The sequence below is a fragment of the Panthera tigris genome, chromosome X (genome assembly GCF_018350195.1).
Source record: "Panthera tigris isolate Pti1 chromosome X, P.tigris_Pti1_mat1.1, whole genome shotgun sequence".
NCBI classification, from domain to species: Eukaryota; Metazoa; Chordata; class Mammalia; order Carnivora; family Felidae; genus Panthera; species Panthera tigris.
In genome coordinates, this window is record NC_056677.1 from 49,475,628 (window position 1) to 49,619,806 (window position 144,179).

At 37.2% G+C, this 144,179-nt stretch overlaps 1 protein-coding gene and 2 pseudogenes across 1 annotated transcript; 2 read left to right on the plus strand and 1 right to left on the minus strand.

The window, feature by feature from the left end:
* Nucleotides 1-26,096: 26,096 nt before the first annotated feature.
* Nucleotides 26,097-26,677, minus strand: LOC122235531 (annotated as a pseudogene).
* A 31,996-nt stretch (nt 26,678-58,673) lies between these two features.
* Nucleotides 58,674-61,638, plus strand: LOC102964957 (zinc finger X-linked protein ZXDB-like). Its single transcript, XM_042974170.1, has one exon. The coding sequence runs from the start codon at nt 58,674-58,676 to the stop codon at nt 61,185-61,187; it is 2,514 nt and encodes an 837-aa protein (XP_042830104.1). The 3' UTR covers nt 61,188-61,638.
* A 30,590-nt stretch (nt 61,639-92,228) lies between these two features.
* LOC102964665 lies at nt 92,229-92,809 on the plus strand (annotated as a pseudogene).
* The last annotated feature ends 51,370 nt before the right edge of the window (nt 92,810-144,179 follow it).

A 144,179-nucleotide genomic window follows, 5' to 3' on the forward strand; every position in this document is an offset into this window, starting at 1 on the left:
TGGTGCCATACAACTACTGTTTTCATGGAAGAGAATTGTCTCTGTTAAGTGTGCCTCTCAGGGAGGAAATCATAGAAAAGTGAATAATGCCCCTTTTCTGTGCCTGAGGCATTCTTCAGATTGCTGTTCCCATGCCTTCTGCACTGGGTTGTTTGCCTTCCTTCTCTCCAGGAGTAGGGCAGCACCTTCAAGGCTCTATCCCAGCCAAGCTGACTGGCCTTTAAAACTCTAGTCTTTAAGCCCTGCTGGTTGCAACAACTCACGAAATTCAGTCTCTCATTTTCCCAGCCAATGGCTTTGGGGAAGTGTTCTTGTGCATTCTCCTCTGTGTTCCTCTTTCCCTCCCCTTTCTCTGTGACCACAGTTCCCTCCCCTCTGCAATGCCTGTGATCCATTGCTCCTCCAATCCACATTTCCACACTTCCTACCTTCTTTGATGTGGCTTCTTCTCTTCCTGTTGTGGAGTTTGTTATGTCAGTCTTCAGGTTGATTTGTGAAGTAATTAGGATGACTTGATAGTTATCTAGTTGTGTTCCTGGGGCGAGATGAGCCTAGGGTCCTCATAACGTGATGACATCTTCCCTCCCATGCTTCCAGCTTTGTTAAGGAATAATTGCCAAATAAAATTGCGTATGTTTAAATTATATAACATAATTTGATATATATATGTACATCGTAAAATGATTACCAAAATCAAGTTATTTAATGCATCCATCATCTCACATTGTTAACATTTTTGTTGCTGCTGCTGTTGTTATGGTGAAAACACGATTTATTCCCAGCAAATTTCGAGTACACAAAACTGTATTATTAACTATGGTCACCATGCTGTACATTAGGTACTGAGAATTTATTAATCAATTATAATTGACATTTTCTACCCTTTGGCCTTCATCTCATGTTTCCTCCACCCCTTAGCCCTGGTAACCATTATTCTATTCTCAGTTTCTATGAGTTTTTTGTCTGTTTGTTTGTCTGTTTGCTTGTTTGTTTTTGTTTTTTAATATTCCATATCCGAATGATACCATTTAGTACTTGTTGTTCTCTGTCTGGCTTACTTCACTTAGCAAAATGTCCTTAATGCCCATACATGTGATCACAAATGGCAAGATATCTTTCTTTCTCACGGTTGAGTAATGGTCCACTGTATACATATCATCTTTATCCAATCTTCTGTTGATAGACATGTAAGTTGTTTACATATCCTGGCTATTGTGTTATACGCTGCAATGAACTTGCTGATTTCATTTCCTATAGATATATACCCGGAAGTTGGATTGCTGGATGATATGATAGTTCTACTTTTAACTTTTTGTAGAGCTTCCAAACCGTTTTCCATAGTGGCTATACCAATTTACATTAATACCAGTAGTATATAGGAGTTCTTTTTTCACCACATGTTCACCAGCATTTTTCTCTTGTCTTTTTGATAGTGGACATCCTAAGAGATACGAGGTGATGTCCCATTTTAGTTTTGATTTGCGTTCCCCTGGTGATTGAGGATATTGATCTACAGTGAATATTCACATAGAAGTCTTTGAGTCTCCCAATCTAGAAAATTTATGTACTATGCTCCTCAGTGATTTTTCATCAGCGTTTTGCATTTTGAAACATCAGCTCTTATACAGATTTTGATACATTTATACCAATGTCTGTCTACCTTTTCTTTTCATGAACAATTGTAAATGGTATGAATATGTATATACATTGTTCATTGCTATGATATGGAAATAAGATTGAATTTTTGTGTGGTAGCTTTGTATATTGAAACCTCACTAACTTAGTTATTAGTTCTAGCAGTGTTTCTGTGAATTACCTGAGATTTTGTTTAATTTAGACAATCATGTTACCCATAAATAAATATTTACATCTACTTTTCTTATCTGTATGCATATTTTTTACTTTTAAAATTTATTACAAAAGTATAATTGACATATAATGTATTAGTTTCAGGAGTACAAAATGCTGATTTGAAAATTCTATACATTACTCAATGCTCACAAAGGTAAGTGTAGTCACAATATGTCACCATACAACGTTATTACAATATTATTTATTATTCCTATGGTGTACTTTTTTGATCCTAGGATCCTGGGATCATGACCTGAGCTGAAATCAAGAGTTGGACGCTCAACTGACTGAGCCACCCAGGCACCTCTTTCTTTCTTTCTTTCTTTCTTTCTTTCTTTCTTTCTTTCTTTCCTTATGGTGTGCTTTCAATGTATTTTATAACTGAAAATTTGTACCCCTTAATCTCCTTCACCTATTTTGTCCATCCTCCCAACCACCTCTCCTTTGCAACCACCAGTTTGTTCTCTGTATTTAGCAGTCTCTTTCTTTGGTTTTTATATTCCACAATTAAGTGAAATCATATGATATTTACCTTTTTCTGCTGAACTTATTTCACCTAGTGTAATATCCTCAAGATCCACCCATGTTGTTGCAAATGGCAAAAGTGTATTTATTTTTATTGCCAAGTAACATTCCAGGGTGTGTGTGTGTGTGTGTGTGTGTGTGTGTGTGTGCATGTGTGTGTGACATCCTTATCCATTCATCTATCTGGACATTTAGGTTGCTTTCATATCTTGGCTATTGGAGATAATGCTGTAATAACCACAGGGGTGCCCTTTTCTTTTCAAGTTACTGTTTACATATTTTGGGAGGAAATATCCAAAAGTGGAATTACTGGACCATTAATTTTTGGAGGAACATCCATACATTTTCCACAGTGGTTGCACAAATTTACATTCCCACCAACAGTGTACAATGATTCCCTTTCTTCCACATCCTCAACCAACACTTGATATTTCTTGCATTTTTCATTTTAGCCATTCTGACAGGTGCAAAGTGGAACCTTATTGTGGCTTTAATTTGTATTTTCCTGATAATTAGTGATATTGAGCATCTTTTCATGTGTCTTTGTCCATTTGAATGCCATTATTGGAAAAATACCTATTCAGGGGCTCTGCCCATTTTATGTTTGGATCATTGTTTTTGTGTGTGTGTCCTGAGTTGTAGAAGTTCTTCATATGCTTTCGATATGAACCCTCTATCAAGCATATCATTTGCAAACATCTCCCATTTACTGGGTTGCCCTTTTGTTTTCTTGATGATTTCCTTTGCTGTACATAAGTTTTTTTTTTATTATTTTGATGTGGATATTATATATCTTTAAATAGATAGATAGATAGATAGATGATAGATAGATGTTCTATATATATCTGTTAGGTTCATCTGGTCTAATTTATCATTTAAATCCACTGTTTCCTTTTTGATTTTCTGATTAGATAATCTATCCATCGGTGTAAGTGGGTGTTAAAGCATCCTACTATTATGTATTAACGCAAATTTCTTCCTTTATGTCTGTTCATACATGCTTTATGCATTTAGGTGCTCCTATATTGGGTGGACAGATATTTATAATTGTCATATGCTCTTGTTAGATTGATCTTTTTAACACCATGCAATTCCCTTCTTTGTTTCTTGCTACAGTCGTTTATCATACTACCTTGTCTGATATTAAGTTGACTTTATTTTTTCACTTCCATTTGTGTGAAATATCTTTTCCCATCCCTTCACATTCAGCCTGTATGTCTTTTGGCCTGAAGTACTCTCTCGTTGGTAGCATATAGGTGGGTCCTGTTTTATTTTTAAATCCATTTATTCACCCTATGTCTTTTTATTGGAGCATTTAATCCATTTACATTTAAAATAATTATTGATAAGTATGTATGTATTACCATTTTGTTAATTATTTTCTGGTTGTTTTTGTAGTTCTCTATTTCTTACTTATTCTCTCGTTTTCTTCCCTTTATGTTTGATGTCTTTCTTAAGTCTTATGCTTGGATTTCTTTCTGTGGATTTTTAAAAAAATGTATTATAGGTGTTTGATTTGTGGTTACCATCAGGTTCATTTCTAACGTTCCATGGGTATAGCAATCTATGTAGATATTTTCTTTAGTTTAAACACATTCTAAAAGCACCAAATTTTACTCTCACCTACAAACTGTATGTATATATGATGTCATATTTCATGTCTTTTTATTTTGTGTCTCTTTTGACTAATTCTTTTCAAAATATTTTTTTTACTAGTTTGTATTTTACCTTCATATTAGTTTAAAAATGATTAAACTGCTCTCTTTACTATATGTTTGCTTTTATCTGTGAAGGCTTTTCCCACCATAATGTTCTTTCTTCAAGTTACAGCCTATTTTAAAACTTAAAGAGTTACCTATTTTTAAAAAAAAATGTTTTTTTTTTTTTTTATTATTCCCACATCATTTATTCCCAGCTTTCTCAGGTCACCCATGAACAGAAGTTATATTTCAATGGGATGTGTTATTTTTTTAAGATTTTATTCAAATTCCAGTTAGCTAGCATACAGTGTAACATTATTTGCAGGTGTACAATACAGTGATTCAACACTTCTGCAGAACACCTGGCGCTTATCACAAGTACACTACATAATTCCCATCACCTATCTAACCCATTTCCCCACCCTCCTCCCCTCTGGTAACCATCAATTTGTTCTCTAGAGTAAAGAGTCTTATTCTTGATTTGTCTCTCTCTCTCTCTCTCTCACTCTCTCTCTTTTCCTTTTGCTTGTTTGATTTGTTTCTTAAATTCCACACATGAGTGAAATCATGGTATTTGTCTTTCTTTGGCTGACTTATTTCACATAGCATAATACTCTCTAGCTCCATCCATGTCACTGAAAATGGCAAGATCTCATTCTTTTCATTTTTTTGGATAATAAATGAATAATTTTGTTGCTACAAATACAAGAGTTACGGGGATTACTCAAAAATAATATTAAAATGTAAAATGTAACAATATGCATAATATCAATTAATATATAATTCTTACTCTTTCTTATTTTTTTAATTTTATTTTTATTTTTTAAAATGTACGTCCAAATTAGTTACCATATAGTGCAACAATGATTTCAGGAGTAGACTCCTTAGTGCCCCTTACCCATTTAGCCCATCCCCCCTCCCACAACCCCTCCAGTAACCCTCAGTTTGTTCTCCATATTTATGAGTCTCTTATGTTTTGTCCCCCTCCTTGTTTTTATATTTTTGTTTCCCTTCCATTATGTTCATCTGTTTTGTCGCTTAAAGTCCTCATATGAGTAAAGTCATCTGATTTTGATCTTTCTCTGACTGACTAATTTCACTTAGCATAATACTCTCCAGTTCCATCCATGTAGTTGCAAATGGCAAGATTTCATTCTTTTTGATTGTCGAGTAATACTCCATTACACACACACACACACACACACACACACACACACACACACATATATATATATACCACATCTTCGTTATCCATTCATCCATCGATGCACATTTGGGCTCTTTCTATACTTTGGCTATTGTTGATAGTGCTGCTAGAAACATGGGGGTGCATGTGTCCCTTCAAAACAGCACACCTGTATCCCGTGGATAAATGCCTAGTAGTGCAATTGCTGAGTCACAGGGTAGTTCTATTTTTAGTTTTTTGAGGAAACTCCATACTGTTGTCCAGAGTGGCTGCATCAGCTTGCATTCCCACCAACAATGCAAAAGAGATCCTCTTTCTCCCCATCCTCGCCAACATCTGTTGTTGCCTGAGTTGTTAATGTCAGCCACTCTGACAGGTGAAAGGTGATATCTCATTGTGGTTTTGATTTGTATTTCCCTGATGATGAGTGGTGTTGAGCATTGTTTCATGTGTCAGTTGGCCATCTGGATGTCTTCTTTGGAGAAGTGTCTTTTGCCCATTTCTTCACTACATTCTTTGTTTTTTGGGTATTGAGTTTGATAAGTTCTTTATAGATTTTGGATACTAACCCTTTATCTGATATGTCATTTGCAAATACCTTCTCCCATTCTGTCGGTTGGCTTTTAGTTGTGCTGATTGTTTTCTTTGCTGTGCGGAAGCTTTTTATTTTGATGAGGTTCCAGTAGTTCAGTTTTGCTTTTGTTTCCCTTGCCTCCGGAGACGTGTTGGGTAAGAAGTTGCTGCGGCCAAGACCAAAGAAGTTTCTGCCTGCTTTCTCCTTGAGGATTTTGATGGCTTCCTGTCTTGCATTGAGGTCTTTCAGCCACTTTGAGTTTATTTTTGTGTATGGTGTAAGAAAGTGGTCCAGGTTCATTCTTCTGCATGTCGCTGTCCAGTTTTCCCAGCACCACTTGCTGAAGAGACTGTCTTTATTCCATTTGATATTCTTTCCTGCTTTGTCAAAGATTAGTTGGCCATAGGTTTGTGGGACTATTTCTGGGTTTTCTATTCTGTTCCATTTATCTGAGTGTCTGTTCTTGTGCCAGTACCATACTGTCTTGATGGTTACAGCTTTGTAGTGTAGCTTGAAGTCCGGGATTGTGATGTCTCCTGCTTTGGTTTTCTTTCTCAAGATCGCTTTGGCTATTCGGGGTGTTTTCATGTTCCATACAAACTTTAAGATTATTTGTTCCAGCTCTGTGAAGAATGCTGGTGTCACTTTGATAGGGATTGCATTGAATATGTAGGTTGTGTTGGGTAGTGTCGACATTTTAACAATGTTTGCTCTTCTTATCCAGGAGCATGGAAACTTTTTCCATTTCTGTGTCTTCTTCAATTTCATTCATAAGCTTTCTATAGTTTCCAGCGTATAGATTTTTCACCTCTTTGGTTAGATTTATTCTTAGGTATTTTATGTTTTTCTTTTTTTGTGTGTGCAACTGTAAATGGGATCGATTCCTTGATTTCTCTTTCTGTCACTTCATTGTTGGTGTATACGAATGCAACCGGTTTCTGTGCATTGATTTTATATCCTGCAACTTTGCTGAATTAATGAATCCATTCTAGCAGTTTTTTGGTGGAATATTTTGGGTTTTCCATATAGAGTATCATGTCATCTGCGAAGAGTTTGACCTCCTCCTGGCCGATTTGGATGCCTTTATTTCTTTGTGTTGTCTGATTGCAGAGGCTAAGATTTCCAATACTATGTTGAATAACAGTGGTGAGAGTGGACATCCCTGTCTTATTCGTGACCTTAGGGGGAAAGCTGTCAGTTTTTCCCCATTGAGGATGATATTAGCATTGGGTCATTCATATATGGCTTTTATGATCTCGAGGTATGCTCCTTCTATCCCTACGTTCTTGAGGGTTTTTATCAAGAAAGGATGCTGTATTTTGTCAAATGCTTTCTCTGCATCTATTGAGAGGATCATATGGTTCTTCTCCTTCCTTTGTTCATGTGATGAATCACGTTAATTGTTTTGTGGATATTGAACCAGCCCTGCATCCCAGGTATAAATCCCACTTGGTCGTGGTGAATATATTTTTTTAATGTATTGTTGGAGCTGGTTGGCTAATATCTTGTTGAGGATTTTTGCATCCATGTTCATCAGGGAAATTGGTCTATAGTTCTTTTTAGTGGGGTCTCTGTCTGGTTTTGGAATCAAGGTAATGCTGGATTCATAGAAATAGTTTGGAAGTTTTCCTTTAGTTTCTATTTTTTGGAACAATTTCAAGAGTATAGGTGTTAACTCTTTCTTAAATGTTTGGTAGAATTCCCCGGGAAAGCCATCTGGCCCTGGACTCTTGTTGTTTTTTGTTTTGTTTTGTTTTGGGGTTTTTTGGGGGGTTTTTTTTGGCAGATTTTTGATTACTAATTTGATTTCCTTACTGGTTATCCATCTGTTCAAATTTTCTATTTCTTACTGTTTCAGTTTTTAGTGTATATGTTTCTAGGAATTTGTCCATTTCTTCCAGATTACCCATTTTATTGGCATATAATTGCTCATAATATTCTCTTATTATTGTTTTTATTTCTGTTGTGTTGGTTGTGATTTCTTCTCTTTCATCCTTGATTTTATTTATTTGGGTCCTTTCCTTTTTTCTTTTTGCTCAAAGTGGCTAGTGGTTTATTAATTTTGTTAAGTCTTTCAAGGAATCAGATTCTGATTTCATTGATCTGTCTTACCGGGTTTTTTTTTTGGCTTCAATAGCATTAATTTCTGCCCTAATCTTTATTATTTCCTGTCTTCTGCTGGTTTGGGGCTTTATTTGCTATTCTTTTTCCAGCTGCTTAAGGTGTAAGGTTAGGTCGTGTATCTGAGATCTTTCTTCCTTCTTTAGGAAGGCTTGGATTGCTATATACTTTCCTCTTATGACTGCCTTTGCTGTGTCCCAGAGGTTTTGGGTTGTGGTATTATCGTTTTCATTGGCTTCCATGTACTTTTTAATTTCCTCTTTAATTGCTTGGTTAGCCCATTCATTCTTTAGTAGGATGTTCTTTAGTCTCCACTATTTGTTTCCTTTCCAATTTTTTTCTTGTGGTTGATTTCAAGTTTCATAGCGTTGTGGCCTGAAAATATGCACGGTATGATCTCGATCTCTTTGTACTTAGTGAGCGCTGATTTGTGTCCCAGTATGTGGTCTATTCTGGAGAACATTCCATGTGCACTGAAGAAGAATGTATCTTCTTCTGCTTTAGGATGAAATGTTCTGAATAGATCTGTGAAGTCCATCTGGCCCAGTGCGTCATTCAAAGCCATTGTTTCCTTGTTGATTTTTTGATTGATGATCTTCCCATTGCTGTCAGTGGGGTGTTGAAGTCTCCTACTATTATAGTATTACTATTGATGAGTTTCTTTATGTTTGTGATTAATTGATTTATATATTTGGGTTCTCCCACATTTGGCGCATAAATGTTTACAACTGTTAGGTCTTCTTGGTGGATTGATTATGATATAATGCCCTTGATTATGATATAATGCCCTTCTGCAACTCTTGATACAGTCTTTATTTTAAAGTCTAGATTGTCTGATGTAAGTATGGCTACTCCAGCTTTCTTTTGTTGACCAGTAGCATGATAGATGGTTCTCCATCCCCTTATTATCAATCTGAAAGTGTCTTTAGGCCTAAAGTGGGTCTCTTGTAAACAGCATATAGATGGATCTTTTTTTTTTTTCTTATCCATTCTGTTACCTTATGTCTTTTGATTGGAGCATTGAGTCCATTGACGTTTAGAGTGAGTACTGAAAGACATGAATTTATTGCCATTATGATGCTTGTAAAGTTGGAGTTTCTGGTGGTGCTCTTTGGTCTTTTCTAATCTTTGTTGCTTTATATATATATATATATATATATATATATATATTCTTCATTTCTCCTCTCAGAGAGTCCCCCTTAAAATTTCTTGCAGGGATGGTTTAGTGGTCACAAACTCCTTTAATTTTTGTTTGTCTGGGAAACTTTTCATCTCTCCTTCTATTTGGAATGACAGCCTTGCTGGATAAAGAATTCTTGGTTGCATATTTTTCTGATTCAGCACGCTGAATATATCCTGCCCCTTATTTCTGGCCTGGCAAGGATCTGTGGATAGGTCTGCGGCAAACCTGATCTGTCTTCCTTTGTATGTTCGGGACTTTTTTTCCCTTATGGCTGTCATGATTCTCTCCTTGCTTGAGTATGTTGTGAATTTGCCTATAATATGCCTTGTTGATGAAAGTTTTCCACTATGATTTGTTCACATAACCCTTCTACCCCTATTTCTCTCTCTTCCTCTTCTGCGACCCCTATGATTCTGATGTTGTTCCTTTTTAATGAGTCACTGATTTCTCTAATTCTTAAATCGTGCTCTTTTGCTTTAATCTCCCTCTTTTTTTCTGCTTCATTTTTCTCTATGAGTTTGTCCTCTATATCGCTGATTCTTTGTTCTGCTTCATCCATCCTTGCCGTTGCCGCATCCATCCGTGATTGCAGCTCAGTTATAGCATTTTTAATTTCATTCTGGCTATTTTTTACTCTTTTATCTCTGCAGAAAGGGATTCTAATCTATTTTTGACTCCAGCTAGTATTCTTATTATCATTATTCTAAATTCTGGTTCAGACATCTTGCTTGTATCTGTGTTGGTTAAATCCCCAGCTGTCATTTCTTTGTGCTCTTTCTTTTGGGGGAATTCCTTCATTTTGTCATTTTTGAAGGGAGAAAAGGAATTAATGAGGTAGAAAATTGGAAATTAAAAAAAAATAAAATTAAAAAATATTAAAATTTAACACACACACACACACACACACACACACAAACAAATCGAATAGATGATGCTAGATCCTAGGTGTGTTTTGGTCTTGGTGTTGAAAGTGGTTTGACACATTAGAGAAAGGAAAGAGGCGGAGGGAGAAAAAAAAAGGAAATCATTTGAGAATTTGGGAAAATGAATACACTGAAGTAGACTAAAATAAGATGATGGGGGTAAAATAGAATTTGAAAAATATACACAAAAGTAAAGAATATAGTAGAAAAAATTAAAGAAAATATTTTTAATAAAAATTAAAAATAAATATGATTTTTTTCTTTTTCTGTATTCAAGAAAAAAGAAAATAAATGATAACGAGAAGAAAGATTAAAAAAGAAAAAAGGAAATTGTTTGAAAATTTGAAAAAGTGAATACACTGTAGTAGACTAAAATATAATGATGGAAGTAAAATAGAATTTGAAAAAATTTACATAAAAGCAAAAAATATAGTAAAATGTTAAAAAAAATTTAATAGAAACTGAATGTAAAATGCAGTTTTTCTCTTTCTTCATTCTAGAGAAAGAAAAGAAATGAAAAAGAGAAAAAAGAAAAGGAAAGAAAAAAAGGAAATTGTCTGAAAATTTGAAAAGGTGAATACAGTGAAGTAGATACAATAAAATGATGGAAGTAAAATAGAATTTGAAAAAAAATTCACAAAAGTAAAAAAATATAGTAATAAAAATTAAAGAAAAATATTTTTCATAAAAATTGAAAATAAAAATGAATTTTTCTCTCTCTGTATTCAAGAAAAAGTAAAGAAGTGTAAAAGGGAAAAAGAAAAAAAAAATTGAAGAGATGAACCTGTTAACAGATTGAAGTAGGACTGAAATTACTTCATTTTCCCCTAGTAGTCAGTCTATGTAGCCCTTTACGTCCATAAACTAAGCCGGCGGTGAGACTTGTGTTCTTGAAGAGCGAAGTTAGCCCCATTGGGTGGGGCTAAGTGTAACAGCTCCGCTCTCCACTAGATGGCGCTGCTATCCTATTGGGGTGGATTGTGGCGGTGCTGGTAGGTACGTATGCGCATGCACGGGAGCGGTGAAAATGGCACCACCCAGCTACCCAGTCTGTTCTCCTGAATCAGCAATCACGCACCCATCCTCTGTCTTCAGCTTTCGTCCACTCCCCGCTTTTTCACTCTCCGTGACCAGGCCCCAGGCAGTGCCTCTCTCCCGAGTTTTGTCTAAGATGCGACTGTTTTCCCCAGCCCCTTACTTCTGAAGGACTGCAGCTTTGACCCGTTCCTCCCCTCTGCGGGCGGGTCTCACCAAGCAATGGCCGAATGAGCAATGGCTGAATGTCGGCCTCCCCCAGAAACGCTTGCTGGACCCTGCTGCTGCCAGTGCTCTGAGACTGCGGCCAGGTGCCAGCCCACCCAAGAAAAAGTTCGTGAGATAGTGTAGCAGCAGCGTGTCAGGGATTATGGAAAATCACAACACACATCTGGCACCAGGCTTCACCCTTAACGAACTTGTCCCAGCACCAGTGAATGTGGCCACCTTCCGGGGTCTGCTGGGAACAGCTGGCTTCAACAGTCTCTACCAAATGTCCTTCCAGGAGTCGATTCGCTTTTCCCCGTGTGGCCCGAGAACCTCCCAGACCCCACTCTGTTCCTGGGGATTCACCCTTCCCACCAGAGCACCGTCAGGTATCGAGCTGCGGAGTTGCAGCCTTTGCGCTCCCCTTGTTTACAGTCTTAATGAAATTTAAACCCTCTCCTTTCTCCTTTCTCCTTTCTCCCTTTTTACTTTAGTCCCTGTAGCTGTTTCCAGTTTTCCACTTTCTCTCCAGCTGCTTTTGGGGAGGGGTGCTTTTCCCTTATTCTCCCCCCCTCCCCAGTCTCTGTCTTCTCTCTGCCTGCCAAAGTGGTTCCCTACACTCTGCAGCTTCTCACTGACCAAATTCACCTCTGTGCTCTGCGTACCTACTGAATTCTGTGGTTCAGGTTGTGCAGATTGTTGTGTTAATCCTCCAATCAGTTTTCTAGGTGTGTAGGATGGTTTACTGTTGGTCTCGCTGTATTTCATGGATGCCAGACACACAAAAAACTTCCATGCTGTTCTGCCATCTTGGCTCCTCTCCTCAAGATCTCATTCTTTTTTATATCTGAGTAATATTTCATTAAATATATGAGTAATATTCCATTAGTCAGCTGAGCATTATTCATATATATCAATACACACACACACACACACACACATAACCTTTTGGCTTGAAATACTCTCTTGGTGGTAGCAAGATATATATATATATATATATATATATATATATATAATATATACATTTGTAAATATATATAATATATACATATACATATACATAAATATATACATATGTATATATATATGCATATATACATCTATATATGCATATATATATACATATGTATATATATATATATGCATATATAGATGTATATATGCATATATATATATATATATATATATATTCCATTGATCCATTTATCAGTTGATGGAAATTTTGGGCTCATTCTGTAGTTTGGCTATTGTAGATAATGCTGCTATAAACATTGGGGTGCATGTATCCCTCAGAATTAGTATTTTTGTATGTTTTGGGTAAATACCTTGTAATATGGTTACTGGATTGTAGAGTAGTTCTATTTTTTAACTTTTTGAAGAACCTCCAAAAGGGTCCTTACAAGAGGGTTCCCCTTCATCCAAACCCTCATAAACACCTGTTGTTTCTTCCGTTGTTGATTTTAGCTATTTGGCAGGTGAAAGACGATTTCTCCTTGTACTTTCAATTTGCACTTCCCTGATGATCAGTGTTGTTGAGCATCTGTTCACATGTCTGTTGGCAATCTTTATTCTTTGGAGAAATGTCTGTTCATATCTTCTGTCTTTTTTTTTAATTGGGTTGTTCACTTTTTGGGTGTTGAGTTCTATAAGTTCTTTATATACTTTGGATACTAACCTTTTATCAGATATGTCCTTTTTAAATATCTCCTCACATTCTGAAGGTTGCCTTTCAGTTTTGTTGATTTTCTTCACTGTGCAGAAGGTTTTTATTTTGATGTAGTCCCAATAGTTTGTATTTGCTTTTGTTTCCCTTGCCTCAGGAAACACATCTGGTAAGAAGTTGCTATGGCCAATATCAAAGAGGTTGCCTCCTCAGTTCTCATTTTAGATTTTTATGATTTCAGGACTCACATTTAGGTTTTTATTCAATTTTGAGTTTTTTTGTGTGTATGGTGTAAGAAAGTGGTCCAGCTGCATTCTTTTGCATGTTGATGTCCAGTTTTCTCAGCACCATTTGTGGAAGAGACTGTCTTTTTCCCATTGGATATTCCTTCTTGCTCAGTCAAAGATTAATTAACCATATATTTGTGGGTTTGTTTCTAGATTTCTTATTCTGTTCCATTGATCTATGTGTCTCCTTTTGTGCCAGTTCCATACAGTTTTTTATTACTACAGCTTTATAAAATAAGATGAAGTCCAGAATTGGGATGCTTCCAGCATTGCTTTCCTTGTTCAAGATTGTTTTGGCTACACGGAGTGTTTTGTGGTTCCAGACAAATTTTAGGATTGTTTATTTTAGCTCTGTGAAAAATGCTGGTGGTGTTTCCTTAGGGATTTCATTAAATGTGTAGATTGCTTTGGCTAATATAGACATTTGGGCAATATTTTTTTTCTTCCAATCCAGGAGGATGAAATGTATTTCCATTTTTTTCTGTCATCTTCAATTGTTCACAGAGTACAAATGTTTTACCTGTTTGGTTAGGTTTATTCCTAGGTTTCTCATGATTTTTGGTGTAACTATAAGTAGTATTGATTCCTGGATTTCTCTTTCTGCAGCTTTGTAATTGGTGTATACAAATGCCACAGATTTCTGTGCATTGATTTTGTATCCTGAGGCTTTACTGAATCTGAGTATCAATTTTAGCAAGTTTTTGGCGGAGTCTTTTGGCTTTTCTATATGGAGTATCATGTCATCTGCAAGTAGTGAAAATTTGACTTCTTCCTTGTTGATCTCGGTGCCTTTTATTTCCTTCTGTTTTCTGCTGAGGCTTGGACTTCCAGTACTATATTAAAGAACAGTGGTGAGAGTGGACATCCCTGTCTTGTTCATGATCATAGAGGAAAAGCTCTCAGTTTTCCCCATTGAGGATGATGTTAGCTGTGGGTTTTTTATAGACGGCTCTTATTATTATGAGGTATGTTCCCTCTAAACCTACATTGTAGAGGGTTTTTAATCATGAATTGATGTTATACTTTGTCAAACGCTTCTTTCCAAATCTATCAAAATGATTTTTTGGAATTTATTCTATCTTTTTAAATGTGATGTATCACGTTGATTGATTTGAGAATATTGAACCACCCTTTCAATCCCAGAATAAACCATACTTGATCATGGTGAATGATTTTTTTAAATGTATTGTTGGATTCAGTTTGCTAGTATTTTGTTAAGAATATTTGCATTTAGATTCATCAGAGATGTTAACCTGATGATGTCTTTTTCAGTGGTGTCTTAATCTGGTTTTGGTATCAGGGTAATGCTGATAGAATGAATTCAGAAATGTTCTTGCCACTTCAATTTTTTGGAATAGTTTGAGAAGAATGTTTATTAACTCTTCTTTAAGTGTTTGGTAGAATCCATGTGTGAAGCCATTTTCTTGGACTTTTGTTTGTTGGGATTCTTTTAATTGCTGATTCAGTTACATTGCTAATGATTCATCTGTTCAAATTGTCTATTTCTTACTGGTTCCATTTTAGTCATTTATATGTTACTAGGAATTGATCCATTTCTTCTGTGTTTCCAGTTTGCTGGCATATTGTTTTTCATACTTTTCTCTTACAATCCTTTGTATTTCTGTGGTGTTCATTGTTATTTTTTCCTTTTTCATTTATGGTTTTGTTACTTGAGTCCTCTCTCTCTCTCTCTCTCTCTCTCTCTTTTGATGAGTCTGGACTATAATTTTTTCCATTTTCTTGATCTTCTCGAAGAACCAGCTCCTGCTTTCATTGATCTGTTCTATTGGTTTTTCAGTTTTTATTTTGTTTACATCCCCTCTAGTCTTTATTATTTCTTTCCTCCTACTGCTTTTGAGTTTTGTTTGTTGTTCATTTTCTAGCTTCTTTAGGTGTAAGGTTAGGTTGTTTATTTGACTTTTTCATTCTTATTCGTGTAGGCCTGTATTGCTGTAAGTATCTATCTTGGAACCTTTTTGGCTGCATCCCCCAAATTTTGGACCATTATGTTTTCAGTTTCATTTGCCTTCATGTATTTTCTGATTTCCTCTTTGATATTTTTGGTTTACCCATTCACTATTTAGTAGCTAATTATTTAACCTATGTGTACTGGTGTTATTTACACCTTAACAAATTAGGGAAGAAAGGGCAACCTAAATACAAAGTAAGCAGAAGAATTTACATAATAATAATTATAGCAGAAATCAGTGAAATTTAAAGCAGGAAATAACTAGAGAAAATCAATGAAATCAAATCGTTCTTAAAAACATCAATAAAATTCATAAGCCTCTAACCAGGTAACTAATATCTATATCGATATATGTATGGAGAGAGAGAGAGAGAGAGAGAGAGAGGGAGAGAGGGAGAGAAAGAGGGAGAAGACACAAATTACTAATACCAGAAATGAAAGAGTGGCCAGCATTGCCCTTCTCATGGAAATTAAATGTATGATGGACAGGAGGAGTTAAGATGGCAGTGTAGTGGGAGTCCCTGGGCTAGTCTTGTCCCTCAAACAAGCTATATCAACATCTAATCATTTTTTAAACAACTAGGAACTCGATCTGAAGACTAACAGAATGATTTGCATAATTTGAAGGAGATAATGTGGCAGGTATGCAGTGCAGAGTGGGGACTTGGAAAAGAGAAAAACCATGGAGTCACAGAGAGGTGGGAGCCCTTTTCACAGAGAGGAGAAAGAGAGGGGGAAGAGAGAGCAGCAGTCAGGATTGTGCAAGAAAAGCACTCCCTCAAAACCACTGACTTGGGAATTGTGAGGAGGTAAATATTGCAAGTTTTTGCGAACAGTGGAGCCGAAATTCTGAGTTTTTGTAAGTCTGCACCATTTTCTGGAGTATAGTGGGCAGGTGGCAGTGCTCCTGGGCAGAAGGAGGGGAAGCCCAGTAGTGGACAGCTTGGTCTGAGGATCCCCTGAGTCACACTGGGAGAAACAGTTCCCCTCCTTGGAGTGCATTTGGGAGAGATGCTTCTACATTGCTTTTGTTTGTCACAAAAGGTCACCGCTTCTACAGGGACAAATGAGCCATTGAGCCATTAAGGGGCGCCACTGAGCTGCCTCATTCATTAGCATAGGGACAGAGGCACCTGCTGAGGGTAGCTAACCTGGACATTGGCTCTTTTTATGCCCTTTACCATAAGCTCCAAGCTCCTGTGTGTTCATGCAACTGACCTTCTGGGATAAACCAGCACCAGCCACAGCATGCAGAAACCCTCCCCCAGAAGATCAGCATGGGTGCACACTGTGCCAAGTCCCTAAAATTTGGAGTTTTGAAACCCAGCTGGCATACCCGAGGTAAAACACAGAAGGACGACACTGCTGGGTTAGCACACATCTCAGACACAGACAGGGTGAAGGCAGGCATCTGAGGGATGCCCGGGACAAATGAAGAGAGATTGCTTGCTGTTCTGTGAGGGCTTCCTGAAGAGCAGTGGGCATGGAATCCCCTCACTGGGGATGAGAGAGCTGGCTGAATCCATTTTTACCCATGTCCATCAGTACAGATGCACCTCAGTGACCAGCACATTGTCTACAGTAGAGGCTTGAGCTGCTTACACCAAACCCTGAACCCTGTGCTCTGCACATGCTTTTTACCAGGGCAAGTGTGCCTGAAAGCCAGAGCAGTGGGCTCCTCCCCGAGAAGACCAAAAACAAACCCCCTGCACGCACCAAATCTACTGGCCATAGAGTGCTGCAAAGCTTCATATCTAAGGGAAATAGTATCTAGCCTCTTTTATGAAGCACACCAAAACACATGTAGTAAAAACTCACCAAACACTGGACAAGGTCCGAGCACTCCCTACTGCAGGCAAGGAGAAACTCTGCAAGGGACTAGGCTGAGGGAAAGAGCAGCCAAAACACAGGAGCAGAGTGCAGACAGCCCATGACAGAAAAACTTCTTGAAGCACTAGGTCCTGGTAAGTATATGACATCTTCTTAATATAGCCATTACTCTCAAGAGTGGAAACATAACAGGTTTTCCTAATACAGGAGACAGCAACATAGACAAAATGCCAAGGTGGAGGAGTTCATCCCAAAACAAAGAACAAGAAGAGGTCATGGCCAGGGACCTAATAAAAACAGATAAGCTTTATGCCAGAACGTGAATTTAAAACAACAATCATAAGGACACTAGCTGGGTTGGAAAAAAAGCATAGAAGACAACAGCGAGTCTCTTACCACAGAGACAAAAGACCTAAAAACTAGTCATGGCAATTTTTTTTTAATGCTATAACTGAGATGCAAAACTGACTGGATGTAATGACCACATGGTTGGAAGGTATAGAGGAAAGAATATTTGAAGTAGAAAATACAACTATAAATAAAAATGAAGCTGAAAAGAAGAGGGAAAGAAAAATATTGGATCATGAATGCAGACCTTTGGAAATCAGTGACTCAATAAAGCATAATAACTTTCATATCATAGGAGTCCAAGAATAAGACAGGGAATAAGGGGAAGCAGATTTATTTGAGAAAATTATAGCTGAGCACTTCCCTAATCTGGGGGAAGGGAACAGATATCCAAATCCAGGAGGCACAAAGAACTCCCATCAAAATCAACAAAAGCATGCCAACACCAAGACATACCATAGTAAAATTTGCAAAATACCGACATAAAGAAAGAATCCTGAAAGCAGCAGTGGAAAAGAAATCCCTAACTTACAAAGGAAGACAAATAAGTTTGGCAGTGCATCTCTCCAGACAAACTTGGTGAGCCAGAAGGGAGTGGCATGATACATACAACGTGCAGATTGGGAAAAATATCCAGCCAAGAATACTCTATCAAGCAAGGCTGTCATTACGAATACAAGGAGAGATAAGGAGTTTCCCAGACAAACAAAAAATAAAGTAGCTTGTGGCCACTAAACCTGCCCTGCAAGAAATATTAAAGGGGGCTCTTTGAGTGGGAAAGAAAGACCAAAAGCAACAAAGACCAGAAAGGAACATAGAAAATCTTGAGAAACACCAACTTTACATGTAATCCAATAGCACTAAATTCATATGTATCAATAATCACTCTGAATGTAAGTGGACTAAATGCTCCAATCAAAGGACATAGGGTATCGGAATGGATTAAAAAAAAAACAAGACCAATCTACATGCTGCCGGAAAGAGGATAATTTTAGACAAAAAGAAACACACAGATTAAAAGTGAGGGGATGGAGAACCATTTATCATGCTAACGGACTTCAAAAGAAAGGACAGAGTGGGGCGCCTGGGTGGCTCAGTCGGTTAGGCAGCCGACTTCGGCTCAGGTCACGATCTCGCGGTCCGCAAGTTCGAGCCCCGCGTCGGGCTCTGTGCTGACAGCTCAGAGCCCGGAGTCTGTTTCGGATTCTGTGTCTCCCTCTCTCTGACCCTCCCCCGTTCATGCTCTGTCTCTCTCTGTCTCAAAAATAAATAGACGTTAAAAAAATTTAAAAAAAAAAAAAAAAGAAAGGACAGAGTAGCAATACTTACATCAGACAAGCTAAATTTTAAAGACTGTAACAAGAGATCAAGAAGGGCATTATATCATAATTAAGGGGTCTATCCAGAAAGAAGATCCAACAATTATAAATATTTATGCCTCCAACTTGGAAGTTCCAAAATATAAAAATTAATTACTAACAAACATAAAAAAAACCCTCATTGATAATAATACAATAATAGTAGGGGACTTTAACACCCACTGACAGCAATGGAGAGATCATCTAAGCAGAAAATCAACAAGGAAACAATGGTTTTGAATGACACACTGGACTGGATGCACTTAACAGACATATGCAGAACATTTCATCTGAAGGCAGCACAATACACATTCTTTTTAAATGCACATAGAACATTCTCCAGAATAGATCACAAATCGGGCCTCAAGAAGTACAAATAGATTGAGGTCATACCTTGCATATTTTCAGACCACAAAGCTATGAAACTTGAAATCAACCACAAGAAAAAAAATTGGAAAGACCACAAATATATGGAGGTTAAAGAACATCCTACTAAAGAATGAATGGGTTAACCATCAAATTAAGGAAGAAATAAAGAAATACATAAAAGCAAATGAAAATGAAAACACGACAGTCCAAAATCTTTGGCATGCAGCAAAAATGGTCGCAAGATGGAAGTATATAGCACTCCAGGCCTACCTCAGGAAGCAAGAAAAGTCTCAAATACAGAACCTAGCCTTCTGCCTAAATGAGCTCGAAAAAGAACAGGACATAAACCTGAAGCCAGCAGAAGGGAAATAATAAAGATTAGAGCAGAAATAAATGATATGGAAACAAACAAACAAACAGTAGAACAGATCGATAAAACTAGGAGCTAATTCTTTGAAAGAATTAATAAAATTGATAAAGCCTTAGCCAGACTTATCAAAAAGAAAATGGTAGGTAACCAAATAAATAATAAAGTCATAAAAGAAAGAGGAGAAATAACAACCAGTACCACAGTAATACTATTACAAGCGAATGTTATGAACAGTTAAATGCAAACAATTTGGGCAATCTGGAAGAAATGAGTAAATTCCTATAAACATATAAAGTACCAAAACTGATATAGGAAGAAATAGAAAACTTGCCCAGACTAATAATCAACAAAGAAACAGAATCAGTAATAGTAAAAAAAATCTCCCAAAAAATAAAATTCCAGGACTAGATGGCTTCCCAGGGAAATTCTACCAAACATTTATTTTTTTTTAATTTTTTTAACATTTATTTATTTTTGAGACAGAGAGAGACAGAGCATGAACAGGGGAGGGGCAGAGTGAGAGGGAGACACAGAATCTGAAACAGGCTCCAGGCTCTGAGCTGTCAGCACAGAGCCTGACGCGGGGCTCGAGCTCACGGACCGTGAGATCATGACCTGAGCCGAAGTCGGACGCTTAACTGACCAAGCCACCCAGGCACCCCTCTACCAAACATTTGAAGAAGAGTTCATACATATTCTTTTCAAATTATTTTTTAAAAGTGGATATGGAAGGAAATCTTCCAAACTCATTCTATGAGGCCAGCATTACCTTGATTCAAAACTGGACAAAGACCCCTCTAAAAAGGAGCATTATCGGCCAATATCCCTGATGAACATGGATGTAAAATTTCTCGTTAAGATACTAGCAAATTGAATCCAACAGTACATTAAAAGAATCGTTCACCACAATCACATTGGATTTATTCCTCGACTGCAAGGGTGGTTCAATATTCACAAATCAATCAATGTGATACACTACATTAACAATAGAAAGGATAAGAACCATATGACCATTTCAGTAGACGCAGAAAAAGCATTTGACAAAGTACAGCAATCCATTCTTGAAAAAATCTCCCGGCCTCCCAAGTAGAGATAGATGGAACATACCTCAACATCATAAAGGCCATATATGAAAGACCCACAGGTAGTATCATCCTCAATGGGGAAACACTGAGAGCTTTCCTCTATGATAGGGAACAAGACAGGAATGTCCACACTCACCGCTGTGATTTAATATAATACTGGAAGTCCTAGCCCCAGCAACCAGACAACAGAAACAAATAAAAGCCATCCAAGACAGCAAAGAAAAAGTCACTTTCAGTATTCACAGATGACATGTACAAAAGACTCCACCAAAATTTTGCTAATTTTTGACCTAATACATGAATTCAGAAAAGTGGCAGGATATAAAATCAGAGTGCAGAAAGCTGTTGCAATTCTGTACACCGATAATGAAGCAGCAGAAAGAAAAATCAATGATTCGATCCGATTTACAACTGCACTAAAAACAGTAAGATACCTAGGAATAAACCTAACCAACGAGGTAAAAGATCTGTACTGTGAGAGCTATAAAACACTTATGCACAAAATTGAAGATGACACAAAGAAATGGTAAATCATTCATGCTCATGCATTAGAAGAACAAATATTGTTAAAATGTCTATATTGTCCAAAGCAATCTACACATTTAATAAAATCCACGCCACAATACCACCAGAAAATTTTTCACAGAGCTATAATAAACAATCTTAAAATATATATAAAGCCATGAAAGACCCTGAGTAGACAAAGAAATTTTGAAAAAGGAAAGCTGAAAGCATCACAATTCCAGACTTCAAGCTATATTGCAAAGCCGTAGTCATCAAGACAGTATGGTATTGGCACAAAACCAGACACATAGACCAATGAAAGGGGGGGGGGGCACCGCAGTGGCTCAGTCAGCTGAGTGGCTGGTTTTGAGTTTTGCTCAGGTCATGATCTCATTGTGGAATCAAGCCCTGCATCTGGCTCTGTGCTGACAACATGGAGCCTGCTTGGAATTCTCTCTCTGTCCCTTTCTCTCCCTCTCTCTTTCCCTCGATATAGATAATAAACTAGAAAAAAAAAGAACAGAATAGAAAACCCAGAAATGGACCCACAACTATAGAAAACCCAGAAATGGACCCACAACTATATGGTCAACTAGTCTCCCACAAAGCTGGAAAATATATCCGGTGGAAAACAATCTCTTCAACAAATGATGTGGCAAAACCTGGACAGCCACACGCAGACGAATGATACTGGACTACTTTCTTACACCATAAACAAAATAAATTTAAAGTGGATGAAAGACCTAGGGGCCCCCGGGTGGCTCAGTAGGTTAAGCGGCCCACTTTGGCTCAGATCATGATCTCACAGTTTGTGGGTTCGAGCCTTGCCTCCTGCTCTGTGCTGAACAGCTCAGAGCCTGGAGCCTGCTTTGGATTCTGTGTCTCCCTCTCTCTCTCTCTGCTACTTCCCTGCTCTCTCTCTCAAAAGTGAATAAATATTAAACAAATTATATATATTTTTTAAGTTTATTTATTTTGAGAGTGAGAGAGAGAGAGAGAGACAGAGAGAGCGAGCAAGTAGGGGAGGGGCAGAGAGAGGGAGAGAGAATCGTAGGCAGACTCCACACTGTCAGCGCAGAGCTTGAACTCATAAACCATGAGATCACGACCTGAGCCAAAGTTGGATGCTTAACCAACTGAGCCACCCAGGCGCCCAATATTAAAAAAATTTAAAAATAAATGAATAAAATGGATGAAAGACCTAAATGTGAGACAGGAAAACATCAAAATCGTAGGGAACACAGGCAGCAACCACTTCGACATCGGCTGCAGCAACTTTTTGCTAGACACGCCTCCAGAGGCAAGGGAAACAAAAGTAAAAATGTTCTATTGGGACTTCATCAAGATTAAAAGCTTCTGCACAGTGAAGGAAACAATCAATGAAACTAAAATGAACCTACAGAATGGAAGATGAATTTTGCAAATGACATTTCTGAAAGAAGGTTAGTGTCCAAAATCTGTAAAGAAGTTAACAAACTCAACTCCCAAAAAAAAAAAAAAACAAAACAAATAATACAATCTTAAAACTGGGCAGAAAACATGAATAGACATTTTTCCAAAGAAAAAATCCAGATGGCTAACAGACACATGAAAAGTTGCTTAACTAGGATGCCTGGGTGGCTCAGTCGGTTAAGCATCCAACTTAGGCTCAGCTCATGATCTCATGCATGGTTTGGCACCATCTCACGGTTCGTGAGTTCGAGCCCACGTCAGGCTCTGTGCTGACAGCTCAGAGCCTGGAGCCTGCTTTGAATTCTGCGTCTCCCTCTCTCTCTGGCCCTCCCTCACTCGCGCTCTGTCTCTCTAATCTCTCAAAAATAAATAAACATTAAAAAAATTAAAAAAAAGAAAAGTTGCTCAACAACACCCATCATCAGGGAAATGCAAATCAAAACCATGATGAGATACCACCTCACACCTGTCAGAATGGCTAAAATTAACAACACAGGAAACAACAGTTTTTGGCAAGGATGGGGAGAAAGGGGAACCCTCTTACACTATTGAGAGGAATGCAAACTGGTAGAATCACTGTGGAAAGCAGTATGAAGATCCTTCAAAAAGTTAAAAAAAAGAACTACACTGTGGCCCAGCAGTTGCACTACCATGTATTTACCCAAGGGATACAAAAATACTGATTTGAGTGTGGCACATGCACCCCAATGTTTATAGAATTATTATTAACAATAGCCAAATTATGGAAATAGCCCAAATGTCCATCAGCTGATGAATGGATAAAGAGTTTGAGGTATATATTTACAATGGAGTATTGTTCAGCCACGACAAAGAATGAAATCTTGCCATTTGCAATGACGTGGATGGAGCTGGAGTGTATTATGCTAAGCGAAATAAGTCAGAGAACGACAAATACCATATGATTTCACTCATAGGTGGAATTTAAGAAACAAAAGAGATGAACATCAAGGAAGGGAAAAAGGCAAACCATAAGAGATTCTTTTACTATAGAGAACAAACTGAGGATTGCTGAATGGCTCATGGACATGGGATCGGCTAAAAGGGTAATGGGTATTAAGGAAGGAAATTCTTGTGTTGGGCACTGGTGTTATATGTAAGTGATTAAGGACTAAATTCCACTCCTGAAGCCAATTTTTCACCATATCTTAACCAACTACAATGTCAATGAATACTTGAACCAACCAAACAAACAAACATAAAAATAAAATGTCCTTAGAAAATCAGAGCCTGACACGGGGCTCAAACTCACAAGCCGTGAGATCATGACCTGAGCTGAAGTCAGATGCTTAACTGACTGAGCCACCCAGGCACCCCAAAATGTCCTTTTGTATATTACCTATTGAGACTTAATTGCAGAACATTGACCATTAAGGGTCACGGGAATAAATAGCTCACAGCACACTAATTCATCTGCCAGTGTTCATCTTACTAGCTCACACAAACTATACCATGTATCCTATAGTACCATGTAGGATACCATACCATGTATCCTTCATGCAGCATATGTGCTAGGCTAAATAATGGCCTTCAAAGATATCTGGACCCTTATCACTGAGACTTGTGAATGCTACTTTAGATGAGAAAAGGTACTATACATAATTTATTGTCTTAAGAAGATTATACTGGATTATCCATGTAGATCCTAAATATGATCACAAGTGTCCTTATAAGAGGGCAGCAGAAGATATGACTGCAGAGGCACAAGGCAATGTGATGATGAAGCAAGGTGCTACACTGCTGGTTTTGGAGGTGGAGGAAGGGACCAGAAGTCAAGTAATACAAGAAATGCAGTTCTAGAAGCTGGAAAAGTCAAGGAAAATGGTTCTACCCAGTGTCAGAGTGAAACTGTTGGATTTATTTTGGCCCAGTGAAATTGATTTTGGACGTCTGAATTACAGAGCTGTAAAAGAATAAATGTATGTTTTTTTAAGCCACCAGATATGTGTTAATTTGTTATAGCAGCGATAGGAAACTAATGGAATGTATTTCCCAATTTTCCCATAGTTCCAGCTGCTTTCTTTTGAAGGTTCCAGAATTTGTTGTTGCATTTCGTAGAGGGAGTATACTATAATGGTTAAGAATATCTATCCTAGAGGGGCGCCTGGGGGGCTCAGTCGGTTGAGCATCTGACTTCAGCTCAGGTCATGATTTCACGGCTTGTGAGTTTGAGCCCCACGTCAGGCTCTATGCGGGCAGCTCGGAGCCTGGAGCCTGCTTCGGATTCTGTGTCTCCCTCTCTCTGCCCCTCCCCCGCTCATGCTCTGTCTCTCTCACTCTCAAAAATGAATAAACGTTAAAAAAAATAATAAAAAAAAAGAATATCTATCCTAGAGCCACATTGTATGGATTCATATCTGGGTGTCACTGCTTGGAGTACACCTCAGTTTCCTTATTTGCATAAGCACATGTGGTTCCTTCGAGAATTAAATCAATTAATACATGTAAATCAATTAAAACAGTTACTGACCCTGAAGTATTCATGACACTTTAGAGGGGCCTGAAAGCCTTATATTTGCTTCTACCAACGCAGCTAAAACAAATAATAATTTTCAATGGTATACTGATTGTGGAGGCTCCCCTAGCCACAGAAAAGGTTTTGCCAACAGTTAAGAAATCCAACTCCTTCCCTTCCTGAAAATTTTGACCAACCACACAGACATTGAAATCGACCGTATTATGAAGGACAAACTAGACTTCACTTTTCCACTCATGGAGAGAGCTCTATTTCCCCTTTTGTAAAGTGAGGGCATGATCTTGCATATTTTGCATTTACTTATCTTTATTCTTCCTTTCCCAACTTATTCCAAATACCCAAATCAAATCTTTCTATGTGTGTAATTTATGTGTATTATATTAGCCAAATTTATAATAGCAAAAATATTTTCTAGTTATGTATTAGATAGAGTTAACAATTACAATACTTTTGGATATGGGGGCCCTAATGGGAGGGCACAACACTGAGATTCTGATAATCCACCATAAATCTCCATTCATTTTGTAAATTTAAGGGCAGGCAAAACTTTGCTGTGCCTTTGTATGTTTAGAAGTCCAGCTACATGGAGTTTATTTAAACTAAGCGCAAAAGGTCATAATGTTTTCATGCAATACATATTTGGTTCTTTAAAAACAACTGTGACAAATAACAGAAAGAATTCCAGAATGCTACACTTGTGATCTATACAAAACACCAACATTTTGAACTGTACATAATTAAAGAAATGTCTCAAACACATTGCAATACTGTACTGCATGTACTATATAGTACATAGAAGCATGCCTTAGGTGGGCATAGGAATGCAGTTTAAAAAAGGAAAAGAAATATCACATTGTAGCTACTCAATTTCTTCAAAATCACTGAGCAGGAAAAGCAACATTGAACTTCCACAACGTCTATACAGTACCCAGACTTAAATCAAGACTCTCTTCCTCTATTTTTGGTAAACAACTGCATGGTAAACTTAGATGACTTTTCTCCCTGGATTTTACCTGGTAGTGGCCTTTTATTTTATTTTATTTTATTTTATTTTATTTATTTTTATTTAAAAGAGGGCAGGTTTGGCACCTTTATAATGATGTCATCAATGTTAATATCTCTTGGGATCTCGGGAAGATTCATATTCTTCACAGCTAATACAGTACAGGCTGGAGCTCCCACTAAGCCAGCCACAGATTTCTCCAGTTTATTTTGTGCATCAATCTGTGTAACAGTCTCATTCATGTTGGTCTCCAATACCACTCCCCCATCACCCTTTCTGCAGGAATATTGTGAACCTTGTCTACATGAAAACTTAAATCCAGCTCACAGAAATTTTCAAAACATTTGTCTAATGTTTCCATAAATAGTTGAATTAGATCTAAAATGACAAGTTCGCCTTCTGAAAAATCCACACAGAAGACAACATATAATGTTGCATAATAGCTATAAATCAGTTTGTTGTCAGATCCTCCAATTAACAATTCTCTTTCTAGGAAATTACAAACATTTTCATTGCTCTTAGATACCAAATGGAGTGTGTCCCTGATGATTTGCTCCGGTGTATCTTCACCGTAGGGCTGGTAGAACTTGGTAAGCCACTGCTTCCCATAGTTATTGAAGCTGAGGATCACCTTGATCATGGCTGAGCTGGACGACTTGGTGGGTGCTGGGGGCCAGGGCAGGGGTGGGTACACAAGCCTTGCTTCAGGATCTTGACGGTAATCCTTCCAAAATTTGGTTGTTAAATGGAGAAGTCATGGGAATAGCAGCCCCTTTCTCTAAATAGGCTTTATATAATGAGTTTCAATCATTTAAGACTCCATTTAATATACGATGGAACATATTATTTACGTTAACTGGAGGAAGGTGTCCATGAAGTCCCATTTTGCCAAGACAATTTGTAAGTAACAAAGACTCAATTTAATATTATTACTCACTGAGGCGGGGTATCCATGACAACTATGGGATATTTTAGAGCAATGAGTACTATGGCAATGGGGAATTTACACAAGTCTATAGCTACTGTGGTTAAAATGTGGCATACCTGTATGTCCTCTGTTATATGTTCAGGAATTTCCCAAAGATTACAGGGACTATTTTGTTTATCTTTAGCTGGATCTTGAGGTGTAACTGTCATCCGAGCCTCAGTATTAATCAGTAATCAGCCATCAGTATTAATTTATATCATAAAGATTTGCCATTTGATGCATTTTCAACAATATTTATGGTTAATTTAGAACCTATATTGTTCAAAGTGTATTTGTAGATTAGAAACTATATTGTACAGTATTTGAATTGGTGAAAAAGGCAACATCTCTTTATCTTTTCTCAGCTTTATTGAGGTATAATTGGTATATAAAAAAAATGCATATTTAATGTATACAATTTCATTAGTTTGGACATCTGCATATATTGGTGATGCCATCACCACAATCAAGGCAATAAGTATTCTATCATTTCCAAAAGTTTCCTTGTGTCGCTTTGCTTCCACCCCCCACACCCTGTAAGGAAACTTAACATGAGGTCTACTCTCTTAAGGAATTTTAAGTGTTTAATACCATATTATTATCTATAGGTGCTGTGTTGAACAGATCTCTACAGCTTATTCATCTTGTTCAACTAGCTATTCACATTGAATAACAACTCCCCATTTTCCCATCACCCATTCTCTGACAACCACCTATCTATTTTCTGCTTCCGTAAGTTTAACTTAAGGAAGGTACCGCATTTAAGTCAAATCATGTAGTGTTTGCCCTTCTGTGACTGAATTGCTTTACTTTGCATAATGTCTTCCAGGTCCATCTGCGCTGTTGCAAATGGTAGGATTTCCTTTTTCTTTACACCTGATTATATGTATACATAAATCTACATAATCTTCATCCATTAATATGTCATAGACATTTGGGTTGTTCCCATAGCATCACTAATCATTGGGGAAATGCAAATCAAATCCACAATGACATATCATCTCAGACCTGTTAAGATTGCTGTCATCAAAAGACAAGAGGTAAGTATTGGCAAGGTTGTGGAGAAAAGGGAACATCTGCTCACTGTTTGTGTGAAGGTAAATTGGTACAGCCACTATGGAAAACAGTATGGAGGTTCCTTAAAAAAATAAAATAAAATAAAAATAGAAAAAAAACATATGATGAATCATTCCCAATTCTGAATATTCATCCAAAAGAATTAAAATCAGAACCTTCAATAGATCTGTGAGTCATCATATTTATTGCATTAGTTATAATATTTATTTTACTTTTCAGCATATAAAGTCTTCCAGTGAATTTAAGGTTTCATTTATTAAGGCTTCATTTATTTTTGCTCTAGTCTTATTATTTCCCTTCTTCTGCTGACTTTATTCTTTGTTTTTTTGTTGTGTTTCTACCTCCTTTAAATGTAAGATTAGGGTTTTTTTTATTTGGGAGGGTTTTTTTTTTTTTTTTGCTTCCTTTGATAATCTGTATTGCCACATTCTTCCCTCTTATTTTTTCTTTTCTTCAAGTATTTATAAAAATTAAATTCCAGTTAGTTAACATACAGTGTATTATCAGTTTCAAGTGTAAAATTTAGTTATTATCACTTTCATACAGCACAGAATCCATTTACCCCTCTTTTTTCTTTTCCCCCTGTATCCATGTGTTTTGTTTCTTAAATTCTTTCTTTGACTTATCTATTTCACTTACCATTATACTCTGTAGCTCCATATGTGTCATTGCAACTGATAAGATTTCATTTTTTTTTATGGTTGAGTAATATTTTATTGGATGTATGTATCACATCTTTATTCATTCATCAGTCGACAGACACTTGGGCTGTTTCCATAATTTAGCTATTGGAGATAAGCTGCTATAAACATTAGGGTTCATGTATCCCTTTGAATCAGTATTTTTGTATTATTTGTGTAAATACCTAGTATTGCAATTTCAGGATAGGAGAGTAAGTTTAACTTTTTGAGAAACCTCAATACTTTTGTCCAGAGTGGCTCTACCAGTTTGCACTCCTGCCAACATTGCAAGAGGGCTACCTTTTCTCTACATCCTCGCCAATACCTGTTGTTACCTTTGTTGTTGATTTTAGCCATCTGGAAGATGTGAGGTGACATCTCTTTGTAGTTTTGGTTTGCATTTCCCTGATGACCAGTGATGCTGAACATCTTTTCACATGTTTGTTACCCATCTGGATATCTTCTTTTGAAAAGTGTCTATTCATGTCTTCTGCCCTTCTTTAAATTGGATTGTCCAGTTTTGGGGTGTCGAGTTTTATAAGTTCTTTTTATGTTATGGATACTAGCTTTTTGTTAGATATGTCCTTTGAAAATATTTTCTCCATTCAATATGTTGCCTTCTGTTTTGCTGATTGTTACTTGGTCATGCAGAAGCTTTTTATTTTGTTGAAGTCCCAATAGGTTACTTTTGCTTTCGTTTACTTTGTCTCAGGGGACATGTCTAGAAAGAAGTTGCTACTGCCGATATCAAACAGGTTACTGTCTGTGTTCTCCTTTAGGAGTTTGATTGTTTCCTGTCTCACATTTAGGTCTTTCATCCATTTAAAATTATTTTTATGGTTTAAGAAAGTGGTCAACTTACCTTCTTTTTCACTTTGCTGTCCAGTTCTAGAAATTTAAAATAAAGTCTTGGAAAATATTCAGCCCTAAGAATTCTGAAAACTCCAACATATTCTTAGCAATGTGAACATAATGGGCAGAGAGCAAATTGGCAACATAAGAAGTTCCTGAATTTCTGTCCTGTGCAGACTCACTAAATATACAGCTACACAAAATAAATTAATTCTTAGGCAAATCTAGAATGTAGCTAACTGATTCCTACACACTGGGCAACTGAGAAAACATTTATATAAAATAAGTGTGAATGGATGAGAAACAATCTTTCAGTAAACTACACCCCAGAAAAAACACCTTAAAACTGGGAGACAAACTTAACTCCATTTCTTCCTGATGAATAAAGGGTTTTGACCATACTTTTAGCAATCCAAATTTTATGGCTGTCATCTAAAGAATATGCCTTCAAGTCATCTAAAATCTGATGTCCAAGTCATCTAAAGTCTGAAATCCAATGGGGCTCAGAATCTTTGGTCCCCTAGGACAACACTAAATAAAGATGCAGTTTTTAAATGGTATGAACAGTTCCCATTGTTATTCCCTGAGGATCAGTGTAGATGAAGCAGAGATAAATACCCACTATCCAGTTTTTTTTTCCTGGATGGAGTTATTCTACATATTTTCATAGCCCTGAGTCAAAAGTTTGGATTCTAATAAGACTGCATCTGGGAGCTGGCTGTGAGTATTCTGGAAGCCTGAAAAAAAATTGTGAGCACATGCTCTGCCATCTTCTTCTGGCTTGTTTCACCAATAAATCCAAGTTTCCATATTTTTCTTGATAGAAGTTTGCACACATATTTAATGCCCCATTTTTTATGGTTTCCACCCAGGTGACTGACTTCCAAGACAGTTGTCTCTAAAAGGTAATTAGGATTAGCATTTGTGAGTTCCCCAGGACCACATTAAACTCAGAGGCCATTATAAAGAAAAGTGTAAACAAATCCACAGCTGTCCCCCTGGGCTCAGACCAGAGAAAATAGTGAAAAACACAAGATTCCAAGTTTATCCTTGGAAGAAATTTGACTGCATAATTTCATAGTTGCTGCCCAAGGGTCAGGCTTTTAATTAGCCTGTATTTTGAAGTTTATGGGACACATGATTATAATTATCTGAGAGTGAAAATGGACATGTGGGACTTCTGCATCTTCTCTTCTCAGCTTGCTTAGCAATAAAATCAGGTATCCAGTTTCTCCATGAGAGATGTTTCTCCACACTCCAGAGCCTCACCTTCCATGGCCACCACATGAAGGACTGGCTCCTAAATCACAAAGCTCTGTGAGGTAATGGGACTTGGCATTCACAAGTCCGTTATGAACACAGATAGGAAAGAGGCAATTCAATAGAAGTATACAAACACTCACAGAAATTATTCCATCATTGAATATTCTTTCCTCAGCAGAGAGTGAGTATTCAAAACACCAAGTTCACAGGTTCACTTTGACAGGCACCTTGATATGTTAGACATATCTAACATTCTTTCTAGCTGCTATCTGAAGGTTTGTCTTCTAACTGGCCTGCATCATGGAGCAGAAGAGGCATGCAATTACTAGTATTTCAGGAGCCTAAATGGGCATGTGGAAATTTTTAATACTTTTGGGCGTCAAAGGGTCTTGCTGGCACATTGTCATATCTTCAGAGACACTAAAAGCAAAGACAGTGGTTTGGACAGCATAAAAGTCTGAGAAGCAATCAAAACTCAGTCTAAGCTGATTGGCAAATTTCATTTCCTATATGAGGCCAGTATGTCAAGACTGGGAAAGATAGCTTTTTTATTTAATGTGCAGAAACCGACACAGAAGGTCAGGGAAATGAAGAAAGAGATGAATGCATTCCAAACAAAAGAACAAGATAAATTACCAGGAATCAACCCTAAAGAAATAGTAGTATGATTTTCCCAACAATAATTCAAAGTGATTATCATAAATGTGCTCCCAGAAAACAAAAGAACAATACATGGAAAAAGTGATAATTTTGACAAAAAGATAAAAAATATTAAAAAGTACCAAACAGAATTCATAGAGTTGAAAATACAATAACTGAACTGTTAAAAAAAATCAATAGGTTGGTGTGTTCAACAGCAGGCTTGATCAAGTGGAAGAAAAGATGAGAACTAAAATATTGATCAGTCAAAATCACCCAATCAGAAAAATAAATGAAAAAGAGTGAAGAGAACTTCTGGGACTTAAGGGCCACCATCACATTTACCAATATACACAGTAAGGGAGACTGTGAAGAAGAGGGAGGTAAGGTTATTCAAAGAAATGATATCTGAAGAATGTCTAAACCTGGGGAAAAAACAGACATCCAGATCTAGGATGTGCAAAAATCAGCAAATCAGATGACTTCAAAGAGATCCATGTCAATACATTATAATCAAATTGCCAGAAGGTACAAAGGAAGAATCTTGAAAGCAGCAAGAGAAAGGGGACTTGTTACATACATTGGAGCCGACATTAATTACCAGATTTTTCACCAGAAAACTCGCAGCCCAAGAGTAAGTTGGATAATATATTTAAAGTACTGAAAGAAGAAAAATTCCAAGGATATTTTACCTGGAAAAGTGTCCTTAGGAATTAAAGGAGAGGGGCACCTGTGTAGCTCAGACTGTTTAGTGTCTGACTCTTTAATTTTGGCTCAGGCCATGATCCTGTGGCTCATGAGATTGAACCCCACATCGGGCTCTGCACTGACGTTGCCGAACCTTCTTAGGGCTCTCTATCTCCCTTTCTGCCTCTCCCTCTCTCACAATAAGATAAATTTAAAAACTTTAAAAATATTTTTAAAATAGATATGTTTGTTTTTCAATTTTTTTATTGTTTATTTGAGAGAGGGAGAGAGAGAAAGACTGAGAGCAAGCAGGGAAGGGGCAGAGAGAGAGGGAGACGTAGAATCAGAAGCAGGCTCCAAGCTCTGAGCACTCGGGACAGAGCCCAATGCAGGGATTGAACTCACAGACCGTGGAATCATGACCTGAGCTGTAGTCAGCTGCCCAACCAACTGAGCTATCCAGGCGCCCCAAGAGATATAAGTTTTTACATACAAAACTGAATGAGTTTCTCACCACTAGATAGGCCTTAAAAGAAATGTTAAAGAGTCATTCAAGCTGAAATTAAATGATGATAATGACATTAAAATAAAAATAAATAAATTAGGGGTGCCTGGGTGGCTCAGTCCGTTGAGCATCCGACTTCAGCTCAGGTCACGATCTCACGGTTCGTGAGTTCGAGCCCCACGTCGGGCTCTGGGCTGATGGCTCAGAGCCTGGAGCCTGCTTCCGATTCTGTGTCTCCCTCTCTCTCTGCCCCTCCCCCATTCATCCTCTGTCTCTCTCTGTCTCAAAAATAAATAAACATTAAAAAAAAACATTTAAAAAAAATAAATAAATTATAAAATGCACTAATAAAGGTAAATATATTGTCAACCTCAGAATACGCAAATATTGTTATGGTGGTGTGCAAATTACTGATAATTCTAGCATACAGGTTAAAAAGGCAAATGTGTTAAAACAACCATAGCTACAATACTTTTTTAATGGAAACACAATATAAAAAGATATTAATTGTGACATCAAAAACAAAATGTGGGGCTGGAAGGGGTGAAAATATAGCGGTTTTGTATGTAATTGAAGTTAAGGTGATATAAGCATATAGATTGTGACCACTATAAGATGAATTATGTCAGCCTCATGGTAGGTACAAAACAAAAGCTTATATAGACAAAAGATAAAGAAAAACAAATCAAAGCAGAAAATTGTCAAAACAGAAGAGAGTAAAACAGGAAGAAAAAAACCAAAAACCTACAAAGCACATAGAAATAAAAAAAGAACAAAAATGGCAAAATAAAGCAGTTACCCATCAATAATCAAATTAACTATAAATGTAAATAAACTAAATTATGCAATCAAAACCACCAATAATCAAATTAGCTATAAGTGTAAATGAATTAAATTATCTAATCAGAAAACAGTGTGGCTGAATAAATAAAAAATATATATAAAACCCAAATGTATGCCATCTATAAGAATCTCACATAAGCTTTAAGGGAAATTATACACTGAAGGTATAAGGATAGAAAACAAATATTCCACACACAGGGAAAACAAAAGACAACAGAGGTGGTGATACTTATGGCAGAAAAAAATAGGCTTTACATTAAAATAAGTAACAAGAGGGGCTACTGGGTAGAGCCCAACTCTTCATTTCAGCTCAGGTCATGATCCCAGAGTTGTGGGATCAAACCCTGAATCAGGCACCACACTGAGCATGGGACCTGGTTGTGATTCTCTCTCTCTCCCTCTACCCCTCTCCCCTGCTTATGCTCTCTCTCTGTCTAAGGTAAAAAAAAAATACAATACAATAAATAACAAGAGACAAAGAAGGTTATTATATAATGATAATGTGGACAATATATAAGAGAATTTAGCAATTGTGAATATTCATGTGCACCAAATTGGAGGACCTAAAATTATAAAGCAAATATCAACACATATAAACAGATATAAAGAGAGAAGTAGACACCAATACAATAATACTAGGAACTTTCAATAATCCATTTTCAATAACTGATAGCTCATCTAGGGAAAAAAATCAATAAGGACATGTTGTACATGAATTATACATTATATGCAACAGACCTAACATTCATATATGGAAAATTCCATCCAAAAACATAATACACACTATTCTTGAGTGCACATGGAACCTTCTCTTGGAGGGATAAAATGACACGCCAAAAGATACCTTAACAAATTGGGGTTTTTTAGAGCAATTTTCTTCTTTATTTTCAATATTAGTAAGTTTTTATTTAAACTCCAGTTTGTTAACACACAGTGTAATATTAGCTTCAAGTGTACAATTTAGTGAGTCAACACTTACATACAACACCCTGCGCTCAATACAAGTGCCCTCCTTAATCCCCATCACCTATTTAACTCCTCTCCCCACCTGCATTCATTCTGGTAACCATCAGTTTGTTCTCTACAGTTAGGAGGCTATTTCTTGGTTTGACTCTCTTTTTCTCTGTGCTAATTTGTTTTTCTTCTTTTTCTTTTACATTTATTTATTTAAATTCAAGTTAGTTAACATACAATATAATATTGGTTAATGGAGTAGAACATATTGATTCATCACTTACATATAATATCCAGTGCTCATCCCAACAAGTGCCCTCCTTAATGCCCATCACCCATTTGGCTCATCCCCCAGCCCACTTTCTCTCCAGCAACTCTCAGTTTGTTCTCTGTATTTTAAAGTCTCTTATGGTTTGCCTCCCTCTCTCATTTTTCCTTCCCTTTGCCAATGTTCATCTGCTGTGTTTCTTAAATTCCACGTAAGAGTGAAATCATACATTTGTTCCAAAATCAACAAAAATAAAAGCTATTTTTGAAAAAAATCGACAAAATTTTAGCGAGACTAAAAAAAAGAGACCAAATCAAATAAAATCAGCAGGCATTACAACTCATATCACAAAGATACAAAGGATCATAAGAAACTACTATGAAGATCAACAATTTGAATGACTTGGAGGAAATTGTTAAATTTCTAAAAACATACAACCTACCAGGAATAAATCATAAAAAATAGAATACCTGAACAGACCAATAATGTCTAAGTAGATTGAATCAATAATCAAAAACCTACAAACAAAGCAAAATCCAGGACAAAAAAGCTTCTGAATGAATTCTACTATACATTCAAAGTAGTAATACTGATCCTTCCCAAATTTTTGCACAAACAAGAGAAAAACGTTTCAAATGCATTTAATGAGGTCAACATTACAGTGATACCAAAGCTAGACAGGGAAACAATAAGAAAATAAACTTAAAAGGTCAATATCCTGATGAACACAGATCCAAATATCCTTATCAAAATAGCAGTAAACTGATTTCAATAAAAACACATTAATAGGATCATACATTATGATCAAGTGAGATTTTTTTCTTGCAATACAATGATAATTCAGCATATACAAATCAACATGTTTGTCTACCATATTAACAGAATGAAGAATATAAATCACATGACCATCTCAGTAGATAAGAAAATTCATTCTACATCTTTTCATGATAAAAACTCAACAAAGTACCTATAAAAAGAATGAACCTCAATGTCTTCCTCCTTCATAACTGAGGGATGACTGAACAGCTTCTACACAACAAAAGATAGAAAGACTACAACAGAACAGCAATGGAACAGAGACATGGTATCATGGGGGAAATGCTATTCTTGACACTATATTCTACAGTAGGGAGGGTTAGTACTGACAGACCATGAGCAAATTCATCTGACTGGGGCATAGAAAAATAGCTGTTTAGTAGGTAACTAGAACATAAAATAACAAGCCCTATAGCACTGTCAGTGCTAGGGGAGCTGTTGAAACTTTCTCTAGGGTGGAGTGGCTGGTGAGCACCACTATTAATTTTTCCTCTTCACCCTAGTAGCACAGATTGGATCAGAGTCCAGATTCCATAACTGATCAGCTAACTCAGTGAGTCCCAGGTCCATCACCCATTATAACACCAGACACCAGGAGGCATTGAAAAAAATCTAAGAACTAAAAGAGCAACTAGAATATAAAATATCCAACCTTAGAACAATGCCAAATGGCTGGGAAGCTCCTAGAACGATCTCCAGGTTGTAGGCACTGGAAAGTACCACAGTTTATGTTCCCCCTCCATTTTGATAGTGTAGACTAGAGCAGGGTACTGGCACCATAACCAGCCTGACATATCAGTAAGTCCCTAGCCCACATAAGTCATGGGTTACTGGAGCATACTCTGCATGGAGCAATTCGGGTCCCCTGGCCAACACCTGTCTCAGTTCTAGCAGCTTTGCTAAATTATCCCCTGTGTGAGTTAAGTGCCCTGAGACTCCCAGGCTTACACCCATTTCACTCCAGCCACAGTGTCCTCTGCACAAAGAGCTCCAGGAAGCCACACCTACACACATTTCAGCTATAGCTGTCCTTCCAAGGTGTCCTTTGTGTGGAGAGACTGGGGACTTCTCTGGCCCAGGCTACTTTAGCCTGGCCATTCCACCAGGGAGAACACAGCATGAAATACCCAAGAACCCCAGTCCAAGTCATGGTCATAAAGTTTCTAACCAGACTGGAGAGATGAGTGGATGAATTCCAAAATTAAACGAAGATGTAGGAAAATATTTTTTGTAAAGAGTTGGATAATAAAATAGGTGAAAAACACACTGGGGGAATTAATACCATATTAAATTGTGCAAAAGAATGGATCAGTAATCTGCACAAAAAAAAAGGGTAATGGAAGGATGCCAGCTGAACAGTAAAAAGGAAAAAAAAATAAAAAGAGAATAGGTCAAAGGATCTCTTTTATAACATCAAACAAACAAATTCACATTATAGGGGCAGCAGAAGAAGAGAGAGAAAGGGGTAGAAAACTTATTTGAAGAAATAAACTTCCCCTAACTTTTGGAAGGAAACAGAAATCCAGGTTCAGGAAACACACAGAGTTCCAAACAAGATGAACCCAAAGAGGCCCACACCACATCACATGTTAACTAAAATCTCAAAGGTTAAAAATAAAGACAGAATTTGAAACAAAAAGACAAAATCAACTAGTGACACACAAGGTTAACCCCATAAGGTTATCAGTTAATTTTTATAGCAGAAACTTTGCAGGTCAGAAAGAAGTGGCTTGATATATTCAAAGAACTGAAAGGATAAACCTACACACAAGAACACTTTATCCAGTAAGGTTACTATTCAGAATGAAAGAGGGATAAAGGGTTTCCTAGACACAAAAATGTTAAAGGAGCTAAAGAGTTCCTATTAGAAATGGTAAAGGGTAAAGAAATGGTAAAGTTTAAGTGTGTGGGGAGGGGGAGGGGGAAGGCCATGATTGTAAGTAAGGAATTTATGTATTTATTTATTTTAATTATTTTAATTTTTTTAATGTTTATTTATTTTTGATAAAGGGAGAGAGAGAGAGTGTGTGAGCCGGGGAGGGGCAGGGAGAGACACACACAGAATCCAAAGCAGGCTCCAGGCTCTGAGCTGTCAGAGCCAGATGCAGGGCTTGAACCTGCAAACTGTGAGATCGTGACCTAAGCTGAAGTCAGACGCTTAACCGACTGAGTCACCCAGGTGCCCCTTAAAAATTTTTAAACATTTATTTTGAGAGACAAAGAGAGACAAAGAATGAGTGGGGGAGGAGCAGAAAGAGGGGGAGACACAGAATCCAAAACATGCTCTAGGCTCTGAACTATTAGCACAGAGCCCAACGCAGGGCTTGAACTCACAAACTGTGAGATCATGACCTGAGCTGAAGTCAGATGCTCAATTGAGTCACCCAGGCATCCCATAAGTAAGGAAATTATGAAATGAAAACATTTCATGAGTGAAAGCAAACATACTGTCAAGTTAATAAAGCAATTACATGTAAAGCTAGTATTCAGGTTAAAAGATGCACAGAGTAAAATCAATAATATTGAAAAAATTGTTAAGGTGACAAGATGTAAAATATGACAACATATACATAAAACATGGACTTAGGAGAAAACTGAAGTATCTGTAGAATGTATTTGAACTTGAATGAGCATCAACTTAATACAAACATACAAACTGCTGTATATAGCATTATATATAAACTTCATGGTAATCACAAACCAAAAACCTGTAATAGATACACAAAAATATTTTTTAAGCCAAGCTTATAATTTCTTGACCTTTTGGCCAAGTGTAAAAAAATGTAAGTTTAACACTACAGAAAGTCATCAACCACAAGGAAAGAGAGCAAGAGTAGAAAAAAAATGAACAGAGAACTACAAAAACAACTGAAAAACAATTAACAAACTGGCAATAAGTTCACAACTATCAATAATTACATTAAGTGTAAATGGTACAAAATCTCCAATAAAAAGACACAGGGTAACTAAAGGGATAAAAAAACCAACACCCATCTATATGCTGCCTACAAAAGATTCATTTCAGACCTCAGGACACATATGGACTGAAAATAAAAGGATGGAAAAGGTTAATCCATATAAATGGAAGTGAAAATAAAGCCTAGGTAGCAATACTTATATCAGAAGAAGTAGACTTTAAGACAACGACTATAGCAAAGTACAAGAAGGACATTACATAATGATAAAGGGATCAATTCAACAAGAGGATATGGCAATTGTAAATATCTATGAACCCAACATAGGAACACATACACACAAAAAGCAAATATTTATTGACACAAAAGGAGAAATTGACAGTAATGCAATAGTGGAGGACTTTAACACCATGCTTGCATCAATAGATAGATCATATGGACAGAAAATAAGTAAAGAAACCATGGCTTTGAATGACACCAAGCAGAAAGACCTACCAGATATATACAGAACATTTACTTCAAGAACAGAACACACATTGTTTTCAAGTGCACATGGAAAACTATCCAGAATAAGTCATATGTTAAGCCTTAAAATAAATATTAATAAACATAAGATTGAAATCATACCATGCATCTCTTCTAACCAAAATGATATGACACTAGAAATTAATTATGGAGAAGAAACTGAAAACAAAGACAAGTAGAGATAAAACGACATGTTCCTAAACAACCAATAGGTAAATTAAAAAATCAATGAGAAAACTTAAAAAATATGGACGCAAAAAGAAATGAAAGCACATAAATCTAAAATAAATTGGACACAGCAAAAGCAATCAAAAAAGGGAATTTTAGGGGGTGACTTGGTGGCTCAATCAGTTAAGCATCTGGCTCTTGACTTTGGCTCAGGCCATGATCTCACGGTTTTTTGGACTGGAGCCTGCTTTGGATTCTCTCTCTCTGTGCCCCCATCTCCTCCCCGGCTCATGTACTCTGTCTCTTTCTGTCTCAAAATAAATAAATAAACTTTTTTTTAAAGCATGAAGTTTAGAGCAAAACAGGACAATCAAGAAACAAGAAAAATCTCGAATAAACAACTTAACTTTACACCAAAAGGAAATAGAAAAAGAACAACAAAGCCCAAAGCTCCAAGAAGAAAATAATAAAGATTAGACTAGACATAAATGAAATAGACTAAAAAAAGGAAAAGATTAATAAAATCAACAACTAGAACTTTGAAGAGATTAAAAGAAAATCAACCTTTAGCCATACTGATCAAGAAAAAAAAGAGAGAATACACAAGTAAATAAAATCAGAAAGGAAACAGAAGAAATAACAAACACCATGGAAATACAAGGGATTATAAGAGAATATATAAAAAATTATATGCAAACACATTGAACAAACAAACAAAATAATAAATTTCCAGAAACATTACATCTTCCAAGACTGAATTAGGAAGGAATAAAAAATTTGAATACAAAGTTTGCTAATAACAAAATTGAATTGATAATCAAATAACTTCCAAGAAATAAAAGTCCAGGGTCAGAGTTATTTTCAGGTGAATTCTACCAAACATTTAGACACAAGTTAATACCTATTCTTCTCAAACTATTCAAAACAATAGAGTATGAAGGAAAACTTTCACATTCATTCTATAAAGCCAGCATTACTCTGATATCAAAATCAGAAAAGTCACTTCAACAAAAACCCACAAAACTAATATTTCTAATAAATATATGTATATATACAAAAATCTTCAACAAAATATTAGCAAACTGAATTCAAAAATACATTTAAAGATTACCCACAACAATGAAGTGGATTTATTCCATGGTTGTGATGGTAGTTCAGTATTCACAAATCAATGTAGTACATCATATTAACAAGAGGAAGAAGAAAAACCATAGGATCATGCCAATAGATGCAGAAAAATGATTTGACAAAAAAAATCTGTCCATAATAAATCTTGTCAACAAAATGAGTTTAGAGAGAACAAACATCAGCACAATAATAGTCATATATGAAAAACACAACTCACATCATACTCAATGGTAACAACTTTAAGATTTTCCTCAAATTTCAGGAATAAGACAAGCATGTCCACTCACAACTTTTATTTATTTTTTTATTATTTTTAAGAGTTTTTTATGTTTATTGACTATTTTTGAGAGAGAGAGAGAGAGAGAGAGAGGAGACACAGGGAGGGGCAGAGAGAGAGGGAAAGACAGAATCTAAAAGCAGGCTCCAGGCTCTGAGCGGTCAGCACAGAGCTGATGCGGGACTTGAAGTCATGACTGTGAGATCATGAACTGAGCTGAAGTTGGAAACTCAACCAACTGAGCAACCTAGGCTCTCCTCACCACTTTTATTCAACACAGTTTTGGAAGTCCTAGCTGCAGCAATCACACAAGGGGGAAAAAATCCATCCAAAGTTGTAAGAAGAAGAAAAAAATTACTATTTGCACATGACATACACTATGTATAGAAAACCCTAAAAACCTTTTTAAAACCTGGGAGTTGGAGAACCCTATACTCACCTAATTCCATGAATACAAGTAGGTTACTAAGAAATCATTCTAAATTGTCCAGAAATTGACCTGAAGACTGTGAGTTGACTTTCCTAACACACATTAAAAAGCACAGAAACTTAAATGAAATGAGAAGACAGAAAAATTTATCCCAAATGAAAAAAACAGGACAAGGCCATGAACAAAGATCTAAACAATATTGATATAAATATCATGCCTGATTGAGTATATAAATCAGTGATTACAAGGATATTCACTGGGCTTGAGAAAAGAGTGGAAGACATGAGTGAGACTCTTAAAACAGAGATAACAACATAGCAGAAATAAAGAGCACAATAAATGAAATGAGAAATACGCTTGATGGCATGAACAGGCTGGAAGAAAGAGAAGAACGAATTAGTGACCTAGAAAACAGGGTAATGGAAAGTAATCAAGCTGAACAAAAGAGAGAGAAAAGAATAACACAAAATGAGAATAGACCTAGGGAGATCAGTGACTCCATCAAATATAATAACATTCATATTATAGAAGGAAGAGGGGGAGGGTAGGAGGAGGAGAATAGGAGGGGAGAAAAGGGGACAGAAAACTTATTTGAAGAAATAATAGCTGAAAACTTCCTAATCTGGGGAAGGAAATGAATATCCAGATCCAAGAAGCACAGAGAAAGCCCCATCAAAAACAAAAACAAAAACAGAAACAAAAAACAAAACAAACAAAAGCAGATCCACAACAAGACATATTTTAAATAAATTTGCAAAACAGGGGCGCCTGGATGGCTCAGTCATTTAAGCATCTGATCCTTGATTTGAGCTCAGGTCATGATCTCACAGTTTATGGGATTGAGCCCCACGTTTGTGCTGTCAGCACAGAGCCTGCTTGGGATTCTCTCTCTCTCTCTCTCTCTCTCTCTCCCTGTCTCTCTGTCCCTTCCCTGATCTTTCTCTCCTTCTCTCTCTCTCTCAAATATAACTAAATAAACTTTAAAACAATAAAGAAATGTAAAATTATAGTGGGAAAGAAAAAGAATTGAAAGCAGAAAGACAGAATTAGCCTGTGATGCCATCTGGTCCTGGACTTTAGTTTTTTGGGAGTTTTTGATTACTGATTCAATTTATTTGCTCGTTATTGGTCTATTCATGTTTTCTGTTTCTTCCTATTTAGTTTTGGTAATTTATATTTCAAAGAACTTATCAATTTCTTCCAGATTCTCCAATCTGTTGGAATAGAGTTTTTCATAATATTCTCCTATAATTGTTTGTATTTCTATGGTGTTGGTTGTTATTTCTCCTCTATCATTTGTGATTTTATTAATTTGGTCCTTTCTCTTTTCTTTTTGATAAGTCTGGCTAGAGGTTTATCAATTTAATAATTTTTTTTCAAAGAACCAACTCCTGGTTTCTTTGCTGTGTTCTATTGTGTGTGTGTGTTTCTTTAGTTTTTATATCATTTATTTTTGCTTTAATCTTTATAATTTCAATCTTTCTGCTGGTTTGGGGTTTTGTTCGCTGTTCTCTTTCTAGCTCCTCTAGGTATAAGGTTAAGTTGTTTATTTGAGATTTTTCTTGCGTTTTGAGGTAGACCTGTATTGCTATAAACTTCCCTCTTAAAACTGATTTGCCAAAACCCAAATATTTTGGAACAGTTTATTTTCATTTTCATTTGTTTCCATATACTTTTTATTTATTCCTTGATTTCCTGGATATTTCATTCATTGTTTAGTATTATACTATTTAACTTCTATGTGTTTGTGGTCATTCCAGATTTTTTTTTTGTGTGTGTGTGGTTGACTTCTAGTTTCATACCATTGTGTTAAAAAAGGTGCATGGTATGATTCGGATCTTCTTGAATGTGTTGAGACTTGTTTTGTGGGCTAATATGTGGTCTAATCTTGAGAATGTTCCATGTGCACTTGAAAAGAGTGTGTATTCTGCTGTTTTAGGATGGAGTGTTCTGAATATACCTGTTAAATCTATCTGGTCCATTGTATCATTCAAAGTAATTGTTTCCTTGTTTATTTTCTGTTTAGATGTTCTGTCTCTTGCTGTAAGTTGGGTGTTAAAATTCCCTACTATTATTGTATTAGTATCAATTAGTTCCTTAATGGTTTTTATTAAGAGTTTCATGTATTTGGATCCTCACATGTTGGGTGCATATATGATAAAATTGCTATATCTTCTTATATTTTCCCTTTATGATTATTAGTGCCCTTGTTGCCTCCTGTTAGTCTGTTTTAAAGTCTAGTTTGTCCAATATAAGTATTGCTACTCCAGCTTTTTTTTTTGACGTTCATGTTTCTCTATCTTCTTTTTCAATCTGCAGGTGTTCTTTGGTCTAAAATGAGTCTCTAGTAAGCAGCATATAGATGGGCTTTTTTTTTTTTTTAAATCCATTCGACACTCCATGTCTTTTGATTGGAGTATTTAGTCCATTTACATTCAAAGTAATTATTGATAGAGATGTATTTGGTGACATTTGATTACTTGTTTTCTTGGTGTTTCTGTAGCTTTTTCTCTGTTCCTTTCTTATCTTTATTGCTTTTGGTCTTTCTTTCACACCCAAAGCATCCCCTTTAATATTTCTTGCATGGTTCGATTAGTGGTCACAAACTCCCTTAGTTTTTGTATATCTAGGAAAACCTTTTTCTCTCCTTCTATTCTGAATGATAGCCTTGCTGGCAACCAAGTATTTTTGGATACAGATTTTTCCCATTCAGCACGTTGTGTATATATTTCCATTCCCTTTTGGCTTGCCAATTTCTGTTGAGAAATCTCCAGCTAGCCTTATGGTTTTTTCTTGTACGTTAAGGACTTCTTTTGTCTTGTTGGTTTTAAGATTTTTTTCTTTATCCCTGTATTTTTCAAATTTAATTACAATATGTCTTGGTTTTGGCCTGTTTTTGTTGATTTTGGTTGAAGTTCTCTGTGCTTCCTGGATCTGGATATCTGTTTCCTTCACTTGACTAGGGAAATTGTCAGCTACAATTTCCTCAAATACATTTTCTGTCCCCTTTTCTCTTTCTTCACATTCTAGGACTCCTATGATACAAATGATATTATGCTTAAGGAGTCACTGATTTCCCTAAGTCTATTCTCATGTTGCATAATTCTTTCTCTCTTTTGTTAAGCTTACTTTCTTTCCATTACTTTGTCTTCTAGGTCACTAATTTATTAGTCTACTTCTTCCAGCCTGATATTCATTCATGAAGCTTGTTTCTAATCTTGTTTATTGTCTTTTCATGTCTGATTATTGATGCTTTTTTTAACTTTTTTATCTCTGTGGTAAGGGACCCACTGACGTCTTCCATTCTGTCTCTATCCCAGTGAGTATCTTTTTGACTGTTGATTTAAATTCTCCATCAGATATGTTACTTATATCTGTTTCAATTAGACTTCTGTCTGTGACCTTATCTTATTCTTTCATTTGGGATAAATTCCTCCATCCTGGCATTTTGTCTAAGTCTTTTCCTTATTCTCTGGGTTAGAAAAGCCAGTTATGTCTCCTGTTCCTGAAAGTAATGACCTCATGAAGAGGCGGAGTGCCACTCTTATTCAACATACCAAACACAGCAATTAGGCAAGAAAAAAATAGGAAAAAAGAAGTAAAAACCTGTCTCTTTTTGTAGATGACATAATCTTATATATAGAAAACCCTAAAGATTCCACCACAATACTATTAAAAGTAATAAACAAAAATCAGTAAAATTGTAGGGTACAAAACCAACATACAAAAATTTGTTGCAATTCTATACCCCAACAGCAAACATTCTGAAAGAGAAAAAAAGGAAAATAATCTCATTTACAATAGCATTATAATACTTAGGAATAAATTTAATCAAGGATGTGAATGATCTGTACACTAAAATTTGCATGAGATTGATGAAAAGAATTGAAGAACACATAAAAAAGGCAAAGATATCCCATGTTCATGGATTGGAAGAATTAATATTGTTAAAATATCCATACCAAAACCAAGACATATTGTAAGCCATCTATGGAGTAGTCAATGCAATCCCTATGAAAATCCCAATGGTTATTTTTACAGAAATAGGAAGAAGAATCACAAAATTTATATGGAAATACAAAAGATCCCAAGTAGCCAATGTAATCCTGAGAAGGAAGAACAAAATTAGGGGAAAGCACAAGTCCTGATCTCAAATTATTACAAAGCTATAGTAACCAATATAGTATAGTACTGGCATAAAAACCAACACATAGGCAAATGGAACAGAACGGAGGTTCCAGAAATAAGCCCACACATATATGGTAAACTACTATTTGACAAGGGAGTCGAGAATACTCAATGAAGAAAGGCTTGTCTCTTCCATGAATAGCATTGGGAAAACCAAATATTCACATGCAAAAGAACAAAATTGGACTTCTATGTTTCACCACTCACAAAAATTAAAAATGGATTGAGGACTTAAATGTAAGACTTGAAATTGTAAAAGTACTATAATAAAACATAGGGACAATCTCCTTGACTTTGGTGTTGGCAACAATTTTGGGAATATGACAGCTAAAGCACAAGCAACAAAAGTACAAATTAAAAAGTAGGGCTACCTCAATCTGAAAATCTTATACACTGCAAAAAGAATAATTAAATTAAATTAAACTAAATTGCAACATATGGAATGATAGGAAATATTTGTAAACCATCTATCTTATAATGGATTAACATCTCAATATCAAAAGAAAAACAAAAAAAAATATGATGAAAAAATGGGCAGAGGATCTGAACGGACAATTTTTCCAAGGAAGATATGCAATAGCCAACAGTTAAATGAAATGATGCTCTACATCATTAATCATCAGAAAATGAAAATCAAAACCATAATTAGCTATTACCTCACACCCATTAGAATGGCTATCATCAAAAAGACAAGAAAACAAAAGGTGGCAAGGCTGTGAAGTAAAGGGAATCCTTGTGCATTGTTGGTGGGAATATAAATTTGGCACAACCACTATGAAAAACAATATGGAGCCTCCTCAAAAAATTAAAAATAGAAATACAATATGATCCAGCAATTTCTTTTCTGGGTATATATTTGGAGAAAGTCAAAGCACTCCTTTGAAGAGATATCTATACTCTCATGTTCATTGCACTATTCACAGTAGGCAAAACATGGAAACAAACTGTGTCCATCAACAGATGAATGCTATATATATCGCATTTTCTTTATCCATTCATTATATATTGAATATTATTGAATATTATTCAACCATTAAAAAAAGTAAATCTTGGGGCACCTGGGTGGCTCAGTTTGTTGAGCATCCGACTTCAGCTCGGGTCATGAACTTGTGGTTCATTGGTTTGAGCCCCACGTTGGGCTCTGTGCTGACAGCTTGGAGCCTGAACCCTGCTTTGGATTCTGTGTCTCCCTGTCTCTCTGTTCCTCCCCTGATTGCACAATGTCTCTCTCTCTCTCTCAAAAATAAATAAAAAATTAAAAAATTAAAAAGGAAATTCTGCTTTTTGTGACAATAGACTTGCAAATGTTATGCTAAGTGAAATAAATCAGAGAAATACACATATTTATATTCCCAATCATATATTAAATCTAAAAAAGAAAAGCTGAACTCACAGAAATAGAGACCAGAATGGTGGTTTCCAGTGCTTAGGGTTTGGAGAAAATGGGGAGATGTTGGGCAAAGAGTACAAACTTACAGCTATAAGATTAATTAGTTTTGGGGTCGTTATAATTAACAATATTGTATTATATCCTTAAAAGTTGTTAAGACAGTAGATCTTAAACATTATTACCACAAAAAATGGAAACTACATTAGGGGATGAAGATGTTCACTAACCTTATTGTGGTAATCATTTCACAATATATACATTCATCAAAATATTACATTGTATACCTTAAACTTACATATATTATATGTCAACAATATCTCAAAGTTGACAGAAAATAATAAACTTATATTTGAGTTTTTAAAACCCTGGGCTAGTTTTAACAGTTAAGTGTGTAATTATCTCTTTCATCAATTCTTCTCTCAAGTTGGTCACCACTTGCGTGGGTAGGGTAGGGTTCCTTTACAGCATGAATGCTTCATGGGATTAGGAAGATGTTGGCACCTGCGATCTTATAGAGTCAGTCAATGCTATTTTTTGGAACCCAAACCACAGTTAATGTGGTAAAAGGGTGATGACTTTCTACAACTGCAAGATCCTTATATGAGATTGGATCCCTGTTACTGGGAGTGATCACCGGTGACAGAAAGTAAGGCAGCCTCAGAAGGGAAAGTCTGCCTGGGGTTGTAATCTAACCCTAGTAAGTATTGCAATTTCACCACTAGTTTACCAAAGATAATCCAAATTGAGATCCCCATTGGATGGAGCTTGCTCCCCTCCAGATACATTCTATTTGTCCAGGCAGTTCCTTTTTCATTTGCTTTCTGGCCTGTGTCCTTAAGCAGAGATTATGTCCCAGGGCAAAGAGAGAACTTATCTCCCCCTTCAAAAGAGGATTCAGCCCCTCCCTCTTGTTTCTCCCTTTTTGTCTTTTCTGTCTTTATAAATTCCTGTGTGGTTACTGGCAAAGGTAAGGGTAAATTATCCTCAGCCTTATTGCAGTGACACTGTGTTGGCTTTTCTTCTAGAGAGCACCTATCCCCTTCTCCATCTTGTCTCCCCCAGTAATTTGGCCCTGACATCCTTTCCAGAAGTTCCTGCAAGCAAGGCTAGCACAAGTCTCATGATTTGGAGCACCTGTTCATCAGGATAGGCACCTCCTTCAGAATCTTGGGAGTGGCAAAGCTATAAACATCCTTGCTTCTTGTCACTTTAAGTAGCATTTTAGATGACTGAGCCCATTCTTATGCCAGAGGTATGCACTTACCCTCTTTTTCTATTCAGGTGTAGAAGTCTTACAAAATTCAGTACCAGCCTATTGGGGCATCCAGGTGGGTGGTTAGACCTCCTTACCTAGGCAGCGTAATGCCTCTGACCTCAAGAGTCCATACTAATGGTGTGGGTTCACTCAAATGTCTAGAGCTTGGCCAGTTACAGAGGCACAAGGGCAGACCATAAAAAGTATATTATGTAGTATAACCAAGATCAAAGGCATGTCAAATCGACACAGAGACAAACATTCCAAATTTTGTGTCCTAACACTTAAGGCTGTCCAGGATTGATTTGCCAATTAACTGTCCTACTGACTGGGTGGACTGCATGCCAATTTCTCCTTCATGACCAAACTCCCATCCTCTTCATCATTTATGATGAATTCTAGATTCTAGTCTAATCAAGAAAAAAGACAAGACTGTAAGTTAGCATTAGCACGCACCATGCTTTTTTTGGGAGAGGTTTTGACAGGTTGCCTGAAAGTGGAAGTGTCTCACAACAGGAGACCTTTCAAAGTCAGCTACAGGAGGGCACTACGCAGAAGAAGAAGGGGCTAGGCAACTCTTGGGGGAGAGGGAAACAGGAAAGGGGCTTTCTTGTTTAGGTGATATAGCTCAGTGGCTAGAGGAGTCTCTGGGTCAGAGAGCTCTGAAGGCAAACAATGGTGTTTTATAGACCCTGGGTTTGTCTTAACTATGGCTAGCATATGTTGGATGCAGTTTTGTGGGGATACAAAGCAAGCAAGATCTAAATACTAAATATGTAAATATATTTACATATGTATAATATATAATTATGTATATATTGTATATTTACATATACAAATATGTAAATGTGGAAATATATTTACTTAAGAGCTTGAAATAATAAATAAGAAATACTTATTTCATCTATATTTAAAGCAAATGCATGTGCAAAAATTTGAGCTTGATGATAATCTATCCTGCTGTGAAAAAGTAAACAACTTCAGGGCCAATATGCAGGCCATCTTTAACTCACTTATATAGTAATATGTCAGTCAGCCACTCTGATTAATCTGACTGTCAGGCTGAGATCAAGTCTATGCAATTTGTAATTTTAATAGAACTCTAAGTAACAAAGTGTAATCAATTTGCAGTGTAAACTTCAGTCATGCCCCACACTCCAGGGTCCCAGCTGAGCAAATTCCATCAACTATTATGGTTTATCAAATGTTGGTTATGAGAAGCACTGCAGGTATATGATAAGCACACAGTGAGTTTACATTATTACAGTGTAGGAAACTCTAATATTTTAAGGGGATTTTAGCAAACTTCTTAAGAGACAAATACTATCTTTGTGTTCCTGAACAGCAGACAAATATGCCCTCTGTCCCAGAAGGAAATACTATCTCTATTTTCTTCCAAGGCTGTTTGTTATACACATAGCATTGGAGAATCATTTGAAACAAAAGCTGTTAATGCCTCTGATCAGAATTCAGGTAGAAATATGAAACCTATAAAGAATTGTCTCTCAACAATGACAAGGTATTTCTAATATTTATGTCAAAATTCGTAGGACTTAGAATATCCAAAAGTATTTTGAGCAAGAATAACAGTGCTGTAGGACTTACCACTGCCAGCATCCAAGATTTATTATAAAGCTATAGTATCCAAAAAAGTGTGGCATTGGCACAAAGGCACATAGATCAATTTAGCAGAAGAGAGAATCCAGAAATAGACCTATATGGATATAGTATTTGCTTGTCAACAATGGTGCAAAATTAATTCAGTGGCGAAAAGATAGTGTTATCAGAGACTGGTGCTGGAACAATTAGCCATAAGTTAAAAGAAATTATAATTAATCTTTACCTTACAACATATACGAAAATTAAGTAGAAACTGACATTAGACTTAAATATAAGAGCTAAAATTGTAACTTTTTTAGAAATAAAAATAGGACAAAATCTAAGTGAACTTGGATTTGACAAAACTATCTTAAATAGGTTGCACAAATATGAAGTATAATAGACAAAATCAATAAACTGGACTTCATCCAAATTAAAATAATTTGTTTTAATAAGAATACTTTTAGGGAAATGGAAAGTAAGACACAGAATGTGAGAAAATATCTGTGAAACATATAACCATCAAAGGTTTTAGAATTCAAATATATAAAGAGCTCTTAAAAATCATTAACAGCTAGCAAACAAAATAGTTATGATAGGAAACTATTTGAACAGACTTTTCACCAAATAAGATAAGTGGAAAGCACATGAAAAGATGCCCAGCCTTATAATTAGGGAAATACTAGTTAAAACTAAAATTATATACCACAACACATCTATTACAATAGTTAAAATTAAAATGACTGACCATACCAAGGCTCTATGAATATATGTGGTTAAGGATATTTGGAAACAGTTTGGCACTTTCTTAAAATGTTAAACATACAGTTACCATACTGATGATCTTAGAGATCAGAGTAAGAAGAGAAAAGAAAGCATATGTCCACACAAAGACTTGTACATGAATGTTAATAGCAGATTTATTTGTAATAGGCAAAAACTGGAAAAACTTAAATAATCATATGATGAAATACAGTACAATAAGAAAGTAAATATATTATAACATCAAATAACAGCAGGGATAAATTTCAAAGTAATTATGTGAGTTAAAAGAACATTGTTTATGATTCCATTTATACAAAATTCAACAAAATGCAAACTAATCTATAGTGAAAGAGAGCAGGCTGGTAGTTCTCCAGCAGCAGGGGTGAGAATGAGTGGGAAAGCAATACACAAAGGAACAAAGAAACTTTTGGAGGTAATGGATGTGGTCACTATTCTGATGTGGTATGAGCTTCATAAGTATACACATATGGATTTTTTAAGTTAAGTACTAGAAACACATGTCTACAGCCAAAGAATGCTCAAACAATAAGGCCTGCAAAGTCTTTGACAATTTTCAGTCAGTTAGCTTTTCTTTAAACTAAATAATGAATCAAAAACTTCAACACTGTTTTTCTATTTGTTTATTTTAATATGCCGTTGTTTTGTGTGTGTGTGTGTTCTGGGTCCTATTTTCCAACTACTTCTTCATATGCTATAAATGTACTTTTTTCATTGCTATTAGTAATATGCATCTCAAGCAAGGTCCTGCTTTTCAGTTTGATAGACCAGATGCCTGTCTGATTCTGATGTAAACCACTTGTGAGCCCAATTTTGTGTCACAAGTCTAATATTTAAGGAAGGCTTTGGACTAGTTACCTGCTGTTGGGAAAATGAAAAATCAATGAGCAGTTATTGCAAATACCACTTGATGAGTCAAGTACTCAAATATGCTAACTGGGTTAGACTGTTCTATCACCAAAAAATTCCAACCAATACCTGTCCACAGTCATCTTTTACCCAATACTTCTTTATCCTTCAAGATCACACTCCAAGGTCGCAGACCTTTGGGGAAGTGCTTTTTCTTGGAAAGATAAGTCATATGCAACACAGGCTTAGGCAAAATACAACAGGTGGCTGGGAACTAAAAAGCTTTCCTCAGTGGGGGCCTGGAGACTTTGGGAGATGCTGAGGGAAAAAAATGACCATATGAGTCCACTGGGCTTGGAAACAGGAAACTTACATTTGCATATGTGGGACAAATGATGTGAAAACTAGTAACTTTCCTTCTGGGCAGGCTGCAGGAAAAAGTCTTTCTCTCCTGACTAAAGCAGCCACTTGCCTTGTGAACCTCTTTTCATTGCAGGCCCTGCGTTCTGTGCTGAGTCCACAGTTAAAATTACAGAGAGTTCAGAGCCAAAGCCCAGACCCAGATGAGTGCCATGGGGACCACACTCCTACAGGGCACAGGAAGTAGGTGAGGACAATGGTGAAATGGACAAAAGTTGAAAATAAATGTGGATAGATGGTGATTTCTATTTTCACCAGATCACACAGATAAAAGGCAAATGAAATGTAGCATATATCTTTCTGAAAAGTTAAGCTGTCTTCAGGACATGAAAACTCAAATAGAACTGGAGGGCAGAGGGACAGGTCCTGCAAAGTTCCATGCTGAGCTATTAAGTGGGACAGTCTTCCTAGCCACATGCTCTGTTGGCATACAGTGCACTCTTCCAGAGGAGGGCTCAGTCCATAGTCTCTGGTTCATTTTCTGGTCCCAGAGAGATGCTGTTCAGAGCACTCTCTCTAGGGAGAGGATTGACCTGACCAGTTCCTCTCTTGAGATTAAATTCCTCTGAGATAGTCAGAAGGTGCCAAACTTGTGGAAGCTGTTTCCCAGGGAAACAGGGCCTGGGTGAAGTCTGAGAGTGGCTATGATATCGCTGAGTGCGTTTTGGCATATTTGTAGAAAATAGAAACAGGGAAAGAAAAACCTCACACCCATAAAATTTTTGAGGGAAAATTGGAGCTTAATGTGATGGAGCCAAGGCATCCTCAGAAATTGTATTATATTCCGATTGAAAAGAGGTTCACAAGGCAGGGCATGGGGCAGGTTTCTGTGGTGCAGTCAATTGCCCAAGTGCAAATGGTCCGCACACATAAACACAGATTTTACCCCAGCGCCATTCCCTCTTCCCTCATTTGGACCAGGGAGAACTACTTGAATTTTCAGAACTCCTAAACCTTGGCTCTCACTCTGTATTTTCTGCCAGAGTATGGCAGATTGAGATAAGGGACACAGCAAGTAAGACTGCACGTTTGTGCTGTTTACACTTCCTCCTTTGTCCACTTTTGCACTTTTTCTGGGGTTCAGGAGTGAGAGGGCAGGGTTCACTCTGGTTGTCACTGGGAAGATGCAACCCTTGATAGGTCCCTCCCAGCTCATGACTCATGGGGAACCCCCAAATTCTGCTTCTTCCTGCAGAGAGAGACACCGTAGCTACAGAGCCCACCTTCAGAAGCTATATACTGGAGCTGTTTGTTTCCACAACAACTGGTTCTCCATGATTTCTAGCAAGGCAGAGTGCCTGCTTTGATGCCAAGTGGTTACAGCTACCCAAGTGGCAGGCCTAGAGAGCTGTTCCTTCTGTTAGTAAACAAGTTTCAGATTTAACATTTGTATCTCACCATTGCCAGAGTGGCAATTAAGAGAGCTGGACTGGGGGGCACTTGGTGGCTCAGTCGGCTAAGCATCAGACTCTTGATCTCGGCTCAGGTCATAATTTCATAGTTGCTGAGTTGAGCCCTGCATCAGGCTCTGTGCTGACAGTGTGGAGCCTGCTCAGGATTCTCTCTCTCTGCCCCTCCCCCACTTATTCACGTGCTCTCTCTCTCTCTCTCTCTCTCTCTCTCTCCCTCTCTGAAAATGAGTAAATAAACTTTAAAGAGAGAGAGTGAGAGAGAGAGAGAGCTGGACGGAGCAGCAGGTCCAACCAGCATTTACAATTTTCTTTAATGTTTATTTATTTTTGAGACAGAGAGAGACAGAGCATGAATGGGGGAGGGTCAGAGAGAGAGGGAGACACAGAATCCAAAGCAGGCTCCAGGCTCTGAGCTGTCAGCACAGAGCCCGACGCGGGGCTCGAACTCACAGACCGTGAGATCATGACCTGAGCCGAAGTCGGACGCTCAACCGATTGAGCCACCCAGGCGCCCCCCAACCAGCATTTAAAGATCAATTTCCCTGTGCATACATAGGTCCTTGTGTACCAGGTCTCAGGGTGCCTGGGATAAGAAGCCAGTCCAGTCTTATGTGTAATAGAAGTCTGTGGGTTAATTTGTTTTGTGTGGTTTCTGAGCACAAGAGGTGAATATGCTTTATACATAGTACTAGGAACAGAGTACAAAAATACAAGGATGAGCAACTTTCTAAGTGTTTTTTTTCCTCCTGATTTAATGGCATCTTATCTATTGAATAAGGACACATTGAAAGAGAAAAATTGTTAATTAAAATATCTCCACTTCTCGGGGCACCTGGGTGGCTCAGTCGGTTAGGCTTCTGACTTCAGCTCAGGTCATGATCTCATGGTCTGTGAGTTCGAGCCCTGCATTGGGCTCTGTGCTGACAGCTCAGAGCCTGGAGCCTGACTGGGATTTTGTGCCTCCCTCTCTCTGCCCCCTCCCCTGCTTGTTCTCTCTCTCTCTCTCTCTCTCTCTCTTTCTCTCTCTCTCTCTCAAAACTAAATAAACATTAAAAATTTTTTTAAGTATCTCTACTTCTCAATGTAAGTTACAAGTTTAATCTCTAAAGGATGGATTGCTTGCCCCTTAAGAATGGCAAAAATATATGCCATTTTCTCCTATCAATAATTGTCCATTTTGGAATCTAAAACCAATTGAGATAAGTTCAATTAAAGCACTCAAATTGTCAACCATGGTAAATATGTACACTTTGTAAGACTATCACAGGAATCTTCTGCACTGCTCCTTCATGGTCAGGGCTCTGTTGGGCATGATTTTAAATGAAATCCACGCATCTTCTCTCCCTGTTTAGTTTAGGTGCAGCTACCAGGAATGCAAGCAGCATTTAAGGTATAAAGTACTCTATCCTTGAGGAGACCACTTATGGTGGAAGAGGCAATCTCACCATATGCCAAGGTTCTCCTTGCAGGTGGAGCAGACAAACCCTGGGTAGGACTAGAATTCAGGGCTCACAAGCTCTCTGCCCTAACCCCATGACAACCCTTTGTGCCAGGGCCTGGGTTTTGCATCAAAATTCAATTCAGGCCAGGGATCCCTGGGTCCATCAAGAATCCTAAGCTATCTACTAAAGCTCCTGAAATGGACACTCCTGCTGCTTTAATCATTCATTTACCAGAGAAATAACAGAATGATACTATTCCTTGGGTGAGCTAACAAAATCCCTGGCAGGTAGGGTGCCTACTATTCATGCACACTAAGAATAGAAGTGAATCGCCTAAACTGATAAAAGACATGAAGCCAATTATTAATGTATTGCCTCCTACTCTAAATTCACCTTTCAACACATGCTCTATGATAATAGATGAATTTTTTAAGTATCTCTCCTTCAAAGTAGTAGGCACAATGTTATACTTTCTCAGTAGAAGACACTGGAGGGACATTGAAAGAGGAAGTGTCTCTCCTGTGATCTCTGGTTCTCAAGAGTGTGGATATGAAGATATCCTTACTGCTCTGCTCCAGGCATGAGCCAAGAACAACTGTCTTCACCAAATGTGCAATCCCAATGTGGCATGGTGATCAGCTTTCTGTGGCCTTCTTCATAGGTACATCTTGTGATCCAAACCACCTGCCCACTGATTCCCTCTGCTTTCTCTCTCATGCCCGACCCCTTCATCCCTAACAACTACTCTTCTCTAGTTCCCCCAGTGCTGCATCCTCCCAACATCAAGGCCCTTCGGATCCTATACGCAGGACACTTTTAGCTCCAGGCCTCCAACCCTACCAGCACTCCATTCCTACAATACCCACATACTGGCCACTAGCTGTGGCTCATCCACACTGATGTGCTCCACAAAGTAGCTTCCTGTTTACCCTGCAACTGTATACCAGCTCTGACTTTGTAGACCAGCTCTGGCATCCCACAAAACAGCAAACTTCTCTGCCATTTAGTAGGTTCGCCCACACCTTCTCCAATGAGGTGTGAATTCCAGCTTTGGAGAGGGCCCCCCCCCTCTAAATTTGTCTTTCTTTGGGCATTCTCTCTCATCCCCAGAATGTCATAGGAAATAATATATTCTATATATGATGCATTTTTCATAGTTTAATAATTCTTTATGTTAAATAAACTTTATGTTTTTGTTAAACTTCCCTTATCCTTTGTGCACTTTCTATCCCTGCTTGGATTCAGATTGCTACAGAACACATCTACATAAAATATCATTCTTAGAATTACTAAGACCTTTCTCTTTGAGAGCTGCATCAAGTAAAGATATCCACTATCACTGAGAGAGAGCAGTATGGGATAAACAAGGAACAACATGCTTGGAAAGGAAGAAGTATGACCAGCATTATTTGCAGATGTTATGATTCTGTACCTTAAATCCTACAAGTATTTACAGAAAAGTTGTTAGAATCAATAAAAGATTTTAGACATTTATAGTATAAAAAATCAACATTCAAAAGCCATTTGCATTCTATTTACCAGCAACAAATTTAGAAAATGAAAATTTCAAAGACAGTATTTGCAAAATATGAAGTACTTAGGGTAAAATGTCTTTTTCTGGAAAAATAATACAAATAGTTTTAAAGAAGTTTTTTTTTTTAATTAAAAGGAAAGATAGACCATATCCACGAATCAAGCATTCAATGTTAAAAATAAGTCAAATCTGAAAGTTCAACACAATCTGGGGCACCTGGGTGGCTCAGTTGGTTAAGCATCTGACCCTTGATTTTAGCTCAGGTAGTGATTCTCCAGGTCATGGGATTGAGCCCCTCATCAGGCTCCATGCTGAGCATGAAGCCTGCTTGGGATTCTCTCTCCCTCTCTCTCTCTGCCCCTCCCCTGCTTTCTCTCTCTCTCTCTCTCTCTCTCTCTCTAAAAATAAATAAATAAACATTGAAAAAAATAAAGAAGTGGTGCCTGGGTAGCTCAGTTGGTTGATAGTCTGACTCCAGCTCAGGTCATAATTTCATGTTTTGTGAGTTTGAGCCCCAAGTCTGAGCTGACAGCTTGGAGCCTGGAGCCTGCTTCAGATTCTCTCTCTCTCTCTCTCTCTCTCTCTCTCTCTCTCTGCTCCTCCCTTGCTTGTGCTCTCTCTTTTTCTCAAAAATAAATAAACATTTAAAATAAATAAATAAATATTCAACATAATCTTAATTTGAACCCCAAAGAGTTTGGTATACATTTTTTCAGATGAATTGATCACTTACTCAGAATAAAAACAGCCAAATATAACCAAGACACTTTTGAAGAACAAGGAAGAATTGGCTGGCCTTATCCAAATATCAAGATTGGCTTTAGATTTATAGTAATTAATACTGATATGTGGTATTTCAAATAGACAGATTAATAGGGCCACAGTACTTACTAGAGGGCATAGAAACCAGCCCATACATAGGTAGATACTTGACACATGAGTCACTGCAATTCAGTTGGAAAGGAGCTGACTTTTCAGTAAGTGCTTACTTAGACAAATGGATATTCAAATTAAAACAAAAACAAAAATAAAAAGCAGAACCCTACTCAACACCATACACAAACATCACTTGCAGGTAGACTAAGACATACTGTGAAAGGCAAAACCATAAATATTTTAGAAGACAGTATAGAAAAATATTTTCACATCCCCAGTGCAGGGATAGATTTCTTAAAACAGAAAAATCACAAACCATAAGGAAAAGAATAATAAATTTTGACTGTATTATAACTAAGATCTTCTCACAAAGCAAAACATGTACAAGTGAAAATAAAAGCAACAGAGCAAGGGAATTTTTTGGCGACACACATAACCACCAATGGACTGGTATTAAAAATACATAAAGAACTCATTAAATCAGTAAGTACAAGACTGAAAATAGAATAGAAAAATTCGGAAATCCAAGATGTAGGTGAACAAGTGTAGCAGCAGGAACTGTCTATGCTACTGGTGAGATTGTACATTGGCACAACTACTACATAAAATAATTTGGCATCACCTAGAAAAGCTGAGAATATTCACACCCTATATCCCAGTGATTCTATTTTTTGAGGTATATCCAAGAAATTTTACATATGTGTCCCATGAGACATGTCCAAGAATATTCACTGCAGCATTTTTCATAATAGGAGTCCAGGAATTTTCTCTCACTAAATTAATAAATCCAACTGATGAGGGAGCATGGGGCAAGCTGAAGGCAAAGTACAGGCTAATAGCCCCCAGCCAGGTGGAATATGTGTGATATTCCTTGGATACTCCTGGCTACCCAAGAACAAAGGAAAGTGGTTTAAGTGATTGCCATGGTGATGTGGGAAACTAAGGCAAATGAAAAATTAAATTCCTTTACTGCCTATAGCCCATTGACCAGTCCTTGAAACCCTCAGAGTGACATCCCTCTAGGAGCGCAGTTACCTTGATGATGACACTTTGATAAGGGAAAAATAGAATCTTGACTTAACATTATCCTGACCACCTCCCGGCCGAGGAATCTGTAAGTCTACTTTAATATAAAAAAATTCCTTTGGAAACTTCCTTTCTATCAACTGCCCCAAGATATAGGCTGGCAATCATACTACAAGCTTATGGCCCCATGATTTACATCTGAAGTGTCTCTTGACTGAGGTTTTACTAAACACTAATAAATAGCTTTTTCCTCAAGGTCCTGGAAACCTTGCTTCCAGGAGTCCTTAGAGACTTACTCTAACTCTAATCTTCTCCCAGCCTGAAGATGGATTATCAGTTACCTGTCACCACCCCAGTGCAGCTCTTCCTGCCCATTAGTCCTATCCCCGTACTTTAATAAAGTCACCTTTTTGCACCAAAGACATCTTCAAGAATTCTTTATTGGCCATCAGCCCGGAGCACCCCACCATCACCAGAAAACTTCATCACAACCAGCCAGCCACCCAATAAACAAATTTTAACACATGAAAAGTACTTAGTACCATGCTTAGCACTGGGAGGGGCTGGGAGTGTTTATTTTGGTATATACAGTGATGTACGAATTTAAATGGCAGTAAGTAGATTCCTAGGTATTCCAGCACCATTTACCGAATGAACTGTCATTTCCTCATTATCTGGGAAGACCCTGATTGCCTACAAATATTGAATGTAGAACTTATTTATGCACACCAGGCTCTGCCTCTGGACTTTCTGTTCTGTTCCAGAGACCCAGTACCAGAATATTTAAATCACTGTGTCGTTAAACACGTTTTAATATCTGATAGGGCCAGTTTCTGCGCACTGCACATTTTTTTTTCCTTTCAGGAACATGTTCAGGCCCGCGGCAGGGGGCGGGGTCGCTCCTCCTCCTCTGCTCTGGTTCCCGCGGAGCCTCTCGGACGCTGAGATGGAAAGCCCAAGGCTGCTCCCAGCTACCGGGACGCGACAGAGCGAGGGTGCTGGCATCCCCGCGGGCGGCAGCCGGGTCCACGGAGGCCCTGACCCGTGGGCTGGCCAGGTCCCCGCGCGCCGACTCCTGCTGCTCCGGGGCCTCCAAGATGGCGGGCCCGAGAGGGGGTGCGAGGAGGCCCGCGCGGCCTCACGGGGCTCAGGCCCCAGCCCGTTGGCGCCCAGGCCAGATTACGCTGGCGGCGGTGGCGGCAGCGGCGACGGCGATGACCTTTTCCTGGTGCTGCTGGACCCAGTGGGTGGTGATGTGGAGACCTCGGAAGCCCGCCAGGCCTCAGGGCCTGTAGGAAGGGAGGAGGCCCAGTCTGGCCCACAGCTCCAGAAGGGTGAGAGTGGCGGGAACCCACTTGGGCTACCGGCGCTAGGCCCCCACTGCCAGTCTGCGGTCCCCGCCCCACCCCCAGCCCAAGCCCCAACCCCGGTCCCCGCCGCAGGCCTGGGACCAGCCATGGCCTTCGCGAGCACTATCACCATCCACAACCAAAACCTGCTTTTGCGCTTTGAGAATGGTGTCCTCACCCTTGCCACGCCCCCGCCGCCAGCCTGGGAGCCTGGGGTCGCGCCTGCCCCTCAGCCCGGGGGTCTGATGACTCCTCAAGCGGGGATCCCACACGCAGCGCAGCCCAGCGACTGCCCCGAGCTGCCGCCCGACCTCCTGCTGGCCGAACCGGCTGAACCGGTGTCTGCCCCGGCGCCTGAGGAGGAGGCAGAGAGCCAGCTCGCAGCCCAGAGCCCCCGCAGGCCGCTGGGCCCGGGCCCGGGGGTGGTGCTGTACCTGTGTCCCGAGGCCCAGTGCGGACAAACCTTTGCCAAGAAGCACCAGCTGAAGGTGCACCTGCTGACTCACAGCAGCAGCCAGGGCCAGCGGCCCTTCAAGTGCCCCCTGGGCGGCTGCGGCTGGACTTTCACCACCTCCTACAAGCTCAAGAGGCACCTGCAGTCTCACGACAAACTTCGGCCCTTTGGCTGCCCTGCGGAGGGCTGTGGCAAGAGCTTCACCACGGTGTATAACCTTAAGGCACACATGAAGGGCCATGAGCAGGAGAACTCATTCAAGTGCGAGGTGTGCGAGGAGAGCTTCCCTACACAGGCCAAACTCAGCGCCCACCAGCGCAGCCATTTCGAGCCCGAGAGGCCCTATCAGTGCGCGTTTTCCGGCTGCAAGAAGACGTTTATCACAGTGAGTGCCCTGTTTTCCCATAACCGTGCCCACTTCAGGGAACAGGAACTCTTCTCCTGCTCTTTTCCTGGATGCAGCAAACAGTACGACAAGGCTTGTCGCCTGAAAATTCACCTGCGGAGCCACACAGGTGAGAGACCTTTCCTTTGTGACTTTGACGGCTGTGGCTGGAACTTCACCAGCATGTCCAAACTCTTAAGGCACAAAAGGAAGCACGATGATGACCGGAGGTTCATGTGTCCTGTGGAAGGCTGTGGGAAATCTTTCACGAGGGCCGAGCACCTGAAAGGCCACAGCATAACCCACCTGGGCACAAAGCCTTTTGTGTGCCCTGTGGAAGGCTGCTGTGCCAGGTTCTCTGCTCGCAGTAGTCTCTACATTCACTCCAAGAAACACTTGCAGGATGTGGACACTTGGAAAAGCCGTTGCCCAGTCTCTACTTGTAATAAACTTTTCACATCCAAGCACAGCATGAAGACCCACATGGCCAAAAGGCACAACCTCAGCCAGGATCTCTTAGCTCAGCTGGAAGCTGCAAATTCTCTTACACCCAGCAGTGAACTTACCAGCCAGGGACAGAGTGATCTCAATGATGCAGAGCTAGTGTCTCTCTTCTCTGATGTGCCTGGCAGTAGTTCTGCTGCAGTGTTGGACACAGCACTGGTGAACTCTGGAATCTTGACTATTGATGTGGCTTCTGTGAGTTCAACTCTGGCGGGGAACCTCCCTGCTAATAATAATAATTCCTTAGGGCAGGCTGTGGACCCTCGGACCTTGATGGCCACCAGTGACCTTCCCCAAAGTCTGGATACCTCTCTCTTTTTTGGAACAACAGCCTCTGGTTTTCAGCAGAGTCCCTTAGATATGGATGATGCCTCAAGTCTAAGTGTGGGGCCATTGGCATCTCTGGGCCCTTTGGCTATGAAAAACTCGAGTCAAGAACCCCAAGCTTTGACGCCCAGCAGCAAGCTAACAGTGGACACAGATGCTCTGACTCCTTCCAGCACCCTTTGTGAAAACAGTGTCTCAGAACTACTGATGCCAACCAAAGCAGAATGGAATGTACATCCTGACTCTGACTTCTTTGGACAGGAGGAAGAAACCCAGTTTGGATTTTCCAATCCAGCAGGAAACCATGGTTCTCAGAAAGAAACAGATCTTATTACAGTGACTGGCAGCTCATTTTTGGTATGAACTATCAATTCCTTGCCACATGGCTTACTTTTGTTAATTACACTCAATTTTAAGGATATTCTGGACTAAATGTTTAAATGCAGCCCTTTCTAACAGGTTTGGAAAGGAACAAATCCCGAGGCTATAAGTTGGGAAATTTAAATTCTGATCTTGACTCTGGAACTGACAAGTTGTGTGACCCTGAGCAAGTCACTTAACCAATCTGAGCCTTAACTTGCTTATTTATAAAATGAGGTGGTTTGAATAGATTATTTCTAAGATTTTTCAACTGTGTATTTTCATGATTTTGTGCTCTTTCTATTGCATGTGCTTCTAATGTAATGAAAATGCATTGAGAGTTAATGATCAAAGAATGTGAACTGGCATTCAACTTTAAAATTTCAATGGAAATTTTACAGAATGTCAGAATATTTCTAAAATCTAGTGATAGAGCTTAAAAAAAGAAACCTAAAAATATGGGTTGGTTCTTTTTACCTCCTCACCCTTCTAGTTTCTTTTTCTCTCTCTTTCTTTTTCTTTCTTTCTTTCTTTCTTTCTTTCTTTCTTTCTTTCTCTCTCTCTCTCTTTTTTTTTTTTTTATGGAAGGTTATGTTGTGGCAGAGCTTTGATGAGACTCAGACCCAGAAAATTTGACTTTGTGGTGTTGAGTAAGTGGCCTTAAGTAAGTCATTTAGCATCACTAAACCTCAGTTCCCTGCTGTAAAATGGTCATTGTAATGTATACCTACCTGATATGCATTTTAGACTTATTTTTCTATCCCAGGAGTTAGTTTTTGGGGGGAAATGTTCTGTTTTGGCATGCTTTGGTGAATCTTTATCACTTTTCCTGCCCCTCTAGTTCCTTCCTAAAAGAGAAATTAGCATAATCCAATGACATGTGTGCAGGCAGTAAAGGTTTATGAACAATAAGAAGCAGGAAATGGAATATCTTTCTTCCACAGATTCAGAAGGATTTTTCTCTATACAATTCTTATGTAATGTTGCCTCCAGGTCCGTTTGTCTGAATTACAGTATCTTTGCTCTGCATTCAAAGCCAGCCCATGGAGTAAATATATAGAGCCTGTGAATTCCAAGAAAATCTGGGAACAGATCAGAATGACATTTTCTCCCTCTGTGTCCCAGAGAGCAGTTTGCTTGCCTTCTTCCTGAGTTGGAATGAGAGGTTCATTTGCATTTTGAGTAAATATAATCAGTCTTACATGAGTATAGCATTTTAAAGTTTATGCAGCACTTTCACAACTTATATTTGAGCCTCACAATATTGTGAGATAGTTGGGACAAAGTTTTAACTATAATTCGTATTAAAATTTACCTAACTCACATTAAAAGTGAATTTATATACATATATATATATATGTGTATATATATATATATGTATATATATATGTATATATATATATCAACTCCCATGTTATTCTTCTGAGTTTCATTTGTTTATAACTACTTTTTCTGTTCTACCTTAATTGATGTCTGTTCCTTTCTGCCAGCTCTACTCTCTCTCCAACCTCTTCTCTAACAAGTGCATATAGTTCCTTGTCATGATCTCCTCTTTTAAAATTTTAATTTGATGGGTCATTTTCATGGTCACCATATCTCAGCCATTCCCCTCATGGCCCGTTTTTCAGTCACAATATTTACTGCAGGTCTGAATGTCTACTAAGAAATTATAGTGTGTTTCTATATAAATCAAATGATAAGAGGATATTTTTACGTAAGGTTTTTGTGAGACATGTTCTTTTACTTTTCTGTGTTTTTTCACCATGTTGTTCTGCTAGCAAACACTATTAGTTGCCCTGAAACATTCTAACCCAGTACTGCTTGCATGTAGATGTTTGTGGATGACAAGTATAGCACTTTGGCAGTGCACTTTATAATTTGCCACTTTGAAATGCAACTGTATTATCTTTCTGTTTTTGAAATTGGTTGTGCCCATTCAGTGAAAAAGCAAGAAGTATATACATAAATTTGTAATTCAAAGAAGTGGTCAGAGTATGATTGTTTATAACCATTTAACAGTTCTCCCTCAGCACTTTGGAAGGGTTTTAAGCCCATTTTGGCAATGCATTGTCATTAGTTAAGTCCTCTTAAACAGATTTTTCTTCTTTTCCTACAGATAGGAATGTAGAGGCCTGATGTAAACATGCAAGGTGTAAGCATCTGTTAAGATATGTAAACAAAAGAATGTTTTAAAATTATTTCACTTTGTTTCTTTAATCCCTCAATACTCTGTCCCTTTATTAAAAACTATTCTGTGGAATTTTTAAGGACAAATTTTATGTTTCTTGAAGATAAATAATCTTATAATTGTTTGTAGGGTCACACAGTTCCCTTCAATCTGTTTGTTCAAAAGATTACTCTTTTCAATATCATTTTCCCAGCATCATGGTGAAAACGGCATGACATTACAGTTAGAAGTACAACTACCAACACAATGGCTATTTCTGTTAGTGTTGGCATAAAGATGCCATTTAAAAAAAATAATGGGACATAATTCAATGTTCTCTCATTTTCTTTACTTGACTCTTCAGTACTTGGTTTATGAAAATTTTGCCAATTGAAAAAACAGTAATAAAATGCTTTTCAGAAAGGTTTACATTTAGGGGACTCTCCAATTGAAAAAAATAGTAACAAAATGCTTTTCAGAAAAGTTTACATCTAGGGGACTCTGTTGAACGTGTTCATCATGAGTTAAAATATGTTAATCTTGACATTTTTACCATTATTTCATTATGGTATTACATAATTGAAAGTCTTTACTAGAAGTGAAACTCCACAGAATATGAGGATCACTTTTCTTTTTGGATTAAGTCTTCATATTCACATCCAGGAAAAATAAGAGAAGAATTTGGTATAATGGTATTATTTATGACTATTCCTTGATTCCAGATAAAATATTGATTAACTCCCTTTTTGGGAAGACTCATAATCCCTTAGTAATTATTGATACCAAACAGATCCACTTGATGCTCACTCAAAATAAGTGATAATTAAAATATAAGGCTGAGCTGAAATTTGTGTGTATATATAGCTTTTGAACAAAGGATTTTCTTAGCAATTTTTTAAAAAAATAAAATGTGTGGGGGACTTATAGAACAGATTAAGCTCTGTGTCAAAACACAACTACATCTAAAAAGCAAAGCACATGCTACAAATGAATTTTTATATTTGTCAAATCTCTATTGACAGGGCCTTTGGTAACAGTTTTTAAACTGGGGATCTCATTGTATATTTCAAGTTTACTTACTGACTACATACAACATACAAGGTAGAGTACTAGGAATATTGATAAGAGGAGTAAAATGTAAGCCACATCTTAATTTTGGAGAGGGCGTAAGAACTCACATAATAAACATGTCACAACTAAACAATACCAGGAAACATCCTTTCAGACACCAAATTAATGGCTTGGAGGAAAAGAAGGGGCAGTAGCTATGCTTTAATGGATGGTTAGATTTAGTTATGTTGAGAAGAGAGTAGATGAATTCTAGCCAGGGGGAAAAACCCAGGAAAGAATGTGAAATGAAATAGGCTACACAACACTGGGAAAGACCATCTAGTTGACATGCAGGGCTTATGTTTGGTAAGTTCTGGGTAGTAGGGTTAGACTACCAGTATGGAGCCTAACTCTAAGAGCTGTGAAATCAGTCATAGCAGATAGGACTTTATTCTGGACATGGTTTAGAGCCAGTGAAGATATTTAAGAAGGGAAGTCAAATGATAAACATATAGAAAGTTTAATATAGTAGAAATATACAATGTGGATTTGATGGGGGGATATAAGATCATGTAAGAGTTTATTGTAAAATAATTTCAGGGTGCTGTGATAAGGACTTGGAAGTGGAATCATGGCAGGAAGTGAGAGATATTGGAGATATTTCCAAGTTGAGGTAACAGATATAACTTGGTGACTCACTGAATATATGAGACATCAATCAGAAAAAGAAAGCAAGAGCAGAAATGACTCTAAGGATTTCTTGGAGGCTGTAAAAATTACATTTTATTAGTCATGAACGAGAAGGGTTGAAATCTTTCAGGAGTACATATGAAAAGATGATTAGGGCATGTTTAATTCATGAAGAAGTGAGAGATCATAGTTACTTACTATACTGTAAACTGTACATATTGTGGATTATGCACAGTATTAGGCAGTGGGGGTCATTTCATTTTCCTTGGCTCCTTCAAATATTCTCAGATTCACATTTAATGTTTATATTTTTGTTTGCCATTGAGTATTTACAGGCCTCTTCAACTTTGCATCAAAATGAGCCTCTTCAATTCTGCATCAAAATGAGCATACTGTCTTCACTACTTTGGATATTTAACACATATTTTATGTGGTATTTAGTAATATAATAAATAATTTCTCCATAATTTAGGAGATGCTGTTTAGTCATCGATTTTGATAACTCCTCAATAGAAACCTTGTTAGATTAAGTTTTACCTGTATTGTTCTCAGATTGCAAGAGACAGGGCTAGGATTATCTAAAACTAACATTGACTGATATGGTGTGAGAACTCAGTCAGAAGAATCATATTCTCTGTTATCCATATACCCTAACATAGGTTGTCCTTTTTATTGTTACCCTTACCACTAATGGTGATAACTCAGAAGGAATGGGGTCCAAGGAAAAAGTGAGAGTAAATAAGTAGCACAAATAACTACTCCGTGATTACATTTTTTGGTGGTGAATTTTCTATTATACATTTTCAACAGAACACTTCATTTCATTCTAGTTTTCTATTGATATTTATGGACCTGGAAGACACATTTCTGTCACTTGGCCCACGAAAAATAATCCAGTATTTTAAACTAAACAGACAATGACTCTTTTTTTTCTTTTTACATAACATCACTTTTTAAAATATTTTATTTCTATGATTAAAAGTAAGCCTCCACAAGTCTCCTACCACCAGACACATTGATCACATTTTGTTGTATTTCTTTGATCCATGTTTATTGTTTTCAACACAAATATTAATAAAGGTAAATAAGAAAAGGAGAGAATAAATAAGACATTTAAAAAATAATTGTGGGGCACCTGTGTGGCTCAGTTGGTTAAATGTCTGACTATTGATTTTGGCTCAGGTTGTGATCTCACAGCTCTTGGGAACAAGCCTGCGTCGGACTCTGCGCTGATGGCATGGAGCCTACTTGGGATTCTCTTTTCCCCTCTCTCTGCTCCTCCCCTGCTCGCATGCATGTGTACACTCTCTCTTTAAAAAAAAAAATTAGTTGAGGGGCGCCTGGGTTAGTTGGTTAACTGGCAAATTTAGGCTCAGGTCATGATCTCCTGGTTCATGGGTTCAAGCCTCGGATACGGCTCTGTGCTGACAGCACAGAGCCTGGAGCTTGCTATGGGTTCTGTGTCTCCCTCTCTTCCTACCTCTCCTCTGCTTATGCTGTCTCTCTAAATAAACATTAAAAAATTTTAAAAAGAAAAAAAAATTAGTTGAAATAATCCTTACTACAGAGAGTAGTCGATGGTTCTTAAGAACACTAATAAGGTGTGAATCTCTTAGTAATATCTCTATTTGTTACCAGCTTATTAAGCATCTGACAATTATTTGAGTGCTTATTTTGTGTGAAACACTATGAATTATAACACAAAAGTATACTTAATTCATTCAAACAAGTATTTTTGAGCACATATTTGACAAATTCTGTCCTTGTGCTCACACACATTATGTTATAGACAAAAAAATTAAAAAATAATCCATCTCTAAATGGTTACATTTTGGAATAATACGGATTTAAATAGAATAGCAGTTGTCATTCCCAGAGTATGGGTTATAGTGATGACCAAAAACTCAAAGCACCGATTATCAAAAGCTATTTCAAGAAATTCTAAGAATCTAAAATTTAATCTGGGATGCAGCAATTAGAGTAAACTATCCTAAATTAAAATTTACACAGAATTTTGAATGGTAGTTTAAATAAAAATCCTTTGGGAAATAAATTTTTAATTTTGCTTTATTTTTAGTTATTCTAGATTAGAATCCTGGATGTGGGAAGTGTTCACACACACATAAACACACACTCATACACACATACACACATACATTCATACATACATATATATCTGAAAGTGATATTTTGAAACTATATAAGACGTATATTTTCAAATGAGAAAACTAGCATGTAAATAGTATTAAGCTAAATAAAATTTCTTCATATTAGACACAAAAGAAAACAATATTCTGAAACAAAAAATCCACAGGCTTTAATTAGAAATTAATTGTTTCTTTGGGATAAAATAAAAAATTTATTAATATTTATCAGGACCTATTTCCCTTTCCCATTTATGCTGCAGTAAGTCTGAGATTCCATTATGCTGGATGTGGAAGAAAGTAGCTGGTCACATGTCTGTTTATGAGGAAATCAACCTAAATAGTGAGCTGAAATGGAAATTCCACAGGCAATGACTCAGTGAATAGAGCAGCAGTTTATTCTAGGCTAGTTCCAATTTTAGAATATGTGCTGCTGGATGGAATGAGTATTTTTTTTCCTCTCAATGAATGTTGGCATTCTAGTTAATGCCAAACTTAGCACTTGGTGTTTCTAAGAAATTCAACATTTTTCTTCATAATGCTACCTTATGTTTCTGTGCTTCTTAGAGCCAATTATTACTTTATTGTTAATTATCAAAAGTATCAATAAGAGTTGTATCAGATGCCCTGATATACTAAGAGATAAAAGAGATAAGTCATATATTTTATTGTCTCACTTCTCAAAGTGTTCTTGATTAGGTAAAACTTGTTTTTCTCTATTTGTTATTTAAGGACTTTCCTGCTTGGGTATGTTACTGTTGTTTATGTACTTAGAAAGCAATAGGACTTGGGAACATTGTTAAAATAAGTGATTATAATTATAACGAGAAATTTGGCTCTGTTGAAAATGCAGAAATCTAGGCTAGCTCTACTATTTTCCTGGATAACAGAGTTTATGGGAAGGAATGCAGGAAATTCATCAGGGAAAAAAAAGAAATTCATTTTGTTACTAAATCAGATTTTGTACTTAACAATTTTGCTGATTAATCTAGCATATTTTAGAGCATATTATAGTCCATTTAGAAGACTATCTACAACGCTGAGTCTTTAGATGAGACCCTAAAAATTTGGTTGACTTTTATTAAATTCAAATTTGATAATAGGCATTGGATAGTCCTTTTCACTGCTTAGATCTACTGAGTATTGTAAAAACTCATTGCATAGGATTTTTTTTTTTGCATAGTGATTCTGAATGCCCTTCAAGATCTTAGATCTCTTTTGGGGCAAAAATACTTCAAAGATAAAATGGTACCTGGATTTACAAAAATCATTGAAGATTCATCCCAAAATGGGAATGAGAAAATAAAATTGAAACAACAACAGAGAAAGAGGTTAATTTTGTTCTATAGCCAAGTGTTTTGGCTTTTCCAAGTGTCTTTGATTGACAGTATCTGGATAAAAGCACAATGGCAATTTTAGAATATGCCCAGTATTTTACAATATAAGTTAGTCATATGAAAATTTCAAATAGATGTTATTGCAACATTGGTCATCTGTCTAATACCATCTGGTTTTCAGAAGTTTCATGAAGATAGTAAAAGTGAAAAGTTTTCCAAATTTAGGTCCTGCCTCTGAAATGTCCAAATGTGCTCAAACTAGGTTCCACTGATTATTTCATATGACAGATAATTTTGGTAGTTGGTGCTTTTAACTATTTCTACTTCAAATATTCTTTGAAGTGTATTATTAGTTTTTAGGGAGTTCAGTTTTATGGAGTTTTTTTGAAAATTATATATTGAATACTAACTTTTTATCAGATATGTCATTTGCAAATATCTTCTCCCATGCCATAGGTTGCATTTTAGTTTAGGCGATTGTTGCCTTCCCTTTACAGAAGGTTGTTATCTTGACAAAGTCCCAGTAGTTTATATTTACGTTTGCTTCCCTTGCCTCAGGAGACATAAAAAGAAGTTGCTATGGCCTATATAAAGCAAGTTATTGCCTGGGTTCTCTTCTAGAATTTTTATGATTTAAGGTTTCACATTTTAGGTTTTAATCCATTTTCAATTTTTTTGTGTGTATTGTGTAAGAAAGTGGTCCAATTTCATTCTTTTGTATGTTGCTGTCATTTTCCCAACAACATTTGTTGAAGAGACCTTTTCTAATTGGATATTCTTATCTGATTTATTGAAGATTAATTGACCATATAGGTATGGGTTTATTTCTGGATTTTCTGCTCTTTTTCTTTGATCTATGTGTCTGTTTTTGTGCTAGTACCATATTGTTTTGATCACGAAGCTTTGTAATATAACTTGAAGTTCAGAATTGTGATGCCTGTAGCTTTACTTTTCTTTTTAAAGGTTGCTTTGGCTACTCAGGGTCTTTTGTAATTCCATACAAATTTAAAATTATTTGTTCTAGGTCTCTGAAAAATGCTGTTGGTATTTTGATAGGAATTGCATTAAAAGTTTATATTGCTTTGGGTAGTATAGACATTTTAACAATATTTGTTCTTCCAATCCATGAGCATGGGATGTCTTTCCATTCCTATGTTTCATCTTCAATTTCTTTCATCAGTGTTTTACAATTTTCAAAGTACAGGATTTTCACGTCTTTGGTTAGGTTATTCCTAAGTGTCTTATTATTTTTGTGCAATTCTAAATGGGATTGATTCCTTAATTTCTCTATCTGATGCTTCATTAGTGGTGTATAGAAATGAAACAGATTTCTGTATGTTGATTTTGTACCCAGCAAGTTTACTGAATTCAGTTTATCAGTTCTAGCACTTTTTTGATGGTGTCTTTCATGTGTTCCATTTAGAGTGTCATGTCATTTGCAAATACTGAAAATTTGACTTATTCCTTACCAACTTTGCCTTTTATTTCTTTTTGTTGTCTGATTGCTGAGGCTAGGACTTACTGTATTATGTTAAATAAAAGTGGTGAGAGTAGACATCCCTGTCTTGTTCCTTACTGTAGGGGACAGAGTGTCAGTTTTTCCCCATTGAGAATATTAGCTGTGGGTTTTCCATATATGGCTTTTATCATGGTGAGATCTGTTCCTTCTAACCCTACTCTGCTGAGGGTTTTTAACATGAATGGATGTTGTACTTTGTCAAATAGGTTTTCTGCATCTATTGAAATGATCATATGGTTCTTATCCTTTCCTTTATTAATGTGGTATAGAATGTTGATTGATTTGAAGATACTGAACCATGCTTCTAGGCCAGGAATAAATCCTACTTGATTGTGATGAATGATTTTTTTTAATGTGTTGTTGGCTTAGGTTTGCTAGTATGTTATTGAGAATGTTTGCATCTATGTTCTTAAGGGATGCAGAGAGAACCTATAGTTCTCTTTTTTAGTGGTGTGTTTATCTGGTTTTGGTATCAGGGTAATGCTGGCCTCATAGAATGAATTTGTAAATTTTTCTTCCTTTTCAATTTTTTGGAATAGTTTGACATGAAAGGGTATTAACTCTTTCTTAAATGTTTAGTAGAATTCACCTCTGAACCATCTTGCCCTGGTTTTTTGTTTCTTGGGAGCTTTTTTGACTATTGATTCAATTTATTTCCTGGCTATCAGTCTGTTCAAGGTTTCTATTTTTTCATGTTTCAGTTTTGATGGTTTATATATTTCTAGGAATTTATCCATTTCTTCCAGGTTGTCTAATTTGTTGGCGTGTATTTTGTCATAATATTATCTTATAATTATTTTATTTCTGTAGTGTCAGTTATTATTTATCCTCTCTCATTTGTGATTTTATTTATTTGGGTCTTTTTTTTTTTTAATTTTTTTTAATGTTTATTTACTATTGAGAGACAGAGGGACACAGGGTGTGAGCAGGGGAGGAGCAGAGAGAGAGAGAGAGAGACACAGGATCTGAAGCAGGCTCCAGGCTCTGAGCTGTCAGCCCAGAGCCCGACGTGGGGCTCGAACTCACAAACTGTGAGTTCATGACCTGAGCTGAAGTCAGTCGCCTGACCACCTGAGCCACCCAAGCGCCCCTGGTCTTTTTTCTTTTTGCTAAGTCTGGCTAGGGTTTTATCATTTATCTTTTTTTTAGTTTTTCAAAGAAAGAGCTCCTGGTATCATTGATCTTTTCTATTGTCTATACAGAATGCTATATCATTAGAGCAGAAATATGCTCTGATATTTATTATTTACTTCCCTCTGCTTGCTTTAGGTTTTGTTAATTGTTCTTTTTCCAGCTCCTTTAGGTGTAAGGTTAGATTGTTTATTTGACATTTTATTGCTTTTGATGTAGGCATGTTTTGTTATATATTTCCCTCTTAGGACATTTTTTTCTGCATCTCAAAGATTTTGGACCATTTTGCTTTCACTTTTATTTGCTTCTATGTATTTTTTAAATTTCTACTTTGATTTCATGGTTGACCCATTCACTGTTTAGGAGGATGTTCTTTAACCTCCATGTACTTGTCTTTCCAGATTTTTATCTTGCGGTTCACTTCTAGTTTCATAGAATTATAGTCAGAGAAAAGCATGGTATGATTTTGATTTTCTTGAATTTGTTGAAGCTTGTTTTGTGGGCTACTATATGATCTTATTCTGGAGAATGTTCCATGTGCACTTGAAAAGAGTGTGCATTCTGTTGCTTTAAGATAGACTGTTCTGAATATGTCTACTAGATCCATCTGGTCCAGTGTCATTCAAAGCCATTTTGCCTTGTCTATTTTCTGTTTAAATGATCTGTCCATTGATGTAAGGGATGTTAAAGTCCTGTTATTATATAATTATTGATTAGATCCTTTATGTTTGTTATTAATTGTTTTATGTATTCAATACTCCTATGTAGGGTGAATATTTATGTTATATATTCTTGGTGGATTGTCCCGATTATTATTATATAGTGTCCATTTTTGTCTTTTGTTACAGTGTTTGTTTTAAGGTGTACTTTGTTTGACCAAGAAGATAGTGGTGGAATAGAAGAACCATAGGCTCACCTGCTCCCACAAACACAATTATATAACTATCAAATCATCCTAAATACCCCATAAATCGACCTGAACAGTGACAGAACAAGCTTCACAACTAGAGTGAGAGAAGAGGCCACATTGAAGAAAGTAGGAAGTGCGGAGACATGGTTTAGTTGAGAAACCTATCATGGGTGCTGCAAAGGAGAGAGAATCATGTTTACAAAGAAGGGTGAGAGAATGAGGAACACACATGGCAATACACAAGGAGAATGTTTTCCCATAGTCATTGGCTAGGAAAATGAGGGGGGCTGAATTGTGTGAGTTCTTGTAAGCAGCAAGGCCTAAAGCCTGGAAACAGTCCTACAGAATGTGAAAAGGTATTTGCAAATGACATATCCAATAAAGGGCTAGTATCCAAAATATGTAAAGAACTTAAAAAACTAAACACCCCAAAACAAATAACCCAATTAATAATAGGCAAAAGGCATGAAGAGACATTTCTACAAAGAAGATATACAGATGGCAAACAGACACAAGATGCTCAACACCCCTTATCATCAGGAAAAAGTAAACCCAAACTATAACGAGATATCACCTCATACCTGTCAGAATGACTAAAATCAACAACATAAGTAACAACAGATGTTGGGGAAAATGTGGAGAATGGGGAACCCTCTTGCAATGTTGGTGGGAATGCAAAATGTTACAGCACTCTGGTAAATAATATGGAGGTTCCTCAAAAAGTTAAAGATGGAACTACCCTACAGTCTAGTAACTTAACTACATGGAATTTAGCCAAAGAATACAAACATACTAATTCAAAGGTATACATGCACTCCAAAGCTTATAGCAGCATTATGTACAATAGGCCAAATTATGGAAAGAGCCCAAATGAAGAACAAAGAATATGTGATTATGTATATTTATATTTTAGTTATTATAATTATTATTCTATATATTAGTTATATATAATATATAGAATTATATTAGTTATATAATTAGTTATATAATAATATAATTAATAATTTTATTATATATATATATATATATATATATATATATATATATAACTTGCCATTTCCAAGGACATGGATGGAACTAGAGAGTATTATGCTAAGAAAAATAAGTCAGCCAGAGAAAGACAAATACCATACAATTTCACTCATATGTGTTTAAGAAACAATACAAATGAGCAAGGGGACCAAAAAAAGAGAGAGGGAAAACAAGAAATAGACTCTTAACTTTAGAGAACAAACTGATGGTTACCAAAGGGAAGTGGGTGGGGGGATGGGTTAAATAAGTGATGGGGATTAAGGAGTACACTTGTTGTGATGATCAGTGTTGTATGGAAGTGTTTAATCACTATATTATATACCTGAAACTAATATTACACTGTATGTTAACTAACTGGAATTTAGATATAAACTTACAAAAAAATAAAGTCTACTCTCTTTGATATCAGTATTGCTACTTTGGCTTTTTTTTTGATATCCATTTGCATGAAAGATGTAACTTGTCCCCTCACTTTCAATCTGCAGGTGTCTTTAGGTCAGAAATGAATCTTTTGTAGGCAGCATATAGATGGGTCTTGTTTTTTTATCCATTCCGTCACCTTATGTCCTTTTTTAAAAAAGTATTGTTTTGTTATTTTTTAAGTTTATTTATTTATTTTGAGAGAGAGAGAGAGAGAGAGAGAGAGCAGGGGAGGGGCAGAGAGAGAGGGAGAGAGAGAGAATTCCAAGCATGCTCCGTACTGCCAACACAAGGCAGATGTAGGGTTGAATCCACGAACTGCGAGATTGTGATCTGAGCCGAAACCAAGAGCTGGACTCTTAACCAACTGAGCCACCCAGATGCCCCACCCTATGTCCTTTGATTGAAGGATTTAGTTTATTTACATTTGAAATAGTTAATTTTTTAAAGGTTATTTATCTTGAGAGAGAGAGAGAGAGAGAGTGGGGGAAGGACAGAGAGAGAGGAGAGAGAGAGAATCCCAAGTAGGCTCTGCACTGTCAGCACAGAGCCCGACATGGGGCCGAACTGATGAACAGTGACATCATGACCTGAGATGAAATCAAGAGTCTGATGCTTAACCAACTGAGTCACCAAGGTGATTCTGAAAGTAACTATTTAATTTCATTTCAGTTTTTTTTAATGTGGTTGTTTCTGAAGATTTTTTTCTGTTCTCTTTGTTCTTTCATGGTTTGCTGATTTTCATTAGTGATACATTTGGATTTCATTCTCTTTTTCTTTGCAAGTTTACTAGTAGCTTTTAGTATACGGTTATCATTAGGTTTGTATATAACCTATTCTGCATATGGCAGTATACATTAAGTTGATGGTCTTTTAAGTTTGCTGGTTAATGTGATTTATATAAATCCCTGTCAAAAATACTGATAATGTTGTTTTAATAAAAATAGCTATGTGATCTGACTTATCAAATTTACATATGACAGGAGAATGCAATTTTATTTTACTTGAGTGTGTTCTTCCTAAGCTTATATGGATTTACTGATTAGATAAACTGGCACCATATCAGATGTTTAAGATTACTTATGTAACTGTGCATTTATACAAAATTTACTCAGTATTCTGACAGATTTTATTCAACAGTAATTATGATTTATAATGTGTCAGCTTATATATATGTAATTTAAATTGTAGATAGCCAACATACATTACAATATTGGTTTCAAGAGTAGAATTCAGTGGTTCTTCACTTACATACAACAATACAACACCCAGTGTTCATCACAAGTGCCCTCCTCAATACCTATTAGCCATCTAGCCCAAATCTCATCCACTTCCTTCCATCAACTCATTTTATTCTCTATTATTAAGAGTTGCTTGTGGTTTGTCTCCCTCTGCTCATTTTCCCCCATCCCATATATTCCTCTGTTTTGTTTCTTAAATTCCACACATGAATGAAATCATATGGTATCTGTCTTTCATTGTTTGACTTATGTGGCTTAGCATAATACCTTCTAGCTCCATCCATGTTCATGAAAATGTCAAGATTTCATTCTTTTTGAAGGCTGACTAACACTCCATTGTATATGTATGCCATATCTTCTTTATACATTCATCAGTAATTGGATATTTGGGCTCTCTCCATAGTTTGACCATTGTTGATGCTAGTGCTATAAACATTAGGGTGTGTGTATCCCTTCAAATCTGTATTTTTGTGTCCATTGAGTAAATACCTAATAGTTCAATTGTTGGATTGTAGGGTACCTCTAATTTTAGTTTTTGAGAAATCTCCATACTGTTCTCCAGAGTGGCTGCACCAGTTTGCATTCCCACAAACAGTGCAAGAGTGTTCCCCTTTCTCTACATCCATGTCAACACCTGTTATTTCTCGTGTTGTTAATTTTAGTCATTCTTACAGGTGTGAGGTGGTATCTCATCATGATTTTGATTTGTAATTCCCTGGTGATGAGTGCTTTTGAGCATCTGTTCATGTGTCTGTTAGCCATCTGGATGTCTTCTTTGAAAAATTGTGTATTAATGTCTTCTTCCCATTTCTTAAATGGGTTATTTGTTTTTTGGGTGTTGAGTTTAATAAGTCATTTATAGATTTTGGATACTAACCCTTTATCAGATATGTCCTTTGCAAATATCTTCTCCCATTCCATAGGCTACCTTTTAGTTTTGTTGATTGTTTCCTTCACTGTGCAGAAGCTTTTGTCTTGATAAGGTCCCAATAGTTCATGTTTGCTTTTGTTTCCCTTGCCTTCAGCAATGGGTGTAGTAATAGGTTGCTTCAGCTGAGGTCAAAGAGGTTGCTGCCTGTATTCTCCTATGTGATGTTGATGGTTTCCTGTCTCACATTTAGGTCTTTCCTCCATTTTGAATTTACTTTTGTGTATGATGTAAGAAAGGGGTTCACTTTAATTTTTCTGCATGTTGCCATCCAGTTTTCCAAGCACAAATTGTTGAAGAGACTGCTTTTTCACATTGGATATTCTTTCCAACTTTGTCAAAGATGAGTTGAGCATAGAGTTGGTGGTTCATTTCTGTGTTTTATATTCTGTTCCATTGATCTCTGTGTCTGTTTTTGTGCCAGGACCATACTGTATTTATGATCACAGTTTTGTAATTTAGCTTGAAATATGGAACCATGATACCTCAAGTCTCGTTTTTCTTTCTCAGGGTTACTTTTCTTATTTGGGGTCTTTTTTTTTGGTTCCAAATAAATGTTAGGATTGATTGTTCTAGCTCTGCAAAAAATGCTGGTGGTATTTTGATAAAGATTCCAATAAATATGTAGATTCCTTTGGGTAATAGAGACATTTTAAAACCGTTTGTTCTTCCAATCTATGAGCATGGAATGCTTCTCTATTTCTTTGTGTCCTTTTTAATTTCTTTCATAAGTATTCTATAGTTTTCAGAGTACAGATCTTTTACCTCTTTAGTTAGTTTTGTTCCTAGATATCTTTTTTGTTTTGGTGCAATTGCAAATGGGAATGATTCCTTGATTTCTTTTTCTGCCACTTAGTTATTGGTGTATAGAAATGCAACAGATTTCTGTACATTGATTTTATATCCTGTAACTTTGCTAAATCAATGTATTAGTTGTAGCATTTTTTAGTAGTCTTTTGTGTTTTCTACATAGAGTATCATACTGTCTGCAAATAGTGAAAGTTTGACTTCATCCTTGCTGATTTGGATGCCTTTTATTTCTTTTTGTTGTCTGACTACTGAGGCTAAGGATTCTAGTATTACGTTAAATAGTAATGGTGAGAGTGGGCATCCTTGTCTTCTTCCTGACCATAGGAGAAATGCTCAGCTTTTCCCTACTGAGGATGATATTAGCTGTGTGTCTTTTGTACATGGCCTTTATGATGTTGAGGTATGTTCCATCAGTCCGTAAATTATTTGGTGTTTTGTCATCAAAAATGGATGCTGTATTTTGTCAAATGCTTTTTCTGCATCTGTTGACAGGATCATTTGGTTCTTACCCTTTTTTTAATTAATGTGATTCATCACATTAATTTATTTTCAATAATTATTTGATTGATTGATTGATTTGCAAATATTGAACCTACTCTGCAACCAGGAATAAATCCCACTTGATCATGGTGAATAATTCTTTTAATGCACCATTGAATTTGATTTGCTAGTATTTTATTGAAAATTTTTGCATCCATATTCATCAAGTATATTGGCCTGTAGTCCTCCTTTTTAGTGGTATCTTTGGGTTTGGAATCAAGGTAATAGTGGCTTCATGGAATGAGTTTGGATGTTTACCTTCCATTTATATTTTTTTGGAACAGTTTAAGAATGTGTATTAACTCTCCTTTAAATGTCTGGTAGAATTCCCCCTGGGAAGCCATCTGGCCCAGGACTCTTACTCATTGGGAGATTTTTGATTACTGATTCAATTTCTTTGCTGGTTATGAGTCTGTTCATATTTTATAGTTCTTTCTGTTTCAGTTTTGGTAGTCTGTACGTTCCTAGGAATTTGTCTACTTTTTCCAGATTGCCCAGTTTTTTGGAAGATAATTTTTCTTAGTATTCTCTTATAATTGTGTTTCTGTGGTGTTGGATGTGATCTTTCCTCTTTCATTCATAATTTTATCTATTTGTGTCCTTTCTCTTTACTGTTTTTATAAGTCTGACTAGGGTTTTATCAATTTTATTATTTCTTTCAAAGGACCTCCTCTTCATTTTGTTGATCTGTTCTGTTCTGTTTTGTTGTTGTTTCTGTATTGTTCATTTCTCCTCTAATCTTTATTATTTCCCTTCTTCTTCTGACTATAGGCTTTATTTGCTATTCCTTTTCTAGCATCTTAGGTGTAAGTTTAAGTTGTAAATTTGGGACTTTTCTTGGTTCTTGATATAGGGATGGATTGCAATATACTTCCCTCTTAAGACCGTCTTTGCTACATCCCAAAGGCTTTGGACTGTCGTGTTTTCATTTTCATTTGCTTCCATGTATTTTTTAATTTCTTCCTTAATTTCCGTGGTTAACCCATTCATTCTTTAGTAGAATGTTCTTTAAACTCCATGTATTTGACAGCTTTCTAAAATTTTTCTTGTGGTTAACTTCAAGTTTCATAGCATTGTGGTCTAAAAATATGCATGGCACGATCTCATTTTTTTTTTTGTACTTGTTGAGGCCTGATCTGTGACCCAGTATGTAATCTATTCTGGAGAATGTTCCATGTGCATTCAAGAAGAATGTGTATTCTGCTGCTTTGAGATGAAATATTCTGCATATGTCTATTAAGTCTATCTAGTCCAGTGTGTCATTCAAAGCCATTAGGCCCTTGTTTATTTTCTGCTTAGATTACCTGCCCATTGATGTAAGTGGGGTGTTAAAGTCCTCTACTATTATTGTATTATTATGAATGAGTTTCTTTATGTTTGTTATTAATTAATTTATATATTTGGATGCTTTCAAATTGAAAGCATATATATTTACAATTGTTAGATCTTCTTTCTAGATAGACCCCTTAATTATGATATAATGCACTTCCTCATCTCTTGTTACAATATTTGCTTTAAAATCTAGTTTGTCTGATGTAAGAATGGCTATTCTGGCTTTCTTTTGACATATAATAGCATTATAGAGTCTTCTCCATCCCTTGACTTTCAATCTGTAGCTCTCTTTAGGTCTAAAATGAGTCTCTTGTAGGCATCATATAGATGGGTCTCAGATTTTTATCCATTATGACACTTTATGTCTTTTGATTGGAGCATTTAGTCCATTTGCATTCAGAGTGATAACTGAAAGATATAAATTCAGTGCCATTGTGTTACCTCTAGAGTTGCTGTTTGTCATGATATTCTCTGGTCCTTTCTAATCTTTCTTGCTTTGGTCTTTTTTTTTTTCTCCACTCAAAAAGTCCCCCTTAAAATTTCTTGCAGGGCTGATTTATTGTTCAGCAACTCCTAATTTTTTGTTTGTCTGGGAATCTCTATCTCTTCTTCTCCTCTGAATGACAGCCTTGCTGAATAAAGAATTTGTGGCTGTGTATTTTCCCATCTAGCACTTGAATATTTCCTGCCACTCCTTTCTGGCCAGCCATGTTTGGGTAGACAGATCTGCTGCCAACTTGATCTGTCTTCCCATGTAGGTTAAGGACTTTTTTTCCCTTGCTGCTTTTAGGATTCTTTCCTTGTCTGTGTATTTTGTGACTATAGACAAGGCTTATAGTATGCCTTGGCGATGATTGGCTTTTGTTGAATTTAATGGAAGTTCTCTGTGGTTCTTGGATTTGATGTCTGTGTCCTTCCCCAGATTAGGGAAGTTTTCAGCTATAATTTGTTCAAATAAACTTTCTGCCTCCTTTCTCTTTCTTAATTTTCTGGGGCTCCTGTGATATATTCGTATCATTTGTAATGTGTTTTAATAAGTCACTGAGTTCCCTAAGTGTGCTTCATGGTCCATGACCTTTCTTTCCCTTTTCTTTTCAGCTTTATTTTTTTCTGCAATTTTGTCTTCTATATCCCTAATTTGCTCCTCTGCTTCGTCCATCCTCATTTTTGTGGCTTCCATTTAGGATTGCATCTGAGTTATCACATTTTTAACTTTGGCCTGACTAGATTTTAACTCATTTATCTCTGCAGTAAGAGATCCTCTAGTGTCTTCTCTGTCTTGGTTTTTAAGCTCAGCTAATGTCCTTATGATTGCTGTTTTAAATTCTAGTTTATTTTTTATAAGTGTTTATATTTTGGTTACTAACCCTTTATCATATATATCATTTGCAAATATATTCTCCCATGCCAAATGTTCCCTTTTAGTTTTGTTGATTGTTTCATTTGCTGTGCAGAAAGTTTTTGTCTTTTTTTAAATTTGACAATATTTTATTTATTTATATATTTATTTATTTATTTATTATTTATTTAAATTCAAGTTAGTTAACATGCAATGTAGTATTGATTAAGAGACTAGAACTCAGTGATTCATCACTTACATATAACATCCAGTTCTCATCCCAACAAGTGCCCTCCTTAATGCCCATCACCCATTTAGCCCATCACCCCCACCTCCCCTCCAGTAACCTTCAGTTTCTTCTCTGTATTTAAGGGACTCTTATGGTTTGCCTCCTTCTCTGTTTTTAATCTTATTTTTCTTTCCCTTCTGCTATGTTCATCTGTAGTGTTTCTTAAATTCCACAGGAGTGAAATTTTGTATTTGTTTTTCTCTGGCTCACTTATTTCTCTTAGCATAATACACTTTAGCTACACAACTGATGAGTGGATAAAGTATATATATATATACACACATACATACATACATACATACATACATACAGTGGAATACTACTTGGTGGTGATCAAAAAGAATGAAATCTTGTCATTCGCAGAAGTTTTAATCTTAATGAAGTCCCAATAGTTTAGTTTTGCTTTTGTTTCCCTTGCCCGAAGAGACATATCTAGTAAGGAGTTGCTATAGCTGATGTCAAAAAGGTTACTGCCTGTGTTTTCCTCTTAGGATTTTAATAGTTTCCTATCTCACATTTAGATCTTTCATCCATTTTGGATTTGTGGTGTAAGAAAGTTGTCCAGGTTCATTCTTTTACATGTTACTATCTAGTTTTCCCAATGTCATTTGTTGAAGAAACTATCTTTTTTCCATTGGGTATTCTTTCCTGCTTTGTCGAAGATTAGTTAACCATAGACTTGTGGGTTCATTTGTGGATTTCCTGTTCTGTTGCATTGATATATGTGTCTGTTTTTGTGCCAATACCATACTTTCGTGATGATTACAGCTTTGTAATGTAGCTTGAAGTATGTAATTGCGATTCTCCAGCTTTGGTTTTCCTTTTGAAGATTCCCTGGTCTATTCAGTGCCTTTTGTGGTTCCATACAAATTTTAGAATTGTTTGTTCTATCTCTGTGAAAAAATGGTGGTACTTTGATAAGGATTGCATTAAATCTGTAGACTGGGAACTTTAGACATTTTAACAATATTTGTTCATCCAATCCATGAGCATGGAATGATTTTCCATTTCTTTGTATCATCTTTAGTTTCTTTCAACAGTGATTTTCAGATTACAGACCTTTTACCATTTTGGTTATGTTTATTCCTAGGTATCTTATGGGTTTTGGCCCAGTTGTAAATGGGATCAATTACTTGATTTTTTTTCTGCTGCTTCATAATTGGTGTATAAAAATGCAACAGGTTTCTGTACATTGATTTTGTATCCTACCAATTTACTGAATTTATGTATCTGTTCTACCAAGATTTTGGTGGAGTCTTTTGGGTTTTCTACATAGAGTACCATGTCATCTGTAAATAGTAAAAGTTTGAGTTCTTTATTGCTGATTTCGATGTTTTTAATTTCTTTTTATTGTCTGATTGCTGAGGCTGGGTCTTATGTTACTATGTTAAACAATTGTGGTGAGAATGAACATCCCTGTCTTATTCCTGACTCTAGAGAAAAAGCTCTCAGATTTTGCCCACTGAGGATGATATTAACTGTGTGTTCTTTGTATATGGCCTTTATAATGTTGAAGTATGTTCCCTCTATCCCTACTGTGTTGAGAGTTTTTATCATGAATGGATGTCGTACTTTGTCCAATGCTTTTTCTGCATCCTATATATATGTCCATTTCTTTTTCTGGATCCTATAACATCCTCCATATGCAGATATGATCTGCATCCTATATGTCCAATGCTTTTTCTGGATCCTATATGATCCTCTACTGAGAGGATCATAAAGTTATTATCCATTCTTTTACTAATGTGATGTATCACTTGATTCATTTATGAATATGAACCACTCTTGTAGTCCAGGAATAATGCTTACTTGATCATGGTGTATGATTCTTTTAATGTACTGTTGGATTTGATTTGCTAGTATTTTGTTGAGAATTTTGCATCCATGTTCATCAGGGATACTGCCCTTTAGTTGTTTTGTTTGTTTGTTTGCTTGTTTGTTTGGTTTAGTGGACTCTTTGTCAGGTTTGAGAATCAGGGTAATGCTCGCCTCATGAAATGAGTTGGGAAGTTTTACTTCCTTTTCTATTTTTTTGAGTAATTTGAGAGAAATAGGTATTAACTATTCTTTAAATGTTTGATAGAATTCTCGTTGAAGCCATTAGGCATGAATTTTAGTTTGTTGGAGGATTTTTGATTACTGATTCAATTTTCTGGCTGATTATTGATCTGGTCAAGTATTCTATTCCTGTTTTGGTTTTGGTAGTTCACATGGTTCTAGGAATTTATACTTTTCTTCCATATTGTCTGATTTGGTGGCCTGTAAGTTTTTCATAATATTTCCTTGTAATTGTATTTCTGTGATGCTGGTTGTTATTTCTCCTCTTTCATTTGTGATTTTATTTGGTTCATTTCTTTTCTTTTTATAAGTCTGAGTAGGGGGTTTTCAATTGTAATAATATTTTCAAAAAACCAGCTCCTAATTTCATTAACCTACTGTTTTTTTTCTTTAGTTTCTATATCATTTATTTCTGCTCTCATTTTTTATTTCCCTTTTTCTGATGGCTTTATGCTTCATTTGTAGTTATTTTTCTAGCTCCTTTAAGAGTAAGGTTAAGTTGTTTATTTGAGATGTTTCTTCCTTCTTGAGGTAGGCCTATATTGCACTATACTTCCCTCTTATCACTACTTTTGCTACATCCCAATTGCTTTGGACCATTTTCCCCCCATTTTTATTTGTTTACATGTATATTTGTATTTCTTCTTTAAGTTACTACTTGACTCATTTATTGCTAGTAGAATGTTGTTTGCCTTCCATGTATTTGTGGATGTTCCAAATTTTTTTTCTTGTGTTTTTCTTCAACTTTCATAGCACTGTGGTCAGAAAAGATTCATGGTATGATCTCAGTCTTTTTGTACTTCTTCAGTTCTGATTTGTGACCTAGTATGTGAGCTGCTCTGGAAAATATACCATGTGCACTTGAGAAGAATACACATGTATTCTGTTGCCTTGGGATGCAATGTTCTGAATATATCTGTGAAGTTCATCTGGTGAAGTGTGCCATTCAAAGCCATTGTTTCTTTGTTGATTTACTGCTTAGATGATGTGTCCATTTATGTGAAGGGGTGTTAAAGTCCCCTGCTATTACTATATTATTATTAACGACTCCCATTATGTTTGTTATTACTTATTTTATATATTTAGTTTTCTAAGTTGGGGGCATAAATATTTACAATTGTTAGATCTTCCTGTTAGATAGTCCCCTTTATTATAATATAGTGCCCTTTTTCATCTGCTGTTAGTTTTAGGTTTATAATCTAGTTTTTCTTATATAAGTACTAATATTTTGTTCTTTCTTTTAATGTCCATTTACACGGACAGATGGTTCTACATCCCCTCACCTTCAACCAGCAGGTGTGTTTTGTACTAAAATGACACTTTTGTAGGCAATACATAGATAGATCTTGTTTTTTATTTCATCCATTCGTATACCTTATGTATTTTGATGGAATGTTTTGTCCATTTACATTCACAGTAATTAATGATAGATATGTATTTATTTTGATTTTTTTAATATGAAATTTATTGTCAAATTGGTTTCCATACAAAACCCAGAGCTCATCCCAACAGGGGATCACCTCAGTACCCATCACCCACCCTCCCCTCCCTCCCAACCCCATCAATTTTTAGTTTGTTCTCAGTTTTTAAGAGTCTCTTATGTTTTGGCCCCCTCCATCTCTACTATTTTTTTTCTTCCCTTACCCCATGGACTTCTGTTAAGTTTCTCAGGATCCACATAAGAGTGAACACATATGATATCTGTATTTCTCTGTATGGCTTATTTCACTTAGCATAACCCTCTCCAGTTCCATCCACGTTGCTACAAAAGGCCATATTTCATTCTTTATCATTGCCATGTAGTATTCCATTGTATATATAACCCACAATTTATTTATTCATTCATAAGTTGATGGACATTTAGGCTCTTTCCATAATTTGGCTATTGTTGAAAGTGCTGCTATAAATATTGGGGTACAAGTGCCCCTATGCATCAGTACTCCTGTATCCCTTGGGTAAAATCCTTGCAGTGCTATTGCTGGGTCATAGGGTACATCCATTTTTAATTTTTTGAAGAACCTCCACACTGTTTTCCAGAGCGGCTGCACCAGTTTGCATTCCTACCAACAGTGCAAGAGGGTTCCCGTTTCTCCACATCCTCGCCAGCATCTATAGTCTCCTGATTTGTTCATTTTAGCCACTCTGACTGGCGTGAGGTGATATCTGAGTGTGGTTTTGATTTGTATTTCCCTGATAAGGAGCGACGTTGAGCATCTTCTCATGTGCCTGTTGGCCATCTGGATGTCTTCTTTAGAGAAGTGTCTATTCATGATTTCTAACCATTTCTTCACTGGATTATTTGTTTTTCAGATGTGGAGTTCGGTGAGCTCTTTATAGATTTTGGATACTGGCCCTTTGTCCGATATGTCATTTGCAAATATCTTCTCCCATTCCCTTGGTTGCCTTTTAGTTTTGTTGATTGTTTCCTTTGCTGTGCAGAAGCTTTTGATCTTGATGAGGTCCCAATAGTTCATTTTTGCTTTTAATTCCCTTGCCATTGGGGATGTGTCAAGTAAGAAATTGGTGCGGCTGAAGTCAGAGAGGTGTTTTCCTGCTTTCTCCTCTAGGGTTTTGATGGTTTCCTGTCTCACATTCAGGTCCTTTATCCATTTTGAGTTTGTTTTTGTGAATGGTGTCAGAAAGTGGTCTAGTTTCATTCTTATTCATGTTGCTGTCCAGCTCTTCCAGCACCATTTGTTAACAAGACTGTCGTTTTTCCTTTGGATATTCTTTTCTGCTTTGTCAAAGATACGTTGGCCATACTTTTTGGGTCCAATTCTGGAGTCTCTATTCTATTCCATCGGTCTATGTGTCTGTTTTCATGTCAATACCATGCTGTCTTGATGATTACAGCTTTGTAGTAGAGGTTAAAGTCTGGGATTGTGATGCCTCCCGCTTTGGTCTTCTTCTTTAAAATTACTTTGGCTATTCGGGGTCTTTTGTGGTTCCATACAAATTTTAGGATTGCTTGTTCTAGCTTCAAGAAGAATGCTGGTGCAATTTTGATTGGGATTGCATTGAATGTGTAGATAGCTTTGGGTAGTATTGACATTTTAACAATATTTATTCTTCCAATCCATGAGCACAGAATGTTTTTCCGCTTCTTTATATCTTCTTCAATTTCCTTCATAAGCTTTCTATAGTTTTCAGCTTACAAATCTTTTACATCTTTGGTTAGGTTTATTCCTAAATATTTTAGGCTTCTTGGTGCAATTGTGAATGGGATCAGTTTCTTTAGTTGTGTTTCTGTTGCTTCATTATTAGTGTATAAGAATGCAAGTGATTTTTGTACCTTGATTTTGTATCCAGTGACTTTTCTGAATTCATGTATCAGTTATAGCAGATTTTGGTGGAATCTATCAGGTTTTCCATGTATAATATCATGTCATCTACAAAAAGTGAAAGCTTGACTTCATCTTTGCCAATTTTGATGCCTTTGATTTCCTTTTGTTGTCTGATTGCTGATGCTAGAACTTCCAACACTATGTGAAACAACAGCGGTGAGAGTGGACATCCCTGTCATATTCCTGATCTCAGGGAGAAAGCTGTCAGTTTTTCCCCAATGAGGATGATATTAGCTGTGGGCTTTTCATAAATGGCTTTTATGATGTTTAAGTATGTTCCTTCTATACCGACTTTCTTGAGGGTTTTTATTAAGAAACAATGCTGAATTTTGTCAAATGCTTTTTCTGCATCAATTGACAGGATCATATGGTTCTTATCTTTTGTTTTATTAATGTAATGTATCACATTGATTGATTTGTGAATGTGATCCAGCCTTGCATCACAGGACTGAATCCCACTGGATCATGGTGTATAATTTTTTTTATATGCTGTTGAATTCGATTTGTTAGTATCTTATTGAGAAGTTTTGCATCCACATTCATCAGGAATATTGGCCTATAGTTCTCTTTTTTTGCTGGGTCTCTGTCTGGTTTAAGAATCAAAGTAATGCTGTCTTCATAGAATGAGTCTAGAAGTTTTCCTTCCCTTTCTATTTTTTGGAACAGCTTGAAAAGGATAGGTATTATCTCTGCTTAAGTGTCTGGTCTACCAGACACTTCCCCTAGGAAGCCATCTGGTCCTGGACTCTTATTTGTTGGGAGATTTTTGATAATGGATTCAATTTATTCACTGGTTATGGGTGTGTTCAAGTTTTCTATTTCTTCCTGTTTAAGTTTTTGAAGTGTTTGGGTGTTTAGAAATTTGTCCATTTCTTCCAGGTTGTCCAGTTTGTTGGCATATAATTTTCCATAGTATTCCTTGATAATTGCTTGTATTTCTGAGGGGATAGTTGTAATAATTCCATTTTCATTCGTGATTTTATCTATTTGGGTCATCTCCTTTTTGTTTTTGAGAAGCCTGGCTGGAGGTTTAACAATTTTGTTTATTTTTTTCAAAAAACCGACTCTTGGTTTCATTGATCTTCTCTACAGTTTTTTAGATTCTATATGGTTTATTTCGGCTCTGATCTTTATTATTTATCTTCATCTGCTGAGTTTGGGGTGTCTTTGCTTTTCTGTTTTTATTTCCTTTAGGTGTGCTGTTAGATTTTGTATTTGGGATTTTTCTTGTTTCTGGAGATAGCCCTGGATTGCAATGTATTTTCCTCTCAGGACTGCCTTCACTGAGTCCCAAAGCGTTTGGATTGTTGTATTTTCATTTTCGTTTGTTTCCATATATTTTTTAATTTCTTCTCTAATTGCCTGGTTGACCCATTCCTTCTTAGTAGGGTGTTCTTTAACCTCCATGCTTTTGGAGGTTTTCCAGACTCTTTCCTGTGGTTGATTTCAAACTTCGTAGCATTGTGGTCTGAAAGTATGCATGGTATGATCTCAATTCTTGTATACTTATGAAGGGCTGTTTTGTGACCAAGTTTGTGATTTATCTTGGAGAATGTTCCATGTGCACCCGAGAAGAAAGTATACTCTGTTGCTTTAGGATGCAGTGTTCTAAATAGATCTGTCAAGTCCCTCTGATCCAGTGTATCATTCAGGTCCCTTGTTTCTTTATTGATCCTGTGTCTAGATGATCTATCCATTGTTGTAAGTGGAGTATGAAAGTCCCCTGCAATTACCACATTCTTGTCAATACGGTTGCTTACGTTTGTGATTAATTGTTTTATATATTTGGGGGCTCGCGTTTTCAGTGCATAGAAATTTATAATTGTTAGCTCTTCCTGATGGATAGTCCCTGTAATTATTATATAATGCCCTTCTTCATCTCTTGTTACAGCCTTTAATTTAAAGTCTACTTTGTTTGATATAAGTTTGGCTACTCCAGCTTTCTTTTGATTTCCAGTAGCATGATAGGTAGTTCTCCATGCCCTCACTTTCACTCTGAAGGTGTTCTCAGGTCTAAAATGAGTCTCTTGTAGACAGCAAATAGATGGGTCTTGTTTTTTTTTTCTTTATCCATTCTGATACCCTATGCCTTTTGGTTGGAGCATTTAGTCCATTTACATTCAGTGTTATTTTTGAAAGATATGGGTTTAGAGTAATTGTGATGTCTGTGAGTTTCATGCTTGTAGTGATGTCTCTGGTCCTTTGTGGTCTTTGCAACATTCCACTCACAGAATCCCCCTTAGGATCTCTTGTAGGGCTGGTTTAGTGGTGATGAATTCCTTCAGTTTTTGTTTGTTTGGGAGGACCTTTGTCTCTCCTTCTACTCTAAATGACAGACTTGGTGGATAAAGGATTCTCAGCTGCATATTTTTTTTCCTGTTCATCACATTGAAGATTTCCTGCCATTCCTTTCTGGACTGCTAAGTTTCAGTAGATAGATCCGTCACTAGTCTTATCAGTCTCCCTTTATATGTTAGAGCATGTTTATCCCTAGCTGCTTTCAGAATTTTCTCTTTTTCCTTGTCTTTTGCCAGTTTCACTATGATATGTCGTGGAGAAGATTGATGTAACTTACGTCTGAAGGGAGTTCTTTTTGCTTTTTGGATTTCAATGCCTGTTTCCCTCCCCAGATCAGGGAAGTTCCCAGCTATGATTTGTTCATGTACACCTTCAGCCCCTTTCTCTCTCTCTTCATCTTCTGGAATTCCTATTATACAGATACTGTTTCGTTTGATTGCTTCACTTAGCTCTGTAATTCTCCCTTCAGACTCCTGGATTTTTTTATCTCCCTTTTTCTCAGCTTCCTCTTTTCCCATAATTTTATCTTCAAATTCATGTATTCTCTTCTCTTCCTCTTCAATCCATGCTATGGCCACCTCCATTTTATTTTCACCTCATTTGTAGCATTTTTTAGTTGCTCATGACTATTTCTTAGTCCCTTGATCTCTGTAGCAATAGATTATCTTCTATCCTGTATGTCTTTTTCAAGCCCAGCGATTAATTTTATGACTATTATTCTAAATTCTTGGTTTGTTATATTGTTTAAATTGGTTTTGATCAATTTGTTAGGTGTTGCTACTTCCTGGAGCTTCTTTTGAAGAAAGCCCTTCTGTTTTGTCATTTTGGGTAGTCTCTGGGATGGCGCCAAACTGCAGGGTATTTCCCCTATGCTGTCTGGAGTAATTTGTTGTGTTGGGTGGACTGTAGTCAGACCTGATATTTGTCCCCAGCCCACCGCTGGGGCCACTGTCAGACTGGTGTGTACCTTATGTTCCCCTCTTCCAGGGGCAGCACTCACTGTGGAGTGGTGTGGCCCCTATCTGGGCTACTTGCACACTGGCAGGCTTGTGGTGCTTCTTTGATGCAATCTGGCATAATAGCCGGGGTGGGTTCAGAAGGTGCACAGGGTCGGGAGGAGCAGGCTCAACTCGCTTTGCTGTCAGTGGTCCCCTGGGAGAGGGGCCCTTTAGCAACGGGAGGGAGGTAGATCCGTTGGAGAGATGGATCCACATAGGCACAGCTTTGAATCTCCTAAGTTTTAATCTGAAATTTGGACTTTTCATTTTCGCGGTGACCCGGAAGAGCTCATTTGTGTCTTTAGATGTAATGCTTTGTGCTAAATTTTCTTATTTCTTCTGAGTCTCTGTTATAGGTTTTACTGACCTAAGTAAGAAGTTTTGATAACTACTTTGCACTTAGGGACAGGAGCATAGGGTTAGAGCCCTACTTTTAATTTTTTTTTAAAGTTTATTTATTTTTGAGAGAGACAGAGAGAGAGAGAGAGAGAGAGAGAGAGAGAGAGAGAAAGAGAGACAAAGTGTGAGTCGGGCTGAGGCAGAGATCAAGAGAGACAAAATCTGAAGGAGGCTCCAGGCTCTGAGCCATCAGCACAGAGCCCGATGCGGGGCTCAAACCCACAAACTGAGAGATCATGACCTGTGCCGAAGTGATATGCTTAACCAGCTGAGCCACACAGGCACCCCAGGGCACTCCTTATATGATTATAAGAGCCATATGTCTTTTCCCATACCTATTAGTATCTTGGGAGAGACTTTTATTCTCACTTACAGCATAAGCTATAACTTACAGTAGAATCAGAGGAATGATTCTTATCCTGTGACTGGTTGTGTGCCTCAACCAACCATTGGTTGCCATACTATAGAGCTTCAGTGGAAAGACAATACATGGTATGAAATACTGACCCATCAGGTAGTCATGCATGTGTAGGAAGACAAATCACTATTTGAAAGGTCGTCACTTGGTGATTGGAATTTAGGAAGCCACACTCCTAAAATAATATGGCTCACTAGAATTTTACAGAATACTTTTGCTGCTGTTGCCTATATCTCTTACACAGCAAACATCCTGATCTTCAGCATTATATGCAAAACCATCCATGGCATATATGTGGCATAGCCAAGGAGTTACTCTTTGGATAAAGAAACTTATAAATATGAACAGGGTAGAAAAGACATACCTCCAAACTATATCCAGTAACCACCTAAGAAAAAGGAGGTGGAGTGAAAGTTATGAATTTTATGTGTCAACTTGGAGTGTTTTTTTTTTTGGGGGGGGGATGAGATTAAGTTGGTGAACTTTGAGTAAGCATGTTGTCCTCCATCATGTGGGTGGGCTGAATTCAATCAGTTGAAGGCCTGAATAAAACTACAACAATAAAACATACTCCCAAGCAAGAGGGAATTCTCAAGCAGACTACTTTCAGACCTCATCTGCACCATCAGCTATCCTGGTTCCCTTCTGGTCTTTGGACTGGAACTGAACTATCAGCTCTGCAGGATCTCTGTGTGTCAGTTTACAAATTGCAATGCAACAGTGGACTTCCTGAGCCTGATGGCTGCAGGCCCACACTACAGATTTGGACTTGCCACTCTTTATAATCATGTGAGCCAATACATTACAATGAAACTTTTTCTATATATATATATATATATATATATACTATTGGTTGTGTTTATATAAGAATATAGAAGAAAATAAAAGAAAAAAAAATAAACAGAAAGGTTGGAAAGAAGGAAGGAAACTGCAAACAAGTGAGGAATGACCAAGTATGAAATGCAATGAGAGAAAGTCTACAATTGAACCCACTGAAAATCTTAAAATTACTGGAAGACTTTATATGCTGAAAAGTAAAATAAATATTATAACTAATGCAATAAATATGATGACTCACAGATCTATTGAAGGTTCTGATTTTAATTCTTTTGGATGAATATTCAGAATTGGGAATGATTCATCATATGTTTTTTTTCTATTTTTATTTTATTTTATTTTTTTAAGGAACCTCCATACTGTTTTCCATAGTGGCTGTACCAATTTACCTTCACACAAACAGTGAGCAGATGTTCCCTTTTCTCCACAACCTTGCCAATACTTACCTCTTGTCTTTTGATGACAGCAATCTTAACAGGTCTGAGATGATATGTCATTGTGGATTTGATTTGCATTTCCCCAATGATTAGTGATGCTATGGGAACAACCCAAATGTCTATGACATATTAATGGATGAAGATTATGTAGATTTATGTATACATATAATCAGGTGTAAAGAAAAAGGAAATCCTACCATTTGCAACAGCGCAGATGGACCTGGAAGACATTATGCAAAGTAAAGCAATTCAGTCACAGAAGGGCAAACACTACATGATTTGACTTAAATGCGGTACCTTCCTTAAGTTAAACTTACGGAAGCAGAAAATAGATAGGTGGTTGTCAGAGAATGGGTGATGGGAAAATGGGGAGTTGTTATTCAATGTGAATAGCTAGTTGAACAAGATGAATAAGCTGTAGAGATCTGTTCAACACAGCACCTATAGATAATAATATGGTATTAAACACTTAAAATTCCTTAAGAGAGTAGACCTCATGTTAAGTTTCCTTACAGGGTGTGGGGGGTGGAAGCAAAGCGACACAAGGAAACTTTTGGAAATGATAGAATACTTATTGCCTTGATTGTGGTGATGGCATCACCAATATATGCAGATGTCCAAACTAATGAAATTGTATACATTAAATATGCATTTTTTTTATATACCAATTATACCTCAATAAAGCTGAGAAAAGATAAAGAGATGTTGCCTTTTTCACCAATTCAAATACTGTACAATATAGTTTCTAATCTACAAATACACTTTGAACAATATAGGTTCTAAATTAACCATAAATATTGTTGAAAATGCATCAAATGGCAAATCTTTATGATATAAATTAATACTGATGGCTGATTACTGATTAATACTGAGGCTCGGATGACAGTTACACCTCAAGATCCAGCTAAAGATAAACAAAATAGTCCCTGTAATCTTTGGGAAATTCCTGAACATATAACAGAGGACATACAGGTATGCCACATTTTAACCACAGTAGCTATAGACTTGTGTAAATTCCCCATTGCCATAGTACTCATTGCTCTAAAATATCCCATAGTTGTCATGGATACCCCGCCTCAGTGAGTAATAATATTAAATTGAGTCTTTGTTACTTACAAATTGTCTTGGCAAAATGGGACTTCATGGACACCTTCCTCCAGTTAACGTAAATAATATGTTCCATCGTATATTAAATGGAGTCTTAAATGATTGAAACTCATTATATAAAGCCTATTTAGAGAAAGGGGCTGCTATTCCCATGACTTCTCCATTTAACAACCAAATTTTGGAAGGATTACCGTCAAGATCCTGAAGCAAGGCTTGTGTACCCACCCCTGCCCTGGCCCCCAGCACCCACCAAGTCGTCCAGCTCAGCCATGATCAAGGTGATCCTCAGCTTCAATAACTATGGGAAGCAGTGGCTTACCAAGTTCTACCAGCCCTACGGTGAAGATACACCGGAGCAAATCATCAGGGACACACTCCATTTGGTATCTAAGAGCAATGAAAATGTTTGTAATTTCCTAGAAAGAGAATTGTTAATTGGAGGATCTGACAACAAACTGATTTATAGCTATTATGCAACATTATATGTTGTCTTCTGTGTGGATTTTTCAGAAGGCGAACTTGTCATTTTAGATCTAATTCAACTATTTATGGAAACATTAGACAAATGTTTTGAAAATTTCTGTGAGCTGGATTTAAGTTTTCATGTAGACAAGGTTCACAATATTCCTGCAGAAAGGGTGATGGGGGAGTGGTATTGGAGACCAACATGAATGAGACTGTTACACAGATTGATGCACAAAATAAACTGGAGAAATCTGTGGCTGGCTTAGTGGGAGCTCCAGCCTGTACTGTATTAGCTGTGAAGAATATGAATCTTCCCGAGATCCCAAGAGATATTAACATTGATGACATCATTATAAAGGTGCCAAACCTGCCCTCTTTTAAATAAAAATAAATAAAATAAAATAAAATAAAATAAAATAAAATAAAAGGCCACTACCAGGTAAAATCCAGGGAGAAAAGTCATCTAAGTTTACCATGCAGTTGTTTACCAAAAATAGAGGAAGAGAGTCTTGATTTAAGTCTGGGTACTGTATAGACGTTGTGGAAGTTCAATGTTGCTTTTCCTGCTCAGTGATTTTGAAGAAATTGAGTAGCTACAATGTGATATTTCTTTTCCTTTTTTAAACTGCATTCCTATGCCCACCTAAGGCATGCTTCTATGTACTATATAGTACATGCAGTACAGTATTGCAATGTGTTTGAGACATTTCTTTAATTATGTACAGTTCAAAATGTTGGTGTTTTGTATAGATCACAAGTGTAGCATTCTGGAATTCTTTCTGTTATTTGTCACAGTTGTTTTTAAAGAACCAAATATGTATTGCATGAAAACATTATGACCTTTTGCGCTTAGTTTAAATAAACTCCATGTAGCTGGACTTCTAAACATACAAAGGCACAGCAAAGTTTTGCCTGCCCTTAAATTTACAAAATGAATGGAGATTTATGGTGGATTATCAGAATCTCAGTGTTGTGCCCTCCCATTAGGGCCCCCATATCCAAAAGTATTGTAATTGTTAACTCTATCTAATACATAACTAGAAAATATTTTTGCTATTATAAATTTGGCTAATATAATACACATAAATTACACACATAGAAAGATTTGATTTGGGTATTTGGAATAAGTTGGGAAAGGAAGAATAAAGATAAGTAAATGCAAAATATGCAAGATCATGCCCTCACTTTACAAAAGGGGAAATAGAGCTCTCTCCATGAGTGGAAAAGTGAAGTCTAGTTTGTCCTTCATAATACGGTCGATTTCAATGTCTGTGTGGTTGGTCAAAATTTTCAGGAAGGGAAGGAGTTGGATTTCTTAACTGTTGGCAAAACCTTTTCTGTGGCTAGGGGAGCCTCCACAATCAGTATACCATTGAAAATTATTATTTGTTTTAGCTGCGTTGGTAGAAGCAAATATAAGGCTTTCAGGCCCCTCTAAAGTGTCATGAATACTTCAGGGTCAGTAACTGTTTTAATTGATTTACATGTATTAATTGATTTAATTCTCGAAGGAACCACATGTGCTTATGCAAATAAGGAAACTGAGGTGTACTCCAAGCAGTGACACCCAGATATGAATCCATACAATGTGGCTCTAGGATAGATATTCTTTTTTTTTATTATTTTTTTTAACGTTTATTCATTTTTGAGAGTGAGAGAGACAGAGCATGAGCGGGGGAGGGGCAGAGAGAGGGAGACACAGAATCCGAAGCAGGCTCCAGGCTCCGAGCTGCCCGCATAGAGCCTGACGTGGGGCTCAAACTCACAAGCCGTGAAATCATGACCTGAGCTGAAGTCAGATGCTCAACCGACTGAGCCCCCCAGGCGCCCCTCTAGGATAGATATTCTTAACCATTATAGTATACTCCCTCTACGAAATGCAACAACAAATTCTGGAACCTTCAAAAGAAAGCAGCTGGAACTATGGGAAAATTGGGAAATACATTCCATTAGTTTCCTATCGCTGCTATAACAAATTAACACATATCTGGTGGCTTAAAAAAACATACATTTATTCTTTTACAGCTCTGTAATTCAGACGTCCAAAATCAATTTCACTGGGCCAAAATAAATCCAACAGTTTCACTCTGACACTGGGTAGAACCATTTTCCTTGACTTTTCCAGCTTCTAGAACTGCATTTCTTGTATTACTTGACTTCTGGTCCCTTCCTCCACCTCCAAAACCAGCAGTGTAGCACCTTGCTTCATCATCACATTGCCTTGTGCCTCTGCAGTCATATCTTCTGCTGCCCTCTTATAAGGACACTTGTGATCATATTTAGGATCTACATGGATAATCCAGTATAATCTTCTTAAGACAATAAATTATGTATAGTACCTTTTCTCATCTAAAGTAGCATTCACAAGTCTCAGTGATAAGGGTCCAGATATCTTTGAAGGCCATTATTTAGCCTAGCACATATGCTGCATGAAGGATACATGGTATGGTATCCTACATGGTACTATAGGATACATGGTATAGTTTGTGTGAGCTAGTAAGATGAACACTGGCAGATGAATTAGTGTGCTGTGAGCTATTTATTCCCGTGACCCTTAATGGTCAATGTTCTGCAATTAAGTCTCAATAGGTAATATACAAAAGGACATTTTGGGGTGCCTGGGTGGCTCAGTCAGTTAAGCATCTGACTTCAGCTCAGGTCATGATCTCACGGCTTGTGAGTTTGAGCCCCGTGTCAGGCTCTGATTTTCTAAGGACATTTTATTTTTATGTTTGTTTGTTTGGTTGGTTCAAGTATTCATTGACATTGTAGTTGGTTAAGATATGGTGAAAAATTGGCTTCAGGAGTGGAATTTAGTCCTTAATCACTTACATATAACACCAGTGCCCAACACAAGAATTTCCTTCCTTAATACCCATTACCCTTTTAGCCGATCCCATGTCCATGAGCCATTCAGCAATCCTCAGTTTGTTCTCTATAGTAAAAGAATCTCTTATGGTTTGCCTTTTTCCCTTCCTTGATGTTCATCTCTTTTGTTTCTTAAATTCCACCTATGAGTGAAATCATATGGTATTTGTCGTTCTCTGACTTATTTCGCTTAGCATAATACACTCCAGCTCCATCCACGTCATTGCAAATGGCAAGATTTCATTCTTTGTCGTGGCTGAACAATACTCCATTGTAAATATATACCTCAAACTCTTTATCCATTCATCAGCTGATGGACATTTGGGCTATTTCCATAATTTGGCTATTGTTAATAATAATTCTATAAACATTGGGGTGCATGTGCCACACTCAAATCAGTATTTTTGTATCCCTTGGGTAAATACATGGTAGTGCAACTGCTGGGCCACAGTGTAGTTCTTTTTTTTAACTTTTTGAAGGATCTTCATACTGCTTTCCACAGTGATTCTACCAGTTTGCATTCCTCTCAATAGTGTAAGAGGGTTCCCCTTTCTCCCCATCCTTGCCAAAAACTGTTGTTTCCTGTGTTGTTAATTTTAGCCATTCTGACAGGTGTGAGGTGGTATCTCATCATGGTTTTGATTTGCATTTCCCTGATGATGGGTGTTGTTGAGCAACTTTTCTTTTTTTTAATTTTTTTAATGTTTATTTATTTTTGAGAGATTAGAGAGACAGAGCGCGAGTGAGGGAGGGCCAGAGAGAGAGGGAGACGCAGAATTCAAAGCAGGCTCCAGGCTCTGAGCTGTCAGCACAGAGCCTGACGTGGGCTCGAACTCACGAACCGTGAGATGGTGCCAAACCATGCATGAGATCATGAGCTGAGCCTAAGTTGGATGCTTAACCGACTGAGCCACCCAGGCATCCTAGTTAAGCAACTTTTCATGTGTCTGTTAGCCATCTGGATTTTTTCTTTGGAAAAATGTCTATTCATGTTTTCTGCCCAGTTTTAAGATTGTATTATTTGTTTTGTTTTTTTTTTTTTTTGGGAGTTGAGTTTGTTAACTTCTTTACAGATTTTGGACACTAACCTTCTTTCAGAAATGTCATTTGCAAAATTCATCTTCCATTCTGTAGGTTCATTTTAGTTTCATTGATTGTTTCCTTCACTGTGCAGAAGCTTTTAATCTTGATGAAGTCCCAATAGAACATTTTTACTTTTGTTTCCCTTGCCTCTGGAGGCGTGTCTAGCAAAAAGTTGCTGCAGCCGATGTCGAAGTGGTTGCTGCCTGTGTTCCCTACGATTTTGATGTTTTCCTGTCTCACATTTAGGTCTTTCATCCATTTTATTCATTTATTTTTAAATTTTTTTAATATTGGGCGCCTGGGTGGCTCAGTTGGTTAAGCATCCAACTTTGGCTCAGGTCGTGATCTCATGGTTTATGAGTTCAAGCTCTGCGCTGACAGTGTGGAGTCTGCCTACGATTCTCTCTCCCTCTCTCTGCCCCTCCCCTACTTGCTCGCTCTCTCTGTCTCTCTCTCTCTCTCTCACTCTCAAAATAAATAAACTTAAAAAATATATATAATTTGTTTAATATTTATTCACTTTTGAGAGAGAGAGCAGGGAAGTAGCAGAGAGAGAGAGAGGGAGACACAGAATCCAAAGCAGGCTCCAGGCTCTGAGCTGTTCAGCACAGAGCAGGAGGCAAGGCTCGAACCCACAAACTGTGAGATCATGATCTGAGCCAAAGTGGGCCGCTTAACCTACTGAGCCACCCGGGGGCCCCTAGGTCTTTCATCCACTTTAAATTTATTTTGTTTATGGTGTAAGAAAGTAGTCCAGTATCATTCGTCTGCGTGTGGCTGTCCAGGTTTTGCCACATCATTTGTTGAAGAGATTGTTTTCCACCGGATATATTTTCCAGCTTTGTGGGAGACTAGTTGACCATATAGTTGTGGGTCCATTTCTGGGTTTTCTATAGTTGTGGGTCCATTTCTGGGTTTTCTATTCTGTTCTTTTTTTTTCTAGTTTATTATCTATATCGAGGGAAAGAGAGAGGGAGAGAAAGGGACAGAGAGAGAATTCCAAGCAGGCTCCATGTTGTCAGCACAGAGCCAGATGCAGGGCTTGATTCCACAATGAGATCATGACCTGAGCAAAACTCAAAACCAGCCACTCAGCTGACTGAGCCACTGCGGTGCCCCCCCCCCCTTTCATTGGTCTATGTGTCTGGTTTTGTGCCAATACCATACTGTCTTGATGACTACGGCTTTGCAATATAGCTTGAAGTCTGGAATTGTGATGCTTTCAGCTTTCCTTTTTCAAAATTTCTTTGTCTACTCAGGGTCTTTCATGGCTTTATATATATTTTAAGATTGTTTATTATAGCTCTGTGAAAAATTTTCTGGTGGTATTGTGGCGTGGATTTTATTAAATGTGTAGATTGCTTTGGACAATATAGACATTTTAACAATATTTGTTCTTCTAATGCATGAGCATGAATGATTTACCATTTCTTTGTGTCATCTTCAATTTTGTGCATAAGTGTTTTATAGCTCTCACAGTACAGATCTTTTACCTCGTTGGTTAGGTTTATTCCTAGGTATCTTACTGTTTTTAGTGCAGTTGTAAATCGGATCGAATCATTGATTTTTCTTTCTGCTGCTTCATTATCGGTGTACAGAATTGCAACAGCTTTCTGCACTCTGATTTTATATCCTGCCACTTTTCTGAATTCATGTATTAGGTCAAAAATTAGCAAAATTTTGGTGGAGTCTTTTGTACATGTCATCTGTGAATACTGAAAGTGACTTTTTCTTTGCTGTCTTGGATGGCTTTTATTTGTTTCTGTTGTCTGGTTGCTGGGGCTAGGACTTCCAGTATTATATTAAATCACAGCGGTGAGTGTGGACATTCCTGTCTTGTTCCCTATCATAGAGGAAAGCTCTCAGTGTTTCCCCATTGAGGATGATACTACCTGTGGGTCTTTCATATATGGCCTTTATGATGTTGAGGTATGTTCCATCTATCTCTACTTGGGAGGCCGGGAGATTTTTTCAAGAATGGATTGCTGTACTTTGTCAAATGCTTTTTCTGCGTCTACTGAAATGGTCATATGGTTCTTATCCTTTCTATTGTTAATGTAGTGTATCACATTGATTGATTTGTGAATATTGAACCACCCTTGCAGTCGAGGAATAAATCCAATGTGATTGTGGTGAACGATTCTTTTAATGTACTGTTGGATTCAATTTGCTAGTATCTTAACGAGAAATTTTACATCCATGTTCATCAGGGATATTGGCCGATAATGCTCCTTTTTAGAGGGGTCTTTGTCCAGTTTTGAATCAAGGTAATGCTGGCCTCATAGAATGAGTTTGGAAGATTTCCTTCCATATCCACTTTTAAAAAATAATTTGAAAAGAATATGTATGAACTCTTCTTCAAATGTTTGGTAGAGGGGTGCCTGGGTGGCTTGGTCAGTTAAGCGTCCGACTTCGGCTCAGGTCATGATCTCACGGTCCGTGAGCTCGAGCCCCGCGTCAGGCTCTGTGCTGACAGCTCAGAGCCTGGAGCCTGTTTCAGATTCTGTGTCTCCCTCTCACTCTGCCCCTCCCCTGTTCATGCTCTGTCTCTCTCTGTCTCAAAAATAAATAAATGTTAAAAAAATTAAAAAAAAATAAATGTTTGGTAGAATTTCCCTGGGAAGCCATCTAGTCCTGGAATTTTATTTTTTGGGAGATTTTTTTTACTATTACTGATTCTGTTTCTTTGTTGATTATTAGTCTGGGCAAGTTTTCTATTTCTTCCTATATCAGTTTTGGTACTTTATATGTTTATAGGAATTTACTCATTTCTTCCAGATTGCCCAAATTGTTTGCATTTAACTGTTCATAACATTCGCTTGTAATAGTATTACTGTGGTACTGGTTGTTATTTCTCCTCTTTCTTTTATGACTTTATTATTTATTTGGTTACCTACCATTTTCTTTTTGATAAGTCTGGCTAAGGCTTTATCAATTTTATTAATTCTTTCAAAGAATTAGCTCCTAGTTTTATCGATCTGTTCTACTGTTTGTTTGTTTGTTTCCATATCATTTATTTCTGCTCTAATCTTTATTATTTCCCTTCTGCTGGCTTCAGGTTTATGTCCTGTTCTTTTTCGAGCTCATTTAGGCAGAAGGCTAGGTTCTGTATTTGAGACTTTTCTTGCTTCCTGAGGTAGGCCTGGAGTGCTATATACTTCCATCTTGCGACCATTTTTGCTGCATGCCAAAGATTTTGGACTGTCGTGTTTTCATTTTCATTTGCTTTTATGTATTTCTTTATTTCTTCCTTAATTTGATGGTTAACCCATTCATTCTTTAGTAGGATGTTCTTTAACCTCCATATATTTGTGGTCTTTCCAATTTTTTTTCTTGTGGTTGATTTCAAGTTTCATAGCTTTGTGGTCTGAAAATATGCAAGGTATGACCTCAATCTATTTGTACTTCTTGAGGCCCGATTTGTGATCTATTCTGGAGAATGTTCTATGTGCATTTAAAAAGAATGTGTATTGTGCTGCCTTCAGATGAAATGTTCTGCATATGTCTGTTAAGTGCATCCAGTCCAGTGTGTCATTCAAAACCATTGTTTCCTTGTTGATTTTCTGCTTAGATGATCTCTCCATTGCTGTCAGTGGGTGTTAAAGTCCCCTACTATTATTGTATTATTATCAATGAGGGTTTTTTTTATGTTTGTTAGTAATTAATTTTTATATTTTGGAACTTCCAAGTTGGAGGCATAAATATTTATAATTGTTGGATCTTCTTTCTGGATAGACCCCTTAATTATGATATAATGCCCTTCTTGATCTCTTGTTACAGTCTTTAAAATTTAGCTTGTCTGATGTAAGTATTGCTACTCTGTCCTTTCTTTTTTTTTTTTTTTTAAATTTTTTTAACGTCTATTTATTTTTGAGACAGAGAGAGACAGAGCATGAACGGGGGAGGGTCAGAGAGAGGGAGACACAGAATCCGAAACAGACTCCGGGCTCTGAGCTGTCAGCACAGAGCCCGACGCGGGGCTCGAACTTGCGGACCGCGAGATCGTGACCTGAGCCGAAGTCGGCTGCCTAACCGACTGAGCCACCCAGGCGCCCCACTCTGTCCTTTCTTTTGAAGTCCGTTAGCATGATAAATGGTTCTCCATCCCCTCACTTTTAATCTGTGTGTTTCTTTTTGTCTAAAATTATCCTCTTTCCGGCAGCATGTAGATTGGTCTTGTTTTTTTTTTAATCCATTCCGATACCCTATGTCCTTTGATTGGAGCATTTAGTCCACTTACATTCAGAGTGATTATTGATACATATGAATTTAGTGCTATTGGATTACATGTAAAGTTGGTGTTTCTCAAGATTTTCTATGTTCCTTTCTGGTCTTTGTTGCTTTTGGTCTTTCTTTCCCACTCAAAGAGCCCCCTTTAATATTTCTTGCAGGGCAGGTTTAGTGGCCACAAGCTACTTTATTTTTTGTTTGTCTGGGAAACTCCTTATCTCTCCTTGTATTCGTAATGACAGCCTTGCTTGATAGAGTATTCTTGGCTGGATATTTTTCCCAATCTGCACGTTGTATGTATCATGCCACTCCCTTCTGGCTCACCAAGTTTGTCTGGAGAGATGCACTGCCAAACTTATTTGTCTTCCTTTGTAAGTTAGGGATTTCTTTTCCACTGCTGCTTTCAGGATTCTTTCTTTATGTCGGTATTTTGCAAATTTTACTATGGTATGTCTTGGTGTTGGCATGCTTTTGTTGATTTTGATGGGAGTTCTTTGTGCCTCCTGGATTTGGATATCTGTTCCCTTCCCCCAGATTAGGGAAGTGCTCAGCTATAATTTTCTCAAATAAATCTGCTTCCCCTTATTCCCTGTCTTATTCTTGGACTCCTATGATATGAAAGTTATTATGCTTTATTGAGTCACTGATTTCCAAAGGTCTGCATTCATGATCCAATATTTTTCTTTCCCTCTTCTTTTCAGCTTCATTTTTATTTATAGTTGTATTTTCTACTTCAAATATTCTTTCCTCTATACCTTCCAACCATGTGGTCATTACATCCAGTCAGTTTTGCATCTCAGTTATAGCATTAAAAAAAAATTGCCATGACTAGTTTTTAGGTCTTTTGTCTCTGTGGTAAGAGACTCGCTGTTGTCTTCTATGCTTTTTTTCCAACCCAGCTAGTGTCCTTATGATTGTTGTTTTAAATTCACGTTCTGGCATAAAGCTTATCTGTTTTTATTAGGTCCCTGGCCATGACCTCTTCTTGTTCTTTGTTTTGGGATGAACTCCTCCACCTTGGCATTTTGTCTATGTTGCTGTCTCCTGTATTAGGAAAACCTGTTATGTTTCCACTCTTGAGAGTAATGGCTATATTAAGAAGATGTCATATACTTACCAGGACCTAGTGCTTCAAGAAGTTTTTCTGTCATGGGCTGTCTGCACTCTGCTCCTGTGTTTTGGCTGCTCTTTCCCTCAGCCTAGTCCCTTGCAGAGTTTCTCCTTGCCTGCAGTAGGGAGTGCTCGGACCTTGTCCAGTGTTTGGTGAGTTTTTACTACATGTGTTTTGGTGTGCTTCATAAAAGAGGCTAGATACTATTTCCCTTAGATATGAAGCTTTGCAGCACTCTATGGCCAGTAGATTTGGTGCGTGCAGGGGGTTTGTTTTTGGTCTTCTCGGGGAGGAGCCCACTGCTCTGGCTTTCAGGCACACTTGCCCTGGTAAAAAGCATGTGCAGAGCACAGGGTTCAGGGTTTGGTGTAAGCAGCTCAAGCCTCTACTGTAGACAATGTGCTGGTCACTGAGGTGCATCTGTACTGATGGACATGGGTAAAAATGGATTCAGCCAGCTCTCTCATCCCCAGTGAGGGGATTCCATGCCCACTGCTCTTCAGGAAGCCCTCACAGAACAGCAAGCAATCTCTCTTCATTTGTCCCGGGCATCCCTCAGATGCCTGCCTTCACCCTGTCTGTGTCTGAGATGTGTGCTAACCCAGCAGTGTCGTCCTTCTGTGTTTTACCTCGGGTATGCCAGCTGGGTTTCAAAACTCCAAATTTTAGGGACTTGGCACAGTGTGCACCCATGCTGATCTTCTGGGGGAGGGTTTCTGCATGCTGTGGCTGGTGCTGGTTTATCCCAGAAGGTCAGTTGCATGAACACACAGGAGCTTGGAGCTTATGGTAAAGGGCATAAAAAGAGCCAATGTCCAGGTTAGCTACCCTCAGCAGGTGCCTCTGTCCCTATGCTAATGAATGAGGCAGCTCAGTGGCGCCCCTTAATGGCTCAATGGCTCATTTGTCCCTGTAGAAGCGGTGACCTTTTGTGACAAACAAAAGCAATGTAGAAGCATCTCTCCCAAATGCACTCCAAGGAGGGGAACTGTTTCTCCCAGTGTGACTCAGGGGATCCTCAGACCAAGCTGTCCACTACTGGGCTTCCCCTCCTTCTGCCCAGGAGCACTGCCACCTGCCCACTATACTCCAGAAAATGGTGCAGACTTACAAAAACTCAGAATTTCGGCTCCACTGTTCGCAAAAACTTGCAATATTTACCTCCTCACAATTCCCAAGTCAGTGGTTTTGAGGGAGTGCTTTTCTTGCACAATCCTGACTGCTGCTCTCTCTTCCCCCTCTCTTTCTCCTCTCTGTGAAAAGGGCTCCCACCTCTCTGTGACTCCATGGTTTTTCTCTTTTCCAAGTCCCCACTCTGCACTGCATACCTGCCACATTATCTCCTTCAAATTATGCAAATCATTCTGTTAGTCTTCAGATCGAGTTCCTAGTTGTTTAAAAAATGATTAGATGTTGATATAGCTTGTTTGAGGGACAAGACTAGCCCAGGGACTCCCACTACACTGCCATCTTAACTCCTCCTGTCCATCATACATTTAATTTCCATGAGAAGGGCAATGCTGGCCACTCTTTCATTTCTGGTATTAGTAATTTGTGTCTTCTCCCTCTTTCTCTCCCTCTCTCCCTCTCTCTCTCTCTCTCTCTCTCTCTCCATACATATATCGATATAGATATTAGTTACCTGGTTAGAGGCTTATGAATTTTATTGATGTTTTTAAGAACGATTTGATTTCATTGATTTTCTCTAGTTATTTCCTGCTTTAAATTTCACTGATTTCTGCTATAATTATTATTATGTAAATTCTTCTGCTTACTTTGTATTTAGGTTGCCCTTTCTTCCCTAATTTGTTAAGGTGTAAATAACACCAGTACACATAGGTTAAATAATTAGCTACTAAATAGTGAATGGGTAAACCAAAAATATCAAAGAGGAAATCAGAAAATACATGAAGGCAAATGAAACTGAAAACATAATGGTCCAAAATTTGGGGGATGCAGCCAAAAAGGTTCCAAGATAGATACTTACAGCAATACAGGCCTACACGAATAAGAATGAAAAAGTCAAATAAACAACCTAACCTTACACCTAAAGAAGCTAGAAAATGAACAACAAACAAAACTCAAAAGCAGTAGGAGGAAAGAAATAATAAAGACTAGAGGGGATGTAAACAAAATAAAAACTGAAAAACCAATAGAACAGATCAATGAAAGCAGGAGCTGGTTCTTCGAGAAGATCAAGAAAATGGAAAAAATTATAGTCCAGACTCATCAAAAGAGAGAGAGAGAGAGAGAGAGAGAGAGGACTCAAGTAACAAAACCATAAATGAAAAAGGAAAAAATAACAATGAACACCACAGAAATACAAAGGATTGTAAGAGAAAAGTATGAAAAACAATATGCCAGCAAACTGGAAACACAGAAGAAATGGATCAATTCCTAGTAACATATAAATGACTAAAATGGAACCAGTAAGAAATAGACAATTTGAACAGATGAATCATTAGCAATGTAACTGAATCAGCAATTAAAAGAATCCCAACAAACAAAAGTCCAAGAAAATGGCTTCACACATGGATTCTACCAAACACTTAAAGAAGAGTTAATAAACATTCTTCTCAAACTATTCCAAAAAATTGAAGTGGCAAGAACATTTCTGAATTCATTCTATCAGCATTACCCTGATACCAAAACCAGATTAAGACACCACTGAAAAAGACATCATCAGGTTAACATCTCTGATGAATCTAAATGCAAATATTCTTAACAAAATACTAGCAAACTGAATCCAACAATACATTTAAAAAAATCATTCACCATGATCAAGTATGGTTTATTCTGGGATTGAAAGGGTGGTTCAATATTCTCAAATCAATCAACGTGATACATCACATTTAAAAAGATAGAATAAATTCCAAAAAATCATTTTGATAGATTTGGAAAGAAGCGTTTGACAAAGTATAACATCAATTCATGATTAAAAACCCTCTACAATGTAGGTTTAGAGGGAACATACCTCATAATAATAAGAGCCGTCTATAAAAAACCCACAGCTAACATCATCCTCAATGGGGAAAACTGAGAGCTTTTCCTCTATGATCATGAACAAGACAGGGATGTCCACTCTCACCACTGTTCTTTAATATAGTACTGGAAGTCCAAGCCTCAGCAGAAAACAGAAGGAAATAAAAGGCACCGAGATCAACAAGGAAGAAGTCAAATTTTCACTACTTGCAGATGACATGATACTCCATATAGAAAAGCCAAAAGACTCCGCCAAAAACTTGCTAAAATTGATACTCAGATTCAGTAAAGCCTCAGGATACAAAATCAATGCACAGAAATCTGTGGCATTTGTATACACCAATTACAAAGCTGCAGAAAGAGAAATCCAGGAATCAATACTACTTATAGTTACACCAAAAATCATGAGAAACCTAGGAATAAACCTAACCAAACAGGTAAAACATTTGTACTCTGTGAACAATTGAAGATGACAGAAAAAAATGGAAATACATTTCATCCTCCTGGATTGGAAGAAAAAAAATATTGCCCAAATGTCTATATTAGCCAAAGCAATCTACACATTTAATGAAATCCCTAAGGAAACACCACCAGCATTTTTCACAGAGCTAAAATAAACAATCCTAAAATTTGTCTGGAACCACAAAACACTCCGTGTAGCCAAAACAATCTTGAACAAGGAAAGCAATGCTGGAAGCATCCCAATTCTGGACTTCATCTTATTTTATAAAGCTGTAGTAATAAAAAACTGTATGGAACTGGCACAAAAGGAGACACATAGATCAATGGAACAGAATAAGAAATCTAGAAACAAACCCACAAATATATGGTTAATTAATCTTTGACTGAGCAAGAAGGAATATCCAATGGGAAAAAGACAGTCTCTTCCACAAATGGTGCTGAGAAAACTGGACATCAACATGCAAAAGAATGCAGCTGGACCACTTTCTTACACCATACACACAAAAAAACTCAAAATTGAATAAAAACCTAAATGTGAGTCCTGAAATCATAAAAATCTAAAATGAGAACTGAGGAGGCAACCTCTTTGATATTGGCCATAGCAACTTCTTACCAGATGTGTTTCCTGAGGCAAGGGAAACAAAAGCAAATACAAACTATTGGGACTACATCAAAATAAAAACCTTCTGCACAGTGAAGAAAATCAACAAAACTGAAAGGCAACCTTCAGAATGTGAGGAGATATTTAAAAAGGACATATCTGATAAAAGGTTAGTATCCAAAGTATATAAAGAACTTATAGAACTCAACACCCAAAAAGTGAACAACCCAATTAAAAAAAAAGACAGAAGATATGAACAGACATTTCTCCAAAGAATAAAGATTGCCAACAGACATGTGAACAGATGCTCAACAACACTGATCATCAGGGAAGTGCAAATTGAAAGTACAAGGAGAAATCGTCTTTCACCTGCCAAATAGCTAAAATCAACAACGGAAGAAACAACAGGTGTTTATGAGGGTTTGGATGAAGGGGAACCCTCTTGTAAGGACCCTTTTGGAGGTTCTTCAAAAAGTTAAAAAATAGAACTACTCTACAATCCAGTAACCATATTACAAGGTATTTACCCAAAACATACAAAAATACTAATTCTGAGGGATACATGCACCCCAATGTTTATAGCAGCATTATCTACAATAGCCAAACTACAGAATGAGCCCAAAATTTCCATCAACTGATAAATGGATCAATGGAATATATATATATATATATATATATATATGCATATATACATCTATATATGCATATATATATATATACATATGTATATATATATGCATATATAGATGTATATATGCATATATATATACATATGTATATATTTATGTATATGTATATGTATATATTATATATATTTACAAATGTATATATTATATATATATATATATATATATATATATATATATATCTTGCTACCACCAAGAGAGTATTTCAAGCCAAAAGGTTATGTGTGTGTGTGTGTGTGTGTGTATTGATATATATGAATAATGCTCAGCTGACTAATGGAATATTACTCATATATTTAATGAAATATTACTCAGATATAAAAAAGAATGAGATCTTGAGGAGAGGAGCCAAGATGGCAGAACAGCATGGAAGTTTTTTGTGTGTCTGGCATCCATGAAATACAGCGAGACCAACAGTAAACCATCCTACACACCTAGAAAACTGATTGGAGGATTAACACAACAATCTGCACAACCTGAACCACAGAATTCAGTAGGTACGCAGAGCACAGAGGTGAATTTGGTCAGTGAGAAGCTGCAGAGTGTAGGGAACCACTTTGGCAGGCAGAGAGAAGACAGAGACTGGGGAGGGGGGGAGAATAAGGGAAAAGCACCCCTCCCCAAAAGCAGCTGGAGAGAAAGTGGAAAACTGGAAACAGCTACAGGGACTAAAGTAAAAAGGGAGAAAGGAGAAAGGAGAAAGGAGAGGGTTTAAATTTCATTAAGACTGTAAACAAGGGGAGCGCAAAGGCTGCAACTCCGCAGCTCGATACCTGACGGTGCTCTGGTGGGAAGGGTGAATCCCCAGGAACAGAGTGGGGTCTGGGAGGTTCTCGGGCCACACGGGGAAAAGCGAATCGACTCCTGGAAGGACATTTGGTAGAGACTGTTGAAGCCAGCTGTTCCCAGCAGACCCCGGAAGGTGGCCACATTCACTGGTGCTGGGACAAGTTCGTTAAGGGTGAAGCCTGGTGCCAGATGTGTGTTGTGATTTTCCATAATCCCTGACACGCTGCTGCTACACTATCTCACGAACTTTTTCTTGGGTGGGCTGGCACCTGGCCGCAGTCTCAGAGCACTGGCAGCAGCAGGGTCCAGCAAGCGTTTCTGGGGGAGGCCGACATTCAGCCATTGCTCATTCGGCCATTGCTTGGTGAGACCCGCCCGCAGAGGGGAGGAACGGGTCAAAGCTGCAGTCCTTCAGAAGTAAGGGGCTGGGGAAAACAGTCGCATCTTAGACAAAACTCGGGAGAGAGGCACTGCCTGGGGCCTGGTCACGGAGAGTGAAAAAGCGGGGAGTGGACGAAAGCTGAAGACAGAGGATGGGTGCGTGATTGCTGATCCAGGAGAACAGACTGGGTAGCTGGGTGGTGCCATTTTCACCGCTCCCGTGCATGCGCATACGTACCTACCAGCACCGCCACAATCCACCCCAATAGGATAGCAGCGCCATCTAGTGGAGAGCGGAGCTGTTACACTTAGCCCCACCCAATGGGGCTAACTTCGCTCTTCAAGAACACAAGTCTCACCGCCGGCTTAGTTTATGGACGTAAAGGGCTACATAGACTGACTACTAGGGGAAAATGAAGTAATTTCAGTCCTACTTCAATCTGTTAACAGGTTCATCTCTTCAATTTTTTTTTTTCTTTTTCCCTTTTACACTTCTTTACTTTTTCTTGAATACAGAGAGAGAAAAATTCATTTTTATTTTCAATTTTTATGAAAAATATTTTTCTTTAATTTTTATTACTATATTTTTTTACTTTTGTGAATTTTTTTTCAAATTCTATTTTACTTCCATCATTTTATTGTATCTACTTCACTGTATTCACCTTTTCAAATTTTCAGACAATTTCCTTTTTTTCTTTCCTTTTCTTTTTTCTCTTTTTCATTTCTTTTCTTTCTCTAGAATGAAGAAAGAGAAAAACTGCATTTTACATTCAGTTTCTATTAAATTTTTTTTAACATTTTACTATATTTTTTGCTTTTATGTAAATTTTTTCAAATTCTATTTTACTTCCATCATTATATTTTAGTCTACTACAGTGTATTCACTTTTTCAAATTTTCAAACAATTTCCTTTTTTCTTTTTTAATCTTTCTTCTCGTTATCATTTATTTTCTTTTTTCTTGAATACAGAAAAAGAAAAAAATCATATTTATTTTTAATTTTTATTAAAAATATTTTCTTTAATTTTTTCTACTATATTCTTTACTTTTGTGTATATTTTTCAAATTCTATTTTACCCCCATCATCTTATTTTAGTCTACTTCAGTGTATTCATTTTCCCAAATTCTCAAATGATTTCCTTTTTTTTTCTCCCTCCGCCTCTTTCCTTTCTCTAATGTGTCAAACCACTTTCAACACCAAGACCAAAACACACCTAGGATCTAGCATCATCTATTCGATTTGTTTGTGTGTGTGTGTGTGTGTGTGTGTGTGTTAAATTTTAATATTTTTTAATTTTATTTTTTTTTAATTTCCAATTTTCTACCTCATTAATTCCTTTTCTCCCTTCAAAAATGACAAAATGAAGGAATTCCCCCAAAAGAAAGAGCACAAAGAAATGACAGCTGGGGATTTAACCAACACAGATACAAGCAAGATGTCTGAACCAGAATTTAGAATAATGATAATAAGAATACTAGCTGGAGTCAAAAATAGATTAGAATCCCTTTCTGCAGAGATAAAAGAGTAAAAAATAGCCAGAATGAAATTAAAAATGCTATAACTGAGCTGCAATCACGGATGGATGCGGCAACGGCAAGGATGGATGAAGCAGAACAAAGAATCAGCGATATAGAGGACAAACTCATAGAGAAAAATGAAGCAGAAAAAAAGAGGGAGATTAAAGCAAAAGAGCACGATTTAAGAATTAGAGAAATCAGTGACTCATTAAAAAGGAACAACATCAGAATCATAGGGGTCGCAGAAGAGGAAGAGAGAGAAATAGGGGTAGAAGGGTTATGTGAACAAATCATAGTGGAAAACTTTCATCAACAAGGCATATTATAGGCAAATTCACAACATACTCAAGCAAGGAGAGAATCATGACAGCCATAAGGGAAAAAAAGTCCCGAACATACAAAGGAAGACAGATCAGGTTTGCCGCAGACCTATCCACAGATCCTTGCCAGGCCAGAAATAAGGGGCAGGATATATTCAGCGTGCTGAATCAGAAAAATATGCAACCAAGAATTCTTTATCCAGCAAGGCTGTCATTCCAAATAGAAGGAGAGATGAAAAGTTTCCCAGACAAACAAAAATTAAAGGAGTTTGTGACCACTAAACCATCCCTGCAAGAAATTTTAAGGGGGACTCTCTGAGAGGAGAAATGAAGAATATATATATATATATATATATATATATATAAAGCAACAAAGATTAGAAAAGACCAAAGAGCACCACCAGAAACTCCAACTTTACAAGCATCATAATGGCAATAAATTCATGTCTTTCAGTACTCACTCTAAACGTCAATGGACTCAATGCTCCAATCAAAAGACATAAGGTAACAGAATGGATAAGAAAAAAAAAAAAGATCCATCTATATGCTGTTTACAAGAGACCCACTTTAGGCCTAAAGACACTTTCAGATTGATAATAAGGGGATGGAGAACCATCTATCATGCTACTGGTCAACAAAAGAAAGCTGGAGTAGCCATACTTACATCAGACAATCTAGACTTTAAAATAAAGACTGTATCAAGAGTTGCAGAAGGGCATTATATCATAATCAAGGGCATTATATCATAATCAATCCACCAAGAAGACCTAACAGTTGTAAACATTTATGCGCCAAATGTGGGAGAACCCAAATATATAAATCAATTAATCACAAACATAAAGAAACTCATCAATAGTAATACTATAATAGTAGGAGACTTCAACACCCCACTGACAGCAATGGGAAGATCATCAATCAAAAAATCAACAAGGAAACAATGGCTTTGAATGACGCACTGGGCCAGATGGACTTCACAGATCTATTCAGAACATTTCATCCTAAAGCAGAAGAAGATACATTCTTCTTCAGTGCACATGGAATGTTCTCCAGAATAGACCACATACTGGGACACAAATCAGCGCTCACTAAGTACAAAGAGATCGAGATCATACCGTGCATATTTTCAGGCCACAACGCTATGAAACTTGAAATCAACCACAAGAAAAAAATTGGAAAGGAAACAAATAGTGGAGACTAAAGAACATCCTACTAAAGAATGAATGGGCTAACCAAGCAATTAAAGAGGAAATTAAAAAGTACATGGAAGCCAATGAAAACGATAATACCACAACCCAAAACCTCTGGGACACAGCAAAGGCAGTCATAAGAGGAAAGTATATAGCAATCCAAGCCTTCCTAAAGAAGGAAGAAAGATCTCAGATACACGACCTAACCTTACACCTTAAGCAGCTGGAAAAAGAATAGCAAATAAAGCCCCAAACCAGCAGAAGACAGGAAATAATAAAGATTAGGGCAGAAATTAATGCTATTGAAGCCAAAAAAAAAACCCGGTAAGACAGATCAATGAAATCAGAATCTGATTCCTTGAAAGACTTAACAAAATTAATAAACCACTAGCCACTTTGAGCAAAAAGAAAAAAGGAAAGGACCCAAATAAATAAAATCAAGGATGAAAGAGAAGAAATCACAACCAACACAACAGAAATAAAAACAATAATAAGAGAATATTATGAGCAATTATATGCCAATAAAATGGGTAATCTGGAAGAAATGGACAAATTCCTAGAAACATATACACTAAAAACTGAAACAGTAAGAAATAGAAAATTTGAACAGATGGATAACCAGTAAGGAAATCAAATTAGTAATCAAAAATCTGCCAAAAAAAACCCCCCAAAAAACCCCAAAACAAAACAAAACAAAAAACAACAAGAGTCCAGGGCCAGATGGCTTTCCCGGGGAATTCTACCAAACATTTAAGAAAGAGTTAACACCTATACTCTTGAAATTGTTCCAAAAAATAGAAACTAAAGGAAAACTTCCAAACTATTTCTATGAATCCAGCATTACCTTGATTCCAAAACCAGACAGAGACCCCACTAAAAAGAACTATAGACCAATTTCCCTGATGAACATGGATGCAAAAATCCTCAACAAGATATTAGCCAACCAGCTCCAACAATACATTAAAAAAATATATTCACCACGACCAAGTGGGATTTATACCTGGGATGCAGGGCTGGTTCAATATCCACAAAACAATTAACGTGATTCATCACATGAACAAAGGAAGGAGAAGAACCATATGATCCTCTCAATAGATGCAGAGAAAGCATTTGACAAAATACAGCATCCTTTCTTGATAAAAACCCTCAAGAACGTAGGGATAGAAGGAGCATACCTCGAGATCATAAAAGCCATATATGAATGACCCAATGCTAATATCATCCTCAATGGGGAAAAACTGACAGCTTTCCCCCTAAGGTCACGAATAAGACAGGGATGTCCACTCTCACCACTGTTATTCAACATAGTATTGGAAATCTTAGCCTCTGCAATCAGACAACACAAAGAAATAAAGGCATCCAAATCGGCCAGGAGGAGGTCAAACTCTTCGCAGATGACATGATACTCTATATGGAAAACCCAAAATATTCCACCAAAAAACTGCTAGAATGGATTCATTAATTCAGCAAAGTTGCAGGATATAAAATCAATGCACAGAAACCGGTTGCATTCGTATACACCAACAATGAAGTGACAGAAAGAGAAATCAAGGAATCGATCCCATTTACAGTTGCACACACAAAAAAAGAAAAACATAAAATACCTAAGAATAAATCTAACCAAAGAGGTGAAAAATCTATACGCTGGAAACTATAGAAAGCTTATGAATGAAATTGAAGAAGACACAGAAATGGAAAAAGTTTCCATGCTCCTGGATAAGAAGAGCAAACATTGTTAAAATGTCGACACTACCCAACACAACCTACATATTCAATGCAATCCCTATCAAAGTGACACCAGCATTCTTCACAGAGCTGGAACAAATAATCTTAAAGTTTGTATGGAACATGAAAACACCCCGAATAGCCAAAGCGATCTTGAGAAAGAAAACCAAAGCAGGAGACATCACAATCCCGGACTTCAAGCTACACTACAAAGCTGTAACCATCAAGACAGTATGGTACTGGCACAAGAACAGACACTCAGATAAATGGAACAGAATAGAAAACCCAGAAATAGTCCCACAAACCTATGGCCAACTAATCTTTGACAAAGCAGGAAAGAATATCAAATGGAATAAAGACAGTCTCTTCAGCAAGTGGTGCTGGGAAAACTGGACAGCGACATGCAGAAGAATGAACCTGGACCACTTTCTTACACCATACACAAAAATAAACTCAAAGTGGCTGAAAGACCTCAATGCAAGACAGGAAGCCATCAAAATCCTCAAGGAGAAAGCAGGCAGAAACTTCTTTGGTCTTGGCCGCAGCAACTTCTTACCCAACACGTCTCCGGAGGCAAGGGAAACAAAAGCAAAACTGAACTACTGGAACCTCATCAAAATAAAAAGCTTCCGCACAGCAAAGAAAACAATCAGCACAACTAAAAGCCAACCGACAGAATGGGAGAAGGTATTTGCAAATGACATATCAGATAAAGGGTTAGTATCCAAAATCTATAAAGAACTTATCAAACTCAATACCCAAAAAACAAAGAATGTAGTGAAGAAATGGGCAAAAGACACTTCTCCAAAGAAGACATCCAGATGGCCAACTGACACATGAAACAATGCTCAACACCACTCATCATCAGGGAAATACAAATCAAAACCACAATGAGATATCACCTTTCACCTGTCAGAGTGGCTGACATTAACAACTCAGGCAACAACAGATGTTGGCGAGGATGGGGAGAAAGAGGATCTCTTTTGCATTGTTGGTGGGAATGCAAGCTGATGCAGCCACTCTGGACAACAGTATGGAGTTTCCTCAAAAAACTAAAAATAGAACTACCCTGTGACTCAGCAATTGCACTACTAGGCATTTATCCACGGGATACAGGTGTGCTGTTTTGAAGGGACACATGCACCCCCATGTTTCTAGCAGCACTATCAACAATAGCCAAAGTATAGAAAGAGCCCAAATGTGCATCGATGGATGAATGGATAACGAAGATGTGGTATATATATATATGTGTGTGTGTGTGTGTGTGTGTGTGTGTGTGTGTGTGTAATGGAGTATTACTCGACAATCAAAAAGAATGAAATCTTGCCATTTGCAACTACATGGATGGAACTGGAGAGTATTATGCTAAGTGAAATTAGTCAGTCAGAGAAAGATCAAAATCAGATGACTTTACTCATATGAGGACTTTAAGCGACAAAACAGATGAACATAATGGAAGGGAAACAAAAATATAAAAACAAGGAGGGGGACAAAACATAAGAGACTCATAAATATGGAGAACAAACTGAGGGTTACTGGAGGGGTTGTGGGAGGGGGGATGGGCTAAATGGGTAAGGGGCACTAAGGAGTCTACTCCTGAAATCATTGTTGCACTATATGGTAACTAATTTGGACGTACATTTTAAAAAATAAAAATAAAATTAAAAAAATAAGAAAGAGTAAGAATTATATATTAATTGATATTATGCATATTGTTACATTTTACATTTTAATATTATTTTTGAGTAATCCCCGTAACTCTTGTATTTGTAGCAACAAAATTATTCATTTATTATCCAAAAAAATGAAAAGAATGAGATCTTGCCATTTTCAGTGACATGGATGGAGCTAGAGAGTATTATGCTATGTGAAATAAGTCAGCCAAAGAAAGACAAATACCATGATTTCACTCATGTGTGGAATTTAAGAAACAAATCAAACAAGCAAAAGGAAAAGAGAGAGAGTGAGAGAGAGAGAGAGAGAGACAAATCAAGAATAAGACTCTTTACTCTAGAGAACAAATTGATGGTTACCAGAGGGGAGGAGGGTGGGGAAATGGGTTAGATAGGTGATGGGAATTATGTAGTGTACTTGTGATAAGCGCCAGGTGTTCTGCAGAAGTGTTGAATCACTGTATTGTACACCTGCAAATAATGTTACACTGTATGCTAGCTAACTGGAATTTGAATAAAATCTTAAAAAAATAACACATCCCATTGAAATATAACTTCTGTTCATGGGTGACCTGAGAAAGCTGGGAATAAATGATGTGGGAATAATAAAAAAAAAAAAAACATTTTTTTTTAAAAATAGGTAACTCTTTAAGTTTTAAAATAGGCTGTAACTTGAAGAAAGAACATTATGGTGGGAAAAGCCTTCACAGATAAAAGCAAACATATAGTAAAGAGAGCAGTTTAATCATTTTTAAACTAATATGAAGGTAAAATACAAACTAGTAAAAAAAATATTTTGAAAAGAATTAGTCAAAAGAGACACAAAATAAAAAGACATGAAATATGACATCATATATACATACAGTTTGTAGGTGAGAGTAAAATTTGGTGCTTTTAGAATGTGTTTAAACTAAAGAAAATATCTACATAGATTGCTATACCCATGGAACGTTAGAAATGAACCTGATGGTAACCACAAATCAAACACCTATAATACATTTTTTTAAAAATCCACAGAAAGAAATCCAAGCATAAGACTTAAGAAAGACATCAAACATAAAGGGAAGAAAACGAGAGAATAAGTAAGAAATAGAGAACTACAAAAACAACCAGAAAATAATTAACAAAATGGTAATACATACATACTTATCAATAATTATTTTAAATGTAAATGGATTAAATGCTCCAATAAAAAGACATAGGGTGAATAAATGGATTTAAAAATAAAACAGGACCCACCTATATGCTACCAACGAGAGAGTACTTCAGGCCAAAAGACATACAGGCTGAATGTGAAGGGATGGGAAAAGATATTTCACACAAATGGAAGTGAAAAAATAAAGTCAACTTAATATCAGACAAGGTAGTATGATAAACGACTGTAGCAAGAAACAAAGAAGGGAATTGCATGGTGTTAAAAAGATCAATCTAACAAGAGCATATGACAATTATAAATATCTGTCCACCCAATATAGGAGCACCTAAATGCATAAAGCATGTATGAACAGACATAAAGGAAGAAATTTGCGTTAATACATAATAGTAGGATGCTTTAACACCCACTTACACCGATGGATAGATTATCTAATCAGAAAATCAAAAAGGAAACAGTGGATTTAAATGATAAATTAGACCAGATGAACCTAACAGATATATATAGAACATCTATCTATCATCTATCTATCTATCTATCTATTTAAAGATATATAATATCCACATCAAAATAATAAAAAAAAAACTTATGTACAGCAAAGGAAATCATCAAGAAAACAAAAGGGCAACCCAGTAAATGGGAGATGTTTGCAAATGATATGCTTGATAGAGGGTTCATATCGAAAGCATATGAAGAACTTCTACAACTCAGGACACACACACAAAAACAATGATCCAAACATAAAATGGGCAGAGCCCCTGAATAGGTATTTTTCCAATAATGGCATTCAAATGGACAAAGACACATGAAAAGATGCTCAATATCACTAATTATCAGGAAAATACAAATTAAAGCCACAATAAGGTTCCACTTTGCACCTGTCAGAATGGCTAAAATGAAAAATGCAAGAAATATCAAGTGTTGGTTGAGGATGTGGAAGAAAGGGAATCATTGTACACTGTTGGTGGGAATGTAAATTTGTGCAACCACTGTGGAAAATGTATGGATGTTCCTCCAAAAATTAATGGTCCAGTAATTCCACTTTTGGATATTTCCTCCCAAAATATGTAAACAGTAACTTGAAAAGAAAAGGGCACCCCTGTGGTTATTACAGCATTATCTCCAATAGCCAAGATATGAAAGCAACCTAAATGTCCAGATAGATGAATGGATAAGGATGTCACACACACATGCACACACACACACACACACACACACACACACACACCCTGGAATGTTACTTGGCAATAAAAATAAATACACTTTTGCCATTTGCAACAACATGGGTGGATCTTGAGGATATTACACTAGGTGAAATAAGTTCAGCAGAAAAAGGTAAATATCATATGATTTCACTTAATTGTGGAATATAAAAACCAAAGAAAGAGACTGCTAAATACAGAGAACAAACTGGTGGTTGCAAAGGAGAGGTGGTTGGGAGGATGGACAAAATAGGTGAAGGAGATTAAGGGGTACAAATTTTCAGTTATAAAATACATTGAAAGCACACCATAAGGAAAGAAAGAAAGAAAGAAAGAAAGAAAGAAAGAAAGAAAGAAAGAGGTGCCTGGGTGGCTCAGTCAGTTGAGCGTCCAACTCTTGATTTCAGCTCAGGTCATGATCCCAGGATCCTAGGATCAAAAAAGTACACCATAGGAATAATAAATAATATTGTAATAACGTTGTATGGTGACATATTGTGACTACACTTACCTTTGTGAGCATTGAGTAATGTATAGAATTTTCAAATCAGCATTTTGTACTCCTGAAACTAATACATTATATGTCAATTATACTTTTGTAATAAATTTTAAAAGTAAAAAATATGCATACAGATAAGAAAAGTAGATGTAAATATTTATTTATGGGTAACATGATTGTCTAAATTAAACAAAATCTCAGGTAATTCACAGAAACACTGCTAGAACTAATAACTAAGTTAGTGAGGTTTCAATATACAAAGCTACCACACAAAAATTCAATCTTATTTCCATATCATAGCAATGAACAATGTATATACATATTCATACCATTTACAATTGTTCATGAAAAGAAAAGGTAGACAGACATTGGTATAAATGTATCAAAATCTGTATAAGAGCTGATGTTTCAAAATGCAAAACGCTGATGAAAAATCACTGAGGAGCATAGTACATAAATTTTCTAGATTGGGAGACTCAAAGACTTCTATGTGAATATTCACTGTAGATCAATATCCTCAATCACCAGGGGAACGCAAATCAAAACTAAAATGGGACATCACCTCGTATCTCTTAGGATGTCCACTATCAAAAAGACAAGAGAAAAATGCTGGTGAACATGTGGTGAAAAAAGAACTCCTATATACTACTGGTATTAATGTAAATTGGTATAGCCACTATGGAAAACGGTTTGGAAGCTCTACAAAAAGTTAAAAGTAGAACTATCATATCATCCAGCAATCCAACTTCCGGGTATATATCTATAGGAAATGAAATCAGCAAGTTCATTGCAGCGTATAACACAATAGCCAGGATATGTAAACAACTTACATGTCTATCAACAGAAGATTGGATAAAGATGATATGTATACAGTGGACCATTACTCAACCGTGAGAAAGAAAGATATCTTGCCATTTGTGATCACATGTATGGGCATTAAGGACATTTTGCTAAGTGAAGTAAGCCAGACAGAGAACAACAAGTACTAAATGGTATCATTCGGATATGGAATATTAAAAAACAAAAACAAACAAGCAAACAGACAAACAAACAGACAAAAAACTCATAGAAACTGAGAATAGAATAATGGTTACCAGGGCTAAGGGGTGGAGGAAACATGAGATGAAGGCCAAAGGGTAGAAAATGTCAATTATAATTGATTAATAAATTCTCAGTACCTAATGTACAGCATGGTGACCATAGTTAATAATACAGTTTTGTGTACTCGAAATTTGCTGGGAATAAATCGTGTTTTCACCATAACAACAGCAGCAGCAACAAAAATGTTAACAATGTGAGATGATGGATGCATTAAATAACTTGATTTTGGTAATCATTTTACGATGTACATATATATATCAAATTATGTTATATAATTTAAACATACGCAATTTTATTTGGCAATTATTCCTTAACAAAGCTGGAAGCATGGGAGGGAAGATGTCATCACGTTATGAGGACCCTAGGCTCATCTCGCCCCAGGAACACAACTAGATAACTATCAAGTCATCCTAATTACTTCACAAATCAACCTGAAGACTGACATAACAAACTCCACAACAGGAAGAGAAGAAGCCACATCAAAGAAGGTAGGAAGTGTGGAAATGTGGATTGGAGGAGCAATGGATCACAGGCATTGCAGAGGGGAGGGAACTGTGGTCACAGAGAAAGGGGAGGGAAAGAGGAACACAGAGGAGAATGCACAAGAACACTTCCCCAAAGCCATTGGCTGGGAAAATGAGAGACTGAATTTCGTGAGTTGTTGCAACCAGCAGGGCTTAAAGACTAGAGTTTTAAAGGCCAGTCAGCTTGGCTGGGATAGAGCCTTGAAGGTGCTGCCCTACTCCTGGAGAGAAGGAAGGCAAACAACCCAGTGCAGAAGGCATGGGAACAGCAATCTGAAGAATGCCTCAGGCACAGAAAAGGGGCATTATTCACTTTTCTATGATTTCCTCCCTGAGAGGCACACTTAACAGAGACAATTCTCTTCCATGAAAACAGTAGTTGTATGGCACCATTCTCCCCCTCACCCCTCAGCATAAACACAGCCACCTGTGGGAAACAGCACAGAACCCACAATGAATACCTGCCTTTCTTACACCAAGCCACACACCCCTGCACTCAGGAGGATTGCCTTTCTCAAGCTTGCCTCACTCCTGTATGATGGGTGCCTCCCCCATAAGACTGGCACAAACCCATGCCCACAACAATTCTCTCAGCCGGAGAGTTCCGCAGGGCCTCAGTTCTTGTGGAAGTAGGATCATGTCTTATTTCACAAGCAGACTGGAGCACGCTTAGTTAAACTCACTCTATTAAGGCAAAGGACCAAACGCTTTCCACAGCAGGCAAGGAAAAAGTTGCTGCATATGATAGGACTGAAGGATAGAGCAGCCAAAATACCACAGCAAAATACAAGTGAACACACAAGAAACATTCACTGAAGCATCAGACTCTGAACACTACATGACCTCTTCTTCATAAAGCCATTACTATCAGGAGCAGGAAGCACAACAGGCTTCTGTAACATAGAGGAGAAGGCATAGATTTAGACAAAAGGCCAAACCAGAGGAATTTATCCCAAATGAAAGAACAAGGTAAGGCCATAGCCAGAGATTCAAGCAAAACAGATATGAATAACATGCCTGATGGAGAATTTAAAACAACAATCATAAGAATATGCATGGGGCTTGAGGAAAGAATAGAACACATCAGGGAGAACCTTATCACAGAGATAAAAGAGTTAAAAAAAATTAACCAGAGATGAAAATGCAATAAATGAGATTGGAAAGAGGTTTGATGCAATGAACAGCAGGCAGGAAGAAGTAGAGAAATGAATTAGTGACATACAAGTGAAAATAATGAAAAATAATAAAGCAGAACAAAAGAGACAAAGAAGAAACATGCAGCCCAAGAACAGACATAGGGAACTCAGTGAAACCATCAAACATAATGACATTTGTAATATAGGAGTCCCAGAAGAAGAGAGAGAAAATGGGGCAGAAAAAAATTTTTTTTGAAGAAATAATAGCTGAAAACTTCCCTAATCTGGGTAAGAACACAGACATCCAGATCCAGGGGGCACAGGGAACTCCCACTCAAATCAACAAAAGCAGGCCAACACCGAGACATATTGCAGTTACATTTGCAAAACATAGTGATAAAGAAAAAGAAATCTTAAAAGCACCAAGAAAAATGAAGTCCTTAAGGTACAAGGAAAGACCCATACTGCTAGCTGGAGATTTCTCAACAGAAACTTGGCAAGCCAGAAGGGACTGGCATGATACAATCAAAGTGATAAATGGGTCAGCATGCCTGGGTGGTTCAGGCGGTTGAGCGTCCAACTTTGGCTCATGTCATGATCTCGCAGTTTGTGAGTTTGAACCCCATGTTGGGCTCTGCGCTGACAGCTCAGAGCCTGGAGCCTACTTCAGATTCTGTCTCCCCTTCTCTCTACCCCTTCCATGCTCATGCTCTGTCTCTCTCTGTTTCTCAATAATAAATAAACGTTAAAAATTTTTAATAAGTGCTAAATGGGAAAAATCCACAGCCAAGAATACTTTAACCAGCAAGGCTGTCATTCAGAATACAAGGAGAGATAAAGAGTTGCCCAGACAAAGAAAAACTAAAGGAGTTTGGGACCACTAAACCAGCCCTGCAATAAATACTAAGGGGAATCCTTGAGTGGAAAGGAGAGACTAAAAGTTACAAAGACAAGAAGTGATCAGAGAAAATCTCCAGAAACAGCAAAAACAAAACAAAATAAAATAAAATGGCACTAAATACATATCTATCAATAATTGCATTGAATGTAAATGGACTAAACACTCCAATCAAAACACATAGTGTGTCAGATAGATAAAAAAAAAAAAAGCAAGAACCATCTATATGGTGCCTATAAGAAATGCATTATAGACCTGAAGACACCAGCAGATTGAAAGTGAGGGGATGGAAAAATATTTATCAAGCAAATGGATGTCAAAAGAAAGCTGGAGTAGCAATACTTATATCGGACAAACTAGACTTTAAAACAAAGACTGCAATAAAAGATAAAGAGTGACAGTATATAATCATAAAGGGGACAATCCAATAAGAGTATCTAAAAATGATAAATATATATGCACCCAATATGAGAGCACCATAATATATAAAACAAGTAAAACAAACATAAAGGAACAAAATTGACAATAATAAAATAATAGTAGAGGACTTTAACACCCCACTCATATCAACGGACAGATCGTCTAAACAGAAAATCATAAAGGAAACAGTGGCTTTGAATGACATACTGGACCACATGGAGTTAACAGATATATTCGTAACATTCCATACTAAAATAGCAGAATACACATTATTTTCAAGTACACATGGGACCTTCTCTAGAATATATCACATGTTAGGTCACAAATGGGGCCTCAACAAAAACAAAATGGTTCAAATTATATCATACACTTTTTCTGACCATAACACTATGAAAGCTAAAGTCAACCACAAGAAGAAATGTGGAAAGATCACAAATACATGGAGGTTAAACAACATGCTACTAAACAATGAATAGGTAAACCAGGAAATCAAAGAAGAAATAAAAAAATACATGGAAGCAAATGAAAGTGAAAACACAACTCTTCAAAACCATTGGGACACAACAAAATAGGTCCTAAGAGGGAAATATATAACAAGACAGGCCTACCTCAAGAAGCAAGAAAAATCTCAAATAAACTACCTAACTTTACACCTAAATTAACTAGAAAACACACATGCACACAACAAACGAAGCCCAGAGCCAGTAGAAGGAAGGAAATAATAAAGCTGAAGAAAAAAATTTTAATGTTTATTTATTTTTGAGACAATGAGAGAGACAGAGTGCAAGCAGCTGAGGGGCAGACAGAGGGAGACACAGAATCCAAAGTGGGCTCCAGGCTACGAGTTGTCAGCCCAGAACCCGACGCAGGGCTCGAACTCACGAACCCTGAGATCATGACCTGAGCTGAAGTCGGACGCTCAACCAACTGAGCCACTCAGGAGCCCCTTAAAGTTTAAAACAGAAATGAATGACATAGAATCTTAAAAAAAAAAAAAATAGAACAAATTAAAGAAATCAGGAACTGGTTCTGTGGAAAAATTAATATAATTGATAAACTCTAGCCAGACATGTCAAAAAGAAAAAAAATTAAGGACCTGAATAAATAAATTCACAAATAAGAGTGGAGAAATAACAACCAACACCACAGGAATACAAACAAATATAAGATAATAATATATAATATATATTTTATATATATAAAATATGTCAATGACCTGGACAACCTGGAATAACTGGATAAATTCCTAGAAACATACAAACAGGAAGAAAGAGAAAACTTGAACAGGCTGCAATCAGCAAAGAAATTGAATCAGTAAATAAAAACACCCAAAAATCAAAAGTCAAGGACCAGATGGTTTCACAGGCAAATTCTACCAGACATTTAAAGAAGAGCTAATAACTATTCTGCTCAAAGCATTCCAAAAAATAGAAAAGGAAGGAAAACTTCCAAATTTATTCCATGAGGCCAAGATTACCCTGATTCCAAAACCAGGCATGACTCTGTAAAAAAAGAATTACAGGCCAATATCCCTGAAGAACTTGGATGGAAAAATTCTCAACAAAATACTAGCAAATGAAAACAATCAGTACATTAAAACAATCATTCACCACGGTCAGTAGTATTTATTCCTCAGCAGCAAGGGTGGTTCAATAATCGCAAATGAACCAACGAGATATACCACATTAATAAGAGAAAAAATAAGAACCATATAGCCCTCTCAATATATCAGAAAAAGGATTTGGCAATGTATAACATCCATTCTTGATAAAACCCTCAACAAAGTAGGGAGAGAGGTAACATACCTCAATAGCGTAAAGGCCACATATGAAAAACCCACAGCTGATACCATCCTCGATGCAAAAAAACAAACAAACAAACAAACAAACAAACCCAAAATCTTTACTTCTACAGTCAGGAACAAGATAGTGATGTCCACTCTCACTACTGTTGTTTAACATAGTACTGGAAGTCCTAGCCTCAGCAATCATACAACAAAAAAGAAATAAATGGCACCCAAATCAGCAAGGAAGAAGTCAAACTTTCACCTTTTCTTAGTTGACATGATACTTTATATACAAAAAACCCTCAAAGAGTCCACCAAAAACTGGCTAGAAGTGCTTCACAAATTCAGGAAATTGGTAGGAAACAAAATCAAAGTACAGAAATCTCTGGCATTTCTATACACTAATAATGAAGCAGCAGAAAGAGAAATCAAGAAATCGAACCCATTTACAATTGCACCAAAAATCGTAAGGTACCTAGGAATTAAACTTAACCAAGAAGGTAAAAGTTTTATACTCTGAAAACTATAGAACACTGAGGAAAGAAATAGAAGATGACACAAAGAAATGGAAAAACATCCCGTGCTCATGGATTGGAAGAACAAATATTGTTCAAATGTCTATACTATCCAAAGCAATCTATACCTTTAATGCAATCCCTATCAAAATACCACTAGCAATTTTCACAGAGCTAGTAACAATCCTAAATTTTGTATGGAACCACAAAAGACCCCAAATAGCTAAAGCAACCTTGAAAAGGAAAAACAAAACTGGAAGCTTTGCAATTCCAGACTTCAAATTTTATTACAAATCTGTAGTTATCAAGACAGTATGGAAATGCCACAAAAATAGACACTTAGATCAATAGAATGGAACAGAAATACAATAGATTTTTGTGTACTGGCCTTGAATTTTTCAACCTTGCTCAATTCACTTATTGTTTCTAGTAAGATTTTTTTCCCCATAGATACCTTGGGGTTTTCAATAATGTCTTCTGCAAAATGAGATAATTTCAGTTATCCTTTCCTATATATGCCTTGATTTGTTTATTATTCTAAACTTACTGCACTGACTAGCGTCTCACTATGATGATGCATAGTACTGATGCGTACAGACTGGTGAGTACAGGCATCCTTGCCTTGATTGCAATCTTAGATTGAAACCATTCATTCCCTTTCCTTTAAGGGTGATATTAGCCATAAGTTGTCTGTAAAAGTCCCTTATACGGCTAAGGCAATTTCCTTATATTCCTGATTTTCAAGAGTTCTTTTAATAATAAAGTGTTGCATACCATTATGACTTTTCTGGATCTATTCGGATTATTGTATGTTTTATCTTCTGTCGTATGTTCATACTGCGAATTACATTGGTTGGTTTTCAAATTACCCTTGAACTAGCTTTAAATTCCTGAAATAATCCCCACTTTGTCATGGTGTTCTATCAATTTTGTAGATTGCTGAAATCAACACGGTGATAGTTTGGTGATGATTTTTGCATCTATGTTGAAGGATATTGATTTTTAGTTTGAAACACTTGCAAAGTGCTTGTCTTGTTTTGATATTAGGATAATGCTAGTCTCATAAAATGAGTTTGAACGTTTTCCTTTCACTCTTTAGAAGGGTTTAGGTAGAATTGGTATTGTTTCTTCCTTATGTGATTGGTAGACTATACCTGTGAAGCCAACTGGGTCGGGATTTTTCCTTCAGGTTTTTAATTATAAAGTAATTTTTTTTTATTTAAAAAAAATTTTTTTAACGTTTATTTATTTTTGAGACAGAGAGAGACAGAGCATGAACAGGGGAGGGGCAGAGGGAGAGGGAGACACAGAATCCGAAACAGGCTCCAGGCTCTGAGCCATCAGCCCAGAGCCCGACGTGGGGCTCGAACTCACAGACCTCGAGATCATGACCTGAGCCGAAGTCGGCCGCCCAACCGACCAAGCCACCCAGGCGCCCCTAAAGTAAATTTTAAAATAAATATTAGACAATATCTTGTGTCTTTTTGAGAGCGTTTTGCTAGATGTTATCTTTAAGATTTTGTAACTTTCATCGAACTTCTCAAATTTATGGGCATGAATTTGTTAATAATCTTTCATTGGCTTCTTAATAATTTTTCTCAATAACTATTTCAGAGGAGAGAGGGAAGATGGTGGCGTAGGAGGACGCTGGGCTCACCGCGCGTCCTGCTGATCACTTAGATTCCACCTACACCTGCCTAACTAACCCAGAAAACCGCCAGAGGATTAGCAGAAAGGAGTCTCCGGAGCCAAGCTCAGACGAGAGGCCCACGGAAGAGGGTAGGAAGGGCGGCGAGGCGGTGCGCGCTCCACGGACTGGCGGGAGGGAGCCGGGGTGGAGGGGCGGCTAGCCGGCCAAGCAGAGCCCCCGAGTCTGGCTTGCAAAAGCGGAGGGGCCTGACGGACTGTGTTCCCACAGCAAGCGCGACTTAGCGTATGGGAGGTCATAAGTTAACAGCTCTGCTCAGAAAGCGGGAAGGCTGGAGGACAAAGGGAGGGAGAGCTGCTGAGCCCCCGGATGACAGAGCTCAGTTTGGTGGGGAACAAAGGCGCTCGCCAGAGCCATCTCCCTCGCCCATCCCCAGCCAAAATCCCAAAGGGAACCAGTTCCTGCCAGGGAACTTGCTCGCTCCACGCAAACACCCAACTCTGTGCTTCTGTGGAGCCAAACCTCCGGCAGCGGATCTGACACCCTCCCACTGCCACAGGGCCCCTCCTGAAGTGAATCACCTAAGGAGAAGTAGCTAAGCCTGCCCCTCCTGCCCCCCCCCCTTGCACCTTGCCTACCCACCCCAGCTAATACGCCAGATCCCCAGCACCACAAGCCTGGCAGTATGCAAGTAGCCCAGATGGGCCACGCCAGCCCACAGTGAATCCCGCCCCTAGGAGAGGGGAAGAGAAGGCACACACCAGTCTGACTGTGGCCCCAGCGGTGGGCTGGGGGCAGACATCAGGTCGGACTGCGGCCATGCCCACCAACTCCAGTTATATACCACAGCACAGGGGAAGTGCCCTGCAGGTCCTCACCACTCCAGGGACTATCCAAAATGACCAAACGAAGAATTCCCCTCAGAAGAATCTCCAGAAAATAACAACAGCTAGTGAACTGATCAAAAAGGATTTAAATACTATAACAGAAAGTGAATTTAGAATAATAGTGATAAAATTAATCACTGGGCTTGAAAACAGTATAGAGGACAGCAGAGAATCTCTTGCTACAGAGATCAAGGGACTAAGGAACAGTCACGAGGAGCTGAAAAGCACTTTAAATGAAATGCAAAACAAAATGGAAACCACCACGGCTCGGAATGAAGAGGCAGAGGAGAGAATAGGTGAAGTAGAAGATAAAGTTATGGAAAAAGAGGAAGCTGAGAGAAAGAGAGATAAAAAAAATCCAGGAGTATGAGAGGAAAATTAGAGAACTATGTGATACATTAAAAAGAATTAATATACACATAATTGGTATCCCAGAGGAGGAAGAGAGAGGGAAAGGTGCGAAAGGGGTACTTGAAGAAGTTATAGCTGAGAACTTCCCTGAACTGGGGAAGGAAAAAGGCATTGAAATCCAAGAGGCACAGAGAACTCCCTTCAGACGTAACTTGAATCGATCTTCTGCACAACATATCATAGTGAAACTGGCAAAATACAAGGATAAAGAGAAAATTCTGAAAGCAGCAAGGGATAAACGTGCCCTCACATATAAAGGGAGACCTATAAGACTCGTGACTGATCTCTCTTTTGAAACTTGGCAGGCCAGAAAGGCTTGGTACGATATCTTCAGTGTGCTAAACAGAAAAAATATGCAGCTGAGAATCCTTTATCCAGCAAGTCTGTCATTTAGAATAGAAGGAGAGATAAGGGTCTTCCCAAACAAACAAAAACTGAAGGAATTTGTCACCACTAAACCAGCCCTACAAGAGATCCTAAGGGGGATCCTGTGAGACAAAGTACCAGAGACATCGCTACAAGCATAAAACATACAGACATCACAATGACTCTAAACCCGTATCTTTCTATAATAACACTGAATGTAAATGGATTAAATGCACCAACCAAAAGACATAGGGTATCAGAATAGATAAAAAAACAAGACCCATCTATTTGCTGTCTACAGGAGACTCATTTTAGATCTGAGGACACCTTTAGATTGAGAGTGAGGGGATGGAGAACTATTTATCATGCTACTGGAAGCCAAAAGAAAGCTGGAGTAGCCATACTTATATCACACAAACTAGACTTTAAATTAAAGGCTGTAACAAGAGATGAAGAATGGCATTATATAATAATTACAGGGTCAATCCACCAGGAAGAGCTAACAATTATAAATGTCTATGCGCCGAATACCGGAGCCCCCAAATATATAAAACAATTACTCATAAACATAAGCAACCTTATTGATAAGAATGTGGTAATTGCAGGGGACTTTAACACCCCACTTACAGAAATGGATAGATCATCTAGACACACGGTCAATAAAGAAACAAGGGCCCTGAATGATACATTGGATCAGATGGACTTGACAGATCTATTTAGAACTCTGCCTCCCAAAACAACAGAATATACTTTGTTCTCGAGTGCACATGGAACATTCTCCAAGATAGATCATATACTGGGTCACAAAACAGCCCTTCATAAGTTCACAAGAGTTGAAATTATACCATGCATACTTTCAGACCACAATGCTATGAAGCTTGAAATCAACCACAGGAAAAAGTCTGGAAAACCTCCAAAAGCATGGAGGTTAAAGAACACCCTACTAACGAATGAGTGGGTCAACCAGGCAATTAGAGAAGAAATTTAAAAATATATGGAAACAAAGGAAAATGAAAATACAACAATCCAAACGCCTTGGGGCGCAGCGAAGGCAGTCGTGAGAGGAAAATACATTGCAATCCAGGCCTATCTCAAGAAACAAGAAAAATCCCAAATACAAAATCTAACAGCACACCTAAAGGAAATAGAAGCAGAACAGCAAAGACACCCCAAACCCAGCAGAAGAAGAGAAATAATAAAGATCAGAGCAGAAATAAACAATATAGAATCTAAAAACACTGTACAGCAGATCAACGAAAGCAAGAGTTGGTTTTTTGAAAAAATAAACAAAATTGACAAACCTCTAGCCAGGTTTCTCAAAAAGAAAAGGGAGATGACCCAAATAGATAAAATCATGAATGAAAATGGAATTATTACAGCCAATCCCTCAGAGATACAAACAATTATCAGGGAATACTATGAAAAATTATTTGCCAACAAATTGGACAACCTGGAAGAAATGGACAAATTCCTAAACACCCACACTCTTCCAAAACTCAATCAGGAGGAAATAGAAAGCTTGAACAGACCCATAACCAGCGAAGAAATTGAATCTGTTTTCAAAAATCTCCCAACAAATAAGAGTCCAGGACCAGATGGCTTCCCAGGGGAGTTCTACCAGACGTTTAAAGCAGAGATAATACCTATCCTTCTCAAGCTATTCCAAGAAATAGAAAGGGAAGGAAAACTTCCAGATTCATTCTATGAAGCCAGTATTCCTTTGATTCCTAAACCAGACAGAGACCCAGTAAAAAAAGAGAACTACAGGCCAATATCCCTGATGAATATGGATGCAAAAATTCTGAATGAGATACTAGCAAATCGAATTCAACGGCATATAAAAAGAATGATTCACCATGATCAAGTGGGATTCATTCCTGGGATGCAGGGCTGGTTCAACATTCGCAAATCAATCAACGTGATACATCACATTACCAAAAAAAAAAAAAAACAAGAGAAGAAACATATGATCCTGTCAATCGATGCAGAAAAGGCCTTTGACAAAATCCAGCACCCTTTCTTAATAAAAACCCTTGAGAAAGTCGGGATAGAAGGAACATACTTAAAGATCATAAAAGCCATTTATGAAAAGCCCACAGCTAACATCATCCTCAACGGGGAAAAACTGAGAGCTTTTTCCCTGAGATCAGGAACACGACAGGGATGCCCACTCTCACCGCTGTTGTCTAACAAAGTGCTGGAAGTTCTAGCATCAGCAATCAGACAACAAAAGGAAATCAAAGGCATCAAAATTGGCAAAGATGAAGTCAAGCTTTCGCTTTTTGCAGATGACATGATATTATACATGGAAAATCCGATAGACACCACCAAAAGTCTGCTAGAACTGATACATGAATTCAGCAAATTTGCAGGATACAAAATCAATGTACAGAAATCCGTTGCATTCTTATACACGAACAATGAAGCAACAGAAAGACAAATAAAGAAACTGATCCCATTCACAATTGCACCAAGAACCATAAAATACCTAGGAATAAATCTAACCAAAGATGTAAAAGATCCGTATGCTGAAAACTATAGAAAGCTTATGAAGGTAATTGAAGAAGATATAAAGAAATGGAAAGACATTCCCTGCTCATGGATTGGAAGAATAAATATTGTCAAAATGTCAATACTACCCAAAGCTATCTACACATTCAATGCAATCCCAGTCAAAATTGCACCAGCATTCTTCTCGAGACTAGAACAAGCAATCCTAAAATTCATATGGAAACACAAAAGGCCCCGAATAGCCAAAGTAATTTTGAAGAAGAAGACCAAAGCAGGAGGCATCACAATCCCAGACTTTAGCCTCTACTACAAAGCTGTCATCATCAAGACAGCATGGTATTGGCACAAAAACAGACACATAGACCAATGGAATAGAATAGAAACCCCAGAACTAGACCCACAAACGTATGGCCAACTCATCTTTGACAAAGCAGGAAAGAACATCCAATGGAAAAAAGACAGTCTCTTTAACAAATGGTGCTGGGAGAACTGGACAGCACCATGCAGAAGGTTGAAACTAGACCACTTTCTCACACCATTCACAAAAATAAACTCAAAATGGATAAAGGACCTGAATGTGAGACAGGAAACCATCAAAACCTTACAGGAGAAAGCAGGAAAAGACCTCTCTGACCTCAGCTGTACCAATCTCTTACTCGACACATCCCCAAAGGCAAGGGAATTAAAAGCAAAAGTGAATTACTGGGACCTTATGAAGATAAAAAGCTTCTGCACAGCAAAGGAAACAACCAACAAAACTAAAAGGCAACCAACGGAATGGGAAAAGATATTTGCAAATGACATATCGGACAAAGGGCTAGTATCCAAAATGTATAAAGAGCTCACCAAACTCCACACCCGAAAAACAAATAACCCAGTGACGAAATGGGTGGAAAACATGAATAGACACTTCTCTAAAGAAGACATCCGGATGGCCAACAGGCACATGAAAAGATGTTCAACGTCGCTCCTTATCAGGGAAATACAAATCAAAACCACACTCAGATATCACCTCACGCCAGTCAGGGTGGCCAAAATGAACAAATCAGGAGACTATAGATGCTGGAGAGTATGTGGAGAAACGGGAACCCTCTTGCACTGTTGGTGGGAATGCAAATTGGTGCAGCCGCTCTGGAAAGCAGTGTGGAGGTTCCTCAGAAAATTAAAAATAGACCTACCCTATGACCCAGCAATAGCACTGCTAGGAATTTATCCAAGGGATACAGGAGTACTGATGCATAGGGGCACTTGTACCCCAATGTTTATAGCAGCACTCTCAACAATAGCCAAATTATGGAAAGAGCCTAAATGTCCATCAACTGATGAATGGATAAAGAAATTGTGGTTTATATACACAATGGAATACTACGTGGCAATGAGAAAAAATGAAATATGGCCTTTTGTAGCAACAAAAGGATGGATGGAACTGGAGAGTGTGATGCTAAGTGAAATAAGCCATACAGAGAAAGACAGATACCATATGGTTTCACTCTTATGTGGATCCTGAGAAACGTAACAGAAACCCATGGGGGAGGGGAAGGAAAAAAAAAAAAGAGGTTAGAGTGGGAGAGAGCCAAAGCATAAGAGACTGTTAAAAAACTGAGAACAAACTGAGGGTTGATGGGGGGTGGGAGGGAGGGGAGGGTGGGTGATGGGTATTGAGGAGGGCACCTTTTGGGATGAGCACTGTGTGTTGTATGGGAACCAATTTGACAATAAGTTTCATATATTAAAATAAATAAATAAATAAATAAATAAACATTAAAAAAAAGAAAAAAATAATTATTTCAAAAATCTTGCCAATAATTATGATATTTTTGAAGACCCATCTTTTGTTTGTGTAGATTTTCCTATTGTTTTTTTTTTCTTATTGTGTTCCTTTGATTTCTATTTTTGTGCTTTTTTTTCTTTCATCTGCTTGATTTTCATGTAATTTCCCCCCTAAACTTTAAGGTGGATCATTGCTTTGGTATTTAAACAAAATTGTAATGTTAAAATGAAGGCTATACATATCCTTCTGAGCAAGCTTTATCTGTGTCTCACAAGATTAGTTATGCTATACTCTCATTTTCATTCAACACAAACCATTTTTTAACTTCTCTTGTGATTTCCTCTTTAATTCACGTGTTGCTTAAAAATGTGCTGTTTAATTTCCCAATAATTGGAGAGTTTTCAAATACTTACCTGTTATGGATAGCTTTTTAAATTCCAATATAAGATGATAAGATAAGATAAGATAAGATATTTCACTATGCTCTTAGAATATACTGGGAAATATTTAAGTTTTTAAAAATTAATGTTTGTTTTGTTGTACAGAAGATATTCTATCTTGGAGTATAATCTAGGTGTAGTTGCAAATAATTGCAGTTTTAAGAGGACTATTCTATAATTTTGTCAGTTGACAAAATTTTTGTCAGTTGACAAATTTGTTTAGTTGACAATACTTTTCAAGAATTCCATGTTTTCACTGATATCCTATTGATTCTATATATTAGTGTCAGAGGCTCTTCCAGTCCACAACTCTAATTCTGGATTCATCTATTTCTGCTTTTTGAGCTATATAATTTTTGCATGTAATTTGAAATGTCATTGTTAGGCTTATGCACATTTAGAGTTATGTCTTCTTGGAGAATTTATTCATTTATCATTATGTAATACTTACCTTTATTCTGATAATATGGTTTGTTTTGAAGTCTGTACCTCTATCTCTTATTTGTATGGTATTTTCCTGATCATTTTACTCTCAGATTTTTTTTTTTTTGGTCATTGGACTTAAAATGAGTTTCTTTTAAAGAGAATGTACTTGGAACTTTTTAAAAATCTGAACTGAAGGGGCACCTGGGTGGCTTAGTCGGTTAAGCGGCCGACTTTGGCTCAGGTCATGATCTCACGGTCCGTGAGTTCGAGCCCTGCGTCGGGCTCTGTGCTGACAGCTTAGAGCCTGGAGCCTGTTTCAGATTCTGTGTCTCCCTCTCTCTCTGCCCCTCCCCTGTTCGTGCTCTGTCTCTCTCTGTCTCAAAAAAAAATAAGTGTTAAAAAAAATTAAAAAAAATCTGAACTGAAAGTCTTTACTTTTGATTTGTTTGATATGTTTAAATCATTTACATTTAATATACTTTGAGATGTGCTTGAATTTTGGGTCTCCCCTTTCATTAATATTTTTCCAATTTTGTTTCTCTGTTTTTTCTACCTGAAATCTTTTGGAGTACTTGATTTTTCTTTCTTTTTCTTCTTCTTCTTCTTTTTTTTTTTTGTATCCCGTTTTAATTTATCTATTGGCTTTTTGGTTGCATCTCTTTGATTTACTCAGGTCAGTATTACAATTCCAGAATCCCATAGTGAATATAAAATCTATGAGCCCCACTTCTATAATAAAAATATATATCTTGGTTTACAAAGCAAATCAGAACCATATCAGTTTTACAAAAATCAAGTTTCTATAGGAAATACACATTACAAAAATGTGGAGAAAACTGTACAAATAAAGGCATGAAACGCAGAGATTTGGAAGTTCAAGATCCACTAAGCTTTCTATTATTATTAGACAGATTGTAGCTTTGAGAGAAATTCTGGAGGCAAGTAGATCCGTTTGCCAAACTGGGACTGCAAAGTAACAGTGCATGTGGATGTCTATGGAAACCACCACCTCTGTGGAACCTTCGACTTAAGTGCAACTGATGTCTCAGTTTGTTTCCAGCCATGCTCCTGATCATGGGCTTGGAAGTCACTTTTGGTCTTCAGGGCTAGTTTTTGGAAGGACAGCTGAAGTCAAAGGAGAAGGGAATGAGGAAAAATTGGAGTAAGACTTATACTGGGGTAAAATATTTATAATGTGTGTATCTAACAAATTATGTGTACAAGAGTATAAGGTATAAGAGTCACTTACATCTTAATTACTTGGAGAATAGCACTCCAAAAAATAAAAGTTTAAATATTTGAAAATACACTTCACACACACACACACACACACACACACACACACAAATCTACTAAAAGTTTCCAACAGCAACATCATCAGAAAAAGGCAAATTAAAACGACAATTAAATAATTATACATATATATTTGGATTGACGAAACTAAATATTTTAGTGTATGCACACAATGAAACACTATTCAGGAATAAAAAGAAATAAAATATGTATTCATATAAGAAAATGAATAAATTACAAAATAATCATATGAATGGAGCCAGACAAAATGAGAACATATTTTATGATTACCTTTATAAACTTCCTGGTAATGAAAATTAATCAATAGTGAAAAATTACATCTGTATTTCTTGAAGCCAGGGTCAGGGGTAAAGATGGATTGTGAAGGGGCATGATGATGCTTTTGGCATTGTGGAAATGTTCTGTACCTTAATCGTGATACTGGTGTACAACTGCCAAAATTCATCTAATTATACACTCTTCCTGGCTGCTTATAGTAAAACATGAGAAAAGAGAAATGACTTAAAGATGGAATTTTTAAGCAAGAAGGAAGGAGAACTTAAGGATTTAGAACATTCTCAGCCTATCCATATTTCAAAAAAAAAAAAAAAAGAGAGAGAGAGAGAGAGAAAACTAAGGGTTTGGCCATGTGACAATTTGAGAAGGAGATTAAGATGGACCTTGGAGCAATTATGCTAAATGAAATTAGACAGAAAAGGCAAATACTGCGTGATCTCACTTATATGTGAAATCTAAACGCTAACAAACTCATAGAAACGGAAAACAGATTGGTTTTTGCCAAAGGCGGGCGTTGGCAAAAATGGGTGAAAGTGGTCAAAGGGTACAAATTTCCAGTTATAAGATGAATGCGTTCTGGGGGTATAATGTGAGCATGGTGACCATAGTTAACCATACTATATTGTATATTCAAATGTTGCTAAGAAAGTAGTTTTTAAAAGTTCTCACCAAATACACAAAACAAAGCTATGTCAGGTGATGGATCTGTTAATGAATATTATTTGGTATCATTTTACAATATATACATATATAAATTTGCTGTATTATACTCTTTAAACTTACACAATGTCATATGTCGGTTATCCCTCACAAAAGCTAAAAAGAGAAAAAGGAAAATTAATTTCTAGGATAAATGGAGTAAAAGTACTCTTTCAACACACAAACACAGAGTTCAGAATTGTGTATATTGAGAAGTGAAAGACATGTCTTGTTCATTGTTATCCACAATTCCAGTACTTTTGAAGGAGAGTGATTGTTTTGTGAGATCTTGCATTGTGGCTATATTATTTGCAAAGACATGCGTGGCCTTGATTTATATTTTGTGTATCTGTGAAGCAAGACATTCGCAAAGTTCTTATCCCTGAAAGGGTCAACCTTGAATAAGGACCTGTTGTTATCATTGGCTGGACTAGAAAACCAGACCTTTGGATATGGCCCAAGTGTCTGTCTAAAATGTACAAATGGAGAAGGAGGAGCTAAGATGGTGACATAGTAGGAGGACCCTAGGCTCCTCTTGCCCCTCAAACACAACTAGATAACAATAAAATCATCCTGAATACCCACAAAGTCCACCTGAGAAATGACAGAATAAACTCCACGACTAGAGGGAAAGAGAAGAGGCCACACTGAGGAAAGTAGGAAACACAGAAGTGTGGTCTGGGGGAGAAATGGATTGTGGGTGCTGTGGAGGGGAGGGACCCCTGCTCATGGAGAAAGGTGAGGCAGAGAGGAACACACAGAGAAATTCACAAGGAAAACACTTCCCCAAAGCCACTGGCTACAAAATGAGTGGGGCTGATTTTCATGAGTTTTTGCAACCAGTGGGGTACAAAGACTGGAGTTTTAAAGGTAGGTGGACTTGGTTGGGATAGAACCCTGAGCGCACTGCCCTACTCCTGGAGAGAAGGCAGGAAAGCAACCCAGGGGCAGAGTGTGTGATCTGAGGAGCGCCTAAGACGCACAGGGGAGACATTGTTCTCTCTTCTTGGAGCATATCTGTGAGAGGTAGTGTTCACAGAAATGCATCTCCAGGGACAAAAGAGCCTACATATGTCATTTTCTTCCCCCACCCCTCAGCATAGGGAACAGAGCCATGTGCGATAAACAGCACAGTGCTGACACTGGCTGCCTAACCTGCTTACACCCAGTCCCACTGCCCTGTGCTCTGGGGTCCTGCCCTTCTGGGGCAAGTGTTCCTCAGTCTCAGCACAGCAGGCCTGTACCCCAGAAGACCAACAGATACCCCCGCCCACACCACGTCCCCTGAACAGAGAGTTCTGCAAGGCTTCAGTTCTAGTAGAAGTAGCATCAGGTCTCATTTAACAAGCAGACCATGCCACATCTACTTAAAACTCACCACACTCTATTCAAGGTCCAGGCACTGCCCACTAGGCAAGGAGAGCCTCTGCAGATGACTGGCCTGAGGTATAAGGCAGCCAAAAGACAGTAGCAGAGTGCATGCACAAGACACCAGAGACACTCCTTGAAGAGCCTGGCCCTGGACACTATATTACCTCGTTTTAATAAAGCCATTACTCTCAAGAGTAGGAAACTTAGCAAGCTTTTCTAAAACACAAAAGAAGGAAGATACTTAGATGGGATGCAAAGATGGAGGAATTTGTCCCAAGTGAAACAACCAGAAAAGATGATGACAAGAGGCCTAATTGAAACAGATATAAGTAATATGCCTGATGGATATTTTAAAGCAAAGTCATAACAATCCTCGCTGGGCTTGAGAAAAGAATGGAAGACTTCAGGGAGGCCCTTACCACAGAGATAAAAGAGTTAAAAATCAATCAATCAGAAACAAAAACTGCACTAATGGTGATTCAAAACAGACTGAATGTAATGAACACAAGGGTGAAAGAAGCAGAGGAATGAATAAGCAGTATAGAAGATAGAATTATGGAAAATAACAAAACTGAAAAATGGAGGTAAACAAAAATTTTATTTCAGGAAAGTATTCTTAGGGAATTCAGTGACTCCATCAAACATAATAACATTTATATAATAGGAGTCCCAGCAAATAAAAAAAAAGGGGGGGGCATAAAGTATACTTAAGGAAATTACAGCTGAAAACTTACCTAATCTGGGGAAGGAAACAGACAACCAAATCCGGGAGGCACAGAGAACTCCCATCAAAATCAACAAAAGCAGGTCAGCATCAAGACATAATGTAATTACATTTGCAAAATATAGTGATAAAAAAAAACTAAAAACAGCAAAACAAAAGAAGGCCTTAAATTACAACGGAAGACCAATAAGGCTAGTTGCATATTTCCCCATAGAAACATGGCAGGCCAGGAGCGAGTGGCATGATATATTCAATGTGCTGCATGGGAAAAATCTGCAGCCAAGAATAGTTTATCTGCCAAGGCTATCATTCAGAATAGAAAGAAAGAGAAAAGAGTTTCTCAGAGAAACAAAACCTAAAAGAGTTAGTGACCGCTGAACCAGCCATTCAAGAAATATTAAAGGGAGCACACTGAGTGGAAAGACAAAAAGTGAAAAAAAGACAAGAAAGGAACAGAGAAGGTCTCCAGAAACAACAACAAAACAAGTAACAAAAAGGCACTAAATATGTATGTATCAATAATTGCTTTGAGGCATCTGGGTACCTCAGTTGGTTAGGCATCAGACTCCTAATTTCAGCTCAGGTCACGATCTCTCAGTTCATGAGATCAAGCCCCGTGTTGGGCTCCACGCTAACAGCATGGAGCCTGCTTGGGATTCTGTCTCTCTCTCTCTCTCTCTGTCTCTCTGTCTCTCTCTGTCTCTGTCTCTCTTTTTCTCCCTCTCAAAATAAATACACTTTAAAAGAAATAATTGCATTGAATGTAAACGGATTCAATGCTCCAATCAAAAGACATAGGGAATCAGAATGGATAAAAAAAGACATGATCCATCTATATGCTGCCTACAAAAGACTCATTTTGGACCTAAAGTCACCTGCAGCTTGAAAAAGAGGTGATGGAGAAACATTAATCATAGAAATGGCATCAAAAGAAAGCCCAAGTAGCAATACTTATATCAGACAAACTAAATTTTAAGCCAAAGATGGTAACAAGAGATAAAGAAGAACACTATATCATAATAAAGGGGATGATCCAACAAGAATACCTAAAAATTATAAATATTTGCCCCAACATGGAGGCACCCAAATATATAAAACAATTAATAACACACATAAAGGAAGTCATTCACAATAATACAATAATAGTAGGGAATTTTAACACCCCACTCACAGAAATGGACATATCATCTATGTAGGAAAGTAACAAGGAAACAATGGTTTTGAATGACACACTTGACCAGATGGACTTTACGGATATATTCAGAACACTTCATCCTAAAGCATCAGAGTGCACATTCTTTTCAAGTGCACATGGGAAGAGGTCACATACCAGCTCACAAATCAGGACTCAACAAGTACAAAAAGATTGAGATCATACCAACGATACTCTCTGATCACGACGCTATGAAACTTGAAGCTAACTGCAAGAAAACATTTGGAAAACTGACAAAAATATGGAGGTTAAAGAACATGAAACTAAACAATGAATGGGTCAACCAGGAAATCGAAGAAGAAATGAAAAAGTACAAAGAAGAAAATGAAAATGAAAACACAATGATCCAAAACCTTTAGGATGCAGCAAAACCAGTTATAAGAGGGAAGTATAGAGCAATAGAGGTCTAGCTCAAGAAGCAAGAACAATCTCAAATAAACAACCTAACCTTACAGCTGAAGGAGCTAGAAAAAGGGCAACAAATGAAGCCTAAAGCCAGCAGCAGAACAAAAAATAATAAAGATTAGAGCAGAAATAAATGATATAGAAAATAAAGGGGAAAAAAAGAGATCAACAAAACCAGAACTTGATTCTTTGAAAAAAATTAATAAAATTGATTAACTCTTAGCCAGACTTATCAAAAAGAAAAGAGAAAGGACTCAAAGAGATAAAATCACAAATGAGAAAAGAGAAATGACAACTAACACCACAAAATGCAAACAATTATAAGAGAATATTATGAAAAGCTATATGCCAACAAATTGGACCACCTGGAAGAAATGGATAAATTCCTAGAAACATATAAACTATCAAAAGTGAAACAGGAAGAAATAAAACAAAAAATTTGAACAGGCCAATAACCAGCAAAGAAATTGAATTGATAATAAAAAATCCCCCAAAAAACAAAAGTCCAGGGCCAGATGGCTTCACAGAAAAATTCAACAAACATTTAAAGAAGAGAGAATACCTGTTTTTCTCATACAATTACAAAAAATAGAAATGGAAGAAAACCTTCCAAATCAATTCTATGAGGCCAGCATTACCTTGAAACCAGGAAGAGACTCCACTAGAAAACTACAGGACAATGTACTCCTGATGAACATGGATGTAAAAATTCTCAACAAAATACTAGGAAATTGAATGCATCACTATCTTAAAAGAATCATTCACCCAGGGATTATCCCTGGGCAGCCACCAAGGGTGGTTCAGTATTTGTAAATCAATCAATGTGATACACCACATTAATAAAAGAAAGCATAAGAAACCTATAATCTCCTCAGTAGATGCAGGAAAAAAAAAAACATTTGACAAAGTACAACATCCATTCAAGATTAAAACCCTCAAGAAAGTATGAACAGAGGGAACATACCTCAACATGATAAAGGTCATATACAAAAAATACACAGTTAATATCATCCTCAATGAGGAAAAACGTAGTGCTTTTCCTCTGTGGTCAGGAACAAGACAGGGATGTCCACTGTCAACACTGTTATTTACCACAGTGCTCGAAGTCCTAGCCACAGCTCTCATACAACACCAAGAAATAAAAGCATCCAAATCAGCAAGGAAGACATCAGACTTTCAGTATTTGCAGATGACATTATACTCTACATAGAAAACCCAAAATAACAACAACAACTAAAAGAAAGAAAACCTAATAGATTCCATGCAAAAATTGCTAGAACTGACACACCATTTCAGTAAAGTCACAGGGCACAAAATCAATGTACAGATATCTGTTGCATTTCTATACACCAAAAATGAAGCAGCAGAAACAGAAATCCAGAATCAATCCCATTTACAATTGCATCAAAAACCGTAAGATACCTAGGAATAAACCTAACCAAAGAGAAAGAACATCCCTACTCTGAAAACGATAAAATACTGATGAAAGAAACTGAAGATGACACAAAGAAATGGAAAAATTTTCCATGCTCATAGATTGAAAGAACAGATATAAATTAAAAATGGATGAAAGACATAAATGTGAGACAGGAAACCATCAAAATCCTAGAGGAGAACACAGGCAATAACCTCTTTGACATCAGCTGTGGCAACTTCTTACTAGATATGTCTCCTGAGGCAACAGAAACAAAAGCAAAAATAAATCATTGGGACTTGATCAAGATAAAAAGCTTCTGCACAACAAAGGAAACAGCCAACAAAACGAAAGGTCAATCTACTGAATATGAGAAGGTATTTGCAAATGACAAATCTGCAAATGACATAACTGATAAAGGGTTAGTATCCAAAATATATAAAGAACTTACAAAGAAGAACACCCCAAAAACAAATAATCCAGTCATAAAAATGGGCAGAAGACAGGAATAGACTTTTTTCTAAAGGAGTCATACAGATGGCTAGCAGATATATGAAAAGATGCTCAACATCACTCGTCATCAGTGTAATACAAGTAAAAACTACAATGCAATATCAACTCACAACTGTCAGAATGGCTAAGATCAACAACACAAGAAATAACAGGTGTTCATGAGGATGTGGCAAACGGGAACCCCTCTTGCACTGTTGGTGGGAATGCAAACCGGTATGGCCCCTCTGGAATATGGAGGAGTATGGAGGCTCCTCAGAAAGTTTAAAATAGAACTACCCCATGATCCAGCAATTGCACTACGAAGGATTTACTGAAAGAATATAAAATTCTAATTTGAAGAGTTACGTGCACCCCAATGTTTATTGCAGCATTATCACCAATAGTGAACTTATGGAAAGAGTCCAAATGTCCACTGAGGAACGGATACAGAAGACAATACATTCCCAAACCTCCAGTAGATGCCTGAAACCACAGTTAATATATATATATATATATATATATATACACACATATATATATGTACATGTATATGTACATATATATATATATGTATATATATGTATATACACATCCACACTATTTTTTCCTATAAATACCTATGATAGTTTAATTCATAAGTAAGGCACAGTAAGAGATTAGCAATAACTAATTAACAATAATAACTAATAACAAAATAGAACTATTATAACAATATCCTGCAATGGAAGTTTTGTGAATGTAGCCTCTTTCTCAAAACATCTTACTGTACCGTATGCACCCTTCTTGTGCTCATGTCAGATGATAAAATGCCTATGTGAAGAGATGAAATGAGGTGAATGATGTAGGCATTGTGATGTAGTTTTAGGCTACTATTGACCTTCTGGTGTTACGTCAGAAGGAGAATCATCTGCTTCTGGACTTTGGTTGACAACAGGTAACTGAAACTATGAATAGCAAAACTGTGGATAGGTTTCACTATGGGGGGATTCTACTGTAACTCTCTAGTACTAAGATGACTGCATGAAGTTCTGCTAATTGTACCGATGCTTGAGTACTGTCCTTACCAAGAGAAATCCCGATTAAGGGATAGACAGCAGCAGCTCTCCAACAGTCTCTATTACATGAGACGGTGATTCTGCCATCCATAAAGTATATAAACTACCTTTTGTAATCTCTCAGTTGATCCCAAGAGACTCCCCAGGTGGCCAATCAGTCTGGAATAGAGGCGACCTCCAGTACCGACGCGTTTGGCAAGGAAAAGAAAACAGGGAAAATATTTTCTCTTCTGGTGCCCCTACAGATGTTCAGGTTTGGCCTTATCCTATAAGTACCATTTTCAGTTCTATAAGGAGTCTTCTGTGGTGGGGTCAAGCCTACATAGTGCTTTGTTTCCAACCCAAGGCACATTGGAGAAGGGCCTGTGAGAGCGTCCATCTCCAGAAGGACACAGTATGCAAGCAGCAACTGCCACTCTAATATAATGTATACTGTAGGGCATGATTTGGCACCAGAGCTCCAAGAGCAAATTATGGTTATCATTATTGGTCCAGAAAATCAAAGATGCATAAGAAGGTGTTTCTAAGGTCTCTACAGTAAAGGAATCTTTGAGAGGAACTAATGGAAGTACCTGTTGTCTTGCAATTTAGAGAGATTCTAGAGTCACTTGCCTCTGAGGGGCTTTATTCAAGTTGGGACGATTTGAAACATAACAGCATAAATGGGTGTAAGCAAAATTTGGAATTAAGAAATATGTTGCCCTCAGAACCCCAAAAGGCCCAAGACATATTGTGTTTCTTTTAATATTGTGAATACAGAGATCAACAATTATTTCTTGACAGTGTCAGCAATGGGACATACCTCAAATGCCCAAATAAAACCCAGGTATTTTATTGGCATAACAGAGTCATCCAATATGTGTGGGGAAATGTCCCATGCGTTCTTTGTAAGTCCACTGTCAATATTTGGATGGCTTGAATGAGTATGTCAAATTAATACTCTTACTGGAGAAAGTTGGATGCTGTTAAGATCTTGCCTCCAAATATTTTGTGCAATGGCAGTGCTATTGAGATATCTCATGTGCAGCCAGGTAAAGAAGCATGTGTCCCTTTGAAGGTGAAGAGAAATTGCTGCTAAAAGGTTTTTGAAATAGGTCCTGCATGGAGCACATTAGCTGAATCTCTAATAGCAATTTTTTTTTTCTTTTATGTTTCAAGTTTTCATTTAAATTCTGGTCAGTTTATATGTATAGTAAAATTGGTTTAGGGTGTACAATTTAGTGATTCATCACTTACATGTGACATCCAGGGCTCATCACAACAAGTGCCTTCCCTATTATTCATCAATCCATTTAGCCCATCCCTGCACACCTCCTTCCATCAACCCACAGTTTGTTATCTATAGTTAAGAGTCCCTTATGGTTTGCATCCCTCTTTTCTTTTCCCTTCCCACACGTTCATCTGTTTCTTTCATGAATTCCACATATGAGTGAAATCATAAGGTATTTTTTTATTTCACTTAGCAAAATATGATCTAGCTCCATTCATGTTATTGCAAATGGCAAGACTTCATTCTTTTTGATAGCCAAGTAATATTCCATGGTGTGTGTGTGTGTGTGTGTGTGTGTGTGTGTGTGTGTGTGTGTATCAGCTGATGGGAATTTGGGCTCTTTCAATACTTTGGCCACTGCTGGTAAGGCTGCTCTAGACATTGGGGTGCATGTACCCCTTCAATCAGTATTCATAGGGTCATTCCATTTTTAACTTTTTCAGGAACCTCCATACTCTTTTCCAGAGTGGCTGCACCAGTTTGCGTTCTCACAAACACTGTAAGAGGGTTGCCCTTTCTCCCCATCCTGGCCAACATCTGTTGTTTCCTGTGTTGTTAATTTTAACTATTCTGACAGATGTGAGGTAGTATCTTATTGTGGTTTTACTTTCTATTTCCATGATGAATGATGTTGAGCATCTTTTCATGTGTCTGTTAGTCATCTGCATGGTTTCTTTGGAAAAAAATCTTTCTGCCCATTTTTTGACTGGATTATTTGTTTTTAGGTTGTGGAGTTTAATAAGTTATTCATAGATTTTGGATACTAAACCTTTATCACGTATGGCATTTGCAAATATCTTCTCGCATTTCTTAGGCTGACTTTTAGTTTGTTGAATTGTTTCCTTCTCTTTGCAGAAGCTTTTATCTTGATGAAGTCCTAATAGTTCACTTTTGCTTTAGTTTCCCTTGCCTCTGGCAGTGTGTTTAGAAAGAAGCTGCTACAGCTGAAGTCAAAGAAGTTGCTGCCTATGTTCTCCTCTAGTATTTTGATGGTTTCCTGTATCACATTTAGGTCTTTCATTTATTTTGAATTTAGTTTTGCGTATAGTGTAAGAAAATGGTCCAGTTTCAGTTGTTTGCATGTTGATGTCCAGTTTTCCCAACCCCCTTTGTTGTAGAGATTGTCTTTCTTCATTGGATAGTCTTTCCTGCTTTGTTGAAGATTACTTGGCCATAGAGTTGTGGGTATTTTTCTTGGTTCTCTATTCTTTTCCATTGATCTGCGTCTGTTTTTGTGCCAGTACCATAATGTTTTTATGACTACAACATTGTAACATAGCTTGAAATCCGGAGGTGTGATGCCACCAGCTTTGCTTTTCTTTTTCAAGATTGCTTTGGCTATTAGAGGTCTTCTGAGGTTCCATAAAAAATTTAGGATGGTTTGTCTGGCCCTGAAAAATGCTTGTGGTATTTCGATAGGGATTGCATTAAACGTGCAAATTGCTTTGGGTAGTATAGATATTTTAACAACGTCTGTTCTTCCAATCCATGAACATGGAGTGTTTTTCATATCCTTGTGTCCTTTTCAATTTCTTTCATAAGTATTCTGTAGTTTTCAGAGTACAGATCTTTTACAACTTTGGTTAGGTTTATTCCTAGGTATTTTATTGTTTTTTATGCAATTGCAGATGGGATTAATTCTTTGATTTCTTTTCCTGCTGTTCATAATTGGCGTATAGAAGTGAAACAGATTTCTGCACATTGATTCTATATCCTGCAACTTTGGTGAATTCATGCATGAGTACTGGTAATTTTTTGGTAGAATCTTTCAGGTTTTCTATATAGGGTATCATGTCGTCTGCAAATAGTAAATGTTTGACTTCTTCCTCACCAGTCTGGATGCCTTTTATTTCTTTCTGTTGCCTGATTATTGAGGCTAAGACTTCCAGTACTATGTTAAATAACAGTGGTGCAAGTGGACATCTCTGTCTTCTTCCTGACCATAGAGGAAAGGCTCTCAATTTTTCCACATCAAGGATGATATTAGCTGTGGGTCTTTTGTATATGGCAGATTTTGATGTTGAGATTTTTCCATCTATCCCTACTGTTTTGAAGGTTTTGTTTTTCATTCCCCAAGAATGGATGCAGTCTTTTTTTTTCAAATGCTTTTTCTACATCTATTGAGGGGATCATATGGTTCAAATCTTTGTTGTTGTTGTTGTTGTTGTTGTTGTTGTTGTTGTTAATGTGGTGTGTCACGTTGATTGATTTGT

Coding starts and splice junctions, on each gene's coding strand:
- LOC102964957 (XM_042974170.1), top strand. CDS start 58,674: ATGTTCAGGCCCGCGGCAGGGGGCGGGGTCGCTCCTCCTCCTCTGCTC.